The sequence below is a fragment of the Micromys minutus genome (assembly GCF_963924665.1).
Source record: "Micromys minutus genome assembly, chromosome: 29".
Lineage (NCBI taxonomy): Eukaryota > Metazoa > Chordata > Mammalia > Rodentia > Muridae > Micromys > Micromys minutus.
The window spans coordinates 19,272,639-19,374,151 of NC_137964.1; the positions used below are offsets into that span (position 1 = coordinate 19,272,639).

General features: G+C 45.1%; 7 protein-coding genes across 14 annotated transcripts; 3 read left to right on the forward strand and 4 right to left on the reverse strand.

The window, feature by feature from the left end:
- Window positions 1-16,681: 16,681 nt before the first annotated feature.
- NUPR2 (nuclear protein 2, transcriptional regulator) lies at window positions 16,682-16,993 on the reverse strand (the record flags this gene model as incomplete). The annotated part of the gene is made up of 1 exon (XM_080941243.1): window positions 16,682-16,993. The coding sequence occupies one exon, from the start codon at window positions 16,991-16,993 to the stop codon at window positions 16,682-16,684; it is 312 nt and encodes a 103-aa protein (XP_080797369.1).
- Window positions 16,994-20,938: 3,945 nt separating this feature from the next.
- Window positions 20,939-28,119, reverse strand: LOC308439328 (protein FAM200C-like; the record flags this gene model as incomplete). Its single annotated transcript, XM_080941047.1, has 4 exons — window positions 28,063-28,119; window positions 25,040-25,289; window positions 23,488-23,638; window positions 20,939-22,758 (listed from the first exon to the last, which is right to left on the reverse strand). The coding sequence occupies exons 1-4, from the start codon at window positions 28,110-28,112 to the stop codon at window positions 20,939-20,941; spliced, it is 2,271 nt and encodes a 756-aa protein (XP_080797173.1). The 5' UTR covers window positions 28,113-28,119.
- A 7,189-nt stretch (window positions 28,120-35,308) lies between these two features.
- Window positions 35,309-41,050, forward strand: LOC308438886 (coiled-coil-helix-coiled-coil-helix domain-containing protein 2). Its single transcript, XM_080940412.1, has 4 exons — window positions 35,309-35,451; window positions 37,587-37,836; window positions 39,259-39,409; window positions 40,807-41,050. Exons 1-4 carry the CDS (start codon window positions 35,402-35,404, stop codon window positions 40,815-40,817), a joined length of 462 nt encoding a protein of 153 aa, XP_080796538.1. The 5' UTR covers window positions 35,309-35,401; the 3' UTR covers window positions 40,818-41,050.
- Window positions 41,051-43,850: 2,800 nt separating this feature from the next.
- Window positions 43,851-56,958, forward strand: PHKG1 (phosphorylase kinase catalytic subunit gamma 1). 4 transcript variants are annotated; one of them, XM_080941070.1, is made up of 12 exons: window positions 43,851-43,994; window positions 46,039-46,251; window positions 46,719-46,824; window positions 47,009-47,125; window positions 47,570-47,748; window positions 48,147-48,201; window positions 51,235-51,300; window positions 52,640-52,803; window positions 53,849-53,939; window positions 54,081-54,234; window positions 54,343-54,468; window positions 54,779-56,958. In XM_080941070.1, exons 4-12 carry the CDS (start codon window positions 47,043-47,045, stop codon window positions 55,028-55,030), a joined length of 1,170 nt encoding a protein of 389 aa, XP_080797196.1. In that variant the 5' UTR covers window positions 43,851-43,994; window positions 46,039-46,251; window positions 46,719-46,824; window positions 47,009-47,042; the 3' UTR covers window positions 55,031-56,958. The 4 variants fall into 4 exon arrangements, with proteins under 4 accessions (XP_080797196.1, XP_080797198.1, XP_080797197.1 ...); XM_080941072.1 differs by lacking the exon at window positions 46,719-46,824; XM_080941071.1 differs by lacking the exon at window positions 46,039-46,251.
- SUMF2 (sulfatase modifying factor 2) lies at window positions 56,458-70,697 on the reverse strand. Of its 2 annotated transcripts, none has more exons than XM_080941073.1 (9): window positions 70,600-70,697; window positions 67,318-67,474; window positions 64,815-64,926; window positions 63,299-63,343; window positions 62,528-62,678; window positions 60,265-60,320; window positions 58,552-58,636; window positions 58,274-58,418; window positions 56,458-56,590 (listed from the first exon to the last, which is right to left on the reverse strand). In XM_080941073.1, exons 1-9 carry the CDS (start codon window positions 70,688-70,690, stop codon window positions 56,506-56,508), a joined length of 927 nt encoding a protein of 308 aa, XP_080797199.1. In that variant the 5' UTR covers window positions 70,691-70,697; the 3' UTR covers window positions 56,458-56,505. The 2 variants fall into 2 exon arrangements, with proteins under 2 accessions (XP_080797199.1, XP_080797200.1); XM_080941074.1 differs by having other exon boundaries at window positions 67,318-67,493; window positions 70,600-70,647.
- A 768-nt stretch (window positions 70,698-71,465) lies between these two features.
- CCT6A (chaperonin containing TCP1 subunit 6A) lies at window positions 71,466-80,061 on the reverse strand. The gene is made up of 14 exons (XM_080940653.1): window positions 79,873-80,061; window positions 79,262-79,325; window positions 78,378-78,512; window positions 77,588-77,761; window positions 77,110-77,213; window positions 76,600-76,710; window positions 76,255-76,414; window positions 76,094-76,176; window positions 75,073-75,169; window positions 74,349-74,496; window positions 73,646-73,779; window positions 72,809-72,911; window positions 72,143-72,215; window positions 71,466-72,061 (listed from the first exon to the last, which is right to left on the reverse strand). The coding sequence occupies exons 1-14, from the start codon at window positions 80,007-80,009 to the stop codon at window positions 71,989-71,991; spliced, it is 1,596 nt and encodes a 531-aa protein (XP_080796779.1). The 5' UTR covers window positions 80,010-80,061; the 3' UTR covers window positions 71,466-71,988.
- A 219-nt stretch (window positions 80,062-80,280) lies between these two features.
- On the forward strand, window positions 80,281-100,618 carry PSPH (phosphoserine phosphatase). Of its 4 annotated transcripts, XM_080940796.1 has the most exons (9): window positions 80,281-80,494; window positions 87,774-87,863; window positions 87,977-88,202; window positions 90,696-90,805; window positions 95,044-95,202; window positions 95,889-96,023; window positions 97,023-97,168; window positions 99,329-99,477; window positions 100,285-100,618. In XM_080940796.1, exons 5-9 carry the CDS (start codon window positions 95,063-95,065, stop codon window positions 100,390-100,392), a joined length of 678 nt encoding a protein of 225 aa, XP_080796922.1. In that variant the 5' UTR covers window positions 80,281-80,494; window positions 87,774-87,863; window positions 87,977-88,202; window positions 90,696-90,805; window positions 95,044-95,062; the 3' UTR covers window positions 100,393-100,618. The 4 variants fall into 4 exon arrangements, with proteins under 4 accessions (XP_080796922.1, XP_080796923.1, XP_080796925.1 ...); XM_080940797.1 differs by lacking the exon at window positions 90,696-90,805; XM_080940799.1 differs by lacking the exons at window positions 80,281-80,494; window positions 87,774-87,863 and having other exon boundaries at window positions 87,983-88,202; window positions 90,769-90,805.
- Window positions 100,619-101,513: the final 895 nt, after the last annotated feature.

The following is a 101,513-nucleotide window of genomic DNA, read 5'->3' on the forward strand; positions in this document are numbered from 1 at the left end:
GGGGTGAGGGAGGGTTGGGGGGTGACGACCTTCTTGGAAGAGAAGGGAAGAAGGATGGGGGAGGTTTGCAGGAGGGGGTGACTGGGAGTGGGGCAGCAAGCCAGATGTAAAGTGAATAAGTTAAAAAAATTACATTAGGGGGCTGGAGAGATGGCTCAGCGGTTAAGAGCACTGACTGCTCTTCTAGAGGTCCTGAGTTCAATTCCCAGTGTACTTATACATAAAATAAATAAACAAATATTGTTTTAAATTACATTAAATTAACTTTTTTAAAAAAATAAAAAGAGCCACATTCTTTGTTTGTGTTTGCTCTCTCTGCATCCTGTATGCAGTTCGGGGTGTGAGAGCCTCAGTTTCTGTTCTCTGCCTCCATTTCCTCAGACTCTGACCCTCTGCAACTTTATAAGCCCAAGTAAGCTCTTGCACGTGTAAGTTTCCTTGGTCATGGTCTTTTAAAGAATATGTCTCACTATGTAGTCCTAGCCGACCTAGAAGTCATTGTACATACAAGGCTAGCATTGAACTCGAGAGCTTCAGGAGGGCTGGGATGAAAAGGTGTGCAACGTGCATACCTTTACATCCAGCTAAGGCTTGTGGTACACACCTTTAATCTCAGCACTTGACAGGCCAAAGCAATTGGATCTCTGTGGATTTGAGGCCAGCCTGGTCTACATAATGAGTTCTCTGTGTAGCCAGGACCTTTCTATGAAGAAAGATGACCCCAGAAACACCTAAAACTGAGTCAAACACCCCCTACTCTAACACCCCCCTCCTTCATTTTTGACAGGAGTAAAGCAGTCTGGTCTGGAACAAAGATCCATCTGCCTCTGCCTGCTGCCACCTGGCCCCTCCCCCTATCAAAGGACTTCTATTCTGTAGAAGGTCTAATTTGCCAAATAGAGGAGGGCAGTTCTTTGGTCCACTTTTATCACAATGATGACTCTTTCTCTTGCCTTCCTTTCCAGAGTTCAGTGGAAACTCCTCCCTTCAGTGAAATCTGCCCCCACCCCTTCAGAGGACAGACAAGTCACCATGTCCTTTGCCTTTCTTACACCCTAAAGTGCTATTTCTCAACCTAGTGTTTATGCAAGCCCTTGAACGGCTCTGCCTGAATGGGGAGACACTCTGCTTTGGTTTGCAATGGAGGCCAAAGGCTGGAATGGCTTGGCCACTCTCCAAATGCCTTCCCCAGAGGGCCGAGGTGGTGGGGGGAGGGTTGGGAGGAGGACATTTATTTATTTATCTTTTGTACATTGTTCATCAAGTAGAGATCAATTTTGATTTACTCGTTTTTCCATCTCTATCTGCCTCTCTGTCTCTGTAGATGTGTATAGATGTCTCCCTTCATTCCTCCCTCCCTTCCTCTCTGATTTTTTTTTAATTATTTTACTTTTTTAAAAGATTTATTTATTTATTTATTATATCTAAGTATACTGTAGCTATCTTCAGACACACCAGAAGAGGGCATCAGATCCCATTACAAATGGTTGTGAGCCACCATGTGGTTGCTGAGAATTGAACTCAGGACCTCTGGAAGAACAGTCAGTGTTCTTCTCCAGCCCCCTCTCTGGTGTTTTGAAGCAGGATTTTATATAGTGCAGGCTGGTCTCTCTGACTTGCTATGTAGCTTAAGATGACCTTGAATCCTAGTCCTCCTCCTGAATCATTCTGCCTTACCCCCAAAATGCTAGGATGAAGGTGGGTGGGGGGTAACTATCCTCAGGCATAGCTGAGGATCAAACGCAAGACTTCATTCACCCAAGCACTCACACTACCAACTAAGCTTAAAGCCCAGATTCAATTGTCTTGCTCTTAATGTAAAAGAAATATGCAGATGGGGAGAGGTTGTTGATTAAGAATATGCAAATAGCCTGGGACTAGGTGTGTACCTTTAATTCCAAAACTCTGGAGACAGAGGCAGGTGGATCTGGATGAGTTTGTGGTCAGCCTGGTCTACAGAGTGAGTTCCAGGACAGCCAAGGCTACACAGAGAAACCCTGTCTCAAAAAAACATACATACAAACAAAAAGTAATAATAACTAAAAATTAAATCAAAACAATTGATTTTTCTTTTGCTTTAGAAATCTAATTAACAGGCATAAAGGCCAATGCCTATCATCTTAGCACTCAGGAGACAAGAGGTAGGATTACTGTGAGCTAGCTCATAGCTAACTTGGGCTACATTGTGAATACAAGGTCAGACTGGGTACACTTTTGAGAACAGGTCTCAAAAAATTAAAAAAAAAAAAAAAAAAGAAGAAGGAAAGAAAGAAGGCAGGAGGGATAGATCAGAGAAGGCAAGGATGAAAAATAAGGTCTGAGATATATGTTCTACACCAGAGGTTTTCAACCTTCCCAATGCTGCAACCTTTAATACACAGTTCCTAGTGTTGTGGTGACCCCAACTATAAAATTGTTTTTTGTTGCTACTTCATAACTGTAAGTTTGCTACTGTTATAAATCTTAGTGTAAATATCTGTGTTTTCAAGTGGTCTTAGAAGACCCTCATGGGAGGGTCGTTTAACCTTCAGGTTGGGAACCGCTGTTGTACAGGAAAAGGAAAAATGGCTGAGCACAGAGCACAAAGCGAGCTTGCTGTAGTCACAGTGAACCGAGAGGAGAAGAGAAACAGAGCGAATAGCCTGACATGGACCAGTAACTGGAGATGTTAGGCAGGGCCGGGCTCTGGTGGGCTTCGCCAGCTCTTTTGGGAAAGCACTTGCCTGCGGTGCACCAGGCCCTGGGTTTGATGCCCCAAATCACAAAAGATCAAACAAAAAGACTCTTTAGCCAGGTGTGGTCACATGTGCCTGAAATCACAGGACTCAGGAGACAAGAGACAGGGGAATGGAGACTTCAGCATCATCTCTAGTTTCCTGTAGAGCTCAAAGTTAGCGGGAGCTACAGGAGACCCTGTCTCAAAAACCCAACCCCAACCCAAACCCCACCCAAAGGAAAACAAAACAAAAAACCTTGAGGCTGGCAGTAGGAGGGATCTGGGGATAGTGGAAAGAAATATGCTCAAGATACATTGTATGTATCTATGAAATTGTCAGGCAACAGATTTTAATATTAGTATTTGTTTTGTTTCCTTTGGTATGTTTTGTTTTATTTTTCCAGACAGGGTTTTTCTGTGTGGTCCTGGCTGTCCTGGAACACACTCTGTGGACCAGGAGACCTTGAACTCAATGATCCACCTACTTCTACCTCTTGACTGCTGGAATTAAAGGCATTGTACCACCACCACCTGGCTAAAAATACTATTAAAAAAAAAAGTAAAGAAAAAATAAATTAGGTAAAATTGAGATTGTTATTTGGTCACACACCCCCATCCCAACAGTAAGAGAACCTAAATCTAATCAGGAAATTTTGGGAGAAGAAAAACTTCATCAGGGGACATATCATATGCCTGTAAAATTTAATATAGAATTGGCTCAGGCCCAGTTCTTCTAAGCATTTCTACTTGAAAGATAAAGGCAGCATTCTCTCAAACCTTTGCACTTGGGTGTGGGTGACCATGGAGGCCCAATTCCCCTGGAGCTGGATTACAGACGGCCATGGGCTGTTTAATGTCAATTCAGAGAACTGGCATTGGTCTCCTGTAAGAACAGCACTCATTTTTGGTCACTCAGTCATCTCTGGAGGCTACTTAATTTATTTACTATTTTATTGTGTATGAATCTGAGTCCACAACACAAATGTAGAAATCAGTGATAGATAGATAACTTTCTGGAGTTAGTTCCATCTCTCCATCACCGTTCCAGGAACTGAATTGAAGCTGTCAATCCTCCATTGAGATTGGTTGTATATTATTTTTGAGGGGGGGCATGGGAGGGTTGGTCAATTTAACAGAAACCCAGACATATATGAGAAACACTTCTCTTCTGTAGTAGAAGAAGAAATGCCGTGTCATCAGGCAGTTTGGCCTGCTGACAATTCTGCAGGGCATTAGGGCATTTTACCGATTAATGGTTGGTTGATGGAGAAGGGTCCTCCTCATTGTGGCTGGTGGTCCTGGGATGCTGGGAGCTGAGCAAGTTATGGAAAGCAAGCCAATAAGTCCCATTCCTCCTTAGGTTCTGTTTTGTGTTTTACTGTTTATTGTAATACTAAGTACTGGCCTCCAAGATTTGGAGTCTACAGGTAGTTTGAGGAACCCTTCCCCCAGTTAATTCTGACTGGTAAACAGAGATGCCAGTAGCCAATAGCTGAGGAGAAGAGACATAGGTGAGGTTTAGGTTTCCTGGGCATGGGACCATGAGGAGGAAGAAGAAGAAGGAGAGAGAAAGAGAGACAGAAGACCTGCCATGGATAGAAGAACAGAAAGAGCCGCCATGGGCTAGGAGCGGCCCAGAGAATGTGGCCCAGAGGGTTGCCTAATTGAAGCTAGGAGCAGCCCAGATGTACACGTAGCTGTCTTCAGTCAGACCAGACGAGGGCATCAGATCTCATTACAGATGGTTGTGAGCCACCATGTGGTTGCTGGGAATTGAACTTGGGAGCTCTGGAAGAGCAGCCAGTGCTCTTAACTACTGAGACATCTCTCCAGCCCAGGAAAGTAAATGCTAACAGCTGCCCAGCTATTAATCTCGTACCAGGATTTTTAGAATATTTTTTACAACAGTTCCTGCTTCGGTTGCTGCCTCCAGCTTCCTGCTCTGACATCTCCCCATGGTGGACTTTAAAAGGCAAAGTGGAATAAAGCCTTTCTTCCCCAAGTTGCCCCATGTCTCATTACATCAACAGATACTCTAAGTGAGACACCAAGGAAGCATTTTTACACACCAAGGCATCTCCTTAGTCCCATGAAAAATTATTTTAGCAGAGCAGTGGTGGTGCACACCTTTGATCCCAGTACTCAGGAGGCAGAAGCAGACAGAGCTTCAGGTTTGAGGCCAGCCTGGTTTACATAGTGAGTTCTGGGACAGCCAGGGCTACCCTGAGAAACCCTGTCTCAAAAAAAAAAAAAAAAAAAAAAAACACAACAAAACAAAACATTTTAAATTAAGCATTTATTGAGGATAAACCATAGAAATTATAGTTATTCAGTTATCTACTAGATATCTTGCATACACTGGATTGTCTAATCTACATATCAGTCATTAATGTATATAATCATTTCCCAGAACAGGAAACTGAGGTTTATGAGTATTTCTTTAAATTTTTTAAAAATTATTTTTTATGTTGTATGTTTTGTCTACATGTATGTTTGTATAACATATGTGTACAGTGCCCTTTGAGTCTAGAAGAGGGTGTTGGGCACATCTGGCACTGGAGTTCTAGATGGTTGTGAGCCACAGTGTGGGTTCTGGGAACTCATTTTCTGAAATAGCAGCCAGGGCTCTTGACCACTGACCCATCACACTGGCCCTCATGACTGCTTCTTGATTTTCTGATCACTCAGTAAGGGCAGAGTTCAGACTTTGCTTGGGGCCCAAACCTTCTGCCAATTTCATCAAGTTCAATCCTCACGTGTATGGGAATGTGCCTTACCCACAAGTCTACAATATCCCTTCTGCCCGAGGCAAGAACTAACTACGGCCAAACTGATACAATACCCACTTCCTGATTGAAGCTGTTACTCCATAGCTCTGTGCTTGGCAAATAGCTGCCGACTCCATTCTGATGATGGTCTTAGAAGGAAGCAGTTAACTGCAGCGCCTCTTGCTCTACGTGGAAGGATATGACGCCATTTCAGCCCTTTGCCATGCTCTGCTGGAAGGTGAGTAAAAGGCAAAGTCCTGTTGACTCATGACTTCCTTCAGCAAGTTCACTTTCATTGCTAACAGTACATTCTACTTATTTAGGAGGGTTTTTGTTTGTTTGTTTTAAGGCAAGGACTCACTCGATCTGTAGCTCAGACTGTCCTGGGACTAGCTACTGAGCCCAGACTGACCTCAAAGTCATGAAGTCTTCCTGTCTTAGCCTCCCAAGTGCTGGAATCACAGACATGTGCTACCACATCTGACTTTTCTTTAATGTTTGCTGCTAGTGATGAAGGCTCTGGAGCCTTCATTGTGGAAGAAAAGAACTGAGTCCTGCAAAATGTCCTCTAATCTCCACAAGCATACCATGGCATACATATACACACTCGTGCACACACACATAAACACATATACACACAGGCACAACTCTGTAGTATCTCACAGTACTGGGATGAAACCGGACAGGCAAGTACTCTCCCACTGCGCTACATTGTCAGCCATGTTTCAGATTTTGAGATTGGTTCAAGCTAAATTGCTCTGACCCGTGGTTCATCTTCACTGACCTTCATCTTCATTGAGTGGTCAATTCAATGGGATTTAGAATCATCCTGGGAATACACCTCTGAGGGTATCTATGAGGCTATTTCTAGAAAGGTTTAACTTTATAAAGACTCGACTTATATGTGGACAGCATCCTCCATGGGCCAAGATCCTGTACTGAATAAAAAAAAAAAGAAAGAGAAAGTGGGTCACAAAGAGAAAGTGGGTCAAATATTCATCTTGCTCTGTTTCTTGACTGAGGATGAAATGTACCCAGCTGCCTCATGCTCCTATAAACCTGCCTTTCCGATTATTCCTTCAAACTCTGAACCACAATAAAGTCTTTCTTCCTTCAATCAGTTTTTGCAGGTTTTTGGCCATAGCAATAAGAAACAAGACTAATATAGTTACCAAGACCGGCCTTAAATGTGATATAGCCTCATACTTCAGACTCCTAAGTAGCTAAAATCACAGGCTTACTAAATACCGTGCCTGATTCCTTCAATAAACTTTACGTTATCTCTAGATACTTAGAGAACTTAGTACCATCAAAAGTGATCTTTTATTATATTTTTATTGTATTGTTTGGGGAACAATGAGAAAAATATTCAGTACCCAACTCCCCCCAAAATAGATACATAATTATATCTTTGAAAATTTGTTTTTAATCATGTATACTGCGTGTGAAGTGTATGTCACGTATGTACTTGTATGTGTGCGCCCTCAGAGGCTAAAAGTGTTGGAGGTTGGAGTTCTAGGCATTGTGAGCTGCCTGAGGTGGGTGCTGGGAATTGAATTCAGGTCTTCTGGAAGAATAATGTGTACTCTTAAACTACTCAGCCATCGATAGAGAACAGTCAGTGCTCTTAGCCACTGAGCCGTTTCTCCAGCCCTATAGCAATTCTTTTAAGTTACATTTTAGCTTATTTACTTTTGGGGACAATGCACTTGTCATGGCACATGTGTGGATCCTAGTGCTCTGGAGGCAGGGGCAGGTGGCTCTGGGTGAGTTTAAGGCCAGCCTGGTCTACATATCGAGTTCCAGAGCAGCCAGACTAAAGACTGAGACCCTGTCTCAACAACAGGAATATGCCTTTTCAAGAGATGGAGACAGACAATCTCCGTGAGTTTGAGGCTAGCCTTGTCTAAATAGTAAGCTCCAGGCCAGAGCCAGGGCTACACTGAAAAAAAAAAAAAAAAAAAAAAAAAAAAAAAAAAAAAAGGAGAGGGGGAGGGGAGGGAAGGAGGGAGGAAGGAAGGAAGGAAGGAAAGAAAGATGACTATAGCTTTAAAGTAGGCATGGTAACAGGTATCTATCATCTCAGCATTTCAGGAGGCAAAGGAAGATAAAGTTTGGCTGGCAGTGTACCTCAGATAGAGAGAGCAGTCATGCATTAGACCCTAAGTTCATTCCCAGAGCCATAAATTAATTTTTAAACACTAGCATCTGCACCACCGGTGGTTCTCAATCTGGAAGCTTTTAAGACAGTTCCTCCTGTTGTTTATTAGCACACCCCCCTTACAAAATTTTCGTTGTTGTTCCCTAACTGTATTTTGCTGTTGTTATGAGTCGTCATGGAAATATCTGATATACAGAATATCTAATGGGCAACCTCTATGAAAGGATCATTTGACACATTTATGGGGTCATGACCCTCAGGTCGAGTACCATTAGTTGATGCTAATAGATGAAGCAGCTACTGTTCTTAAGGGGAGGGAAAATGCTCAAGAAGAGATTCATTTTGTGAAGAGGTACATATCCGCTTGGGGAGGACATGCCCTGAGGTAGAATCCGAGGAGAGTCACTATGAGTTAGAGAGGTCATCCACCCTGTGAAATTTACCACAAGTCTGCCCACCCCCCTTCATGCTAGATTAAATTGTGCAAATTTGAAACATAGTGTCAGTAATGAACCCCTCTCTGGGATACTCCACTAGAAAAGTGGACGGATGCTGTGACTAATGCTGCCAGGTCCTGACTACACACCTACACACTGCAGGAGCCTGGACCAGCATAAAAGAGGCTTCTCATGGGCCTCTCGCTTATCTGCTGTAGACAAAGTTTTATGACGGCTGCCATCTGCCGAAGCAGTATTTTATGGAAGGTGTTGGGGGAGGAGAAAGAGCAACTCAGTTTGCGGACAGTGTGAGGAGAGCAAGAGTAAGATCACGTGGAGCAGGAGAACGCTTAAGAGGACTGGCTGCTCTTTCAGAGAACCCGAGTTCGATTCTCAGCACCCACAGGATGGCTTCCAATCCTCTGTAACTCTGGTTCAAGGGTATCTGATGTCTTTACTGCCACATGTGAGCCATAGACACACACAAAATAAAATTTTAAAAAATCTTTAAAAAAAAAAAAAAAAAAAAACCCACACGGAGCCACTGCCTAATAATGTTATAAACACTACCCTTCATTGACGCTTCTGGGCAGATGGCATGGCCCTTGCCAGCTTTTGTTTTTGAGACGTCCTAGGTTGGCCCTATCTTGCTATGCGGCTGAGGATGACTGGGAAAACCTGATCCTCCGGCCTCCGGAGCTCTGGGATTAACAGGTATTTGCTACCACACCTGACTTCTCTCTTGCATTTTTTTTGGCCTTGAATTTATGTATTACCATAATGTTCCCTTCTGTTGTAACCAAAGGCCAGGAGGGTGCGGGGGCGTGGCTTAGTCGAAAGACCTTGCCTAGCCTATTAAAGATCTGTTTCCAATGTGGGTGTGCGGTGGCGGGGTGGGTGTGATGCAATTCCTCCTCCAAGGGGGTCTCCTCTCTGCCTTCTCGCTCGCTACTCACTAGTTTTCCTTTCTGCTTTATCTTTAATCACCCCTCCCCGCCCAGTAGTTCTTTCTGGCCAGCATTTAAAATACTCTGTTACTTCAGATTTAAAAGCCTTTTCTAATCTTAGCGTACTCTCCAGCACACACACTGAGCCATCTGATCTTGATGTCTTTCTCATTCAGCCTGGATGAGGAAAAGGAACATGTTACTCCTCATTGAAATAACCGGGGTTGGTGGGGGGGCAGCGGCTGGAGAGATGGCTCAGCAGTTAAGAGCACTGACTGTTCTTCCAGAGATTCTGAGTTCGATTCCCGGAAACCACATGGTAGCTCACAACCATTTATAATGGGACCTGATGCCCTCTTCTGGTGTGTCTGAAGACAGTTATTTAAATGCATAGAATAAATAAATCTTAAGAAAGAAATAGCAAGAGGAAAGAACTCCAAATTCCTTATCCATCCCTGCTCAGCCCTGTCTTCTAAGCGTGTGAGAGGACTGAAAAGACCGCCCAGCAGTTAACAGCACTTGCTGCTCTTGCAAAGAGACCAAGTGCAGATCTTGGCAATATACTCTTATGATGACCTAGTAGACCTCTACCTCCAGGGGAGCCAATGCCCTCTTCTGACTCCCCAGGGAACTCTCACACATTTGCCTTAGACACACACCTACACATAGATTAAAAATCAAAATAAATCTTAGGTCCAGCAATTAAGAGAACTGGCTGCTCTACCAGAGGACCTACGTTCAATTCTTAGCACCCACACGACTGCTCATAACCCTCTAACTCTAGGCCTTATTTCGTAAACCAGGCTGGCTTCAAACTCAGCAATCTCCCTACTTCCACCTCCAGAGTGCTGGGGTAAAGGCCCACAGCACCAGACCCAGCTGAAAGGTATAGTAGACCAACGGAATGTATTTTCTGATAGTCTTAGGTGACTTCTGTGAAAAGACCATTTATCACCCAAGGGGGTCGGGACCCACAGGTTGAGAACCTCTGCTCTTACACTTTAAAAAAAAAATTAAACTAGTCTTGGTGTGCGTGGGGGGGGGGGTGAGGTATGATTACCGACATGGCGCATCACACCAGTGACTCAAAGCTGAAGCTGAGATGGGTTTTGTTGGCACTTCCAGAGCTTGAACCTAGAGCCTCACAAATGCTAGGCAAGTGCTCGGTCACAGAGTACTGTCCCCAGCTCCTGGAATTATTTTTTTTTTCTTTGCCATGTGATGTGTTTGCATATATGCATGCACATGCCTGGGAACAGGTGGAGCCTGGGGGGAAGAGATTAGTATGGAGTGTCTTCCGCAACCTACACCTTATTTATAGAGGTAGGCTCTCTCACCTGAATCCAGGGCTTGCTGATTCCACTCCTGTAATAACCTAACTCTAAGCTAACTCTAAGCTAAGGAGCTTGTTCCTTCCTAGCTGTCTCCTATGCACTGGGGGTAAGAGGAAGGCCAGTTCGCCCATCAGATATTTACATGGACGCTGGAGACCAAAGCTCTAGTTATCAGGCATTGCAGGACAGGCATTTTAGTTTCCCAAGTACTTAAAAAAAAAAGTATAGTTGCTAAATTTGGAGTTATATATGTTTCTCTTGTCTGTAAATGCACTTTTAAAGTTAAATTAAGACAATCTCTTTTATTTATCACTACCCATTTTAACTCCTTTCCTTTTTTTAAAAATCTATTTATTATATACACAGTGTTCTGCATATATATATATATATATATATATATATATATATATATATATATATATATATATATATGCCTGTAGCGATCACCTATCTCGCCAGCAAGAAAGACGCGCCACAACAGGATCCTTCTACAGGCATTTATTTCGGGTTTGACTGTAGTTGCGAAAGACCCAGAGCCTAGAAACCAGCCCTCCTTACATATGCTTAGGAGGACTGTGTCACCACCTGATTGGTGCATTCTGTGCGCCCTAATTAGCATACTCAGAGTCACCATGATTCAGCAAAAACAGGCAGGCGTGCATGCGCACTTAGGTTGTTTATCTCAAAACTGGCCATCCTCCCTTTGGGCTGAGCGCCATTTTGTAATGGAGAATGCGGTGTCTTCCTACATATGCCTGTTAGAAGAGGGCGCCAAATCTGATCTCATTACATGTGGTTGCTGGGAATTGAACTCAGGACCTCTAGGAAGAGCAGTCAGTGCTCTCAACATCTGAGCCATCTCTCCAGCACATTAATTAGCCCCTTTTTCAATATAGAATTTTGGGGAGAGCTCTTGGTACCACTTTGAGAATATTGGCAAGAATTTGGCATTGGGCTAGAAGGAAGAAGAAGTCTCAAGATCTTGACCATCTTGAGTCCCAGAATACCACGGGACCTTTGTTTATGGCTTGCTTGTTCCTTGACTACTTTGTCCTTGACCTGGAATTGACCCTATTCTTTGCTTGTACCTAGCATGATATAAAAGCAGACTGGGAAAAATTAAAGCCACCTCAGCACTTGCTGGGGTCATAATATAATGTTAGCCAACTATCTTTTTTTTCTTTAATCCTCAACTCCTCCCCACCCCCAGACCCAGTTGACTGACTGAGCTCTCTTGTTCAGGATTTGTTATAGTATCCATTGATAATTTTAGAAGTTTATTAAGGCGAGTGTGTTTGTAGTGCATCCGTGTAAATCCTAGCACATGAAAGGCAGATACAGTTCACTACAAGTTCAAGGCCAGCCAAGGCTACATGGTGAACCCCTGTCTCAACTATAGGAAAAAAAATTATTGAATGGCAGTTGTGATGATTTGGAGGTATCGTAAGCAAATAAAACAAGGTTATTCCTATACAATTTAAATTTCAAGGTAGGGTATTGTGTGACTTTTCATAGGAAGTCTGTGTGTCCCAGATAGAGAATGTAATGACATGGTTTGGTGAGCTAGTAAGTTTCCTGGAGTCACCTGGAGGGGAGTATAAATGGGACACAAGAGAGACTGACAAATGGTGACAGGAAAGGACCACTGTAGCCGGGCGTGGTGGTGCATGCCTGTATCCTTTAATCTTAGCACTCTGCTAAGGCAGGTAGATCTCTGTGAGTTCGAGTCAGCCTGGTTTACAAAGTGAGTCTATGCCAGCCAGAGCTATTACACAGACAAACCACCTGAAAAACATACATTAAATAAAAAGCCCATTGTAATGTGAAGCATGGTGTAAGAAAGCCAAATCCCTGGGATTCCATGAACAATTTACAGATATCAACTTCACCCAAGATAGCCACCACATTGTTTCTCTAGCCCCCAAGTACTTTTTTTCACCTCAGATAGGGTTCCGTTTACCAAGAGTGGCCTCAGACAGACAAAACCTTGGACATCTGATCTTCCAGCCACCAGCTCCGAGCACTGGAATTAAGGGGGATTATTAACCTCAAGGGGAACCTGTTGAATCTTGTGTTTGGTGGGCTGCCTTGCCTGAGACTTGTAAACTTCCCTCCTTCCTCATGAAGGGGGTGTTTTAGTTCAAAGGAAACAGCTTTGAAGGGGAGACAAACCGCTGACCTAAATCACATGGTGATGTCTTGGAGAAAGAGCCACTTGAGGTGGAGACTTGAGAGTGAGCCGGGGAGCTGGAGAGATGGCTCAGAGGTTAAGAGTGCTGAATCTTCTTCCTGTGGTCCTGAGTTCAATTCCCATCAAGGACATGGTGGTTCATAACCATCTATAATAGGATCTGATACCCTCTTCTGGCATGGAGACAAAATAGTGTACACATAATAAATTCTAATAAAAAGAGAACAGGTCAGGACTCTTAAAATGTTATCTGTGAGCGAGGAGGTTGTTGTGCATAACACTTGTGGGCAGTTGGATCTCACACATGTGTAGAATGATTGTGAAAGTCAGGGGGCAAATTTTAGGAGTCTGCTCTCTCCTTCAATCATGAGGGTTCAGGGTCATCAGGTTTGGCAGCAGGTACCTTTATCCACTGAGCTGTCCATGGACTCAACAGGGCCATTTGAATACAGTCCTTGATGAGTCAGGGAAGCAAGCCATGTCTTTGTTTTCTTGTTTTTGTTTTTTTTCCAAGACAGATTTCCTCTGTGTAACACCCTTGGCTGTCCTGGAATTCACTATGTAGACCAGGCAAGCCTCAAACTCAGAGGTCCAAGTGCCTCTTCTTCTAGAGTGCTGGGACTAAGGGTGTGCGCCACTGCCAGGCTTCCCAGACTCCTTTTTTCAGGCTTATTTTTATATTTATGAACAATGGCTTTCAACCTGCGAGCGGCAACTACCACTGCCTGGCTGCCATGTTGTTATTAAAGATGTCAACATTTCAGGAGGAGGGAACAGCAGTTATGAAGACTCCCAAGGGTCCTTGATTTAGTAGTGACGATTGGGATAAAATGCTTGCCTTGTTTTTGGTTAGGTGGTGTTGGGAACTGAACATCGGGGACTAAGCACATATTAAATAGCATTTGTACCAACTGTGTTATAACCCTGATTTCTGTGGTATGCTTTTAGCATACCCACAGGTTGAGAACCGCTGCTCAGACATATTAAAAATAAGCCAGAGAGGGGTGGGGGTGGGGGAAGACAACTAGTATATGGCTTAGCAGTTAAGAGCACTGGCTGCTCTTCTGGAGGTCCTGAGTTCAATTCCCAGCAACCACATGGTGAGTCATAACTATATAGGTATCTGATGCCCTCTTCTGGCAGGCAGGTGTACATGCAGGCAGAGCAAGTACCTTGGTGGGGGGGAGCGGGAAAGAGGTCTGGGAAGCGGGGCTGTGGTGGCTCACACTCTTTTAAAATATTATTTATTTATATGAGTACACTGTAGCTATCAGATACAGCAGAAGAGGGCATCAGATCTCATTACAGGTGGTTGTGAGCCACCATGTGGTTGCTGGGAATTGACATCAGGACCTCTGGAGGAGCAGTAAGTGCTTTTAACCACTGAGCCATCTCTCCAGCCAGACACTTTTTTTAAAAAAGGCTAACTTGGACAGTAGCATCCATTTCAAAGAGCTGTTGTGAAACAAGAGAACCCAGCAACTATTGAATATAGCCTACTGTCAGTGTTGGCACAGGGTCTCACAAGCTCTAGCCTGGCCCTGAACTCACAATGAATGACCATAAACTTCTAATCATTAGACCTGTTACTCCCAAGTTCTGTAACCACAGGCACATGTTACCTACCACATGCCCAATTAATGCAGGTTCTGTGGCTTGAATCCAGAGCGTCATACACACCAGGCAGACATTCTACCAACTGAATGACATCTCCAGTTCCCATAATAATTGTTGTAAGGTGTATTAAAATCCTCAGCCTGATGCCAGGCAGTGGGGGGCACATGCCTTTAGTCTGAGCACTGGTGAGGCAGAGGCAAGGGGATCTCTGAGTTTGATGACAGCCTGGTCTACAGATTCAGTTCCAGGACAGCCAGGGTAACACAGAGAAACCTTAAGCCATCTCTCCAGCCCCTATCCTTTCCTTTAAGGCAGTGTTTCTCACTGGCCTGGAACACAGAAATTAGGCTATGATGGCTAGTCACTGAATGCCAGGAATCTGCCTCTACCTCCCAAAGGGCTTGATTTTAAGTGTGGGCCATTGCACCCAGCTTTTCAAAAACATGGCTATTAAGGATCAAACTCGGGACCTCAGGCTTTTTGCTGCAATTGCTTTAGCAAACTGGTTACCTCCTGGGCTGGTGATCTCCTCTTTATATGTCAGAGCCCAGATACTTGTGAACTGGAGACCAGTTACCTCCACAATAGCTGGGGGTGGGGGTAGGGAGGGAAGAAAAAGCCAGAAGAGTTAAAATACATTCTTGTTGTTACTCTTTTAATTGAAAACCCTAAAAAGGCATACCCGACTAGGAAACTACCTACTTAATAATTAATTAGTAAAGAAAAAGACTGGAGCAGCAAACTTAAAACGCTGTCAAAAAGTCCAGTTGACCAACACGGAGGACCCCAGTTACAGTTGGAGAATACTTTTAACAGGTATTTCAGGTTTCCTGTAGGAAATAAGACAGAAACAAAAATCAATGACTCTCCCAAGTCTTCCAAAGAGCACTAGAAGTTATTTGTTTTTTCTCCTCTTGAGATGAAGTGTCACTTTACTCCCAAGGGATTCTGAAACTCACAATAATGCCCAGGATGGACTCCAACTCAAGATCCTCCTGTCTCAGGTTCCTGGGTGAAAGGGAAAAGAGGTCAAAGTCACTAGTATGTTGTTTTGTCTCATATATATGTATATATATATGTGAGTACAGTGTTGCTGTCTTCAGACACACCAGAAGAGGTCATCAGATCCCATCACAGATGACAGATGGTTGTGAGCCACCATGTGGTTGCTGGGAAATGAACTCAGGACCTCTGAAAGAATAGTCAATGCTCTTAACAGCTGAGCAATCTTTCCAGCCCATTGTGTGTGTGTGTGCTTAATTTTTATTTTTTTTACATAGTGTCTCAAGTAGCCCAGGCTGGCTTCCAACTATGTGACTCAGGATAACCATGAGCTTGTGATTCCTCTGCCTCTGTCTCTTTAATATTAAGATGTGAGCCCTTTTTATGCAGTGCTAGTGATTGATCTGAGTGGTATGCTTACTAAGTGAACACTATATGGTCTCAGCCTCCCCTTTCCTGTAGCTTCATACTATGTAGCCAATGATCTTGACCTCTTTCACTGTCTTTTTCATTTTTATGTGTGTGTTTGCCCAAATGTCTGTGTGTGATATGCATGCAGAGTCCTCAGAGGGCAGAATAGGGTGTCGGATCCCCCTGAATTCAGCTACAGATGGTTATGAGGTATCTAATGCAGGCGCAAGGGGAGGGTGTATGCAAGTGCTTTAACTGCTGAACCATCTCCCCAGCTTCTGACCTAGAACTTCTGACCCCTTTCACTTTCCTAGTTCAAAGACACATAGCTAAGTGTGTCTCTTCCTGCCCAAGTTTCTTCGTTCGTGGTGTTTAATACAGCCATAGAAAGCGAACAAGGAGTGAACAAGGAGGGGGCAGTTTTGTTTTGAGACAGTGCCTCTGAGGGTATTCCTGGGTTGGCCTCAAACTCAAGCAGTCTACTGAACCCAGAGGCCAGAGATGGATTATTGGAGTGAGCCACCCTGCCGGGAATGATTTCCTCAAACATTTCCCTACATTTCCAATCTAGACTGTGTTTACACAATTGCAAACTTCCAAATGGTAGACACTTTCACCAGCAGCCAGGAAACTCCTGGGTAGGGGTGGGGGAGCCAATACAGTTATGACGAATGTTGGCAAGTCTCAGAAGCAGATGACAGGTGAACACAGTGGTACAGACCTGTCATCTCGGGACTAGAGAGGTTGAGGATTGCCACAGACACCATGCCATCCTGGGCTACACCGGGCATCGTCAATAGAACAAAACACCACAGCAGGGAATCATGGCCCATGTTTGAAATTTTAGCATTCAGAGGTAAACGCTGGAGGGTGATGAGTTCCAGGTCAGTTTAAGAGACAGTATCAGAAAAGAAAAGATGAGAAGAGAGGAAAAGAACTGGGCATTGTGGCACATGCCTTGTCATCCCAGCCTTTGGAAGCTGGATGCAGGACAATCTGGAGTTCAAGGTAGTCACTACACAGTGAGTTCGAGGCCGGCTTGGGCTGTACATTCTACTCCCTACACCCCACCGATGGGCTCGGCCTGCCCATACCGCTCAGGCGAGGCGTGTACGTGGCCGCGGTTGCAGCTGGCGCTGGCGCCGCTTGCGCTGCCCGTTGAGCAGTATCTGCGCCACCTTGCGCTCGTGGCCGCCGGGCACTGGGTAGTTGGTGCGTAGTTGCTGCTCGCGCCGCGTCCGGCCCTTGCTGCGCCCAGCCCCGGAGACCGGGAAGTCACGCAGGTAGTAGTAGTCCAGGCAGTCGTATGGCTCCTCTTCGAAGCCCACAGTGGGCAGCGCCTCCGGCGGCGGCGGCGGGCGGGCTCGAGCCCGTGGGCGGGAGACTGAAGGACGAGCTGGAGGGTCCATCGCTGATGCGCTCCGCCCGCCGCCGCCGCTGGCAACTTCGGCCGAAAGGCCCCGCCCACTGCTCCTATTGGCTTTGCTGTAGGGGACGACCCCTCTGTGACCTCACAGGGGGCGTGGCCTCCATGCTTCTTTGTTCCAGATCGGGAATCTTGTTTCTGCTGGGGCCTGAATTGTATAATAAACCTGGTTCCCTTGCTTAAAAACCCGAAGGGACGGAACAGGGCAGTGTGAGTCAGTGGTAGTGCTAGCATGCACAAAGGCCTGGGTTCCATCCCCAGCACTGTATAAGTCTGGTGTGGTTGTTCACACCTGTAATCCTATCACGGGGATAAAAAGACGAAGAAAAAAGACGAGGACCCCAGATCAAATGTATTTGCTTGCCCAGTTTTGCTAGCAAAGGAAAATTGGCTTGCTGAATTACTTTAGCTTTTTGTTCGTGTGAAAAGAAAATTTTCTTCGCAACATTTCTTTTTCATTGCTATAACCAAAGGCTTGGCCACAATCAGTTTAGGAAAGGGTATATTTTGGCTCACAGTTTGAGAAAACCATCAACTGGGAAGGCACGCTGGGTAGGATCCTGAGGCTACTTATTCATATCTGCATTCATCAGTCAGGAAGCAAAGGAAGGGGAATTGCTTACATTCTTTTGTTGCCCCTCCATTTTTTATTCAAGTACCCAGCCTACTGGATGGTGCTGCTACATTCAGGGTGGGTTGTCCCACCCCAGTCTAAAATCTCTGGAAATTCCAACAAATTTACCCAAAGGCATGCCTCATAAATTGAGAAGACAGACTTACTAAACATCACAAGTAGTGTCTTAGAACCAAGGGGCTGGTTAGGGTTCTCAGTGGTTATGCCAACTGCTCTTGTAGGAGGTCTGGGTTCTACTCCCAGCACTCACTATCTGTAACTCCAGCCGCAGGGGATCTGAGGCCATTTTATGGCCTCCTGGGGCACACATACATGCAGGCAAAACACTCATTCACACAAATAATTGCATGCAAATTAAAAAAATTAATGTGTATGTGTGTGTGTGTGTGTGTAAGAGGGCAGTTTCTGGAGATCTATTATTTCCTCCTGCTCTGTGGATCCTGTGGGTTGAACTCAAACCCTCAGGCTTGGCAACATGCACCTTTATCTGGACTATCTGAATGGTCCCCACATAACTGTTTTAAAGAAAAACAATCAATAGATATCCTTGAAGAAACACAGATATTGGACTAAATAGACTTAGTTTTTTGAGGATTAATCCCAGGGCCTCAAACATACTAAGCACTACCACTTTGCTAAGCCTCAGGCCAACCAACACCAGCCAGGTCTATACAGCTATAACCTCAGCCTTTAGGAAGCAGAAGCAAAGACAGGAAAGTCTCTGAATTCAAGGCCAGCTTTGTTTACATAGTGAGCTGCCAGCCAGCGAGGGCTACATAAATGAGACCATGTCTCAAAACAAACGCATAAGTGATATGTTAGTGAGACTCAGTGTGGTTGACACAGGAGGATTACCTCAAGTTCCAGGCTAGACTGGACTGCAAGGAAAAAAAAAAAAAAAAAAAAAGAAAGAAAAAGAAAAGAACAATCCTCCACATATACAGTCAAACTCCAAGAATGCTGACAAAAGCTATAGTAAAAACATGAACAGAGAGTTAAAGGTAGAACATGCTTATAATTGCAGTACTCAGGAGGGAGAGGCAAGTAGACGTCTGTGAATTTGGGGCCAGCCTGGTATAGAGAGTCCTAGGGCAGCCAGAGCTACACAGTGAAACCCTGTCTTGAAAAGAACAAACGGGGCTGGAGAGATGGCTCAGTAGTTAAGATGACTGCTCTTCCAGAGGTCCTGAGCTCAATTCCCAGCAACTACATGGTGACTCACAACCATCTGTAATGGGGTGTGATGACCTCTTCTGGTGTGTCTGAAGACAGTTATAGTGTACTTACATTTAATAAATAAACATTTTTTAAAAAAGAAAAAAACAAACGAACAAAGAGTTAAAGGAAGACCAAATGTACGATCATCTGTGATGTCCACGACAGCCAGGGATCGGTAGACTGTCTCAAAAACCCCGGTGACATGACACATGCCTGTAATCCCAGCACTGACGGCAAGAGAAGAAATTTAAGGTCATCCTTGGCTACATATCTTGAACAAACGAGACTATAGAAATGGCTAAGTGGGTAAGTGCATTTATTGTTCAAGCATGCTCAAGTGTATGTGTGCACAAACACACACACTCAACAAAAATAAAAATAGCTGTTTGAGGGCTAGCAAGATGGCTTAATGGATCTAGAAGCACTTCTACGAAGATCTGATGACCTGAGTTTCATCCCCAGGTGGCATAAGGTGGCAGGACACACACCCACATCAAACTTTACTCGTTTACTCTAAGTGGTACTTAGATTTGAATGAGACTTTCAACCCACAAGAGTTTTCCTTAGAGGTACATGCATAGATGCACAAGTATACACACACTAACTTACAACTCACTTATTGTTCTTGGTAGAGAACATTTCTCAGTACAAGTTCATCTTTTTGTTGCTTTCTTGAAGCAGGGTTTCTCTGTGTAGCCACGGAACTGGCTTTGTAGAACAGGTTGGCCTCGAACTCAGAGATCTGCCTGCCTCTGCCTCCCAAGTGCTGGGGTTAAAGATGTGTTCCACAATGCCTTTTAAAATTGTATTTTGTTTTGAAACAGGGTCTCACTATGTAGCCATGGCAGGTCTCTGTAAGACATATGCCATCACATCTGGCACTGGAGGTGGCCTTTGATTCCTGTCCTTTCTTGGCTTACTGACTCTGCTTCCTACTTACTGTTGAGGCTGTAAAAGCTCAGCATCCTGATCCAGCCACTCTGCCTACTGACTGCTGCTTCCAAGCCATGAACTGTTTAAAACTATCTGTTGTAAGTTGCTTGGTCATGGTGTTTTATCACAGCAGCAGGACAGTAACTAATACAGTTTGTTTCTAGACAGGGTCTCACTGTATGGCTCTGACTAGCCTTAAACTCAGAGGCCTGCCTGCCTCTGCCTCCCAAGTGCTGGTATTAAAGATGTGGAACACCATACTTGGCCAAAATAAAAAATATATATATTAAAAATTAGCTGTTTAAGTGTGGTTAAAACAATGTGCTAGCTAGTTTTTGTCAACACCAATGAGAATTATCTGAGACAATTGAGAAAATGTCTCCATAAGATTGTCTGTAGGGCATTTTTTTTTTTAATCAAAAAAAAAAAAAAAAAAAAAATTAGGGCTGGAGAGATGGCTCAGTGGTTAAGAGCACTGGTTGTTCTTCCAGAGGTCCTGGGTTCAATTTCCAGTAGCCACATGGCAGCTCACACCTGTCTGAAACTGTATCTTTACACAGATACAGGTACAGACAAAGCACCAATGCACATCAAACAAAAATAATTAAGAAGACTTATTTCAAGTGTAAAACTGTTCTGCTTGCACGTGTCCATGTGTAGCACATGCATGCCTGCTGCCTGGAGGTCAGGAGAGGACAACAGATCCCCTGGAACTGTACTTTATGGACGGGTCAGTGGTTCTCAACCTTCCTAATGCTGCAGCCCTTTAATATGGTTCCTCATGCTGGGGGGGGTGACTCCCAGAAATACGATAATTTTTCGTTGCTACTTCGCTAACTGTAACTTTGCTGTTATAAATAGTATAAATATGATATGCAGGATGTATTTTCATTATTATAAGTTGAACACAACCAAAGCACAGTGACTAGTCACAAAAACAATTATGTACTTATATATTGTAGAATCTTTGTTTTGTTTTTTTGAGATAGGATTTCTCTCTGGAAGTATTTATTATTAATTACAAATACATAAACTTTTGTCTCGAAGCACAGTGTGGCAGGGGTTACAGTCTTAATATAACGATGTTAAACTACACTGCTACATTACGGGACACTATTTGTAAAAAGCCAAAAGGCCAACAGGTCAGTGCGAAGGTTGAGACTGCTTTTTTCTCACCAGATCAGAAATTCTCGGGGTGGTCTTTGCAAGAGCACACCGAAGATCGTCTTCCACGACCAGCCTACTCCTGTATTTAGACTTGATGACCAGCAAGCTGGAAAACCCTGTTTCACAAAGGTATGTTGTTGGGAATGGAAGGAGGAGGCGCAACACTGTCTCAGACAGGACAGGGTATGACTGTAAACACTTGACCCAGAACTGTGTGACTGGCATTGTGGAGAAATCAGCTCTTGCTGAATCGCTGTTAATAAGCTCGATGAACTCCTTTTGTGCTGTCTCGGGAACATCTTCAGCTCTGACGGTGAACGGGCTTCTGGCAAGAGCAAACGGGACCTCGGGTAGATTTGGAAAGTACCATGAAATTTCACCTGCAAGCATTTCCAAGTGTTCTTTCACAGAAATCACCACTGTAATCCTCTTGTGCGGTTCAATGTCGTGTTCCTCGAGGAAAGCAGATAAAGTAGGCAGCATGTAAATTTTATTTTCATCCAGTTTTTTTTGCCAAAGCTCAAGTTTCATTTGGAATGACTGGATCTTTTCAGACAAATCGAGGCATGTTGAGTTTGGTCCTTGCAGTGATAAATTCAACTCATTCAAGATGGTAAAGATGTCAACCAAATAAGCGATCTTCTGCAATTCACTATCATCAGTGAAAAGTGCTTCAAACTGCCGTATCGCTTTCTGATTAAAAAACATTTTGAGTTCATCATGAAGCTCAAAAATACGTTTTAGAACTTTTCCTCTTGACAACCATCTCCCGTCAGTATGAAGCAGCAGGGCTTTGCTCGGAGCATCTAAATCGCTGCACAGTTGCAGAAACAATTGACTGTTTAAAGAGCTCGCCTTTATGAAATTGACAGAACTCAGGACACGCTTCATTACTTCCTGTAAGTCTTGTGGCAGCGTCTTCATTGCTAATGTCTGCAGATGAATCATACAGTGAGCTCCAATGGCTTTTGGTGACTCATTTAGGACCAAACGCTGAAAACCAGACTGACATCCTAGAGTAGTTGGAGCCCCATCTGTGCAAACACCACAGACGCTTTCCCAGGAGATCTCATGCTGTCTCAGAAATGAGCCAACGGCCTCGAACACATCAAGGGCAGTGCTTGTCCTTTCAAGAGGTTTGCAGAAAAGAAACTCATCTTTAAAGTCACCTTTACTAATGTACCTCACATAAACCAGTAACTGTGAACAGTTTGCAACATCTGTCGATTCATCGAGCTGGATACTGAATATTGGGAGTGGAGCGGATTTAATTTCCTGGACTACCTGATCCAGAATATCAGCAGACATGTCGTGGATTCTTCTCCGGACGGTGTCATTAGATAAGGAAACTGCGCTCAATTTCGTAACAAATTCATCTCCAATCATAACTTGGACACTGTCTTTGGCCACTGGGAAGAGTAAATGCTCAGCAAAGGTGTGAGGTTTCATATCTCTGGCAATTCTGAGGGCCACCAAATAGGAAGCTTCCACGGCTGCCACATTCTGTTTGTAGGACTTGCTGCCGGTGTCAACTCTGGCTTTCTTGAGGCCATCAGCTTTGCTTCTGAAATAGTTAGGATCCTTGCCGGCAAAGCCAGAGTGCTTGCTTTCAAAATGGCGTTTTAGTTTGTTCGGCTTCATAGATTCCGCCGACAGAACCACCCCACAAATGACACACTGCGGTCTCTCAGTTCCGGCTGTGATGGCTGAGGTAAAACCATACTGTAAAAAACCCTCATTATATTTTCTTCTCTTAACGTTCTTCTCTCCGTGACCCACTGTCTGGGGATGGTCCACTAATGAAAACATTACACAGCAACAGCGTTAATAACACGAAAGACAATACATAGCATAGTTCAGTCAATGCAGTACATTAAAGATTCCTGAGTTACCATTCTCTCTGTGTGTGTTTATATGGTTTGGTTTGGTTTATATACCTGTTATTATCAAAAGGGGAAAAACTATATTTAAAAAAAAAAATCACACCAGGTGGTGGCTGTACCTTTAATCCTAGCACTCAAGAAGCAGAAGCCAGCCTGCTCTACAGAGTGAGTTCCAGGACAGCCTGGACTACACAGAGAAAGCTGGTCTCAGAAATCACACCAAACAACCACCACCACCACAAGAAACCTGCACCATCAGCATCCGGACTAAGTTCCTGTGATACAGATTATTTTTCTGCAATAATTGATGACTTTACTTTTAGCCAGTAATTACAATTCATAGTTGTTGGTTTTTTTTTACCACCAACAGTCCTGCTTTCAACAAAGTAGCTGCTCTCTACACGTGGGACTGATCCACTCAGTACATCGTGACACCAACCCTGTCACAAGCACCTATAACTGTCCACGTGTTTGTGATGGGGTTGGGGAGCTGATGTCATCTCGATGATGAGTACACATGGATGGACTCCTATGGAAAGGTCTTTTGACCCCACAGAGGTCTCAACCCACAGGCTATAACCCAACCAAGCCCCACAGGGTTCAGGACCAACGCCCTAAGCAGACAGACAACGGGTCACCTACCATTTGCAATCCTGCACTGTTGCAGCACCCCGTTGAAACCTTCACAGAGCTTGACATCGCTCTGGTTCTGGGCACACTCCAGAAACTGCTTGATCTCTAGAGAGCAAGGTCCAAAAGACTGCTGGTTCTGTAGCTGGGCTCCCTGAGGCTCCTGCCAAGACACAACATCTCGTGTTGAGATGACAAAGCACAGGGCACCACACAAGGGCAGCACTCACACTGGGAGCTGGGAAACAACTACAGAAAGGTGCAAATTTAGTGCTAACAAGAGAACATGGCAGTGAAATGATTTAAAGAACAAAGATGTTCTCTCCAACTAAAAGCAAAGGACAAAACAAATGCCAAATGACATCATCTGGAGTACAAATGAAAGCCTGGTCCTATGAAGTCCTTGCTCAATATACTCAAGGCTCTGGGCTGGGCACTAACATTGTAAACATTAAGACCAAAACTTTAAAAATGGCCAAGGGACTCCACAGTTAAGACAGTGTTCTTTGTCCTGGGTTTGAGGTTTGATCCCAGCACCACAAAGGAAAACTGGATAATGAGGAAAGTATAGGAAGGGCTGGAGAGATGGCTCAGTGGTTAAGAGCACTGACCGCTCTTTCAGAGGTCCTGAGTTCAATTCCCAGCAACCACATGGTGGCTCACAACCATCTGTAATGGAATCTGATGCCCTCTCCTGGTGTGTCTTAAGAGAGCATTAGTGTACTCACATATACGAAATAAATAAATAAATCTTCAAAAAAGAGAGAGAAAGAGATGGATGAGAATTTCAGACAACCAGAAATACAAGAGAATGCATGCTCCTTAGAAAATACATCTATCCTAGAGAAAGAAATGGTAAAACAAACAGCTAAGGGGTAATAAAGCTGCGAAAGGGACTATCCTTATGAAAGGAAGGCTGGCTTGAAAGGCCAGGCCTCAGCTCTGCCTGTGACACCAGCACTTAAGAGGCAAACCAAGAAGACTGCTAGAACTTGGAAGCCAGCTGGGTCACACAGTGAAAACTTTGTCTCCAAAAGCAACAACAGAAACACAAATAAGTACAGCTAAGATAAATACTCAAAACCAAGGTCGTGAGTGCAAGGCCGGCTTGAGTGAGCTCCTCTCACAAACAAATACCACCTAAAGGGAAAATGGCCATTGTACAGTAAGGTAGGCTGGACTCCAGTTGTAACTCAGACCACCCCATCTGGCTCTGTGTGTGAAGCTCCCATATGAGTGTGTGGACAGATGTGCCCAAGGGGAGACAGACCAAGCACGCCTGTCTTCCCTCTACCACTCTCCTATTTCCTGGAGACAGAGACTCTCACTAAACCAGAAACCACTTGTTTCATCTCAACAGGCCAGCCATGCCTGACTCTGCCCCACAGTGTAGGAGTTAAAGCTATGTACGGCTATGCCTGACTTTTTGTGGGTTCATGGGATTTGAACTCAGGTCCTCATGGTATCTGAGTGGATGAATCCTTATTCCTAAAAGATGCTTGCCAGCTGCCAACCCATCTCAGGAAATAAAAGCACAGAAAGGAGAAGCTGCCCCAAATCTCACCTGGTAAGTGATGTCAGGTCTTGCAGGCTCAGCATTGCTACCTCCGCTGAAACCCCCAGTGATTGTGTGACCCAGGGTGTGCCCCACTGCAGAGCCCACAGCCACACCGGCTGCAGTGGATGCCATCTGGGCCATGAGGCCTGGCTGCTTGGGTGCAGCAGCAGGTGAGCCAACTGCAGATGGTGCAGCTGCTGCTGGAGGCTGAGCTGCAGGTGCTCTTCTGGGAGCAGCCCTCATTTGAGGGGCCCGGCTAGAAAACAACACAACCCATCAGTTCCCAGACAAATGGCTTTGGAATCTACTGAGATCAAACAGGTCAGGTGGGTGGCACACTCCTGTCATCCCAGCATTGAGAAGCAGAGATAGGGAGAAGCTCAGGTCAAGGTTATCCTCAGCTACATGGTGACATATATCCTCTTCTTCATTTCTTATTAGTTTATTGAGATTATGATCACAACATCTCTCCCTTCCCTATCGTCCCTCCAAACACCCATGCATATACCCCTTGATTGTTGTGCTCTAACTGGGGGAGACTATTTCTCCTACTCTGGGGTGTAAGCATTGTTTTCTTTATGCAGGGCTGAGGACTCTGGCTTTCCACTGTACATATTATATCTATGGACATGCTTGTTCTTTTACATAGCCATTTTAAGGCCAGCCTGAGAAAAAAACAAGGACCCAAAACAATACCTAACTTCCTGACTTTGATACTATGCTAGGAATATCATATTCAGACTTTCTACATTAGCCTCAACTGGTGCTGGGATTACAAGCCATTTGTCACCTTGCCTGGCTTAATTTTAAAATCTTTTTATCCTATTGTGTTTAATGTGCACGATTATTTGCCTGCATATATATACCAGAAGAGGGTTTTAGATCACCTGAAATTTGAGTTACAGATGATGTTGAGCCGTCATGAGGGTGCTGGGAACCAATCCTGGGTCCTCTGGAAGAGCAGTCAATGATCTTACTGTAGAGCCAATTTTCCAGTCTCTTTTGTTGTTGTTGTTTTTGGATACGGGGTAGACACTTGGCTGTCCTGAAACTTACTCTAAAGACTAGGCTGTCTTAAAGGTCAGAGATTCTTCCTCTCTGCCTCCCAAGTGCCCCAGGAGCCTGTGCCCTTAAAGGCCTGGGCCACCATCTGCCAGAATCATTCTAAAGCTTTGAACATCCAGATCATACACACACAATAAGACTATAGAAACTGTTTCTATATGCGTGTGTGTGTGTGTGTGTGTGTGTGTGTGTGTGTGTGTGTATGTCTTTAATCTTTTGTTAAGGTTTTAACAACCAAGCGCAAACTAGTTTGTCCTTTTTTTTTTTTTTTTTTTTTTGGTAACTATTTTCATGACTCACGTGTCCCATCCTATCTTTAAAGGACAGTTATTCCAATACTTCATAAAATTACAGATTATTAAAAGTTAGAAAGGAAAATGGAAACAGTTAAGACTGGACACTGGCTTCCAGAGGACCCACCTTCAGTTCCCAGCAGCTCCTAAACACCTGTGGTAAAATTCGGCTATCTCCAGGCCATCCAAGTGACCTCTGGCCTTTCGAGGTTGACACTCCCACTTCATTTACACATACCCACTCACAGACAATTAAAGCTGAAAAGATCCCCCAGAAGGCTTATTTATTCCAATATTGAACAACTACTTTGTGTAGCAGAGTATTTCAGGCCACAGAAGGCAGAGGCAAGGTGGACCTCTGTAAATTCATCTATCCCCATCTACATAGTGAGTTCAAGGTCAAGAACTCCAGAGTGAGAAAACGGCTTTCATTTTCTTCCTCTATCAGTATCAAATAAAATGTCATGGTATTAAAGAAGAAATATCAGACAGTTACTACCACGAACTGTTATCAACCTTCCTGATGGTACAATAATCCCTTTAATACGGTTCCGTATGTTGTAGTGACCAGCCATAAAATTCCCTTTCCTTTCTACTTCAAAAGTGTAATTTTGCTACTGTTAAAAACCATCATGTAAACATTATTTTGGAGCCAAAGGGGTTAGCAACCCACAGGTTTAGACCAAGGAGTCTCCCTAACCTAGTTAACATTTGAATTGACATTGAGAGCTGGGGGAGAGGAAGAGGGATGCAGGAAGAGGGATGCAGCTGATGAAATATCTCACAGGAAGTGGCCTTGCAACCACTGCTGATAAGCTGAGTTTGATCCCTAGACTTCACAGGGTGGAAAGAAAAAACCAACTCCCATAAACTGCCCTGTGACCTTCACATAGGCTCTGAGGTGGGACATGTGGAATCTAGACGCGGTCAAAACTTTCTTACTTTCATCTTCGTGTGGACAAGAAAGATGGCTCAATGGAGCAAAGGTTCTCGACTTGTGGGTCAGGACCACTTTTCGGGTCGAACTACCATTTCTCAGGGCTCGCCTAAGACCAAATTTACAAAATTACAGTTATTGATGTAGCAACAAAAAAATTTTTTTAATTATCAGGTCACTACAGCATAAACTGTATTAAAAGCTCGCAGCATTAGGAAAGTTGAGACCCATTGTAATGGCGTGTTTGCATCTAAGGATTAGCTATCCTGGACCACCACTTACATCTTTCTTCTTCTTTTCTTCTAAGGACATTTAAACCCTGTAATCCCAGCCCCGGGAAAGCGGAGTCAGGAAAATCAAGGAAGGCCAGTCATGCTTATATGAAGTTCAAGCCTAACCTGAGATCCTCAAAAAAAAAAAAAAAAAAAAAAAAAAACGGGGGGGGGGGGAGCAAGCAAAAACCAGCCTCATGAACTTGACACCTATCATTGACTCTTTTCCCGCTTGTTTGTAGACTATGTCCTCCAAGACCCTTCCCCGAACCAGTCTAGGGAAAAGGGGAGTCCTCTCCCACTTTGCACAGTGCGTGTCCCCGTTTTCGGAGAGTCCTCCTCCCAGTTGCGGATCCCTTCCCTACTGCTCGCTCCATCTCGCCACCATCGCCTTTGCAGCCCTCAAGCTACGGAACTTCACCCTGGCCGCCCGTGCTCCTTGCCCAGCCCCGAGGGTCTCACCGGGTCAGAGGGGTCACCCGGCAAGTGCGGATTCGGCTTCCACGTGGCATCCTAGATGTCTGCACCTTCAGCGTCCAGACACAACAAACTCGGAAACGCCCACGGGCCTCCAGCAAGGAGGGAGGAAAGTGGAAGGCGGGGACTACTAGCTTAGCCAATCAGAGCTCAGAAGAAGCACAGGTGCTGAAGGTCATTGGACGAACGAAACATCAGTAACAGGCTGCGTCCCACGCCGGGAAGTTGCTTGGCGACCGGGCGCTGTAGTTAACGGGAAGTTCCTGAGGTTGCTTTCTCAAATCTTGTCCTTCGATTCTGGGATGTATGATTAAGTTTTTGCTTCCGATGATAGTGGCTTTCTCCACTACCAGGCTGTCCTTTGATTTTGAGATCCTCTGCCTCAGCCTCACAAGTGAACTGGATTGGGAGATAACCATGTGCTGCCACGCCCACTGTGTTAACACTAGCTAAACCTGAAAATTGCATGGAGAAAGACTAAGTTCACGATTGTATAATCAAAAACAAGCTTTATTTTAGAGGTGCATCCGGGACTAGATATTCGGCTATCTCATCCTAAGTTGGGATTCTAGAGAACAGGCCCTTACTGGTCTTTTGGAGTCCCTTTTAGGGGAGAGAAATAAGATAAATAGAAAATAGCTATAAGCATGTTTACAGGATCCAGAGTATTGGCTGTTAGAGTTTGTTAAACAAATACAATGAAACAGGAAGACAAGGATAAACATCATATAAATGAGGTCACAATTTTATTTTATTTTATTTTATTGCAGATTACATCAGATTAAGAAATAGAGACTTATTTTTCTAAAGTATAGGGGCTTAACATAACTGGGATCCTTAATTTGTAAGGTATGGGGACTTAATACAATGTGGTCCTTAATTTCGAAGGTATATGACACAGTGGGCCCCTTGATTTGCAGTGTATGATGCTCTATTTTGGTCTTGTACTCTCATCTTGGCCTGTTTAAACCTTTCAAATCTTTGACAAGAGAGCAAGCATTGCTTGTTTGTAGCGATCATCTATCTCGCCGGCAAGGAAGATGCACCACAACAGGATCCTTCTACAGGCGTTTATTGCGGGTTTGATTGCAGTGGCGAAAGACCCCGAGCCCAGAAACCAACCCTCCTTATATATGCTTAGGAGGAATGTATTGCTACCTGATTGATGCATTCTGTGCACCCTAATTAGCATACTCGGAGTCAGCATGAGTCAGCAAAACAGGCATATGTGCATGCACACTTAGGTTGTTTATCTCAAATATGGCCACCCTCCCTTTGGGCTGGGCGCCATCTTGTAATGGTGAATTCGGTGGCTTCCCACACTTGTTGTTTGTAGTCGGGTGAATAGGGTTCTGGTATTGAATATCTGAAGGGTGATAAAGTTAATAATACACTGAAAACACAGAGTTCAAATATTATGACTAATAGGAGAACCATCACAGGACCAGTGAAGGGAGAGAAACATCTTAGCCAGTAGGGCCAATCAACCTGTGCCTTAGAAATTATTTCTCAATGTAAGTTATTGATTTGTTTATTGGTGGTGTTGGAGAAATCTGATATATTAATGCATTTCAGGGAATTATTGACATCCAAGATTAGGTTTGAGCAATAGAAAGACTATGGTACCCCTATTCTCTAGGACTGTCGTTCTTAATTCTCTAATTTCTCAGTTCATTTCTGTCGCTATCTTTGCTGTAGTGCTAATAATTTTAGCTAGTGAACCAGCTATTTTAGAAATTTCCCAGGGATGCTGGAGAGATGGCTTAGTAGTTAAGGGCACTGTCTGATCTTCCAGAGGTCCCGAGTTCAATTCCCAGCAATCACATGAGAGCTCATAACCATGTATAATGAGATCTGGTGCCCTCTTCTGGCATGCAGGCATGCATGTAGGCAGAACTCTGTATACATAATACACAAGTCTTTCTTTTAAAAAAAGAGGGGAGGGTTGGAGAGATGGCTCAGTGGTTAAAAGCACCGACTGCTCTTCCAGAGGTCCTGAGTTAAAATCCTAGCAATTACATGGTGGCTCACAACCATCTGTAATGAGATCTGATGCCCTCCTCTTCTGGTTTGTCTAAAGACAGCTACAGTGTTACTTATAGTAAATATATATATATTTATATCTTTAAAATGCAACAAAAAAACAAACACACAAAGACCAGGGCTGGAGAGATGTCTCAGCAGTTATGAGCACTGACTGGCTCTTCCAGAAGGTCCTGAGTTCAATTCCCAGCAACCACATGGTGGCTCACAATCATCTGTAATGGGATTTGATGCCCTCTTCTGGTGTGTCTGAAGACAGCGTCTGAAGACAGTGACAGTATACTCACATACATGGAATAAATAAATCTTAACAAAAGAAGGGGCAGGTTGTGACTGCTACTGAGGTGGGGTCTAGCAGATGTAGGAAGGTTCTCTGACCTCTTAATACTATTAAAATACTTTCTGAATAAAATAGGTGTGATTCTTCCTATCCCACACATGCCATTATAACACAGGGTGGGAGTGCACAGAAGTGTTATTCTCACAGAAAAAATACGCCCTGGGGGGTAATCATTTTCTCTTGGGGAGGGCATGATTGGAGGGGGAGGGAAATCTGTACAATCAAAGCCTTGGCAGTAAAAGAAAAAGGTGCTATTTAGAAGGCTATGGGTTCAAACGTTGAAAATGTTTATGGGGGCATGTTCTACTGAGTTTCCTGTTAGGTTTCTAGACTGTTATGTTTGTGTGTGCCTTTTTACTTTTTAAACATACATTTTATTTATTTATTTATTTATATGAGTACACTGTAGTTGCCTTTAAAATTTTGAGTTATTTATTTCTCTTATTTATATGAGTTCACTATTGCTGTCTTCAGACACACCAGAAAATGGCATTGGATTCCATTACAGATGGTTGTGAGCCACCGTGTGGTTGCTGGTTGCTGGGAATTGAACTCAGGACCTCTGGAAGAGCGGCCAGTGCTGTAACCATGACTTCTATTTCATCTAGTTTCCTTCCACAGAAATTAAAGGATCCCCTTCGATGATACACAAGGGGATACTTGATGCTAGGTGTCAGATTGGTATCAAATCAACTATTGATAGATAGTGGCAGTGTAGACATGTTAATTTCAATGAAAGTGACCAGAAGTCCTGTTTTTTCCTTTTTTAATCTCAATAGATTTGTAATTTCCATTGTTGAATTTTGTTAAGGAATAGTTAATCATGCTTGTATGGTTTCTCTGGGACTGGTCAGTCAGATTAATCCATCCCACTTACCCTTCTTCCATTTTGGTAAAAACATTTAACAAAAATATTTAACAAATGTTAAATACTGGGACCTGGTGGGTGGGATAAGTCCCTGGCCTTACAAAGTCATATTAAGGTATTTCCTGTAACAGGTGTACCTTCTATTCTCCCAGTTAAAATTACAGTCAGCATCAGATCCTAAGGCAAATGGGAGCATAACTGTTCAGCAGAGGACAATCATAGCAACGGTTGAGAGCAACTACAAAGAAGTAGGAACAATCTTACATCTCAGAAATCTTAACTTTTAAGGGGCCATATTCAGTCACTGACAACCTCTTTTATTCTGTCTTTTTTCTTTTCTTTTCTTTTCTTTCTTTCTTTCTTTCTTTCTTTTTGTTAGTTTGTTTTTGGAGGCAGGGTATCTCTGTGAAGCCCTGGTTGTCCTGGAACTTGCTCTGTAGACCAGGCTGGCCTCGAACTCAGAGATCTGCCTGCCTCAGCCTCCTGAGTGCTGGGATCCAAGGTGTGCACCACCACCACTACACTCTCCTTTTACTTATGGAAGTCAGAGGACAACTACGCAAGCAGATTCTCTCCTACCAGGCCTATGAAAAGTTGAACTTAGGCCCTAGGCCTTCCCAATAAACTTCATCTCACTGACAACCCTTACAACATTGTTAGCCACTCACTTAAAAGAGAACTTCAACAGACTATCACATATTGTTGAGAAAATCACAACTCAATCATCTTTCCTTGTGTCGGAGGAGCTTCTCCAGTGTAATGGCAGCTGAACTCCAGTTTGTTGGACTTACATGTTGAAGTGGAAATGTCTATCTCCTTTGGAGATTCAGCTGTATCATGGGATGTTTTTCTGGGAACTGTCTTATGAGAAGATGTTTTTGGTGAAGGAGACACATAGGAGGGTGTTTTGCTGAGAACAGACATGGTGTTTTTCTGGAAGCATCCTGGAGAAAGAGCATGTGGCGTTTTGCTAGAGCAGATGCTTGAGAGAGTATGTGATGTTTGGAGAGGATATAAATATGTGGAGGAATTGGTGGGCAGTAAAGAGTACCCTGCTTCCAGGTCAAGATAAGTGAAGCCTCGGGAATGTTAAGTGAGATGGTAGGAAGCTTTCTAGTCTCCCAAGAAATCAGGCCTCTTCACACCGCCATAGCACCACACTGCCCCACCCTCCCCCGCCCCCATAAAGTGGCATTGTCCATGCCCCAAGTCCTTCCTCTGAAGGTGAAGACTGACCACAGGTCAGCTCCAGGCAGAAGCAGGACCACCCCCAAATATGTAGAGAAGGTCTCCCCAAGCCCTCAGGCCAAGCCAATAGGAAGCACCCATATATATATGTGGGAATTACTCAAGAGTAGAGGTGTGCAAGAATCATTCTGCCATCTGAGAGCTTCTGTTGTAAGAGCTGTTAACACCGCCGTTTCGGAAGAGATTTCCTCTCCCGAAGCTTCTTGCACCCCATGCTGGAGCCTCCCACTTAAGCGGAAGCAGCAGAATCAGTTCCCTCTTCCCTTTTCGGGGCTTCTCCCCTTTGCCTGAACCTGTGTGCCCAGCTGGACCCAGAAGCATAGGCGGCAGAATCCACTCCAGTCTCTGACCAGAGATCTCTGTGTGGCGCTTCTGAAACCCAGCCCGCTCAAAGTCCCACATAAATATAATCCAACAGAGAGTGAGCGATAGTGTCTGGTATTGGTTCATCTTGCCACTCTTTGCTGCTCATTGTTTGTAGACAGAAACCCACCAAAGAACTTCTGGTGGTGCTCCAGCAGCTTCTTGATGCTTCCTCAGACTAGGGCCAGTTGGCAGAGCCTCTCAGTTTCTTCTGGGTCAAACTACCATTGCTGATTCATGAATGATGTTTGCAGGTAGATCAAGCTACCGCTGCTGACTCGTGTTATCTTACCTGCTGATTCATCCTAAAGAACAATTTCTAAACATGTCCACATCCTCTTTTGCCCTATAAGCTTTTTCTTTCTACTAACTCAGGTGGGTGGTGGGCTAGAAGGGAGGCTAAAGCATTTAAGAACCCTCATTATAGTAAGGGTTTTAAAAATATAAGCCTACATAACTCATGATCTATGTATACAATTTTTTCATGTATGGCAGCATTTTCAGTTGCTTCTCTATTTTATATGTTTAGGATGAAAAAAATTGTGTGTGTGTGTGTGTGTGTGTGTGTGTGTGTGTGAGCATGCGTACTGGGAATGGAACTCTAGTCTCCTTGGACCCTCTGCAAGCACTTTGCATTCTATTTATTTTTTAATAATTATTTATTTTTTTCATTCATTGGTGTTTTGCCTGCAATTATAACAGTGCCAGATCCCCCGGAACTGGAATTAGACATTTGTGAGCTGCCATGTGAGTGCTGGGATTTGAACCCTGTTTCTCTGGAAAAGCATCCAGTGCTCTTAACTGCAGAGCCATCTCTCCAGCCACTCCACATTATTTTTTGAGACAAGACTTCTCAATGAGAGAGTTTCTCCATCCTGGCAGGGATGAAGGACCTGTAGGGTGGAGACAGTGCTCTTTCCAAAGCACCATGGAAGGGAAACTGAGGTCACCGTCCTCCCCACATGAAGCAGCAGAGTAGTTTTCCTCCAGACAGACAGGAGCACCTGCCTTGGCACAGGCTGATAAACCTCTGACTTTTACTGTCCTTGTCAGGGAAAGTTCCCCAAGGGTGACAGAGCTGAAGATGGTTTTCATGGACTATCACCAGTGAGCGCTTCCCCCCCCCCCACACCAAGAAAACTACTAAGGTAAGCCCTCCTTTCATATGCAGTGTCTGACAAAATGACAGAGGAGAACTCTTTTCCCTGTTCTCCCCAGGCATTTGGTGGATATGAGAAAGTTCCCTGCTTCTTCATCTGATGGCCAACTGCTACTCTGTAGAACTATATGACCTCATGGGCAAGGTGTGGGGTAGTCTTCATCCACATACCAGGACATGAGTGTTCTCCAGGAGGCATCATGGAATGACACAGCAGATGGCTCTGCCAAGCACTGGGCTCAGGTAGGTCACCAACAGCTAACATGTGGTGATAGCTTACGAGACCACAAGCCTCTGTGGCCACTGTTGGGGAGATGTCTAGATTCAGTGATTCTCAAATGTCCTAATGCTGAAATCTTTTAGTACAGTTCTGGATACTGGAGTGTGGGCATCTGCATTTGGGCATCTTACATGGAAAAGAACAGTTTCTCTGTTCCTAAATCAGTGTCTAAAACCCACAGGTTGAGAACTACAGCTTTAGATGCATGTACTTTGATATGTACATGGGTTTACTGGCTAGTATTAAGCATGTATGGTCTTCTTTTATTATGGAAATCGCACCTAATTGAACTCACGCCTTGGTAAATAAACAAGAGAAAATTTCTTAGCAACAGAAACTTGAATTACGCACGGAATTTTCCTTTTCATAGTTTCTAACAAACCCAGTTAGTACACTATCTTCCAGACATGTTGGAAGCAGCGCTCCTTGAGCTAAATTCTATTTGTATAATTTAATATTTCCAAGCACGTTTATTAGTAAATCCTTTATAACAGAAAATTTACGATTTTTTTCCTGCATGACCAGTACTAGGAAGTTGAGACATGAGAACAGCGGTTACCTGAGGCATTGCCCCAAAACAGAGAAGTGTTAAGCAAACAGTCCAAGAGCAGACGCCAGTAAAGCTCTAATCAGGTTTACTTGAGAGGCTGAGGCAGGGGAAGTTGAAAATCAAGGTCAGCCAGGTTGTGGAGGAAGCCGCCAGCTGTCGGAAGCAAAAACCTAACCTCCACCATTGAATCGGAGGGCAAGATTTGAGAGTACAACCCCAGGAACTTCCGGTTAGCCTCAGGCCTCCTGGTCAACCTCGTGACTTCCGGGCGTAGGGCGCTGAGCTAACGCCTTGCTCGTACTGACGTCTTCTTCTTCCAATAACCTTTAGCGCCGGTGCTTCTCCTGGATTGTGATTGGCTAACCGGTGAGGTACCGCCTCCAGTCTTCCTTTCTCCTTGGTAGAAATTGCTGGATGCTTCTGGGAGTTTCGCAGTTTGTTTTCTCTGAACGGTGAGACTACAAGCAGTTAGGATGCCGCGTGGAAGCCGAAGCCGCACTTCCCGGGTGACTCCTCCGGCCAGGTAGGGCCCTTGGTGCTGGGGAAAGAGCGAGGGCGGCCGGGGCGAGGTTTCTGTAGCGTGAGGGCTGCGAAGGCGACGGTGGCGAGACGGAGCGAGCAGTTGGGAAGGAACCCGCTACTGGGGAGGACTCCGGGAGAACGGGGACACGTTCATTGCACTCCGAGAGAGGATTCTGAAACGTGACCTTTTCCCTAGACTGGTTGGGGGAAGGGCCGTAGAGGCGTAGTCTGAAGAGGCAGGGAAAGAAAGATAACATGTGAAGCTCTTGGATTTTTTTTTTCCTCCATTTTTTTTTTACTGTGCCTTTGAAGCTCTCAGGCTAGCCTTGAACTTTATATAGGCCTAGCTGGCCTGCCTTCTTCCGGATTTTTCTGACTCCGCTTCTCTAGGGCTGGGATTACAGTCTTTAAAGATCCTTTTAAATAGAAAACGAAAGAAAATTACCGGTTGTGTTTGGAGGGCCAAGAATTTAGTTTTCTTTTTCCACCACTTGGGTCCAAGATGTCTACCATTTTTGTGGTAATCTTTTGAGACATCTTGCCGGTCTGTGTAAAAACAAATAGGAAATTGTTGATAGCATCCAGATTCCGGAGGTCCCACTTTGAAGTAATAAAATCGTAAAAAACTAAAAATTGTGGTCATACTGGGAGTGAACCTCGGTACTGCATGTAGTAGGGGATGCCTTATCTACCACCAAGATAGTCCCTTGTGTCTCTTTCTTCCCAAGGCAAGAGAGGGTCGACACCAGTTCTGGGCTAACAAGGCCCCTGCCCCAAAACCAAAAGAATTGGTCAGAGTTGCAGTTTAGGCAGTTTGGATTGGGGTGGTGGTTTAAAAGGGGGTTTTACTGTGGCCCTGGCTGGCCTGGAACTCAAAAGAGCCCACCTGCCTCTGCCTCCTGAGGACTGGGTTTAAAGGTGTGGACCACCACCCCTTACCCAGAGAACTTTAACCCTTTCTAACTGGATAAAATGAAGGCATTGGACTACACTCCTATCATAATCTCATGACATTTAGATTTTGGTGACTTGTGACTGTCTTTCTCCATTGTCAACACTGGTCCTAAATCCTTCTAAATGTCCTTGTTTGCTAACTGAGTAGCTGGGACTGCCAATATATTTATGCCTGTGTGTGCTGAAGAACCTTGGTACCTGTGTGAAGGTCAAATGGCACCTTGTGGGAATTGGTTGTTTCTTTCCCCCTTGTGGATTCCATGAGTCAACCTCAAGGTGTCAAGCATTCTTTTACAGTGAGTCATTAAATCAGTCTCCTGACCCCTCCATCCAGACCCCCAGCTCTGAATCTTCATTCAGTTGCTCACTAGGTTAGTTGTTGACTGTCCTAAATTTTTAACACTCCATGGCAACACCGTCCAATATTTCTGACACTGATAGTCTAATAAAATAAAAGCTGTTTGCTCATTCTGTAACTCCTAATGTCTTGGAGCTCAGAGAGGTCCAACTGTCACTTAAATAAATTCTTTGGGAATTTTTCTAACTTTAATTGTCAGGGAGTGGGTGTATGCAAATGAATGGGCACTTGAGTCTTTGAAAGCCAGATGTGTCAGATGGCCTTGGACCTGAGCTTCCACTCAACTCTGCTTCCTGAATGCTAGGGTTAAAGTGTGCACTACTGAACCCAGCCTTGCTCCTAATATTGAGACAAGGGTATTAGCAAGGCTTATAGTGGATATGTCAAACTGTACAGTGAAAACCTCCTCCCCCTGGGCTGAAGAGAAGGCTCAGCTACTACTCTTCCAGAGGTCCTGAGTTCAATTCCAGCAACCACATGGTGGCTCACAGCCATCTTTAATGGGATCTGATGCCCTTTTCTGGTGTGTCTGAAGACAGCAACAAGTGTATCCACATACATGAAATAAAGAAAAGGAAAGAAAACCCCCTAGACCTCAACCCTGCATAAAGGAAACAGCAGTGAAAATAGCGAACAAAGAGGCTATGAATGTGAAAATAGTTCTGAGGGTATTCGGTAGGCTGTAAAAGTAGAAATAAGTCACTGTATGGCTGAAGATTCCCTGACCTGGTTCTTCCGGGTGTGTCTCTCTAAACCTGGCTTATTTGATCTTAGTAAATTCCAGAGCCATTGTCTGGGAACTGATGAGTTGTGTTGTTTTCTAGCCGGGCCCCTCAAATGAGGGCTGCTCCCAGAAGAGCACCTGCAGCTCAGCCTCCAGCAGCAGCTGCACCATCTGCAGTTGGCTCACCTGCTGCTGCACCCAAGCAGCCAGGCCTCATGGCCCAGATGGCATCCACTGCAGCCGGTGTGGCTGTGGGCTCTGCAGTGGGGCACACCCTGGGTCACGCCATCACTGGGGGCTTCAGCGGAGGTAGCAATGCTGAGCCTGCAAGGCCTGACATCACTTACCAGGTGAGATTTGGGGCAGCTTCTCCTTTCTGTGCTTTTATTTTCTGAGATGGGTTGGCAGCTGGCAAGCATCTTTTAGGAATAAGGATTCATCCACTCAGATACCATGAGGACCTGAGTTCAAATCCCATGAACCCACAAAAAGTCAGGCATAGCCATACATAGCTTTAACTCCTACACTGTGGGGCAGAGTGAGGCAGATCCCACAGCATGGCTGGCTGGCTTGTTGAGATGAAACAAGTGGTTTCTGGTTCAGTGAGAGTCTCTGTCTCCAGGAATTAGGAGAGTGGTAGAGGGAAGACAGGTGATGCTTGGTCTGTCTCCCCTTGGGCACATCTGTCCACACACTCATATGGGAGCTTCACACACAGAGCCAGATGGGGGTGGTCTGAGTTACAACTGGAGTCCAGCCTACCTTACTGTACAACGGCCATTTTCCCTTTAGGTGGTATTTGTTTGTGAGAGGAGCTCACTCAAGCCGGCCTTGCACTCACGACCTTGGTTTTGAGTATTTATCTTAGCTGTACTTATTTGTGTTTCTGTTGTTGCTTTTGGAGACAAAGTTTTCACTGTGTGACCCAGCTGGCTTCCAAATTCTAGCAGTCTTCTTGGTTTGCCTCTTAAGTGCTGGTGTCACAGGCAGAGCTGAGGCCTGGCCTTTCAAGCCAGCCTTCCTTTCATAAGGATAGTCCCTTTCGCAGCTTTATTACCCCTTAGCTGTTTGTTTTACCATTTCTTTCTCTAGGATAGATGTATTTTCTAAGGAGCATGCATTCTCTTGTATTTCTGGTTGTCTGAAATTCTCATCCATCTCTTTTCTCTCTCTCTTTTTTAAAGATTTGTTTATTTATTTCATATATGTGAGTACACTAATGCTCTCTTAAGACACACCAGAAGAGGGCATCATATTCCATTACAGATGGTTGTGAGCCACCCTGTGGTTGCTGGGATTTGAACTCAGGACCTCTGAAAGAGCGGTCAGTGCTCTTAACCACTGAGCCATCTCTCCAGCCCTTCCTATACTTTTTTCATTATCCAGTTTTCCTTTGTGGTGCTGGGATCAAACCTCAAACCCAGGACAAAGAACACCATCTTAACTGTAGAGTCCCTAGCCCATTTTTAATGTTTTGGTGTTAATGTTTACAATGTTAGTGCCCAGCCCAGAACCTTGAGTATATTGAGCAAGGACTTCATAGGACCAGGCTTTCATTTATACTCCAGATGATGTCATTTGGCATTTGTTTTGTCCTTTGCTTTTAGTTGGAGAGGACATCTTTGTTCTTTAAATCATTTCACTGTCATGTTCTCTGGTTAGCACTAAATTTGCACCTTTCTGTAGTTGTTTTCCAGCTCCCAGTGTGAGTGCTGCCCTTGTGTGGTGCCCGGTGCTTTGTCATCTCAACACGAGATGTTGTGTCTTGGCAGGAGCCTCAGGGAGCCCAGTTGCAGAACCAGCAGTCTTTTGGACCTTGCTCTCTAGAGATCAAGCAGTTTCTGGAGTGTGCTCAGAACCAGAGCGATGTCAAGCTCTGTGAAGGCTTCAACGAGGTGCTGCGACAGTGCAGGATTGCAAATGGTAGGTGACTCATTGTCTCTGCTTAGAGCGTTTGTCCTGAACCCTTTTCATTTTAGAGTTAAGTCCTCCAGTAGGGCCTTTTAGGAGGCAGGGTTTCTCTACATATCATTCACTGTTCTAGAACTCATGTTGTAGAGCAGATGGCTTCTAGAGACCTGCTTGACTCTGTCTGGGATGAAAGGTGTGCCCCATCACTACCCTGCCCTTGTAGGACTCTTACTGTATTTACAGTTCAGTGCTTTTTGTTTTCCTGCCTTTAATTAGAGCACTGGTTCTCAGCCTTAGTTCCTCATGCTGTAGTGACCTCAACCATAAAATTATTTTTGTTGCTACTTCATAACTGTAATTTTGATAGTGTCATGAACTGTAGCATCAATGTCTGATATGTGACGACTCTGAAAGGGATGGAGACCTTCAGGGTGAAAATAGCTGGATTAGAAGGGAGGGAGGTATGAAGAGTGCTAGTGTTTAGGGGTAGAATGGGGAGGAACTTGTCCTAGCCAGGCAGAGGTTGTACATGTCTTTAATCTAGCACTCAGGAGAACAAGAGGTAAACTAAAAGAAAAAAAGCTGTCTCCAAAAACTAAAGAAAAAACAGAGAGGAACCAATGCTATAAAAACAGCATCCAAGATTCCTGATAAGGTTCTCTGCTGACTGAACTGATCAGATGCAGCCATGGCCACTGGCATCCAGACCCATCCCACAATAGGGAAGACTCACATCTGAGGCCAGTCCCCAGTTTTGGACTCCCAGACAGAATGCTGGGGGTGTCTGTAGATGAACTGGTCCAGGAAATAATCTATTTCTAGGGCAGATTTGTTGGGTAGAGAGATAAGCCGGAGACAATGTTGAGTTAGGAGCTGTTCAAAATCATCAGAATGACCTATAATGAGTTAAAAAACTGTAGGTAAAAGTCTCTCAGCTTGGATCTACAGTGACCACAGTGGTCCTTGCTAAGGCACAGCAGTTGTAAGAGACAACTAGCATCAAAGCTCAGTTTGCTGATGTGTTCAAGGCAGTGAGCAGAATGGCTGACAAAGTTGACCTTGTCAACACCAGATCTGCCATAGGGAGCCATCATGTCCCGATAGAGGATCCTTCAGCACTGATTCTACACCGACATGGCCCTCCAGGAAATCTTCCCCCTTATCCTCTGATAGAGGGCTAGTAATTCAGTTGAGAGAGCGGGGTGGGGGATATACATGTCCAAATTCATTATGACTCTTTGTTGGTTTAACATCTACCACATTGGCTGTCTGCTTAAGGCCTTTGTCTCTAATACCTGCACTGTGTCTTAATTGTAGCAAGGATAGGATAGAGGTTTGATTGAAGAAATCGTGAAAAGGCATTGTTAGGTGTCTTCTAACTTAACCTTTTCTTTTCTTTTTTAAAACAGGTTTAATCTAATCAAGAAATTGAAGCTGAAAGAGATGTAAAATTGTTTCTATATAATTGGTAGTGCAGGTGTGGACCCTTATTTCTAACCCCTCCACTGCTTCGGAATGGCCACGAAAGAGATCTTAACTATAGATGTTTACGAGGCTTGTAGTGTTGGTTACTGGGCAAATGTTTTGGCCTCCTTGGAACTAACTGTATTGTGATTGTGAATTAAAAAAATAAATAAATGGGTTTATTCTGAAGTGTGTGGTAGTGTCCTTATTGTAGGATCCTAAGTTTTGTGTACCTGCTGAACATAATGGCATCTGTAGGAGAGACTTCATTCGGCAGCCTTTCATTCATCTAGTCAGTGGTTCTCAACCTTCCTAATGTTCTGACCTTTCAATACAGTTCCTCAAAAACACAGGTTTTTGATCCAGATCTTGAGGCATAGAGTCTGAAAGCAGTCCAACTAACTCAACAGTGGGCAGCTATGAATAAAGTCCAAGAATCTAGCTGCTCAGTCCCACAAGGCTCATTGTTTCAGCTGGTCTTCTGTGTGAGCAGGAATCCTGAAAAAGCAGGCTCCAACAGATGTGCTAGCAAGTAATGCAATCATGCAAAGACCCTTTCCTTCTTCCATTGTCCTTATGAAAGCCTCCAGAAGGTATGGCTGGATTAAAGGTGTTGCACTGAGCCTAAACCTAACCCGTTCTTTACTTGAAACTGACTGTCCCAGACTGGCCTCGAACTCAGAAATCTGCTTGTCTTGGTCTCCTGGGATTAAAGACATATATCACCTTGCCTGGGTTAAGCTTTTCAGACTCCAGTAAATTCTGTGATTAGAAAACCTTGACTAATACTAATATTGCTTATTTAAGTGGTTCTAGCTGCTCAAGGGTTCTACAAAAGTGCTAACTTCTGCAGAAGAGGGTGCATAGAAGTGAATACTATTTCTCAAAGGTATTTTTTCTGCCAAATGGCTTCTTTATAAGACACTTTTTGATGTTTTATTTTTATCGGGTGTGTATGTTTTGCCTAGGTGTATATAAGTGTACCTTGTTCATAGTGCCCTAGAGAGACCAGAAGACATCAGATCTAGAACTGGAGTTATAACCACTGAGCCATCATCTCTAGGCCATCCATCTTTATATGGGGTCCTGTAATTTTTTTTGTATTTTTGTTTGTCAAGGCAGGGTTTTTCTGTGTAACAGCCCTAAACGACTTGGAACTGAGATCCCCCTACCTCTGCCAAGTGCTGTGATAGAAGTCGTGTGCCTTCATGCCCTGCTATGTGGGGTCTTAACCCTTTTTTAAACTTTTACCTCATGCTAATTAAGGTGTGTTAGGGGGGTTGTGTGATAATCAGCAACAAGCTTGTCTAGTATTCACCAGGCTCAGTCCTGTCTTCAGCCATGGCAGCAAACCAAGTGGGTAAGTGGTAAACAGGTAAACTGAGGCCTATGGCCAAATGACATTGTGTCTGCATGGAGGCAGCCGTCTCCCTATATAGTCCAGATCTGTGTCAATGGCCTATCCTGCCTCAGCCTCCCAAGTCTGGGGTTAGAGGCTTATGCCATCATACCCAGTTTAAAAGCCATCCTGTAACCAGGCATAATAGTACATAATAGTGCTTGGGAGGCAAAGGCAGGTGGCTCTCTGGGAGTTTAAGGCTGGCCTGGTCTATAAGAGTGAGTTCCAGGACAGCTGGGGCTACACAGAGAAACCCTGTCACACAATAACAACCAAACATCAATAACAAAAACATCCTGAGTTCAATTCCTAGCAACCACATGGTGGCTCATAGCCATCTATAATGAGATCTGATGCCTTCTGGCCTGCAGGCAAACACAGCAGAACAGTATACATACATATATATTTATATATACATATATATGTAATAAGTATTTTAAAAAACAGGACAAATTTAAAATCCTCTATACAAGTGGTTTCTCTGTAGTATTTAGATATTTCTACTTCCTGCAAAACTTGGCTAAAACTACCCCCTTCTATGTATGCTTGGGGGTTGAACCCAACGCCTCAGGAAATCCTTGTCACAGTGCTCCAAACTCTAGCTGTTCCCTCAGGAATTGCTCCAGGTTTAAGCCAAGCTGGGCATGGCGGTACATGTAATCCCCATACTTGGAAAGCAGACAAGAGTATTGCCACAGTTTGAGGCAGTTCGTCTCACACATTGGATGAGTCGAATGTGATTGTGAATCAGGAAAAATAAAGGGTCATTGCCTCGTTTTGTGTTGCACACCTAGGATTCCGACACACAGGCAGGAGTGCCGGTGTGAAGGCATCCTGGTCTGTGTAGTGTCTTTGTAGTCAGAGTTGTATAGTAAGACCCTTGTCTTCAGAAAATAACTGCATTGCCAGGCTGGAGAGATGCACAGCTCATGTTAAATGCACTTACTGCTCTTTCAGAGGACCCGAGTTCAGGTTTCCATATTCACACAGTGGCTCACAACAATCTATAATTCCAATTCTAGAGGATCCAATGACCTCTCTGATGTCTGAGTGTATAAGACATTCCTGTGGCTGACTGGAGAGATGGCTCAGCAGTTCAGAGCACTGACTGCTCTTCCAGAGGTCCTGAGTTCAATTTCCAGCAACCACATGGTGGCTCACAACCATCTGTAATGGGATCTGATGCCTTCTTCTGGTGTGTCTGAATAGAGTGAGGGTGTACTTGTATTCATAAATATTTTTTAAAAAGTATTATTACTGGTTTTTTGAGACAGGGTTTCTGTGTGTAACTCTGGCCGTCATGGAACTCACTCTGTAGACTAGGCTGCCCTCAAACTCAGAGCTCCATCTGCTCTTCTGATTGCTGGAAGTACTCCCCTCAGCAAAAGTCACTGTTTTTTTAAAAACAGGCTTCTCTGAGCCATATGTTTTATCCCAAGCCATGTGTGCTTTCCCAAGCCTCCACTAGGCGTCACCCCTGATGTCGTTTTTTTGCCCCAGGCCTATTCTTACTGGATGTTGGCCTGCATCCCAGGTTTGCAGTTGTGATTTATTTTTGGCAGGCTAGCCTTCCATCACCAAGTACTAAAGTCCCAGAAGAGGAGCAAGATAGCAACTCTAACAAGTGTCTGCTCAGGACGCAGCTTCAATCCTTTGTGGTCCGCTGTCTCCCAAGGACTTCACGACCTTTGGGATTCTTGTCACTTCCATTCAAGGGCCTACAAGGACCTAACGGTGAGTAGCTAGGCAGCAGTCTGGGAGCAGTGGGGTTGTGAGGCAAAGACAGGAAACCCTCCCCAGGTCTGTTTGACCGATTTCTTCTTAGACCTGGGAGAGCACGAATCCTCAGAACACCTGCCTGGCTGCAGATCATGCATCTGGCTGTGTTCTCTGATTAGCTTTCTGGGATATCAAGTTCCAAAGCATTGGACCATCTACTCTTATTTAGAACTCCCCCACCCCTCCAGGGAATCTTGGAACAAGCGCAAGGGCCTAATGAAGCAGTAAATGAAGATCCATCGTTGGCTCAAACCTGGCCTTAAGAACAGGGCGATGAATACATGTATATTATCAGAAGAGGCAAACACAGTCAGAATTTGACCAGCTTGGCTCAGGATGGCATCCTGGTATGAGCCAAGAATTGCTCTGTACCCATGCAAGGGGTCTAGTGTGGCTACATAATAGGTGAGGGGCATACATGCCCATCTTAGGATTTTAGGATGGCATTTCAGCAAACAGGCTTGTTTTTTTTAACGGGTACTAACACTTTCGGGTCCTGTTGGCTGTTGGTACGGAAGACGCAGGCCTGGTTCCCATTATTGGCAAAGGAGACAGTTGTTATTCTAAACCTTCCTCTGGTAACCAGGCACCCAGTCGCTGGACACCAGGCTTCCTGCAAAAGCTAGCTTGAGGCAGCCAGAACTGCTGCTTGGCTGGTCAGCAAGTTGGGCCCCTTGGGAGACCAGGCTTTCTTGGAAGTGGACAAGAAGCATGTGTCCTTTGCCTGATGGCTTTTTCCTATTGCTGGGTGATTTTTCTGCCTTTCTCAAACCCTGTGTCTGAAACAGGAATTCAATTTCCTCGTAGGAGCCTCTGTGTTTCTGGAACAAAATGGGCCAGCTTAGCTTCTCCACATCGAAGCTTGAGCACCCAGACTCTGGGCTGAGTACGTAGCTCAGCTCAGTCAGTGGCAGAGTGCTTGCTTAGCATACTCAATACCCTGGGTCCTATTCCTAAATAAAGCACCTAAAAATTAAAAAATAAGAGGGAACTGGAGAGATGGCTCAGTGGTTAAGAACACTGGCTACTCTTCCAGAGGACATGGGTTCAAATCTGAGCCCCCACATGGCGGCTCATTACTGTCCTCATCTCCAGTGCCTTCGCACAGATGTACAATGCAGGCAAGACACCATGACACATAAAATTAAATTATTTTTTAAAGTAGAAATAAAGAGTAACTGCTTCATGCCAGGCGTGGAGTCACATGCCTTTAATGCCAGCACTGGGGACTCAGAGGCATTTGGATCTCTCTCTCTCTAGAATTTTAGGACAGCCACAGCAACATAAGGAGACTGTATCTCAAAAAAAAAGAAAAAAAAAATCAAAACAAAGCAAGAAGCTTTACTGTGTTGTCCACTCTGTTCCAGTACTCCAGGACTCTGCTCTAGGTCTTGCTGGCCATTGCTAGGTAGGATCTAGGGCATTCCATCGGCCAGGGCCTGTACGATGCATCACCTGTCCATTGAATCATACCCAGCACTTGCCACCTCTGTTCTGGGCAGCAGGCACGGAGACATCTAGGCATCACTGTCTAATGGGAGGTAATAGCACAGGCTAAGAGGATCACTCATCCAGCTCTGGTACAGAGCCTGGCTCTCTCTCGTAAGATTAGTTTGGGTTTTATGTGTATGGCTGTTCTGTCTGTGCACTGAGTGTGTGCCTGGTCCTGACAGAGGCCAGTAGAGGATACCTCATCCCCTGGAACTAGAATTATAGATGGTTGTGAACTGCTCTGTGGGTGCTGGGATTTTAAACCTGGGCCTCTGAAATAGCAGCCAGTGCTTGTAGCCACTGAGCTTTCTTTTCAATAGTCGCCCTCTCCCACCCCCTCCTCCCTTTTTTATTGATACAAAGTCTCATGTAGCCCTGACTGGCCTAGAACTTGCTATGTAGATTGATTGGGCTATCCACTAGACTATTTTATTCTCTCTCTCTCTCTCTCTCTCTCTCTCTCTCTCTCTCTCTCTCTCTCTCTCTCTCTCTCTCTCTCTCTCGGCAGTGCCCTCTTATCTCACCCTGGTTAGCTTGGAACTTGTTTAGACCAGGCTAGCCTGGAACACAGAGGCTGGCCTGTCTCAGCTGTGACAAGCATACCCCACAATGTTTAAGCTTATGCACTGGCTATTCATCCAGGAGTGGTGGTAGCTCATGCCTGTGAACATAATGGCAGGAGAGCTGCAAGTTTGAGGTCCAGCCTGGGCTACAGAGTGAGGTAGGTCTAGCTCAACAATGGGTTTTTAAATATTTATCCTTCCCCAGCTTTCTGGCCCACTCCCATTCTTAGAAGTGTCTCTTTTTCCCAATAAACTGTCTCTAGTGTCTTAAAACACAAAACACCCCCCAAGCCCACTAACACCTAAGGCCACCCGACATACATGTGGTATACAAACATACATAAGGGCAAAACACTCGTTCTCATGAAATAAAAATAAGACGAGGGTCAGCGGTTAAGAATACTGACTGGCTTCCGGATGTCCTGAGTTTGATTCCCAGAAACCCCATGGTGGCTCACAACTGCTCTAATCCAGTATCTCGGGCTCCTTCTTTATCTGTCTTCTCCCCTCCGCAGGCACCTGAATTTGTGTGCACATACCTATAGACATACCTGCCCCCCCCCCTTAGTATTTCAAGTCAGTGTTTCTCTGTTTTAGTTCTGCCTATTTTATTTTGGAATTGCAGCGGTGGCCCAGGCCTTTAATCCCAGCACTTAGGAGGCAGAGGCTGGCAGATCTCTGTGAGTCCGAGGCCAGCCTGGTCTACTGCAAAAGTTCCAGGACAGCCAGAGGTAAAACAGAAAAACCCTGTCTTGGAAAAGAAAGAAAGGAAGGAAGGAAGAAGAGAAGGAAGGAGGTGGGAAAGGAGGAAAGAAAGAGAGAAAGAAAGGAGGGAGGAAAGGAAAGGAAAAGAGAAAAGGAAAAAAGAGGCGGGAGGGGTGGGAACTCGCTTGCTTCTCTCTGTTCCCCTCTCAGAGGTGCTTGCGATCCCCCTGAGATCCACCTGACCATGACCCGGGATGAGGCCCTCCCTGACTCCCATTCTGCACAGAGTTTCTATGAGAACTACGAGCCCAAGGAGATCCTGGGCAGGTAAGACCTGGACCACCCGTGGAAGTCCTGACCTCAGCTCCTGCTCTGATCACCGATTGGCTCCACCCTCTGCACTAACCTGGTTTCTGACCCTTTAGCTCCTCCCCATAGGGTGAGAAGGGAAGCCTGTGTTACAGCCCAGGGCCTTTGATTTCCTGATTGATTTAATTTCTGTTTCCTGAGTACAAGGGTTTCGGCTGTATGCGTGTTTGTGCACAACATCCATGTGTGGTGTCCTTAGAAGTCAGAGTAGGTGTCAGATCCCCTGGAGTTCCAGACAGTTGTTAGTGGCCTTGTGGGTGCCGGGAACTGAACCCAGGCTCTCTGAAAGAACAAGCATTCAATTTCTGAGCTCTCTCTCCAGTCCCTGTACTGTATATAGCCTTTGGTAAGGGACTCGGCTGGAGCATGGAGTCCCGAGGTCATCTGTTCTGTGCCCACAAGGGGAGTCAGCAGCGTGGTCAGGCGCTGCATCCACAAACCCACGTGCCAAGAATACGCAGTAAAAATCATTGACATCACTGGCGGAGGAAGCTTCAGCTCTGAGGAGGTACAGGAGCTTCGGGAAGCCACCCTGAAGGAGGTGGACATCCTGCAGAAGGTCTCAGGACACCCCAACATCAGTAAGTGTATCCTCCAAACTCCCCTACTCCCCGGGGTACACGCCATGGCAGTATCCTTTATAGTGAGGATACTGTTGTAACAACCCAAGTCAGGATGTTAAGAGCCACCTTGTGACTAGTTATACCCATTCGAGGGCATCTTGTTCAGTGGCTCTGCCAGCCCATTACTGAGGCTCGAGGTGCCTCCCTCATTACTAAGACAGAATGGGTACACCCAGTGTTGGGAGGTGGGAAAGCGGAGTACGAAGTCCCTGCTTCTTCCTACACCACAGCGATTGTCTTGGAACCCCATCACATTCCCACCCTGCCTTTGAAGCCAGCCTGCCTGGTCTCTGTGCCCTGTGGCCAGTGCCAAGGCTCCTTTGTTCCTTGAGACCAGCTAGCCTTTTCCGTTTCAGTACAGCTGAAGGACACTTACGAGACCAACACTTTCTTCTTCTTGGTATTTGATCTGTAAGTATCCAACCCTGGAGCCATCATTATCCCGGGGCTTATGAAGCCCTCCAGTAACCCCCACCAGGCTGTCAGAGAGAGAGAGAGAGTGTGTGTGTGTGTTTTCTTTTCATTATCATCATTATTATTATTATTTTTTTTTTGAGACAGGGTTTTCCTGTGTAAAAGCCCTGGCTGTTCTGGAACTTGCTCTGTAGATATAGACCAGGCTGGTCTTGAACTCACAGAGATCCTCTTGCTTCTGCCTCCCAAGTGCTCTGATTAAAAGCATGCACCACCACCACCAGCTTTATGATCAGTTTTTATTGTAAAAAAATTTCCAAGCCGGGTGGTAGAAGCCCATGCCTTTAGTCCCAACATTTGGGAGGCAGAGGTAGGCCAGATACCTCTGTGAACTTCAGGCCAGCTTGGTCTACAAGGTTAGTTTCATCACACTGGAGAAACCTTGTCAAAGAAAAAAAAAAAAAAAAAAAAAAGACACTTTTCTAAGGTTGAAAAAAAAAATTCTGGGGCAGGAGAGATGGCTCAGTGGTTAAGAGCACTGACCTTTCAAAGGTCCTGAGTTCAATTCCTAGAACCACATGGGAGCTCACAACCATTTATAATGGGATCCGATACCCTCTTCTGGTGTGTCTGAAGACAGTGATAGTGTACTCATATACAATAAATAAACAAATCTTAAAAAAAAACAATTCCTCCAAGTGAGGACATGCATGCCTTTAATTCCAGCCGGCACTTGGGAGACTGAAACTTGGTAAGTTTGGGGCCTGCCTGGTCTACGAAGTGAGTTCCAGGCTGGCCAAAGTATATACAGAGACCCTGTCTCAAAAACAAAGGAACATAAGAAGGGGATGGGCGGGGGAGGAGTGAGAACAGGAGGGAAGAGGGGAAGGGAAGGAAAGAGAACTGCCCTTTCAAGCCTGCCTGGGTGGTTCACATCTGCACTCTGGAGGCTGAGGCAGGAGTGTCAAAAGTTTGAAGCCATTTTGTGCCACACAGTTGCACCTTGTCTCAGAAAACAAACAGAAAAAAAAAAAAAAAAAATTCAATCTTTGTCTCTTTCTGATCTAGAACATGGTCTCTGCTAGAGCAATCTAGTTTTACCCTGGAGGGCTCCCCAGGACACCAGTAAAAATAGCTTCTCCAAGCCACCTCATTAAAGGTTAAAGACATTTGAGCTGTCCCCAAAGGTTACACAGGACAGAGCCCTGTGAATACAGCAGGATGGCTGCCACCAGGCAGGGGAGGGGGCCTTCCTAGGGCAAGCCCTGTGGTTAAATCAGAAGAGATAAAACTGGGCACCTTGGTGCAATCCAATAGTCCAGCCAGGAGGATAAGGGAGGGGGATTATTAACATGGTTTTAAGGGTAGCCTGGGCAACAGTGTGAGACCTCATTACGAATTTTTCTTATATAAAGAATGAGAAAAGAGGAAGCAGAAAATATCGGAGGGCTCAGCAGCTACAATATGAAATGCATCAACACTACAAACCTACTGTCATAATTTTCTCAAGTAAATTCTCTCCTTAACTGTGATGTACCAGGTGGCACATAATCCCAGCACTCAGGAGGCAAAGTCGGGGAGATCTCTGTGAGTTTGAGGCCAGCCTGGTCTACAGAGTGAGAAACCCTGTCTCGTCAAACAAAAACCAAAACGAACAAAACAATCAAAAAAAAAAAAAAACCAAAACAAACAAAACAAAAGTGTAACGTACTGAGAAGTCAAGACTCCCGGTGTTGGCTAGTTTTATGTCAACTCGATGCAAGGGAGAGTCACAAGGGAGGAGGGAGCCTCGATTGAGAAAAATACCTCCATAAAATCCAGATGTTGACAAGCCTGTAGAGCATTTTCAAGTGCTGGGGCTACAGGTGTGCGCCACAAGATCTGGCCAGTGACCTCATTATTTAAGCCATTTATTTTGACTATCTTTAATGTGTGTGTGTGTGCGCATGCGTGCGTGCGAGTGTGCAAGTGTGTCTGTATGTGGGTATGTGCAAGTGAGTGCAGGTGCCTGTGCAGACCAGAGACTGTCAGGCATCCTCGATATACAATTGTTAGTACCTTGACAGGGATGCTGGGAACCAAACCCACTTCCTCCCGAAGAACAGTAAGTGCTCTTAGCTGCTGAGCTCTCTCTCCAGCCCCTGTTTCTGTTTGTTTGGTTTTTAAAAAAGGATTTATTGGGGCTGGAGAGATGTCTCAGAGGTTAAGAGCACTGACTGCTCTTTCTGAGGTCCTGAGTTCAATTCCCAGCAACCACATGGTGGCTCACAACCATCTGTAATTGGATCTGATGCTCTCTTCTGTGTCTGAGGACAGTGACAGTGTGCTCTCATATATAAAATGAATATTTAAGAAATAAAAAAGATGTATTTATCATGTATATAGTACTCTGCTTGCCAGAAGAGGTCATCAGATCTCATTATAGATAGTTTTGACTTACCATGTGAACTCAGGACCTCTGAAAGAGCAGCCTGTGCTCTTAACTACTGAGCCATTTCTCCAGCCCATTTCTTTGTTTTTGTTTTTGAGACAGGGTCCCAAGTAGTTCAAGCTAGCCTCCAACTCACTATGTAGCTAAGGCTGGCCTTGAACTCCTGATTCTCCTGTGTCCACCTCCCAAGTACTAGGATTACAGTTATATACTGCCACAGCTGGCTCTTAAACAAATGACAGGCAAACTTTGCTTCCTCAACACTCATCCTATTGATTCTTTCCTTTTGTGTTTTGGTAAACATCCCCAACTCCTCTAGATCTGGCTTTAGGGGTCCTGGGCCAGAGACTCAGACGCCTAACTTCCGCCCCCAGCACCAACAGATCCAAGGGTGCCATGTATTGTCATAGGCAGGGACATCACATTTTCCCCAGCTTCTTTCTTTTCTTCCAATTCTTCCCAGACAACTCCTCCACTCCCTCCCCAGGTTCCTTTCCTCAGGGGAGCAGTCCACCTTGCCTTCCGCAGCAGCAGGATGGGGACACAGGTCTGGGGGCAAGTAAGGCGCTGTTGGTCTTGGAAACGCTTTGTTCCCACAGGATGAAGAGAGGAGAACTCTTTGACTACCTCACTGAGAAGGTCACCTTAAGTGAGAAGGAAACCAGGTAAGGTGCATGCGCCATCTTCATGCCTTCCCCCAGTACTAGCACCACGACGGTCTGGTGGGAGGCCATGTTTTAGCTGAGGTCATGCTGGCTTCTGGGATCTCCCAGCTCCTTGGCTCAATCTACAGTATAGATTCTAGACTGCCCCAGCCTATCCTAGCTCCAACATCGTGTGCGGCATGTGGGCTTTGGCTTCCCTGAATCTTCTCTGTTGAGTGGAAGAGGAACGTGGAGGGGAATGCTCAAATTCTGTGGTATGGAAAAAGGTTTGCCTAATTCTAGAGTCAAAAACTAAGCCAATGTACTTGGAGAGATGGCTCTGCAATTAGGGAGATTGTTACTCTCATTCTCATTTTTGTTTTTAAGTATTTTATTTATTTTTATGAATGTAAGTATACTGTGACTGTCATCAGTCAGAGGTCCTGAGTGCAAATCCCAGCAACCACATGGTGGCTCACAACCATTTGGAATAGGATCCGATGCCCTCTTCTGGTGTGTCTGAAAAGAGCTACAGTGTGCTCATATACATAAATAAATAAATAAATAAATAAATGAATAAATAAATCCTTAAACAACAAACAAACAAAACCAAAAACCGCCCTGAGTTCCATTCCTAGTATCTGGGGAAAATACAAAACAAAACATTAGAACAGATTGAGGTATAGTGATGAATATCTAAAACCTCAACAAGAGGGAGCCTGAGGCAGGAGGATTATAAATTCAGGGTTAATCCGAGTGTCATGTGACACCTTGCCTCTAAAAGTAAAAATAGGAGTAAACCATAATTCAGCTGGTAGGGTGTTTGCCTAGCATGCTACGACATGTCATTTTCTAACATGACATAAGCTGGCCATGTTGGCACATATCTCTAATCTCAGCATTTAGAAGATGGAAGCAGGAAGATCAGGAGTTAGGTTAGAGGTCAACCTGGGCTACTGGAGACCTTGTCACAATAAAATAAAATAAAAGCAGGGTGTGGTGGTGCAAGACTTTAATCCCAACATTTAGGAGACAGAGGTAGGCAGATCTCAGAGTTCAAGGTCACCCTGGTCTGCTATGAGTGTTTCAAGATAGCCAGGGCTGCATAGAGAAAGCCTCTCTCAAAAAACAATAACAGCAACAACAACAATAAAATGAATAGGGCTGGAGAGATGGCTCAGTGGTTAAGAGCACTGACTGCTCTTCCAGAGGTCCTGAGTTCAAATCCCAGCGACCACAAGGTGGCTCACAGCCATCTGTAATGGGATCCGATGCCCTCTTCTGGTGTGTCTGAAGACCTATAGTATACTATTATAAATAAAACGAATAAAATAAACCAACAACATGCATCTCTCTCCAGAAAGATCATGCGGGCCCTGCTGGAGGTGATCTGCACCTTGCACAAACTCAACATTGTCCATCGGGACCTGAAGCCGGAGAACATCCTTTTGGATGACAACATGAACATCAAGCTCACAGACTTTGGGTTCTCCTGCCAGCTGCAGCCAGGACAGAAGCTTCGAGGTCTGGTACCATGGGAGATACAAGCATGAGGAGCTGAGTTCAAATCCCCAGATCCCATGTAAACGCCAACACTAGGCAGGCGGTTGGGAGGATCCCTCAAGATCCAGGCTGGTTAACCTGAGTCATCAGCTCCAGGCCAGGGAGAGGTCCTATCTCGAAAACAAGGTGGAGGGGGCTGGAGAGATGGCTCAGAGGTTAAGAGCAGTAGCTGCTCTTCCAGAGGTTCTGAGTTCAATTCCCAGCAACCACATAGTGCCTCAGAAAGTGTCCTGTTCTGGCCTGTAGGCATACGTGCAAACAAAACAAGATATACATAATAAATTAAAAAGCAAACCAAAAAACAAAAAAAACCAAACAAAAAAACAAAAAAAAAAAACAAAAAAAAAACAAAAACCGAGATTAAGAGCAAACACACACACACAACACCCCAGAGATGAGTTATGATTAAGAATATCTGGGGGAGGGGCTGGAGAAATGGCTCAGTGGTTAAGAGCACTGGCTGCTCTTCCAAAGGTCCTGAGTTCAAATCCCAGCAACCACATGGTGGCTCACAACCATCTATAATGAAATCTGATGCCTTCTTCTGTAGGTGTCTTCTTCTACAGTGTACTCATATAAATAAAATAAATAAAAATTCTTAAAAAAAAAAAAAAAGAATATCCGGGGGAGCTCTTCCTGAGGACCTGACTTTGAGTCCCAGCACGTCCTTTTAGACCAGGCTGGCCTCAAACTCACAGAGATCTGCTTCTGCCTCCCATATATCCCACACGGATTCCTAGTTCCTAAAAAGAACATGTATTTATTGCCTCTTGAGGTAAGGTCTCTTCCTAGGACTCCGAGTCAGGTTCCCACCGCCTGAGCTCCGTGCCAGAGTGCCTAAAAGGACCTAGGAATCCACGGGGGTCCTCTGAGCCTGTGTATTCTGCTACTATTGAGTGTGAAACAGGAGAACCCTACCAAGCACTTTTGCCTTTTGGCTTTCTTGGGTAACTTCTTCCAAGGGAGGTCCCCTGGTGTCCTGTCCTGATAGCAGCTGTTCCTGCAGAGGTTTGTGGGACTCCCATTTATCTGGCCCCTGAAATCATCCAGTGCTCCATGGACGAAGGCCATCCTGGCTATGGGAAGGAGGTGGACATGTGAGTTATACGGGGGAGGAGAGGGGAGTGGGCACAACCATGGCCTGAGCCCAGTGAAACTAGGAATGATGGCCGGCCATTCCTGCATACCTCCCCTACCCATGAGGCTAAGGGTGATACGTGGCCCCGCCCACCCTCCAGGTGGAGCACAGGAGTCATCATGTACACTCTGCTGGCTGGCTCCCCGCCCTTCTGGCACCGGAAGCAAATGCTGATGCTGAGGATGATCATGGATGGCAAATACCAGTTTGGCTCCCCAGAGTGGGATGACTACTCAGACACAGTGAAAGACCTGGTGAGAGGCCATGGCCACCAGCTCCCCAGGGGAGAAGAGAATACCCTCACACCTCTGTGTTTTCCAGAACATTGCCCCGGTATCCTCAGACCCCTTCTGTTCTCACAGGTGTCTCGTTTCTTGGTGGTGCGACCCCAGGACCGCTGCTCTGCAGAAGAGGCCTTGGCACACCCTTTCTTCCAGGAGTACGTAGTAGAAGAAGTTCGGCACTTCAGTCCCCGAGGGAAGTTCAAGGTACTGAAATTTAACCTCCCAAAGGCTCTTGGGGGACGTTACTGTTGGCTCCTGGTCACTCTCCCTGATGGCTCCAGGCTCCCAGAGCCTTAAACTATGGTAGGTGGGAGGGATTCTAGAATTGCACCTCTTCTTGTACCGTTTCAACTCAATTTCTGGTTGCAGGGAATGTCAGCTAACGGACCCTGTTAGCCTAAATCCCTGTAGATGCTTGTAGCCTGGGAATAGGGAAAGGGCACCCCCAAAGCCATCTAAGGTTTTCCGACAAGCTCTGCTGCGGGCTGAGGGTTCTCAGTGCTGCTTCCTGCAGGTCATCTGTCTAACCGTGCTGGCGTCGGTACGGATCTACTACCAGTACCGAAGGGTGAAGCCGATTACCAGGGAGATCGTCATCCGAGACCCCTACGCCCTTCGGCCACTTCGGAGGCTCATCGACGCCTACGCTTTCCGCATCTACGGCCACTGGGTGAAGAAAGGACAGCAGCAGGACAGAGCTGCTCTCTTCGAGAACACGCCCAAGGCAGTGCTCCTCTCCTTGGCTGAGGAGGAGGAGGACTTCTGAGGGGCAGCGGGGCGCAGGGGAAAGCAGAGAGGGTACACCCCCAGAACTGTGAGAAGAGGATGCATGCCCCAAGTAGGCTTCAGCAAAGGATCTGGTGGCCCTACTCTGAAACTCAAAGGCTCGCCACTGGATGCGCAGGGTATTCCCATTAAACTGCAGTCATAACAGCTGGAGCTGGGTGTGCTGTTGCCCTGAGACAGTAGGGTCCTAGGTTCTAGGCCAGCCTGGGCAGGTTAGTGAGGCTTACTTTAAAATAAAAACTGGGCTGGGAATGTAACTCTGTGGTGAGTGTAAGGCCTCCAAATTCAACTTCTAGTACGGCAAAAATAAATAAATAGATACATAAATAAATCCAATGCGGCTGAGGCCGTGTCAGGCAGGAATAGAAAGGCAGAGAGCGTGTGTAATCTGTGTCCTTTCTTTTCTTTTTTAAGACGCATTTATTTTATGTCTGTTTTGTCTGTGTGTATACTGTGTAACCCACATGCATGTAGTACCTGTGGCGGTCACAAGAGGGCGTCAGAAACCGTGAAGCTGGAGCTGTATAGGTAGTTGGGACCACCTTGGGGGTTGTAGGAATTGAACGCTCTTCTGCAAGAACAAGTGCTCATGACCAACGAGCCTTCTCTCCAGCGCCTTCTCACTCTCCGTCTGGGCCCAAGGTTATCGAGAGTTGAGGAAGTAGAAGCAGGATGGTCAGGAGTTCAAGGTCATTCTTGGCTACGCAAGGAGCTTGAGGCTAGCCTGGGCTATATAAAACTGTCTCAAACAATTTTACTGGACTTCCTGATATATGTAAGAATTTACTGACCTCACAATTTCCAGTTCTTCAGGGATATGTTTGCAGGGTACACAGAAGGCCCTACGCCTTTTAGAGACGTTTCTGGTATTTGTCTTCCTACAGGAAGACTTTGATTTTCCCCCAATGCACAGCTTCACCTCGTAAATCATTTGCTCTACCAAAGCTTTTTAATAGTGGGCACTGTGTATAATCCCAGCACTCAGGAAGCTGAGGTAGGAGGACTGAGAGTTCGAGGACAGCCGTGCCACACGTTGAGTATCTTGTTTCAAAGGATAGCAAGGCTAGGTTTTGGCAACAGGGTTTTGGTGCCGTCTCACAAAGGAAGCATTTTCCTTCTACAGAAAGCTGACTCAGACAGGGAGAAAGCAAAAAGGGAGAGATTTTAAAATGCTGTCTTTTGGAGAACTGCTCCAGTGTTTGGTTCCTTTGTTCTTAATACTGCACTTAAGAGACGACCCAGCTCCCAGCCTTGGCCATCCAAGCCCTCATCTTCCAGGCTATGGCAGTCCCTTCTTGTGGTTTGAATGTTCTGTCCGTAGACACCAGAAGTGTCTGTCAGAGGGGAGGAGCTAAAAAGGCCATCCTCAGAGGGATTTGCTAGGTATCCAGCTACCTCTGGAATATGGTCAGGGAGACACAGTACTGAGGGGCTGCTTTCTCCATCTCTGGCTGCTTACAGATCCTCCTTCAGTCTGCCTGCACTGGAAGCGCAGCGGAAGCCCAGGTTGTCTGAGGCTGAATCCGGAGTATTGCCCATCCTGTATAGAGGAGGGAGAGAAGGTGCATACTGTTGGGGTTGGAGTCTGTGAAGAAATGAATTGCTGTAGTGGTTTGAATGAGAATGGCCCTCCTTTGTTTAAATGCTTAGTCATCAGGGAGTGGAACTGTTTTAGAAGGACTGGGAGGTGTGGCCTCATTGGAGAAACTGTCACTAGAGAATAGCTTTGAGGTTTGAAAACTCCACAACAGGCCCAGTGTCTCTCATTGCCTGCTGCCTGTGGATCAGCATGTGAAGCTCTCAGCTACTGCTTCAGCACTATGATGTTCTGCTTCCCACCATGATTATCATGGACTAGCCCTCTGAAACTGTAAGCAAGTCCCCAATTAAACGCTTTCTTTCATAAGAGTTGCCTTGGTCATGGTGTCTCTTCACAGCAACTGAATTGTAACCAACACAGTTGGTCTGAGGGCAAGTCCAGCCAGGGTGCCGCTAGGGGGAAAGAGATGTAGTGGGACAGTGGGTGGCCACATAGGATTACAATAAAGGGTGATCTTAGTGACCACTGATGAGTAGCTCCTACTCTGAGTTTAGCATTACCGCTCAACACACCTGCAGGTGAAAAAGGAAGAAGGAAGCTTTTGCTCTTTGCCTGCTTGCTCTTGCCTTGCTAGCTCATTCATTCCTTCAGGATTCCAGCATCTACTGAAGACCAGCTGAGACATCCAGTCTCATGGTCTGCACAACTACTGGCTTCTTGCACCTTCCATTCATAGGCAGCCATGGTTGGATTAGCCGAATCATAGCCTGTAAGTCATTCTATAAATCCCCTTTATATATATATATATATATATATATATATTCTATATATTCATTCTGTAAGATGTGTTATTCTAGAGAACCCTAACACGGCAGGTAGTCTGCTGATAAGTGAGCCTCACCATCTTCCAAACCTACAATCTGAAACTGCAAAGCCCGAGGAGTCTTGGCCAAGGCTCACCAAATTAAATCTATGAAGAGAGGAATAGAGAGATGGCTCAGAGGTTAAGAGCACTGACTGTTCTTCCAGAGGTCCTGAGTTCAATTCCCAGCAACCCCATGATGGCTCACAATCATCTTTAATGGGATTTGTTGCCCTCTTCTGGTGTGTCTGAAGACAACTATAGTGTACTCATATACATTAAATAAATAACATTTTAAAAACTTTTATGAAGAGGGAAGCAGAAGCCGCAAAGATTGGAAGTCAATGGTGGCGGAGGTACCATTGACCACCATATGAGAGGAGCAGCCCAGCAGCCCCCTGACGAAATGACTCAAAGCAGTAACTTCTTCTGTACCCAGCAGCTGGATGAATCAATTAGCTCAGGTCTCTTGGCTGTGGCCGACTAATGAGAAACTAACTGCACCTCCTTCCCTCTGCCCTGCTAGGCGTGGGACTGGAGCCTACAGAGGTTGCCACCTCTCTACCCTTAGTGCTGCTGAGTCTCAGGAAAGGGCCCCTAGGCTGTTCTGGAGACCCGTATCTACTTCCCACAGTCAGCACAGCTAGCTTGCTTCTCTTACAAGTTTGGGTGGAGGCTAGGTCTGCAGGAAGGGAGAGAAGAGCATGAATCAGATACAGAAAGAGCTCGGTGGGGGAGGGGTTGGACTGAAAAGCTGAGATGGGATATAGAAGCAGCTCCTGGGCCATGGCTGCAGAGGCTTATGGTCCCCAGACCCTTACCTGGTGGTGACCCGAGCCCGGTGATTAGCAGAGCCATCTGCGGTGTCGATCCATGATGCCCCCCGGAGGACACGCATGTCCTGGCCGGCAGCTTGGAATGTGGACGCTGTCCATTCCCACACATTGCCCATGAGGTCATAAAGTCCTAGAGCAGAGCAGCAGGCCATCAGATGGAGAAGCAGGGGACTCTCCTCCCCACCAAATGCCCTGGGGACGACGGGGGAAGAGTTTTCCTCGGCCACCTTGTCAGGCACTGAGTATGACAGGGGAGGGCTTACCGTAGTTGTTCTGTGGGGGGAAAGCGCTCACTGGTGACAGTCCATGAAAACCATCTTCAGCTCTGTCACCCTTGGGGAACTTTCCCTGACAAGGACAGTGAAAGTCAAAGGTTTATCAGCCTGTGCCAAGGCAGGTGCTCCTGTCTGTCTGGAGGAAAACTCTGCTGCTTCATGTGGGGAGGACGGTGACCTCAGTTTCCCTTCTATGGTGCTTTGGAAAGAGCACTGTCTCCACCCTACAGGTCCTTCATCCCTGCCAGGATGGAGACACTGGAGCCCAAGCTCTCCCATCGCCCTTCCTGACTTTACTTGAGCACACCACCTGTATCTGCTGCTGTGACTGGTTCAACTCCACTTTCCTTCTCATCAAAACTGGGGTTCAGGAGCTGGGGAGATGGCTCACTGTGTAAGCATAAGGAACCAAGTTCATAGCCTGAGAAAGGTTTAACCTCCGGGTGTGGTGGCATGCATCTGTAACTCTAGCGCTGTGGGGGAGAGACAGACAGATCCTGGGGGTGGCTGGCTAGCCAGTCTATGAATGGAGAGCTCCATCTCTCACTGAGAAGTCTTGTCTCAAAAACTAGTGTGGAGTGGCTGGAGAGATGGCTCTGCAGATAAGAGCATTAGCTGCTTTTCCAGAGAAACAGGGTTCAAATCCCAGCACCCACATGGCAGCTCACAAATGTCCGTAATTCCAGTTCCGGGGGATCTGGCACCAACATAATCTCAGGCAAAACACCAATAAATGTAAAAATAAACAAATCTTAAAAATAAATAGCATGCACAGTGCTTGCAGAGGGCCCAAGGAGACTAGAGTTCCATTCCCAGCACCCATGTCCAGGAACTTGCTCTGTAGACCAGGATGGCCTCTGCCTCCTGAGTGCTGGGGTTAAGGGCATGCACTCCCACCCCCTGGCTAAAAATACTATATAGTTTTTAATTTACTAATTTTTATTTTATGAGCATTGATCGGTTTAAATTCTAAAATTATAAAGTAGAGACACAATTGAGAAAGTGCTCATGTGGAATCGTTGACTTCCATACACACCTACGTGCACACACTCATGCAGAGATCACACACGCAGCCTACAAACTGCAACCATTATACTGGAGAAGCTCCACCTACAGAAGGGAAGATGATTGGGCTGTGATTTGCTCAACAACACATGCTAGACTGTTACTTATGTCTGTCTGTCTGTCTGTCTCTCCAGGGTGTTCTGGACTGGGCTGGCCTCGAACTCCTGATCCCCTCCAGGCCCTCTCCTACCTGCCACCTCTGTCTCCAATGTACTGGGTGCCACCACCATTTGTCTCTTTTAAGTGAATGTTTAATAATGTCATAAAGGTATTAGTGAGAGGAAGGCATTTGCTGCCAAGGCCTAGGACCTGAGTTCGATCTCCTGACCATCATGGTAGGAAGACAGGACCAACTCCCATAAGTTGTCCTCTGCCTTCCACAAGTGTGCCATGGCACGGGCACACCCACAAGTTACATTTTTTACCTCTTTTTATTTTGAGACAGGGTCTTGCTACCATACAGTCCTATCTAAATTCTGAGTCAGCTGCTCAGGAAGGCCTTGAACTTGTGATTCTGCCTGAGAGGACAAAGTTGTCTCACCAGGCCACGCTAAGCACGGTGCCCTTGGCCTTAGCAGTGTTCCACAGAGCACGCGGAGTCCTGGTAGGGACAGAAAACAGTTCCTTAGGTCTTACCTGCCACAAGTTGGTCCTGTTTGGCTGGAACCGGTTCCCCCATGGATAAACCTGACCTTCAGGATAGCAAAGAGACAAAAGGGAAAGAACTGAGTGAGAAGCAGGGGTGGGGATGGAAGAAACCAGAAGGAAGGCAGGAGGTGGTGAAGAAGGGCTGACACCTCTTCCTTTCATTCCATGGCCCCTCCCCTGGCGTCCTGGGACTCCCCCTCCCCGGACCCCCAAACACTGCTGGACACCTCGCTGTGAATCCAGAGTGCGGAGGAAGATGTACACACGGAAGGTGGAGAAAGGCGTGAGAAACCTGTTGGCTGGACTTAAAGTGCAAACATCAGCAGGCAGGAAGCAGGCCCATCTGCCCTAGTTCAAAACCGATTAATGATAGAACCTCATGTTCAAACAAGCATGTGGACGAGGTTAGGTCGGGAAGTTGGTTTCCATTCTAAAGACAGTTTAGTCAGGGCTGCAGGATGACAGATTGGTGAACAAAGTCAGAGATGGATCCGTGACTCTCCAGTGATGATGCTTCTGCCTCAGCCTCCTGAGTGCTGTAATCCCAGGCATGAGCTAACAGGCCTAACCAATAACAGGGTTTCTCTATGTAGCCTTTGATACACTGGAACTAGCTCTGGTGACCAGGCTGGCATCAAACTCAAGAGCTCCACATGCCTCTGCCTCCCAAGTGCTGGGATTAAAGGAAGGCCTGTGCCAACACGGCCCAGCTAAACAGCCCAAATAGCAACTCTTTTATTGTTGCTGTCTTCAGACACAACAGGAGAGGGTGTCATATTCTATTACAGATGGTTGTGAGCCACCATGTGGTTGCTGGGAATTGAACTCAGGACCTTTGAAAGAGCAGCCAGTGCTCTTAACCTCTGAGACATCTTTCCAGCCCTGTTTCTGTTTTTTTGAGACAGGGCTTTGCTATATAGTTCTGTCTGTCCTGGAACTCACTGTGTAGAGCAGGCTGGCCCTGCACTCACAGAGATCTGCCTGCCTCTGCTTCCTGAATGCTGGCGTTTACGGCTTGTGCCACTGTGTCTGAATTCCTAAGATGACCGAGCAATTAAACATGCTTGTTCTTTTTTCATAGGATATGAGTTCAGTATGAACACCTGGCAGCTCACAACCATCTGTAACTCCAGGTGCAGGAGATCCAGTTTTGTCTTCCGGCTTGTTAAGGGCACCTGCACACAAGTGACCCATGTATAAATCAGAAGGAAAACAATTTTAAAGAGATAAAAATTTTAATGTCTTTTTTTTTAATTAAAAAACTTGAAATTGTTTTATGTGTTTTGTCTACGTGTATGTTTGTGCACCACATGCCTGCAGTGCTCGTGGTGGCCAGGAGAGGACGCTCATATCTGAACTGGAGTTAACAGATGGCAGTGAACCACCACCATGTAGGTGTTGGGATTGAAGCCAGTTCCTCTGGAAGAGCAACCAGTGATTTTAACAGCTGGGCTATCTCTCTAGTCCCCTAATGTCTGTCTTTCCAGTTTTTAGCTTTCACAGTATGTTGTAGGTGATGGATCTATCCTGGATCAGAGATGAAACTATAGACCAGTAACTGACCCGTTAGTGTTACAGCTCTGAAGCACCAGACTTCGCCTATACAAGTGTTAAAGCTCTGTTCTGGTTGCTGCAGGGGAAGGTTTCCCCAGTGAAAGTGAAGCAGTTCTGCTCTGGCAAGGTTTCCCAAGGCAAAGGTGTTACAGTGTGGGAATCTCAAGCCTTGCTCAGGAAACTTGGGAAGGTGGAGCAGGTCTGAGACCTGGAGCCTCAGTAGGCCCGCACCTGAGACTCAGGCGACGCCCTGCCAGATTCCTGGCCTGGAACTCGTGCCATGCTCCCTGCATGGGTCACATAGCTCAAAACAGAGTTCTTCATGCTAATGAGGTGGGGGGCAAGAAGTAGCAGGAAGGCTTTATGTACCATCTATTGGGGGAGGGGGGGTGAGCCCAGGGATTGGTGGATTTTTCTGTTCAGGGATTGGTGGGCTTTGAGCTCAGGGATTGATCCTATAGTGTCACCAGTGTTAAAAATCACTACTATAGTTTGAGTTGCTTTATCCCAGCGCTCAAGAGCCAGCCTGGCCTACAGAGTGAGTTCCAGGACAGCCAGGCCTAGAGGAAACCCTGTCTCAAAAAATAAAAACAAAATCCCTATGGGAGGGGACTCGAAAATCCCTTCAGGAGGGGACGCAGATTGGTCCCATACTTGCAAACCAGTGCAGAGCAGGTCGAGAAGATGATCCACATACCCTTCAAGCCCCCTCGGGCTGCAAACTCCCACTCCTCTTCTGTGGGCAAGCGTTTCCCCCGCCATGCGCAGTAAGCTCCAGCGTCGTTCCAGCTCACGTGGACCACCGGAAGCTCCAGTTTCTCTCGGATGCCAGAGCCAGGACCTGCAGGCTGACGGGCACGGTGAAGTGAGACAGGTTTCTGGGATCCAGGGAACGACTGAAAGAAGGCTTGGCGCGGGGTGACTCAGTTCACCTTTTACGTTAGGTAGAGGAGGGAGGTCGGGAACGACAGCTCGGCGAGGGAGAAACAGAAGAGACAAGAACAGTGGTTGCACACACCTGGAACTTCAGCACTCAGAAGGTTGAGGAAGGAGGAACCTTGGCTACAGAGTGGGATGCCGTGAGACAGGAGGGAGGAGGAGGGAGACAAAAAGATTCTTCAGTAAAGATAGCAGTAGGAAACACGGCAAAGAGCAGAGGGAACAGGGTTACTCCTGAAATGTCCTAATCGCTCGCTCCCTAAAAACCATCATTTCTGGCTGGGCAGTGGTGGCGCACGCCTTTGACTCCATCACTCAGAGGCAGAGGCAGACAGATCTACAATTCTGAGGCCCCCACCTGGTCTACAGAGCCCGTTCCAGCCCAGTAACAGCTACGAGAGAGATGCCGTCTTAAAAAATAAATCAATGCACCTCAGTATTCCTGGACAAGTTAGGGGTTTGGAGAAGCCAAATTTCCAGAATGAAACTCAGCAGTGTTAGGAAACGAGGCAGACGAAGTAATGCTCACCTGCCTCCAGAATGCCTTTTGCACTGGTAGCCACCAGAGAACAGCCTGAGAGGACAGAAAACAGCGTCAGGGTAAGGCGGTCTGACCCAGCACAGGATCCCTCCTGACTCAGCAATGGAAGGGGAACACAGGACTGGGTTTTTGTTTGTTTGGTTTTTGACAGGCATCACTATGCAGCCCTGGCTGTCCTGGAACTCACTCTGACCCGCCTGGCCACAAACTCAGAGACAGAGATCCACCCTCTTCTGCCTCCAGAGTACTGGGATTGAATGTATACACCAATACTCCTGACTACAAATGGAATCTGTTAAAAAAAAAAAAAAAGGATTTATTTATTTATTATCTATAAGTACACTGTAGCTGTCTTCAGACATGCCCAAAGAGGGCATCAGATCCCATGACAGATGGTTGTGAGTCACCATGTGGTTGCTGGGAATTGGACTCAGGTCCTCTGGAAGATGGAAGTGCTCTTGACCACTGAGCCATCTCTCCACGATCCTCCCCGCCCCCTGCTAAATGTCTGATTTTTTTTTTTTTTTTTGGCTTTTAGGGCAGTTGCAAGAGTGCTTGTGAGAAGTTCTAGGTTCACTAGCACGGCATAAACCCAGTCCAATAATGTATACCTGTCATCTTAGGACTTAGAGGCAAAGGCAGGAAGATGCAGTGTTTAAGATCATCTTTGACTATAGAGTGAAGTCCAGGCCAGACTGGGCTACAGAGTGAGTCTCAGAAAGTTAGGGTGAAGCTGGGCCATGGTGGCACACACCTTTAATCCAGCACTTGGCAGGCAGAGGCAAATGGATCTCTGAGTTCAAGGCCAACCTGGTCTATAAGTGAGCTCCAGGCCAAAATCCAGGGTCTACATAGTTGAGACCTTGTCTCAAAAAACAAAACAGGGGGCTGGAGAGATGGCTCAGCGGTTAAGAGCACTGACTGTTCTTCCAGAAGGTCCTGAGTTCAATTCCCAGCAACCACATGGGGGCTCACAATCATCTGTAATGGAATCTGATGCCCTCTTCTGGTGTGTCTGAAGACAGCTATAGTGTACTCATATACAATAAATAAATAAATCTTTAAAAAAAAAACAAAAAGAAAATCAAACATACAAACAAAAAACAAAACAAGCTACAATTACCCTGTCCCCACAAACCCTTAAATCAAAGCCTAAATAGAGAGATATCTTTTTCCTTCTGTCCCTCACTTGGACTAATCAGAGGGCTCTTTACATGATCTTAGGCAAGCCTTCTGCCACTGACCCACAGCTTTAGCCTTTAAAAAAAAAAATCCATTTTGAGACAGGATCTTTCTGAAGTGTTCAGGCTAGCCTTAATTTGCTACTCTGACTTGGTCTCCCAAGTAACTGGGCTACAGGCCTTTACCACCCTGGCAGCTTGGGCCGGCTGAGCAGTGTGTCTTCTCTGTGGCTTCCCAAGTCAGCTCCTCCAAGATGGCCCCCAGGTGACCTCTCTCTGTCCAACTCCCACCTCCATCCCCCGATGTGACCAGGCTCTCTCACCGGCATCTGATTTGCTTGCTTTCTGATCTCAGGGGAGACCAAATCCTCAAAGACGAAGCTCCACCCGAATGCCTCGGCTTCAGTCTGGTACTTTTTCTCCCTGACAAAGTCCCTGGAAAGAGAGAGTTCACTTGGCTCAGTGGCTAGGATTCTGCATCCCATTCCTGACGTCTGTCCTCTGCTCCAGGGAGCTTCGTGTTCTGAGTTTTCACAAGCTTCAAGAAACTAACCTGGGGCTGGAGACATGGCTCCAGCACTGACTGCTGAGGTCCTGAGTTCAAATCCCAGCAACCACATGGTGGCTCACAACCATCTGTAATGGGATCTGATGCCCTCTCTGATGTGTCTGAAGACAGCTACGACGTACTTATATTTAATAAAAGATTTATATCTTAAAAAAAAAGAAAACCTAACTACCTTTTATAAATAAAAAACAACAAAACAAAAAACTCACCTTTCATAGAAAAAAAGAAAAAGAAGTTTCTCATGGGTATCAATTTAATTTGTTTTTGAAAAATATTCATTTATGTATTAATGATTTATCTGCTAGTATACATGCATGCCAGAAGAGGTCATCAGATCCTATTCTAGATGGTTGTGAGCTGCCATGTGGTTGCCGGGAACTAAACTTGTGGCCTCCGGAAGTGCAGCTTAACTGCTGAGCCATCTCTCCAGCCCCAGGTTTTCGTTATTGTTTTGGTTTTTCCTATCAGAGGAGTTATGCCTGCAAGGTCTGGGTTCTTCAATCTTCACCTGCTAGCTGACTGACCTCCAACAAAGTGCATGAGATGCAGTTACCACCCAGGAACAGCAGGGGTAAAGGACGGCAACCATCTTGGCCAAGTGTGGTTTTTACAAAAGAATTACTTTGCCAGGTTACTTTCAATCTGTGAGTTCCTTTGAGTGACACCAAGGTCATTGTCTGTTTCTAACACACACAGGCCCAGGTTTTTTTTTTTTTTTTTCTAGAAGACTAGAATATATGTTAGTAAAAATCTCTTTTGAGTATATAGTTCTGTGAGGTTTTGTTGTTTTGTAAAGATGGGGACACATTGTACAGCAGTGGTTCCTAATGCTGGGACCCACAAATTATACAATTCTTTTTGTTGCTACATCACAACTGTAATTTTGTTACTGTTAAGAGTCATCATGTAAATAATGCCTGTGGCTCGGAGCTCCATGAAAGGGTTGCTTGACTTGCTAAAGGGGTAGCAACCTACAGGTTGAGAACCCTGCTCTATAGTCTTTACTAAAAGAGATAAACAAGTATACAATCGCTACTATACCATAGTTCAAGAAACAGTTGGAGCAATCACTTTCAAAATCTCCCACTGTCCCCACAATCCTTTGTCTTTCTGGAAACGTCTTTTGGGTTTCTGTTTATTCATTTATCTTTGGGAACAGGCCCTCTCTGTGGATCAGGCTGGCCTGAAACTTACCTAGCCAGTCTCATCTTCAACCTGTATTTCTGCCTCAGCCTCCTTGGTGCTGGATTAAAAGACTTGAACCACCACTCCCCGATCCAAAGATGCCATGTATAGTGAGTCATTCAGCACAGAGTCTGGGTCAGGATGTTTACTGTTAGCACTGTGCAATGGATTAAGTTTCTTCCTCCTCCTTTTTTTTTTTTTTTTTAGTATCAGTATCAACATGTTTTGCTCCTTTTTAATTAATTAGTTTAATTGTATTAAATGTGCATGAGCGTGTGTATGTGTGCATGTATGTGTGCATATGTGCCATGGTGCTTCCATGGAGCTCTGAGCCCAACTTGAAGATTTTAAAGGTTTAAAATCTTTACATTTAAAACTGATTTTTTTTTCTCCAGTGCTAGGGGAATGAACCAAAGGACCTGCTAGATAAGTTCTTCACGCTGAGAGACACCCTCAGTTTGCTCTTCTTAAAGCTACAAAAGCATGTGTCAAACCCACTAACTAATGCAGTCTTGTATTCTCCAGACTTAGGCATTACATACTTCTAAAAATTGGGAATCAGGGCTAGAGGAATGGCTCACCAGTTATGAACATTTGGGGAGGTGGTGGCCCTCACCTTTGATCCCAGCACTCATGAGGCAAAGGCGGGAGGAGCTCTGAGTTCAAAGACAGCCTGGTCTATGGAATGAGGTCCAGGCCAGCCAAAAAGAAAAAAGAAAACTTGAGTTTGATTCCCAACACCCAAAGGCAGCTCAACCTTATGTTAAACTCATTCCAGAAGATCCGATGCCCTCTTCTGATCTCTGAGGGTCCCAGGTATGCAAACGGGTGCATGAACTAGATGCAGGCAAGACACTTATGTACCATAAAATAATAAAACAAATACCTGAAGTTTTAAAAATAAAAATCAAGATGCTCTCTTTCATGATTTGTAAGCTACGTTTCTATTCAATCTCTCACAGCTGTCTCCTTTGTCACGATTCCTTTATTTTATTTTTTGAGACAGGAATAAAGATTAGAATTAGAAAAGATGAGAGAGAACCCTTACCCTTGCATCCAAAAACTTGAAATACCTGAAGTCTTTATTGGTGACCGGAAATACGTCGATGGCAAAAGGTTTTACTGTCACTTCCCGGGCAGGCCCTTCACCATCTCTGCCATCTGGAGCATCTGTCCCCATAAGAAATCGACCACCTGGCAGGTGCACCATGGCAGGATCCTGGGTATGTCCTGCAGAACAGGACAAGTCCTAGTAATGTATACAAATATGTGTATATAGATAGGACCTGATTTACCTCATTACGTTTTCTTATTTTACTATAACAACAACAACAATAATAATAATATATAATTATAATTATCATCATTTGGTTTTCAAGACAAGGTTTCTCTGTGTAGCCTTGCTGTCCTGAAACTCACTCTGTAGATCAGGTTGGCCTTGAATTTAGAGAGATCCTTTGCCTCCTGAGTGCTGGGATTAAAGGCACGCAACCCCCACATCCACCACCCCACCCCCCATATACCCTAATTCTTTAAAAAAAAGTTTTATTGTTCTGTTGAGACGGAGCCTCACTATGTCAACTGGGCTGGCCTCAAACTCATGGGGTTCCACTTGCGTTTACCTCCTGAGTGCTTAAACTAAAGGCCTGCAGCAACACACCCTGCTTTCTAAAAATGTTTCTACATGTATATAAGTGCACTGTGTGTGTGCCTGGTACCCACAGAGGCCAGAAAAGAGGGTACTGAGTCCTCTGGAACTAGACAGATGCTTAGCTGCCATGTGGGTGCCCGGACCCAAGCCTAGGTCCCCATCCTCAACAGAACAGCAAATGCTTTTAACCGCTTGCTGAGTCATCCTCCAGATCATACCTCTCTTGCCTCTGCTGGGCAAATTTAGAAACTGTAACTTCAAATAAATTTTCATCCATACCCTCTACTGCCCACTCCGACCTTTGGAGGCAAGGTCTTACTATATAGGTCAGGCTGGCCTTGAACTCACAGAGCTCGGCCTGCCTGTGCCTCCCACTAAAGCATTCACATTTTATACTGTCTCTTTCCCTCTCCCTTTGTACTGTTGAACACTTTTATTTTTTAGATGAGGTCTCATGTAGCCCAGACTGACCTGGAACTATGTATCTGAGGATGATGCTAGGGTAACAGGTGTGTACCACTTGGCCCAGTTTATGTGATGCTGGAGATGGGAATCAGGTTTCACGCTAAGCAAGCACTGTACAACTGAATCACCCCCATGTGTGTGCATATGTCTGTTAGGAATTTTTCTGTTTTGTTTTTATGTATATGACACACATGTCTATGATCACACTGTCCTTGTCACACCAGAAGAGGGAATCAGATCCAATTACATTTGGTTCTGAGCTACCATGTGGTTGCTGGGAATTGAACTCAGGACCTTTGGAAGAGCAGCCAGTGCTCTTAACCACTGAGCCATCTCTCCAGCCCTTTTCTCGTTTTTTTTTTTTTTTCTCTTTTCCTTCTCCTCTTCTTCTCTACCCCCCTCCCCTCGAGTGAGATAAGGTTTTTCTGCGTAGCCCTGGCTGTCCACTCTGTAGACCAGGCTGCCCTTAAGCTCACATATCTGCCTGCCTCTGCCTCTGGAGTGGTGGGATTAAAGGTCTGTATTACCACTGCATGGCGATCTTTCTGATTAAAAAAATCTATAGCTCTTTCCTTTCATTCAAGAGTTTCTCCCACCTTTGCCTCAGCAATGCTAAGATTCTAGGCATATGACACTGTGCCCCAGCTCAAGAACTTTGTGTGTGTGTGTATGTGTGTGTGTATGTCACAGGGAATTGAAAACAGGGTCTCACATGTGATAGGGGGTGCGAGACCCCACCATCTCATTTTAAAATTAGATTTTTTTCTTTTTCTTTTAGGATTTTGATGACAAGGTCACCCCTCCTGGCCCCTCCCTGACCCTGGGCTATGTAGTCCAGCATTATATAGATGGACTAGGCTGGCTTGGAGGTCACAGAGATCTGCCTACCTTTGCCTCTGAAAAGATTAAAGGTGTAAGTGACCATACCCAGCCTTCGGAGTCTTACGTTTAACCCTCTCCTATTCTGACACAATTCTACCCATCTTGGGAATAACTCCAAGAGGAGAAAAGAACAAGCAAGCAGGGAGATCTCAAATTAAAGGGGAACTACATATCAAACTGCAAGATAAACTGTAGCTTGATTCTAACTTAACAAGCAAACTAATATTAAATATGTATTAGGGCTGGTTGGTGGTGGCCCTTTAATCCCAGCACTTGGGAGGCAGACATTTCTGAATTTGAGCCCAGTCTGGTCTACAGAGTGAGTTCAAAGAAACCAAAATTAATTAATTTTTTTATTTTTTTTAGAGACCAGGTTAAGTCTTCCATCTTTTGCCAGTATCTGTGCACTCATGGCACACAAACACATAAATTAAAAAAAAAAAAATCAGATCATGCTTGATGGTGCACACCTCTAAGCTCAGCATCTGGGGGCAGAAACAGATGGATCTTTGTGAATTGAGGCCAGCCTAGTCTACATAGTGAGATCCCGTCACCCAACAAAATACAATCTAAAACCGTATTTTAATGCCTTATAATCCCAACCCCAAAGAAGCTGTGGCAGTAGATCACAAGCTCAAGACTAGTTTGAGTTGCACAGCGAAGACCTTTCTATCAAAAAACCCTAAGCAAGGAGCCTCTGAGCTGTAGTTCAGCTGAGAAAATGCTTGCCCAGGCAGATGTCTGGTCCAGGCCAGACAAGGCAACATAGTTGAGACTCTGCCTCAAAGATAAAATAGTGTGCTAGCATATAAGAGCACCTGTTGCTCTTGAAGACACCCCATGTTCACTCTCCAACACCCTTCTGTTGCAGGATTCCAACCCGATCTCAACAGGCATCAGCTCCCTCATGGTGTACAAACATACACACACACACATAAAATATCCTAAGAAAAACTTAATCCGAAAGTAACTAGAGATAAAAGGTGCATTTAAACAGACAATATTGAGTACTGTTAAAGTAAGTTGGGAAATAGCATCGGATTTCTGTGTATGTGACTTAAGCCAATCTTGGGCTTTCTAAGCTGTCTACAAATAAAAGCTATGTATCACACGAGTGTACCAGCTCAAGACAGGGACGTGAGAAAAGAGAAAAACAAAAACAAAACACCAGAATGCCTTACTCTCAGTGCCCCAGACAGGGCCTCATACTAGAAACCCTGAAAGTGCAGTCTGATGGTGGCCAGCCCCCAGCAAGTAGCTCCAAAAACCGAGGCCGGGGGAACATCTAAAACGCAGGACAGTCACTTTCGGGTGCTCAGGGATGTGGGGGAATACAGGCACAGGGCCACACACTGACCTAGCTGAAGCCCGGGGCAGGACAGGAGCCAGAGCAGCAACAGGAGAGGGAACGGGGAACCCATGCCGAGAAGCGAGAAGTCAGAACGCATGCGTCTCCTTGAGGCTTCCTCCTCGCGCATGCGCACTTACTCGATGCTAAAGCACCGATTTAATGACCAATGGCAGGACGGTTCCTTGCGAGCTTGCCTGCAGGGACCGCCCATAAATGAATTAACACAGGCCCACACCCATCCTGCTCCCACTCTGAACACTTTTGTGTAACGTTAACGCCTGTGCAGCCCTAACACGCAGCAGCCACAGCTAGTTAGAACAAGTATTTTAAGTAGCTGAGCCATCTTTCTACTCAGATGGTTTCCTCTATTCAGTTGAACTCAAAACCAGCTTTTACTTTTTTCCTTCACTCATCGTGGGATATTGAGACAGCTCCTGCTTGCCGCCCCCCATTATCAAACACATAAAAGCAAATATATAGAAACCAAGAAGTGAGGGAAAAGCAGAGTTAGAGAATGTCTCACCCAAGCCCTTGTTTCTAAACACATTCTAGGTATGAGTACACTATCGCTGTCTTCAGACACACCAGAAGAGGGAATTAAGAGCTCATTGCAGATGGTTGTGACCCATCATGTGGTTGCTGGGAATTGAACTGAGAACCTCTGCAGAGGCGTCTCTGACAACCTCTTAAGTGCCAAGCCAAGCCTATATTCTTCAGCCATCTTTCTCTCTGCTGTTGCCTCTTGTGTTCCCATGATGTCTGGAGGGATTGGGCTGCATAATTCTGACCCTCCACGTAGTAACTTGGCTTTATTACCTTTTTTGAAGAATTTTAGCAGTTATTTCAAGTGTGTATGATCCAGCAGATTCACTCTTAAGTATTTATTAGAGATATTACGAAACCCATAAATTACCCAGGTGTGTTTTACACTGGCAAGAATCTTACATGTTTAATAGAGTTGGTTGGATAATTTCAAATACATCCATTAATAAAATTCTTTTGAGCTGGAATCTCCTGTAGCCTGAGTTGGTGTAGAACTTCCCGACTTTATTCCAAAGTGCTAGGCTTACAGGCACGCACCACCATGCCTTATTTAGGAGAAAACCATTACAAAATCTCAAAGAACACTTCAGGAACAAGGTAGACAACATGCTTATCTTATATATCACTGTAGCTAAAACATCTTGTTCAGTGGGTTTAAAAAGACCTGCTCTGAGTGTGTTCAGACACTCAATGGAAAAATGAAACAAAATTTTACAGTATTATAATTTAAATAGGTGCCAAATGTCCTGTTCCTTTTCTCCAATCAGTAAGAGAAAATTCTTTTCCAAATCACTTGAAGCTTGGACAAAAATAACCATTCCCCCCAACATTCTGCAGCATCACAGGCAGACTTCAACCCTTCAGAGAGGACATCCCAGCTCTCATGATCTCGTCAACCAGGAGAATGTTGGTGGCGATCACAGTACTGAAAGGGAGAGAAAGAGAACAGTTCAGACTTCAACCCAAATCACTGTTTGACCGTGAACCATTCTGAGTTCAAACTCACCAGGAATGAAGCAGCTGCTTCTTCACACAGTAGTTGTCCCACACACCCATTTCTGCCGCCACCATCGGCTCACCTGTAAATAACCAGAGCACCAAAGGCTTTTATCAAGAAAACACATTCTATTTTATAAACCCTACCAATTCTAAGACAGAAAACACTGGCCAATTGAGACCTTTGATTTTTTGGCAGCGTTTACTATACTATACAGCCCAAGACAACATCCAGGCTGCAGTCCTGCTGCCTCGCCTCTCCTGGGATCACAAGCTGCACCATGTGTCAGCCCCAAGGTCTTTAAATACAAAGGAACAGAATGGCGGCTGATCTCTGACCACTCACTCATCCATTAGTAACCAAGAGTCCTTCAATTACTGCTCCTATCCAGAACATGACTGATGTGTGGCTGATCTCCTTAGCAATGACTTACAGTCAAGAAGTGCTAACTGCTTACCAAACATTTGCACACTCTGTTCGGGACACACTGCTGTTGACTCACATCACATAGGTTTTTACCTTCCCTTATTCTCAAATGTCTTCTATTAAGTTACTGACATAAGGCGTTCTGCTTTATGCACAGCACTGGTACCAAGATCCTCCTGCCATCCACCTTCCCCTCCCCAGCTTCACGGTAACTACCTTTACCCCAGGAATAAGTTGCAGTATTCTTACCTGTGTTCAGATCCACACCTACAAGCTGACCAGATTCTGAATGTTCAGCTTGAACTTTAACTAATGTTTCCTGAAGATCAAAACCAGAGTTCTGCGCAAGAACCTAGAGAAAAAATTTAATTTTTGAAAAGACACTCTGAGAATTGAGGGTTAAGTCAGAATAAATGAATGGTGTTTTCAGTTTTAAAAAGTTTCCTAGAAGCTGTCTTCTGACCACACATGCACTAAAGCATACCCATTCTTGTCCCTACTAAACAAACAGGTGTGGGGTTGCATGTTTTGACTGAAGATAGACCATTATTCCTGTTCTCTTCCGAAAAACAGGCGGAGGTGCAGTAGACTAACTCTCTAATACACCCAAAGCACTGGGTATAAACCCTAACCTTTAATGAGTACCCAACAGAGACGGATAACAACTAATCTAGGCAGTGGTTTACTGGGCTGATGCCATGCAGCTATGTTAACCTGTCCACTAAACCTCCCTTCCTGCCACATGGTCCCTAATTTGTGTCTGACCTCCATGCTGGTTTCCTCTTTTTCTCTCCTGTATAGCTGCAGACTTTCTGCTTGCCTGTGCCAGGCTGTGGTGGGGTGGGTATTTTAAATTGTACCCACGCAGGGCTGAAGAAGTATTTATTGTCTTGCCTTTGGCTGGCAAGAAATTTGCTATGTACACCAGGCTGGCTGAAATCTGCTACAAATGAAACCTTACAAATGCTAGGATTAATAGATACGTGTCCCCACAACTGGCTAGTTTTCTACTGTAGGAACTAACATTTACAACCAACCATAGATAGCTACAGGCTGACAGCAAAACTAAGACTTAAGTATTCAAACCTTGGGAATGATGAGCAAGGCGTCTGCAAATGCCTGGACTCCAAGCTGAGCCCTGCCCTTCACACTGGGCTTGTATTTAATCAGAGCTTCTGCCAGTGCCACTTCCACAGCACCTGCCCCCGGGACAACACAGCCTGTCGGGCACGGTAAGGAGAAAATGCTAAGTTTCAGAGAAAGATAAAAAACCAACCAAATACAAAATAAAACAAAAACCCCCTAATAGTTTAGAACTCATTTTAAGGTGAGATATTAGGCAATTAACTTATGAACTTGCTATGCTTGTGACTAATTACATATATAAATATAAAATCATCTACATATACACAGTGGACCTGTTTTTGCAGTAATAGAGATGGAGATACAGGTCTCAGATGTCACGTCAGGCAGGTGCTGCACCAACAGACAATACCCCCAACGCAGACTTAAATTTTGAACAGTACAAGCAATCAACAGCCAATGGCAGAGGCCCAACCTTATCATAAGCAGTGATCAGTAGCTCAGGAACCACCAGCCGTAGCCACTTATTTGTACTCACTTTTAATAATGATATACCATAAAAATATAGCATATCAGCCATCTTAAAAGAAGACTTTACTTTTGCATGGTGTCTGGCTGTGTAAATTACTGACTAAAGAACACAGTATTCAGCCATGCCTTATAGACTAGCAACAAGAACACAACTCAAATACTGAGTGCTTCTTACCATCATCAATAGCATTTTTGACAGCCCTCAAGCCATCTCTTATTGCATCCTTGATTTGAGTCAGTGTGTGCTTATTTGGTCCTTTAACCAGTAAAGTGACAGAACGGGGATTGTTACACTTCTCAATAAAGGTGAACTTCTCCTCACCCTGTGTAGCAGAGAAATTATTGTCAAAAACAGGTTACCCACAGTCATTGATGGTACATACCTCTAACCCCATGACTTGGAAGGCCAGAGGCAGGTGGGACTCTTGGGTTCCAGGGCTACACAGTTAACACCCTGTCTTAAACCCAACAAATACAAAAAGCATTATGCAGAAGAGAATCAGGAGGGGTGTATGTGAAGTCAGAAGTATAATAGGAAACCACCATCATCTCATTAAAGAAAAGCTGGGGGGACAACAATTCAAGATGCAAAAGAAATGTATAAACATACCAAAATGTATGAGGAACCCATTTTTAAAATGGTGTAGTAACTATAAGTTGACCATGTCCAGTGAATAACCCACCACCCATGTTCCTACAAGTAACCTCGATTCAACTCAAAGACTCTACACAGTGAGTTAGTTTTAGGCTAGCACATGCAGTATAAAGACCCTGTCTCAAACTGAACACTAACTAACTAATCAAAACCCATGAAATTATTAAGAATCCTAATTTTGAATTTAAAGTTTCCTACTTGACCACTGATAAAATACTATTTGTCTTAGAAAGAAAACACTTACCAGTGTATACTCATAGACAAGCCCTGCATGTCCCAAACAGTCAGGATTTAGGTCATCAAAGGAATTCAGAGCTATCCCACCACAAGCAAGTGTCAGCCTGAAAATGAAACACATTAGGGAAATTACAGTAAGCCATGGTGATCAGGTTCAAGAACATTTTTAGCAAGAGATTCTCAGAACTGCATGATTAAAGCCGTCCCCTTCACATTCACCATGACCAGGTGAGTAAATGACCCATTAAATCTCAATTTAAACCTCTCTGCCAAGGCCAATTCATGAAAAAACCTACGTGTTGGCTGAACATTGCTAACTCCAATTTCTAGAGGTTCCTAAACTGACCTTCACGAACACTGAATGCCCATAACCATGAAAAATACAGATGGCATGGTGGCACATGTTTCTAACCCAAGCACTCAGATGGCAGAGGTAGACAGACAAATCTCTTTTGATTCTGAGGCCACCTGGGACTGTCTTAAAGATAAAATCATAATAAAAAATTTAAAGACACGGAAAAAGACAAATATCTTCAGTCCACGTTTAGATGGTATCAAAGGCTAGGGGAAGGAAAACAAAAGTGTGGTGACAAATAACCAGTGGGGGCCATAGTGAATGCCAATGAATCCTACTTTGTACGTTTTCTGTGAGCATATAAGAGATGGGGGGGGAGCAGCTTCTGAGCCCCAGAAACTAGAGCTGCAAGTGGTTGTGAACCATCATTTGGGTGCTGGAAACTGAACTTGGGTTCTCTGTAAGAACAATTATTTCCCATAAAAGAACCATTTCTTCCAGCCCCCTGCACTCTAAAAATGGTTAAAATAATGGCTGGCAATGGTGTTACTTATCTGTAATCATGAACTTGGAAGGCTGAGGATTGCCAAGCTCAGACAATACAGTGAAACTAAATAGTAAATTTGGGGACCTGCCAACCTGAGCTCAATCTCTGGGACTCACATGGCAGGAGAGACACTGTCCTTGGACTTTGTATGTTGTGATACACACAAGCCTGAATGTATACACTCACCTTTCCATGTTTCTCCTCTTGGCTCTGCGCAGAGCTACGATACCTTCTTTTGCAAGGGCATCTAAAGAAAAGGGGTCAATCCCCTGAATAAAAACAAACATTTTTCAATAGCCTTCACCTTAAAAAATAAATAAGACTAATTCATAATTTTAAGTTCTTACCTTTTGATTAATAACGACAAATCCTTTATCTGAATCACCACAGACTTTCTTCTTCAGTTCTATGATTTTTTTAACTCTATCTTCAATGAATTTTCTTTCAGCCTTTACTAGTTTCTCCCTCTCTTCTGCACTCTTGTAAAAAAACCCAGAATTCACTTCTCTATTAAAAAAAAGGGCAAAGGAATGATTTCCATGTTATCTTAGCTTTTTAAGGGGCTAGACACATTCTAGCAAGTGCCACACCAGTGGGCTCCACATAACCCAAGCCCCCATATTTGTATTACTGTCCTCACAGTAGGGAATATGAATGTTAACTCCCCCCAACCCTGGAGGGCCCATACTCACGTTTTCTCATACTCTAAGGACACGTTGCATGTGAGGATGTAGGCATTCTCTACTCTTTTCTTCATATCAGGATGCCGTGCCCCATGATCCAAAACAAGCCCCCTGATTAAGCTATAAAACAGACAAATTCATCCCAGCTTTTAACATGCACAGATGGGAGAGTGACACATGCTAATCAAATCAAAAATCTTTGCTACAGTGCTAAGAAATGTTTTCAGTGCTAGAGAGATGGTTCAGAGTTCAATCCCCAACAACCACCTGTAATGGTGCCCCCTCTTTTGGCATGCAGATATATATAAATAGAACACTCATACATAAACAAATCTCTCAGTTTTTTCCTTCTATGCACTGTATTCGAGTGTAACAATACATGTTCATACCCCTCCCTCGTTTCCACAGTGCATGCTACTTAGAGCAAATGCCATACCCAGTAACCTATCCAATATGAGCTTGTCTCAAGACTGGGGAGCAGCTTAGTGGGAGAAAGCACTTCAAAGCATTCTTACCTACCTTGTATCAGTTTCAGATTTATGCTTCATCTCCATGATCTCAACCATGAAGAGGTCAATGGGTTCATCTTTTTTCCTAATAGCCAAAATGGAGTCCACCACAGCCTATGAGATAACCATCAATAAATGTAATGTGCAGAGGCTGACTGACACATTTTTAGCAGATGAGTTCCAATCAGCCTGATTGGACTGCAACACATACTAAAGTACCAGTTCCCTTAAATGTGTGTGTTTGTTTGGGGGCGGGAAGCAAAACCTAGACTAGAGACTTTCTAGAACAGTACCAATTATCTTTCCTAAATCTGGCCTGTTAACAAGTCCATCTTTCCATGTAGAAGACAGATTAGATCATCACTGCCCAGGGAAAACCCTAGCTGTTCATCCACACAGCATCCCTGTGAAGAGCCTATGTGTGTAAAGCTCAGAACAGGTTTTTACTTGCATTGCACCACATACACCCAACCATGTATAATACACACCTCTGTCAAGACATCTGCAAGTTCAGCATGCACTTTAGTCCGCAGAGAGGTCCTGGCCACATCGATGAGTGTTTCTCTGTCCATCTCTTTGCTTACTTTGACTTGTTCCAAAAACTGGAGTGCCTTTTCCTTTGCAGCTTCAAAACCTTCAGTTATTATTCTGGGATGAAGACCCTATAAAGCAGTTATTATAAAACCACTGCCAAAACCTGCACCATCACTAAGATGCCACTAAATTTCACTAAGTCTAGCAATGTTGGAAGGGACACCCTAGGTCACTCATACTTACAATTAAGGTGGTGTGCTGACTTTCTGAATACATTTAAAAGGACACAGTACTCCTTTCAATGCAGAGGAAAAGAACAGACTTTACTCTAGCACAGAGTCAAGGCCAAGGGAACTACAGAGCACACTTGGGTGTTCACTGTGCAATACACAAACACAAAACCGGCTCCTAACACTTTGTTATAAGAACTTGCCTCTCCTGTCTACAGGTAATCGGAAACTAATTTACATCATTTTGAAATATTATTAAAAAAATTAGAGTAGGCTGGGTATAGCAAACAGTAACAAGCAGACCTTTTGAGTTTGAGGCTAGCCCATTAAAAATAAATACGTAATAATTTACATATAGTTGACTTTTTCCCATTCATTTCAGACCAGGTCACAGACAGGCACAGGTTCCCTGAGCTAAGCAGCCTGAGCATTCTATGGTGTTCCCTCACCTAGCATTCCATCCATTTACACCAACAGCCCACCAAACAATCACAGAAACATGAATCATGCGTACTTCAGAAATGTAGAGGTCCGCTTGTTTGAGCAGCTCCCCGATGATGAGGACATTGGATGTAGTGCCATCGCCAGTTATGTCATCCTGGGCTGTAGCCACTTTCGCTATCAAAGAGGCCGTTGGGTGTTGAATTTGCTGTAGGTAAAAAAAAAGAACTATTTAAATGACTTATGTTTACCTAGGGTAAAACATAAAACAGGCTTCTTTCAAAGCCTTCCACTTAAGACTAAACAGCGTGGTACTTTACTTGGATATTCAAGTCATTCCCTTTATTGGGACTTGAACTTCGGGACCTGAAAGTTCTGGTGAAGGAAATGGATAGTTGGGTCAATTTAATATGATTCCTGGGACAAAAATAACAACTATAAGATATCCTGGCACAGCTTTAATCCCAGGATTCAGGAGGAAGAAAGCAGGTAACCACAGTGAGTTTGAGGGCAGCCAGGGATACAGGGAGACTCATTCAAACAAACAAAAGTAAGGAGGTTTTCATTTCTCCTGCAGTTGAGTAGAAAGATGAGCACTCATTTTTTGCTTTTCTTTCCCACCGTCCTGTTTCTGAGACAGGTCTCACTATTGATACGTAGCTCTGCCTGGCTTTGAACCCAGAGATCTGACTGAGTACCGGGATTAAAGCTGTGTTGTAAGATTTAGCTAAAGTAGACACAGCAATCTTTTATACAATTTTTTAAAAAAATCCCAGACTACAAAGTAGGTCAAAACAAAAAACCAAGGATCCAAACACAAGTCAGACTCTACAGAGTTCCTCACCCACTACAGCACTTCCTACAATTCAGTTTGAAAGGCAGGATGAAGAATTTTAGCCCCCTCAGAAGGAACAGGTCAAGTTTTTTTCATTTTCTAATGTAGCACAGCATTCTTACCATTTCATGAAGCAGCACATTGCCATCTTTAGTAAGTTTGATGTCTCCAGCACCAGATACAAGCCTGTCAAACGGGCAGAAATTGATGAGCAAGAATGTGATTTTTTTCAATAATAATAATAATAATAATACCCAAGTAAGAATTCTACAAAGCCCTTAAAGTGAATCTGTGGGAGTTCGAGACAAACCATAACTTACCAGTCAGACCCTATCTCGACTAAAATACATAATGAAAAGTCCCACAAAAGAGAAGTGTAAAGGAGACAAAAGGAGGCTATGAAACATGACTCCAAAGCAGGCATAATTTGAGGAGAGGATACGAGAGGCGAGAAGACAGGGAGTAAATAAGAGCATACTTAAATCTGAATTTTACTCCTACATCCTAGTAAACTCGGGACCCTGGGGCTGGGTTCAGGAAGGGTTCCTTCCTCCAAAGGAAGTAGGTACAACCTGCAACCCCGAAAGGCGCGAATCCGGGTGGTTTGGATGGGATGCAACTCAGACATTGTAGAAAATGCCAGCGCGAAGGCCTGGAGACAGCGACTAGAGTTTGCGGCCATCGACCAGCCAGGCCTGTCCGCCCGCCTGCCCGCCCGCCAGCCCGCGCTTACATCTTCATGGTGCCTTTAGGCCCCAAGTTGGTCCTCAGAACATCCTGCAGGCCCCGTGCGGCGCTGATGTTCACCGCCAGCGCTGCCTGCGCTCGGGCCACCTCGGCCTTAGGATTTAGGGTCTTCACCGCCGCCATGGCTGGCCTAGCTCAGGGAGAGGCCGAGAACAACGTGCTCTATGCGGGTCTTCTCGAAAAGTCTTACGCACCTGGCCCGCCCCCAGCGTGCCCATAGGGCACCTCCATTGGATTTCGGCTCTCCTGGTGCCCGCTGGTTGGCTCAACCCCATGCTGCTCTCTCTAGACCCCGCCCATCACGCACAGTTGCGACGTCATTGCGCATCGGAAAAATTTGTTCTCCGGTAATCAGCACTCCGAATCTTAAGGTTCCGTTGTGCTCACAGCACATCGTTGCGGGTTCGCGCTTTAAAGATTGCAGCGTGGCGGTTGCGCGGCCAGCTGTGCATGAAAAGCTCTACTGGTCGTGTGTGAGGGATGCTTCGGCCTCAACACTCGACTGGGAGTGACAGGAAGCAGAGGCGTCGGCCTCTATTTGCGGGGTGTCTCTAAGCTACTGGAAGGACTCCGGGATGCTTCCCTCACACTCTCGCGAGGTTTCCCAGGTTCATTTTTCTTGCCAGTTTTATCCGTAAATGTGGGAACACAGAAAATGGACCCTCACCCTGTACCCTGGTCGTTTTAAAACCCCGGGGTTTGACGGGAGCAGCATGTTAGGCAGAAAGGACTAGATGGCTTTAGGAGTGCTGCGGTAGGCATTGAATCAGTCTGTTCTTAGGGCCCAAGGCCATTGAGGCAGGTTTGAAGACTCAGGGTATTTTTTTTCTTAATTTTTAAAAATATGAAACAAGGATTCATTCTGTGTTCCGGCTAGACAACTCATTGTCTACCTCGGACTGCTATCTAACTTGTAGCTATCCTCCTCCTTCAACCTCCAAAATGGTATGAGCTACTAGGCCTGCTAAAGACTCAAACACAGCTGGACAGTGGTACCCAGTCTTTCAAAGCATTCCTTTAGACTTTTTTAAAAAAATATTAAGCGTATAGATATTTTCCCTGCCAGTATCTGAGCAGTTCGGTATTGATATGTGTTGAACTTTGAAACATGTATATGAATACGAATCACTCCTCCACACAGATGACACCTCATAATGCCATTGGATGTATTCTACTGAACTATACTGAAGGCTTTGCCATTTTGGTAGGAAATAAGAAGTTCTCCTTCTCCTCAACATCTGTGTACAGGGATGATACATAGCCAGGCATAGTGTTACATGCTTTTAATCCCAGAACATGGGAGGCAAGCATATCTCTGTGAGTTCAAAGCCAGCCTGGTCTGCAGAGCAAGTTCCAGGCCAGCCATGGCTACATAGTGAGACACCGTCTAAAGAAAACAGAACTATTGGGTATGTAGTTCAGTGGTTGAGCGATGGTTCAGGAGATACAAAAGTTCTGAATACAGAAAATTTAAGAAGGAAAAAGGAACTAGCCCAGTCATCTGACTGACATTTAGTTATTCCCAAATCTTTGTTATTCTGAGTGCAATAAGTGTGTTAGTATAATGTTTTAAAGTAGATTTGAAAAATCACAAAAGCCAAGCATATGATTCTTGGCATGCAGAAGACTCATGTTTAGTTATATAGACTACTTGGTGGGCATACGGCTTCATTATCGCTGTTGGTAAGACGATGCAGAGGGAGACTCCAGAGACAGGTGTCTGCCTACAACGTAGAGAACAGGACAAGTAGATCTTGGGTTGAGTTGGAAAACTCAAGACTGCCCAGGAAAACTCGGTGCTGACACTGGTAATACTTAATATAATACTCCTTAAAACATTAGTGAAGAATATATTGGAGCTTGTTTGTGGTTTGTTTTCTTTTTGAGACAAGGTCTCACTATGCAGACAAGGCTAGCCTTGAACTCCTGATCCTCCTGCCACTACCTACCTCCTATTTATTTATTTATTTGTCTGTTTATGTAATGTATATAGGTGTTCTGTCTGCATGTATAGCATCATGTGGTTGCTGGGATTTGAACTCAGGACCCGTGGAAGAACAGTCAGTGCTTTTAACCACTGAGCCATCTCTCCAGCCCACAGCCAGTGCTTTTAACTGCTGAGCCTCCAGCTCGAGATCTATCTACCTCCTAAATGCAGGCTGTCCAGGCATGCACCACCAGACCTAGCTTCCACATTTTAGGTGGGAGCTTAACCTCTGAACTATATCCCAGTGATTGTCATTCTCAACAGGGAATATCAGAGCATCACCACATCTGGTTAAACTGTTTTTGTTTGTTTGGGTTTTTTTTTTTGTTTGTTTTTCTTTTTGTTTTTGAGACAGGGTTTTTCTGTGTAGCCTTGTCCTGGAACTTGGTCTGTAGATCAGGCTGCCCTTGAGCTCAGAGATCTACTTGCCTCAGCCAGTGCTAGGATTAAAGGTGAACCCCACCACATGGCTTGGTTTTTGTTTTTGTCTTTTAACAGTGGTATAATTCACTAAATGACTGCATCATAATTTATTTCACCAACTTCCCATTGGGCCAAATTAATTCTGATATTTTGCAACTAAAATTTTCTGTGACATTTACATATATGCTAGAATATCTGTAAGATACATTTGAGATATATGATTGTCACATGCTTTGGTCTGCCCACACAACTGCTTTCCAGTCTTTTAAAGAGTTTTATTGTTTGAGACAAAGTCTCAAAAAGGTCTTATTACACTCATGTGTATGTGTACAGGTGTTTGTATCTGTGCCAGAGTATATTTAGAGAGGCCAGAGGATTGCTTTGTGTGTGTGTGTGTGTGTTTGAGACATGGTTTTCCTGCAGAGTCCTGGCTGTTCTGGAACTTGCTCTGAACCTGGCTGGCTTCAAACTCACAAAGATCCACTTGCCTCTGCCTCCAGAGTACTGGGATTAAAGGCATTTGCCCCCACCTCCTGGCCAGAGGACACATTTTAAGAGTTGGTTCTCTCCTTTTACCATGTGGGTCCTTGGGATCAGATTCAGGCCACCAGGCTTGGGAGTAAGCACCTTTACCATCTGAGCCATCTCATCCCCAGACAGGGTCTCATGTAGCTAAAACTGGCCTCAAACTCACCAGTTGAAGATGATCTAAAGTCCAGATCCTTCTGCCCTCACTTGAGTACTGGGATTTGCTTGGTCACTATGCCTTTAATGTCAGCACTCAGGAAGCAGAGGCAGGCAGATCTTTGAATTTGAGGTCAATCTGGTCAGTCTACAAATCAAGTTCCAGGACAGTCAGGGACATCCACAGAGATACACAGAGAACCTGGTCTCAAAAAAAATAAAACATTAAAATAATTTTAAAAATGTATTTTATGATGATGAGTGCTTTACCTGTTTGTTTGTATGTATACCACTTACATGCCTGGTGCCCTCAGTAGTCAGAAGAGAGTGTGTGCTCCCCTAGAACTGAGTTACTTATGTCCTTTTCTTGTCTCTGTGGACATTGACTGCTTGTAGACTGTCCCTAATGCATAACTAAAACTAATTTGAAAATCTTTAAAAGCATAAGAGGGCCACAGAAATGGCTCAGCAGTTCAAAGCATGCACTCTCTTGCACAGGACCCTGGTTGGTTCTCAGTACCCAGATGGTGACTCAAAACCATCTTTAACTCTAGCTCCAGGGGATCTGAATCCCTCTCCTGACCTCTGAGGGCACCAGGTATACATGTGACGATCATACGTACTTTCAGGCAAAACACCCAGACATATTTTAAAAAGAAATCAAAACCCAGACAAAACTAATTAATATCGCTTTTAGCCTGAGATTCCCTAGCCGTGCCGCTAACTGCTTCTGTCCTAGGATCTTATTCAGGATTGTATTTAGTGTCTTGTCTTCAGTCTGAAGAGGTGCAGGACCTATCACTGAACTGCAGTCACAAACCCTGACCTTTAAAAAAAAAAAAAAAGATATCTTAAAAAAACTAACAGGGTCTTACGTAGCCCAGGCTAGCCTTAAACTTAGTATGTGTAGCTCAGGATGACCTTGATCACCATACCAGATTTTGTTTTGAGTCAGGCTTACTAATTAGCTCAGTACTTGCTATGTAGCCCAGGCTGGTCTCGAACCTGCAGTCTGCTCACCTCAGGTTCTAGAGTACTCAGATTAGTAGATCTAGATCACTCTCTCTGGCTTGAACTTGGCCTGAGTATGAAACAGTTACTTTAAAGACTAATGATTAAATGTGTTTTCGGCAAGAAATTCTACAGAGATGGTGTGTCCTTATGGCTTAGGGAGAGTCATGTGACTCCAATTTACCCCACCCCATTGTTCATGGTGTTAAATTTGATCACTTACTTGTAAGACACCACGTTACTGTAAAGCTGTCACCCTCTTCTCTTTGGAGCTGGAGGAGGGATGGCTCAGTGGTTAGGAGCACTTGCCTCCCTTCTTACAGAGGACCTGTGCAGGGCTCCCAGGACCACAGCAGGCAGCTCACAACCGTCTGTAACTCTTGCTGCCGGGGACTCTGACCCGTCTGGCCTGCACTCATGGGTGCATGCTAACATGAACACACAGCCTGCTACATAATGAAAAAATAGTAAAAATAAATCTCTAAAAATAACATTGCTCTTTGTATTCCGTCAGTAACGTGTGAGGAGTTCTAGAAATATTGTGGTTTTTACCACGCTGCACACTTTTTACCCAGTGGTTCGCAGCCTTCCCTGTGCTGCAGCCCTTAATACAGGTTCTCATGTGATGACTGCCAGCTATGGCGTTGTTTCCACTGGTACTTCACAACTGTAATTTTGCTACTGTTATGAATCGGAACATAAATATCTGATATACAACCCTGTGGGGTGGAGATTGAGAACCACTGTTTTAGCATTTAATAATGTTGTTGCTGTTTTTGTGACACTTATTTGTGTATTTTCTAATGTATGTTTGTTGTTTTAGACAGTCTCACTGTGTAGTTCTGTCTGTCTGTCTTGCAACTCATAGACTGTGGGTCTCTATTTGTGAAGTGGCATTTCTTTTCTTTTTTTTTTTTTTTAAGATTTATTTATTTATTGTATATAACTACACTGTTGCTGTCTTCAGACCCACCAGAAGAGGGCATCAGATTCCATTACAGATGGTTGTGAGCCACCATGTGGTTGCTGGGAATTGAGCTTAGGACCTCTGGAAGAGTAGTCAGTGCTCTTAACTGCTGAGCCATCTCTCCAGCCCAGTATACGTCTTTTAACGTTATTACCAAATGATATTTCAGAACTTGTGATTTGCCTATGTTTTCATCTGGATTGGGCCTAGGCAAGCACCTCCGTCATTAAAATCATCTCTGAAGATGGCTAGATGGCTCGCTCAGCTGGTCAAAGAAAGCATTTGCTACCAAGCCTAAAGACACAAGTGGAGAAGAAACTGCTTCCATATTGTCCTCTGACTTCTGCATGCTCACTGTGGAACCTAGCCCTCGGTAGTTAAATAAATGTAATGTAAAGGGGTCCCATCTCCAGAGGACACGGGGGACTTATTTGCCCCCCTTTTACAGCCATTTTTGAGCTAATGAATTCTGGGAATAGTGAACTTCAAAGTCACCTCTGATCAAAGACTACAGGAATTTTTGTCACTGGGGTGAATTGTATAGTTCGTTCGTTTTGAGGCAGAGTCTCTATATAACTGTAACCTGGCCTGGAACTCACAGAGATCCACTTGCCTCTGCCTCCCTCCTGAGTGCTGGGATTAAAGATTTGTTCCACTGGCCTGAAGTATGATGGTTCAGGGTGTGATGGTTGTGGCTCGAAGCCTGGCTTTAGCCATGGTACCTCCTCTGCTCGGTGAGACAGATAGTCAGCACTGAAGGCTCAGGTGACTTAGGGTAGACTTCATTTCCTAATGGCCGCCACAGCTCTGCAGTGTAAATATTTGGGAACCACACTCCTCACTGGGTATGCTAAGATAATAGCTGGACAAGTGATATCTGGAAGAGGTCAGCTACTGAATAGGTGCATGCTGGGCCTGGTGATTCAGGTCTGTCATTCCAGCCACTTAGGGGACTGACAAGGCTACAGAGGGAGCTGAAGGCTAGCTTGGGCAGCGTATATTCATTTCAAATTGAAGTAGTAAGAAGATTCGGGCTGAAATGCTCACCAGTAGAACAGTTGACTAGTATGTGTACAACCCCTAGGTTCTTAATTTCAAGCGTGCATTTGCACGCTCTCTTTTTCCCTTCCTTCTTTCTCTCTTTCCCCTCTTCTCTCTTTGTGCCTCAACAACCCTCCATCCACCCCCCAAACCAACCAAGCAGAAATGTAAAACAATCTAACAAAGAAAAAAAAAAAAAGAAAAAAAAGATAAAACAAGCTGGTATAGGGGATGAGAGGATGGTTCAGTGGTTAAAGTACAAAGTACTTGCCATGCAAGCCCAAGATTGGAAGTTTAGATTCATGGAACCCACATAAATACAGGGTGGGAATGGAGGCCTGTCTGAAATTCACCACCGGGAAGGCAGAAATGTGATCCTCAAAGCAAGCGGGCTAGGTAGTTTATTGAACTCTGAGTTCAATAAAGAGAACCTGCCTTATGAATAAGGTGGGAAGCAATTGAGAAAGACACCTGCCGCACCTGCCACCAACCCTGGGCCTCCAGTTCACACATATGGACCTGACACAGGAAAATGAGTATGCATACGACATAAGTAAATGCATGAGGGAAAAGATCAGTTGCAAAGATTAAACAAAAAGATAGGAGCTGGAAAGATGGCTCAGTGGTTAAGAGCACTGACTGCTCTTCTAGAGGTCCTGGGTTTGATTCCCAGCACCCATGTGGCAGCTCACAACCTCCTGTAACTCCATCTCCAGAGGACTAGATACCCCCTTCTGGCCTCACCAGGTACCAGGCATGCAGGAAGTGCCAGACTTCTATGTTAAATAAATATTAAATAAATAATTTTTTGTTTATTTATTTTATGTATATGAGTACACTGTAGCTGTCTTCAGGCACACCAGAAGAAAGCATCAGATCCCATTACAGATGGTTGTGAGCCACCACGTGGTTGCTGGGAATTGAACTCAGGACCTCTGGAAGAGCAGTCAGTGCTCTTAACCACTGAGCCATCTCTCCAGCCTCCATAAAGAAAAATTTTAAGACAGAGGCAAGCAGATCTCTCTGAGTTTGAGGCCAGCCTGGTCTACAGAGCAAGTTCCAGGATAGCAGGGCTACACAGAGAAACCCTGTCTCCAACACTCCCCCCATTTAAGTTAAAAACAATTACTTTTACTCATATGTTCTTGCACATGTACTAAGACTCTCAGAGTTCAACAGGCACAGGATCTCACAGAGCTGGTGCTGGGGCCCAAACCTGATTCTCCCTGCAAGAGCAATACACACACCATAACATCAGGGCCCTTTTTGGGGGGGGGAGTAAGGGGGAACTTGGAGTGTGAACAAAGTTTCCCCCCCCCGACAGGTTTTCTCCTATGGTTTAGGCTAGCCTCAAATTCATGTTAGGATGTCTGAAGGTATGGTTCTCCTATCTCTGCCTCCTGAGCGGTGGAATTACAGGCTTGTATAATCCAGGATTATGTGAGCTCCTCGAGAAAGGGTTTCCTCTGTGTAACAGCCATGGCTGTCCTGGAACTCTGTAGACCAGGCAGGTCTCAACCACCTGTCTCTGCCTCCAGAATGCTGGGATTAAAGCCGGGGTCCACCACTACCCCAGCAGAACCCATTTTTTTGCACGCTAGGCAAACACTGTGCCTACTGAGTTACTTTGCTAGTCTATGAAGATGTTGTAATTCTCTTGGCACCTGCATTCCTACAGGGGTAGAGTAGAAAATGTGGGTTTCAGAAAGGGCTCACAAGGAGCTTCGTGCATTGCAAAATCAGTACAGAGGTTCCTCGCTTCTTTCGCGTGCAGGGATCAGGCATTGGGACGCAGCTTCTGAAAGTTCGGGAACTCAGCAAAGTAGAGAGCCAACTCAGCAAAGTAGAGATCACAGATCTCACAGTAAGTAGCCCTGTACGCACCGAGCCCCTTGGAAGGGAAGGGGTTGGGGGCGGGATCTGGAAGCTCCGCCCTTGGGGGCTGGACCAAGGCGGTCTTCCAACCCGGTTTTGCAGAGCTGAGATCTGGCTTCTCCAGTTGGAAGCGCACATGCCAAACTGCTCTGGAGTAGCCTGAAGGCATCAGCAGATCCCAAACAAGCCTTGAGTGAGGGTTGTGATCTGCTGTGGGTCACCTCACTCAGGACACGGCGCTCGCAGTTGCATCAGCTCCAGACCCCACTGTTACCGGAAAGTTACAGGTACCGGAACCGAGAAGACCAGCGCGGGCCCAGGAACAGCGGTGAGTTCCCGGCTCGCACTAGTCTGCCCTGTGTCCAGCTTTCTGATGCACCGTCCTCGCTCTCTCATGGCAGTCTCCTCTCTGATTCTTTACTAGATACGTAGATTATCTCCTGGGACTCCAAGGTTTCCCTTTTGTTGGTTCATATTTTAGATAGCGTCACTTTTTTCATACTCCACGACAAACAGCCTGAATGAATGATGCAATCTGGCACTGGAGAATTATCTGTAGAAGAGAAGAAAATTCACCAAACCGGGAGCGATGTGGTTGACTTTGCCATCATTTCCGTTAGAAATAGAATTTGAAATAAATAACCATATATAAAGAAGTAGCTTTAATTTGGATGTTAAATCTTTCATTCATTAAATTTGTTTTAAGTGTGTGTGTGTGTGTGTGTGTGTGTGTGTGTGTGTGTGTGTCTTCAGAGGCCAAAGGTGTCAGATCCCCAGGAGTTGGAGTTAAAAAAGTTGTGAACTGACCCCTGCGACCCAGGAGGGTGCTGGGAAGCAAACTTTTATTCTCTGCAAGAACAGCAAGCAAGCTTAGCACTAAGCAATCTCTCCAGCCCCCAATATATGCATCTTTAATATGTGTCTTGCGTATTGTTCCCTCCTCCCCCCCCCCCCCCCCGTGTGTGTTAAGCACAGGCTGACCCGGAACTCCTGATCCTCTTGCTTCCATTTCCCAAGTGCTTGAAGCTTATGGGTTGGTGGACATTTGGGCAATCACACCCACAAACACCCGTGGAAATGTTCCTCTTCCAGCAGCCTTCCTTGTTCTTGGTGACTTTCTAAGAGAAGGGACTCTGGTTTCTTGTTTAACCTACAAGAAATTTGCTGCAGTTTTGCCCCCAGGAGTGCATGTGAGTTTTGGCTGCAATCCCCTCCCCTCTTGAATAGAGCATGTGTAGCCCAGGCTGCCCTGAAAGTTCAAAATTCTTTAAGTAGTCCAGGCTGCTTTGAACTTGTAGCAATCCTGTTGCTCTACCCTTGGGTGTGTCTACTTGCTTTTCTTTGGTATTTTAAGACAGTTTCTCTATGTAGCCTTGGCTGTCTTGGAACTCCCTCTATAGACCAGGCTGGCCTCAAACTCAGAGATCCACCTGCCTCTGCCTTCCAAGTGCTGGGATTAAAGGTGTGTGTCACTGCTGCCAGGGTCTTTTTTTTTTTTTTTTTCCAAGATAGGGTTGCTTGTCAATTATGCTGAGCTGGCTTAGCCCAGGAGTCTGCCTTTCTCGTCGTTCTCTGCACTGGGATTCCAAACCTGTGCTCTCTGCTTGGCTTTTGTTTGTTTGATGTTTAGCTAGTGTGTGAGTGTGTGTGTGTGTGTGTGTGTGTGTGTGTGTATACCCTTGTGTACACACATGAAAGGTCTGTGGTACTTGTGTGGAGGTGAGAAGACAACTATGGAATCAGTTCTTTTTCTAGGCTGTTGTAGGTTCTGGGATTTGAACTCTGTCATCAGAGTTGTATGGCAAGGGCTTTTCTACCCACTGAGCCATTTGACCTTCCCCTAGCTCTTCAAAGAACATCCTTCTACCAATCAAACTTAGGTTGGACTCTTACTGTAGGAGCCATTTTCCTAACCCCCACCTTGATTTTAATTGGTTTATTTATTTTTGAGGCAGGCTCTTGCAGCAGCAGAGCCTGGGTTTGAATTTAACATCTCTGGGCTTTATTCTCCTGATGCTGAGATTCTGGATATGTACTCGTGTGCCAGCTATTTGCATTACTTACTTATTTATTTAGAGACAGGGTTTCTCTGTGTAGCCCTGGCTGTCCTGGAACTTACTCCATAGACCAGGCTGGCCTCACACTCAGTTATCCAACTGCCTCTGCCTCCTAAGTGCTGGAATTAAAGCTGTGCACCACCACTGCCTGGCTTAAAAATATGTATGTGTTGTTATTGTGGGTCTGGGTGTGGACCCCAGTGTGCTGTGGTGCGTCTCATTCTGAAGGCAGCAGGGGCTGTTGGGTCGGCTGCAGACTCCAGCCTTCATTCTGTGTTGTTCTTACAGCAGGGTCCTCTTCCCACACCTTCTCTTTGTAATCTGCTCATAGGAGTGGTAGCTTCTGGATGTGGCAGAGCGGAAGCCACAGGCAAGGCTTAGCTACTTCTCTGCAGTGCTCCAGCATTTCCGAGGGGAAGCAGTTTTAGGAAACTTTGGGTTTGAACCATTGTTGGAACAATCTTACTAGGAGGTCAATCAGCTCCCTCTCCCTTTCCTTTTTGATAGTCTTAATTAATCCAGGCTTGCCTTAACCCTAAACTCCCTATGTAGCCTTGAACTTCTAGCCTTCTGAACTGATTCTGCCCGAGTGTTGGGATTAAAGGTGTAGGTCATCAGCCATGGTTTATGTGCTTCGGAGGGCAGAGCCCCTGGCTTGCTGCGTGCTAGCCAGATGCTTTACCAACTAGGCCACAATCCTTAGCCCCTCTACCAACTTACCAGTCTGTTCCTGGTTGTTCATTTTCTCATGTTTTGTTTTTTAGTCTCTTGCAAAACCCACAGATCTTCCTTTAAAAACCTCCAAACTGAGGTTTACAGTGCATTTTTAACCAACAGAGGAAGGGGAAGAGAAAGAATCTAGCGCTGGAGAATTGTGAGTACCAGGTGTCTCCATGCTTTTGGTCCTTAGGCTTGCCTGTGAGCTATCCTCCTCTCCTGAGTGAACAGTATTGTCTGTTGGTTTTTGGATGTAGCTTAGTGACCAGAGCACATGCTTTGCCCGTGTTCTGCCCGCATGCATATTTGTGCACCGCTTGCATGGCCAGTGCCTGCAGAGGCCAGAAGAGGGATCATATCTTCTGGAACTGGAGATGTCGACAGTTGTGATCAGCCATATGGGTTCTGGGATCAATATCATAGCCTCTGGAAGAGCAGCCAGTAGGTACTCTTAACTGGTGAGCCATTTTTCTCCAGCTCCCGAATTTTTCTTTTTCTTTTTCTTTCTTTTTTTCTTTCTTTCTTTCTTTCTTTTTTTTTTTTTTTTTTTTTTGAGGCAAAGTCTCATTTTGTATTCTAGTTTGGTCTGTAATTCACAGTAACTCCTGAGTTTTGACATTTCAAATAGGAATTATGCATAGCTTGAATAGCCAGCTTTCTTTCTCAAAAAGATTTATTCATTTTGCCTATATGGTGGTACATACATTAATCCCAGCACTCGGGGTGCAGAGGCAGGCAGATCACTGTGAACTTGAGGCTGGCCTGGTCTACAGGACATCCAGGGATATGTAGAGGTATTGGTTTATTCATTTTAATATGTTCTTACATCTACCCCTTCCAACTCCCCAACACTAGGTGGGAGCAAAGGAGGAAGTGAGTAGAAAGGGCACGTAAACCTCTGTAGGCTGCTTCTTGCAGATTAGGGTTGTTGAGTAATCTGTTGAGTAATGAGGGGCAAGTCCAATCTTTTTTTTTTCAGATTGATCTATTTATTTAATGTATATGAGTACACTGTATCTGTCTTCAGACATACCAGAAGAGGGCATCAGATCCCATTACAGATGGTTGTGAGCCACCATGTGGTTGCTGGGAATTGAACTCGGGACCTCTGAAAGAACAGTCAGTGCTCTTAACCACTGAGCCATCCCTCCATCCCGGCAAGTCCAATCTTTGTCATTAGGGATTTTTGACTTCTTTAACTTCATCTTTCTGCTCATGACCGCTTGACAAACCTCAGTAACAGAGTGTAGCATCAGGAAGTGGCAACCGTCTTCATCTTCTGCGTGCCTCTTGCCCTTCTTGGAGCTGTGGCATTTATACCCTCTCCAGAGTTCCCAGAATTAAACTATGTGGAGCTGGCAAAAACCATGTCCCTGCTGGAGCACACAAACTAAAGCAACCCTGTATTCCACACCTGGGATTAAAACACAGACAGATGTTTTTGTGTGTGTGTGTGTGTGTGTGTGTGCGCCCACGAGCTTGCTCGTACACACATGCATGTGCACATTTTTAATACTGAGACATCCCTCCAGCCCAGATTTTTTCTCCTCAAACACTTTATTTCTCTAAACATTTTCCTTTGGTTGATTTTGTGTGTGTGTGTGTGTGTGTGTGTGTGTGTGTGTGTGTATGTATGTATGTATGTATGTGTGTGGGTGCAAGGGTGCCATGGTACATTGTGGAAGTCAGAGAATAACATTCTAGAGTGAGTTCTCTCCCTGTAGGGTATCGGTCCTGGAGACAGAACTCAGGCTGTCAAGCTTGGCTGCAGAGTCCTGTACCTCCACTGTGTTCTCTCACCCACCTGCAATAGCTGTTTATTTAATCATAAAAAGGAAACAGCCAGGTGTAGTGTTGTATGCATGTAATCTTAGCTCAACTAAGGCATGGAAGGCCTTACATTCATCATAGCCTAGGCAGGTTACTCAGGGAGGTCCATACCAACCTTTTCTGTAACAACAACAAAAGCTAGCCAATAACCTTCCCCTAGTCCAGAGCAGGTCTTTGATGTGGATCTGGAAGTTTCCCACAATCTATTTTGCACTGTTTAGGGATCCTGATTTTTTCTGATGTGCTTGGCCTCTGGGGCCACTTTAAAGATTTACTTAAAAAAAAAAAGATTCATTTATTTTATATATAAGTACACTGTAGCTGTCTTCAGACATCAGAAGAGGGCATCAGATCACATCATAGATGGTTGTGAGCCACCATGTGGTTGCTAGGATTTGAACTCAGGACCTCTGGAAGAGAAGTAAGTGCACTTACCCATGAACTACTGCTGCTCCAGGCTCACTGTGCTGACCTTTACTGCCCTTTATTTTGAGCAGGGTGTCTTATAACCCCATTGGCCCTGAACTCTTATTGTTTATTGAGACAGGGTTTCTCTGTGTGGCTTTGGCTGTCTTGGAACACACTCTATAGACCAGGTTAGCCCCCAACTCACAGATCCACTTGTCTCTGCCTCCTGGGTGCTGGGATTCCCAGCTTGGGCTACCACTGCCTGGGGGTGGGGGAGGTGCTGAACTCCTGAGACCCCCCCCACTGTTATCTGTTTTAATGCAGATAAAATTTATCTTTAAAGATAAGAGGTCCGTGAAGCAGATGGTGAAAGATGTGATCTTAGGTGTGGAGAGGTTGTCTTCTGTTTGAGCAAGGAGATTTTTTTCCCCCTCTCACCCATTTCAGGCCTAAATCCAGCCATGAAGGAAATGTGTTTTCACTTTGGAGCCCTAGTTAAGAAGGGTTTATCAGCACATTTAAAAAAATCAAGTTGAATGTATCCACAGCTGAGCTGAAGCCCCCATCTGCACCACAGAAAGCCAAGCAGCACAGAAGCTGTGGGTGGGCTCGGGCCTGTGTTTGAACACAGACCTTTCTGCCCGCACCCTCTCCAGCCCCCCAGCCTTGGTCTTCCCTTCCCCCGAAAGCCAGGTGTGAAGGTTTCAGAGTCCGGTTCCCAGCAGTGACTTTTCCTTCTCTCTGCGAAGGTCCAGTGTATACAGTTTACTTTGAAGGAACTGAATTTAGCAGGGTGCTTCCCCTATAGCCAAGGTTTTCTTTGTTTAAAGATGTATTTATTTTATATTATGTGTATGAGTAGTTTGCCTGCAAGCACATGGACCCCTGGAGCTGGAGTTGCACACAGTTGTGAGCTGCCACATGGTGCTGGGAATTAAACCCGGGACCTTTAGTAGAGCAGCCAGTGCTCTTTATGACCGAGTGCCCTCCTTATTCATTCATTCATTCATTCATTCATTCATTTTTAGACCAGTCTCACTGTGTGGCACCAGCCTATCAATCTCATGACCCTCCTGCCTCAGCCTCCTTAGTGCTGGGAACACAGGTTTGCATCGCCATCCATTACTGCTGGTTTATTTGCTTGATTTTTTATTTAGAAATCATATTTCTAGCCCAGGCTTACCTAGACTTTATTAACTCAAATTCATCATATACCTTAGGATAGACCTTTAACGCCTGAACCTCCTCCCCTCCCTAGTGCTGAGATTGCAAGTACAGACATGCACCCCCACGCCCAGCATTTCTGAAATACTGGAAATGGCTTAAGGACATTTTGGTTTCCTCCCAGGCTCCAAGCTGGCGTCTGACCTGACTTCTGCTCTCACTGGTTCTGAGGCTCCGGGTCCTGTCAGTTACTCTGTCCCCAGCTCACTTCAGCTCTTACATAATGCATCTTCCTGGCTCGCTCTCCCTCAGCCTGGCCTCATGGTCCTGCTCAGTTGACTCACATGCTGGATTTGGGGAGCACACCTGCCTGCTTCCTTCCTCCCTTTCTCCCTGTGTTGTCGTGTGAGTGGGGGTGCATGTGTAGCACCGTGTGAGTGTGGGGGGTCAGAGGGGCTTTTCCTGATTCCTCTGCTCACCTCTGCCATGTGGCTTCCAGGCATTGAGGCTTGACTGCAGGCTTCTTTCCCTATAGATCAACTCCACACTACCATTTTTGTTTGAGACAGGGTCTGGTGTAGCTCAGGCTGGCCTCAAACTTGCTATGTAGCTAAAGAGGATCTTAAATACCTTCTCTATCTCTGTCTCTCTCTGTCTCTCTTTCTGTGTGTGTGTACGTACATATACATGTGTGTACATGTGTCCGAAGAGGATTATGGGTCCCTTGGAGCTGGAATTACAGGTAGTTGTGAGCTGCCTGTGTGGGTGCTGGGAACTGGACTTGGGTCTTTTGGAAGAGCCAGAAGTACTCTTATCTAGGGTCCCATCTCTTCAGCCCCAGTCATAACTCTTGATTCTCCTGACTCCACTCCTAATAGCTAAGATCACAGGCATACCCCACTGCACCCAGTTTAGATGGTGCGGTGGTGAAACTCAGGGCCAAGCACTCTGCTATTAAGCCCCCTTGAGCTCATTTCTTGTTTTCTCTTATAGGAGGAAAACTCTTTCCAGGATGGTCTCCCACTCGGAGCTGAGGAAGCTCTTCTGTTCAGCGGATGCAGTGTGCTTTGATGTTGACAGCACAGTCATCAGAGAAGAAGGAATTGATGAGCTGGCTAAATTCTGCGGTGTGGAGGCCGCAGTGTCTGAAATGTATGAACTGTCTGTTCCCTTTATGATCTCATAAAGAGTTCACCTTTTTTAAAAAAAAAAAAGAATGGATAGATGGAAGACCTGGCCGGGTTAGGGTCTCAGTTCCTAGGTTCTGGGTTTGGCCAGGGCTCAGACAAAGCAGTAGGCATTCCCTCCTGCTGCCCAGAGCTGAATTTGCTAAAGCGCTGTCTTTATTATCCATCTGCAAACATTCCAGCAAGAGCAAGGGAAGCCAAACACGGTTGTCTCTGCAGAAGAGACACATTCTTAGGCAGGCTGGGAAAATGATTAATCCAAGAAGATCACCCCAGGCTCTAAACACCCATTGCCTCCTGTCCTGGTTGAAAGTGTAGCCTTACTGCTTCAGTGGCAAGAGATCCAGGCTAGAACCTTCTGTCTCTTCTCTTTGATGTTCCCACTGTGCATCAGGGACACTTTCTTCAGCTACGGCTATCACCTGCTCGGCCACATTTGCTGCAAGAGCTTTCAGCCTTTGCTTTCTTTTTCGGTTATAAGAGTTCGAGGTTTGCAAGCAAGGTACAGGATGTCCGAGTGTCAGTTGGTTCTCAGGCAGATCTCCTGTACACAGCACACAGCATGTCACTGTAGAGTTGGGCATGGGAAGACATGTTGACTTCTCAAGGACACCTATGACAGCTGGCCTGATACTTGGGTCTTCCTCCTAGGACACGGAAAGCCATGGGAGGAGCATTGCCTTTCAAAGATGCACTCACTGAGCGCCTGGCACTGATCCAGCCCTCCAGGGATCAGGTACAGAGGCTCCTGGCCGAGCACCCGCCACACCTGACCCCTGGGATCAGGTAAGCACGGCCTTGGCTCTTGGGCTTGTGAGGCTCTTTCCTCCTGAGAGGATGCTATTGTTAGGCTCCCTTCCGTGTGCCTGTCTCACTTATATCTGCTCTTTCCGTGCCCTCTGGTCTTGCTCCTGTCTGTCCTTCCACCTTCTCCAAGCCTCTCTAGGGTTTCCTAATCTTATTTTACTGTTGGTGCAGTGGTTACCCAAAGCAGAAAAGCTCCACCGTTAATCTCTCAGTGCAATGGAAAAAGCACATACAGAGCAGGGAATTGGTGGTGCCCATTGGTAATTCCAGGACTCAGGAACCTTGAGTTCTGATGATCTTGAGTTCAGGGCCAGCCTGGCTACAGAGTGAGACCTTGTCTCAGAACACACCCATGCATGCATGCATATGCACATACACACAAGCTGCATGTCTGTGTGGACTCTTAGCGCATGGGAGGTGGGGGTAGGTTATCAGAAATTCAAAATAATCCACAGACACATGAAATCCTACCTCAAAAGCAGCCAGCAAAACAGACAGCCAACAAAAAAGCCAAGACCAGCTGTGGTGGTTCATGTCTGAAACACTCATCCTGAGGTGGTCAAGGCAGGATGGCTGTTGAGAGTTCAAGGCCAGTCTGGTTACACAGTAAGAATATGTCTTAAAAACAACAAACAGCCAAACCAAAGACAATGAAAACGACAACCACACAACAAAGGAAAACAAAAGTGGGTACATAAATAAAAAAGTATTTGATAGTAAAAGTGCAGAGAGGTTTCTGACTTGAAGTTCAATAAAGTAATTTTATTTAAACACACACAACCCAAATGAAGATCATCCTACCAACCATCACCCCACCTCCAACAATAAAGGAAAAACATACAAAACCTTAGCCTCATAAGTGTGATCCTAATAGTCAGACCCTCAGCATTGGACCGGGGGGAAGGGAACCTAACATCTTTTCCATGTTTCCTTCTTGTGGTAACTGATGTGTTTGGTATCATGGGTTTATTTTTGCAGGGAGCTGGTTAGCCGCCTACAGGCGCGGAACGTGCAGGTGTTCCTCATCTCTGGTGGCTTTAGAAGTATTGTGGAGCACGTTGCTGCAAAGCTCAATATCCCAACAACCAATGTATTTGCCAATAGGCTGAAATTCTACTTTAATGGTAAGATTTTAATGGTAGTATATTTTCTTGCTTTTCTGTTCTACTATTTGGTATTCTAAGTAGTGTCTGTTGGAATGTAACTTAAAGTCTGGTGGCACTGGAGTTAAGAGTTACATGAATGATAACAACAACAATTATTATAATTCATCCTAAAGATTTATTTATTTTTATTTTATGGGCATTGGTGTTTTGCCTTCATGTCTGTCTGTCTGTCTGTGTGAGGGTGTTATATCTCCTAGAACTGGAATTACAGACAGTTGTGAGCCATCACATAGGTGCTGGGAATTGAACCCAGGTCCTCTGGAAAAGCAGTGAGTGCTCTTAACTGTTGAGCCATCTCTTCAGCCCCACATGAATTACCCTTTTGAAAACATTTTAATGGGGACTGGAGAGGTGGTTTAGGGGTTCAGAGCACCAGCTGCTCTTGCAGAGGACCCTGGTTCAACTTCTAGCAACCACATTGGACAAGCCACAGCTATCCCTAACTCCAGTTTCAGGGTATCCTACGCCCTCATCTGGCTTCTGAAGGCACCAGGCACTCATATGGTGTATAAACAAGTATGCAGGCAACACACACACACACACACACACACACACACACATACACACCATACACACACACTCACACACTCTCTCTCTCCTCTCTCTCCCATACACACACAAACACACTAACTATCTCTTAAGTCAATAAAAATAAACATAATAAATAAATAATAAAAAAATAAACGGCAAACAAAAGCACTCTTGGGCTGGGCTGGGGTCCTGTGGTAGTGTTCCTGCCCAGCCTGAAGCACTGGGTTGACACATAAACCAGGCAGGATGCCTCCAACTATAATCCCAGGTGGGAGCAGCGAGATCAGGAGTTCAGGTACATAGAACACAATGTGCATAGTAAGTTCAAGGATAACCTGGGCTGTGTGGAACTGTCTCAAAACACACAGAAGGGCCCTTGGCTATGTCATGAGGGTAGCTGGTAATCTTTTTGTTTGTTTTTCGAGACAGGGTTGCTCTGTGTACCCCTGGCTGTCCTGGAACTCGATCTGTAGACCAGGCTAGCCTTGAACTAAAGATCCTCCTGCCTCTGCTTTTCAAATGGTGGGATTAAAGCCGTGCACTGCCTTTCCCTCCTTGGGTAGCTGGTAGTCTTAAAATCAGCTAAGGGCCAGTGAGACGGCTCAGGAGATAAAAGTAGCTCCCCAAAGAAGCCTGACTGGAATTCAGTCCCTGGAACCCACAGAAGGATGGAAGGTGAGGTCTGACTGCCAGCCTCTTGCTGCTGACCTCCCACAGACACACCCCATGCCTCTGATTGAAGAAAGCATGGTCTGGGAAGGAAAGACCCTGTAACCCCAGCATTTGAGAAGCAGAGGCAGGAGAGTTAGGACTTGCAGGTGATCTGTAAAAATAAAATCAAAACAAACTAAGCCAACAACAACAAAAACTAAACAAAATGGATGAGTGAATCAGATGTGGGGTCTCACTCTTGGGAGGCTGAGGCTGGGGCATTGCTTCAAGTCCTACATGGGCCTAAGCTACAAAGTGACACTCAGTCTTAAATACACCAAAACAGCCCCAAACCTATTAGTGAATGTGTTCATTCCTTAAGAATAGAATAAATTTGGAGCTGGGATGGGATTCAGTGGGCAGAGTGCTTGTCTAAACCTTTAGTCTAGCCCTGGGTTCCATCCCCAGCACTGCAAAAAGCAGGCATGAGTGTGTGTGCACACCTGGGGTTGGGGCTCTCCACATGTAGGACTGGAGGATCAGACATTCAGTCTCTCCTAGGACACAGTAAGTTCAAGAATAGTCTGGTCCACATGAGATCCTATTTTTAAAAAGAAGTGAGAATAAGTTGGTATTTCCTTTAGGTAATGTTAGCAGTATAGTAATGTGATAAACTAATGTGTTTCTATATATGATACTCTATCTCAACAAAGTTTACAATCCTTACACTGGAAGCTTTGAAGATACAGCTAATTGAACTAAAGCTGACCCACTAGAGCGACCTCCTTGGGAACAGGCGTCAGGTTCCATGCTGTGTGACTGCCCAGGGCTATTTTAGACGTACGTAGTGCTGATATTGATGTCCAGGTGTCAGCCATGTAAACCAGCTAGCCGGAGTAAAATGACTGAGTCTAATCATTCCCCCCATCTCTTCAGGTGAGTATGCAGGTTTTGATGAGATGCAGCCGACAGCCGAGTCAGGTGGGAAAGGAAAGGTTATTCGATTTTTAAAGGAAAAATTTCATTTTAAGAAAATAATCATGATTGGAGACGGAGCTACGGACATGGAAGCCTGCCCTCCTGCTGTAAGTATTCACAAGTGCTGGTTTTCAAGTTGGGAATTTTGTTTTCTAGGTCTGGCGGAAAGTTTACAACAGAAGTTAAGTAAGAACAGCTAAATACCATGATAAGAATACAAAGCAACTAAAAGACATTCAGTCTAGAAATGTTTCTGAATAACTACCTTAAGTGGGTGTTCTTTTGCTGTGAAGAGGCACCATGACCAAGGCAACTTAGGAAAGAAAGCATTTAATTGGGGCCTGGCTCACAGTTTCAGAGGGTTAAGTCCATCATCATTGTCTTAGGGTTTTACTGCTGTGAACAGACACCATAACCAAGGCAACTCTTATTGGACAACATTTAACTGGGACTGGCTTACAGGTCAGAGGTTCAGTCCATTATCATCAAGGTGGGAACAGGGCAGTATCCAGGCAGGCATGGAGCAGGAAGAGCTGAGAGTTCTATATCTTCATCTGAAGGAAGCCTGGAACCAACTCTTGGCATCCTCAGGGAGCTAAGAGGTGGGTCAGCAAGGCCACACCTTCTAATAGTGCCACTCCCTGGGCCTAGCATATGCAAACCATCACAACCATCATGGCAGGAAGCATGGAGGCAGGAAGACAGGCATGGAGCTTGAGCAGTAGCTGAGAGCGGACATCAGAAAGTTGGAGGCAGAGAGAGTGAGACTGCACACACATATATGCATATGTATGTATCTTTAAGTATATAGGTAAATTTTCACTTGAGTATATTTAATATTTATTTTTATATATATTTATGGGTGTGCTATTTTAAGACACTAATCCCCTCCCCCTTCCTTTCTTCCTTCCTAGGATGCTTTCATTGGCTTTGGAGGCAACGTAATCAGGCAGCAGGTTAAGGACAATGCCAAGTGGTACATCACTGATTTTGTTGAGCTGCTGGGAGAACTGGAAGAATAATCTCGACATCCCGCTCACTCAGAACAACTCCACCTTCTCAGAGCTACAGTTAGGCTCCTGCTAGAGTCTAGGAGACAGCTATTTTTTTTCTACTGTAGTTCCAATATTAATATGACTACTAATTACATGGAGAGTTTTATATTCTGAATTCTTTGTGTATGTTCCTATGAATGTTTTACCTGGAGCTTTCTGAGGTGCACAGTAAATTAAATGCCTTTACTCTTGCAACACGGATTCGGTAGCTTTAAGAGAATTTTGTTTTCTTTTTGGTATATAAAGAACATGATGCCTTTAGTCCCAGGACTTGGGAGGCAGAGGCAGGCAGATATCTAAGTTTCAGGACAGCCAAGGCTACACATGGAAAAAAAAAAGCTTATCAGAACAGACTTGTTCAGTTTTCTGTTTTCTTTTTCGAGACAGGGTCTCATGTAGCCTGGGCTGGTCTCATATTCACAGAGATCCTCCTGTCTCCCAAGTACTGGATTAAAGCTGCATGTCTCCAAAGATGATATGTGTAATTTAATTCTGCCTCTTAGTAATTTCTGTGTCTAGTGTTTCAGGAGCTGTGAATATGTAAGCACAAACCAACTTCACGCCGGGAAGAGGATTATTGGGGTTGTTGGGGTTTCTCTGTTCACAGCACTGACACACTGCCCTGACCCCACCTCATTACAGGGGACACTGGCTCAGAGGAGAGGACATCCTTCTTTCCCCTCACACTGGCTTTTTTAATGTGGCTGGGTATGATTACCTCCCAGCACTTAGAAGGCTGAGGCAGGAGGATGGAGAGTTGCAGGCCAGCCAGAGTAAGAGCCTATATCCTAGAAAAAGAATAAAAAGATACAAAGCAACTAAAAGACATTCAGTCTAGAAATATTTCTGAATAACTACCTTAAGTCGGTGTTCTTTTGCTGTGAAGAGGCACCATGACCAAGGCAACTTAGGAAAGAAAGCATTTAATTGGGGCCTGGCTCACAGTTTCAGAGGGTTAAGTTGTTGTTGTTTTTGAGACAGGGTTTCTCTGTGTAGCCCTGTATGTCCTGGAAGTCCTTTGTAGACCAGGCTGGCCTCAAACTAACAGAGATCTGCCTGCCTCTGCCTCCTGAGTGCTGGGATTAAAG

Coding starts and splice junctions, on each gene's coding strand:
- LOC308438886 (XM_080940412.1), top strand. CDS start 35,402: ATGCCGCGTGGAAGCCGAAGCCGCACTTCCCGGGTGACTCCTCCGGCC. Junction 35,452..37,586: donor CGGGTGACTCCTCCGGCCAG/GTAGGGCCCTTG, acceptor GTTGTTTTCTAG/CCGGGCCCCTCAAATGAGGG. Junction 37,837..39,258: donor GGCCTGACATCACTTACCAG/GTGAGATTTGGG, acceptor GTGTCTTGGCAG/GAGCCTCAGGGAGCCCAGTT.
- PHKG1 (XM_080941070.1), top strand. CDS start 47,043: ATGACCCGGGATGAGGCCCTCCCTGACTCCCATTCTGCACAGAGTTTC. Junction 47,126..47,569: donor CCCAAGGAGATCCTGGGCAG/GTAAGACCTGGA, acceptor TGTGCCCACAAG/GGGAGTCAGCAGCGTGGTCA. Junction 54,469..54,778: donor GTCCCCGAGGGAAGTTCAAG/GTACTGAAATTT, acceptor TGCTTCCTGCAG/GTCATCTGTCTAACCGTGCT.
- SUMF2 (XM_080941073.1), bottom strand. CDS start 70,690: ATGCGTTCTGACTTCTCGCTTCTCGGCATGGGTTCCCCGTTCCCTCTC. Junction 67,475..70,599: donor CTGCCCCGGGCTTCAGCTAG/GTCAGTGTGTGG, acceptor CCTGTTCTGCAG/GACATACCCAGGATCCTGCC. Junction 58,637..60,264: donor ACAGGACCAACTTGTGGCAG/GTAAGACCTAAG, acceptor TGTCCTTGTCAG/GGAAAGTTCCCCAAGGGTGA.
- CCT6A (XM_080940653.1), bottom strand. CDS start 80,009: ATGGCGGCGGTGAAGACCCTAAATCCTAAGGCCGAGGTGGCCCGAGCG. Junction 77,762..78,377: donor CGGACCTCTACATTTCTGAA/GTACGCATGATT, acceptor ACTGCTTTATAG/GGTCTTCATCCCAGAATAAT. Junction 72,912..73,645: donor CCTTGCTCATCATTCCCAAG/GTTTGAATACTT, acceptor TTTTTTCTCTAG/GTTCTTGCGCAGAACTCTGG.
- PSPH (XM_080940796.1), top strand. CDS start 95,063: ATGGTCTCCCACTCGGAGCTGAGGAAGCTCTTCTGTTCAGCGGATGCA. Junction 95,203..95,888: donor GAGGCCGCAGTGTCTGAAAT/GTATGAACTGTC, acceptor TCTTCCTCCTAG/GACACGGAAAGCCATGGGAG. Junction 97,169..99,328: donor GCTGAAATTCTACTTTAATG/GTAAGATTTTAA, acceptor CCATCTCTTCAG/GTGAGTATGCAGGTTTTGAT.